Below are 144,179 nucleotides of genomic sequence, written 5' to 3'. Positions count from 1 at the left end.
TGTCAGTCTTACTGTAATTAAGAGTTGTAATTAACCGACTTGCAAATAACGTTCATTTTGGGGCGTCCCGACGGCCGAGTGGTCAGGGCGTGTACCATATGGGCATAATGAGCCCTGAGCAGCAGGTCCCTGGTTCGACCCCCGCCCCGCTCGACACTTTACTGCATGTCTCCCTCCCGTATTTCCTGTCTCTCTCCACTCTCCCTTTCAAATAAAAGGCATAAAAACATACAAAAAATAAATGATTAAAATAACATCCATGTTGACATTGTTGGTCTCCAAAGTTTTCCACATCATCACATCCCTTTACAGTGATTAGTTTCTCTCCTTAAGTAATAGGGTTTGTAATATGCTGATTTAGATATTTCCTTTTTATATGTATTAAAAAGTAATATTAAAATCTTCTCAATGTAAATATTGCCTTGTTTTTAAAAATTGAAAACATTAAAAAACGTATAGTAAAAAGAAAGTAGGTGATATAACTCTTGTGGCACCCTTGGCCCTCCAGGGTTTTGCTACATCCTCTTTAGTAACTGCTGGGATAAAGTTTGCTAAAGTCTAGTCTGAAGACAATAAAAACTCTCTCTGGAGCTGGAGAAGACACCGTTTTTTCTACATTCTGGGTTGTACTACTTCTGACAAATAAATCTGTCTAAAATAAATGTCTTAGCCAATTAAAATTAAACCTTTTATTCAATTCTAGGCATGTAAATGTAATGCTTACTAGGAAATAAATAAACATGAATGCAGTAATCTGCAGTGGCTTGGGGAAGACTATGCTCACATGCCTCTTATTGGTTTTGCTCAGTTGATGGTTTAATATTTTAATTTACAGTAGGTTGCAAGGCACCTTTTGTTTCATCTGATTCATCTTTTCTCCTGCGTACAGACTTATTCACGTATGTTTTCCTCACCCATTGTGGGTCCTAACACCTGTCTCTGCTCAGGCTTTTAATCTGACAGTTATACCTACTTCATCCATCGACATTGTCAGACAAAGTAAAGCCTGACAGTCATTCAGGCACATATTACTCCCTAATCTTAATTACCCACTGTGTACAGCCTGAGGCAGCTCGGGCCGATCCAGCTCAGGTTCAAGTGCGTCCTTATATTGGGACACGGCGACTGTTGTCTCCGAGCTGAGCTGTCAGGGTGGGACAAGGAGTCGGTGATTGATGCATTTCGCAGAGTGGCGGATTGTTCCGCTGAGTTGCCTCACGCACCAATAATGACACATGATGGAAACCCCTGTCAGTGAGCCATGATAGGAAATGAAGATGGATAGTGTCTTGGATAGGAAGTGATTTTGTCGAGCAGGAAGTTAAGAACGTTTTTGTAGTGATAATAATCTTGCACAATAACCGCCCGCAGTGCAGCACTTTGAGGTACTGAGGCCATAAACTGTAGATAACATTTTTAAAGTAAATATGCTTTTATCTGGACTTCTGAAAAATTGTTAATGTTTTCAGCAGCTTTAAACTTTTGTGACTTATTCTATTTATTTTTTTATTTTTTTTACATTGATATGCTTGCATATCAAAAGCTTGCTTTTATGTTTAGATTGCAGTTCCCTGTTTTAGAGATATACTGGAAATAGAGCAGAAATGAGGAGAATAGATAGTCGGAGGATTAATGAGCCTGCTTTAGATTTAAAACGGCAGTCACAAATATGTTTTTATATTCACAGGATTAATAATGTTTTTCATCCTTAATGGATTACTCTTCAATCTGTGTTACATGCCTGTCACTGTCACACACATTTCTTCCCATTATGAAATCCCAGGAGCCTAAGGTGCTAATCATCATAGGGGGAACTCCTGCACAAAACAGCAGCATGCAGCAGGAAAGGGTGAAATTCATTCAAAATATTCAATATTTTTAATGCCACTCTGTTATCTTAGCATCCTCACAGATGACACATTTGAGTGGGCAATTGTCTTATAGGCTTAGGCTGTAGATTTCAGCAAAATGAATCATTGTGTGGCCACAGCTCACGGAGTCAAAGCTGCAACACAGGAGGTAACTGCACAACGTGTACTCGATCTGGCCCTGTCGTTAGAAACCAGAGCTTGTGCCCTCCTCCTTCCCTTGGTTTACAGCTTTAGTCTCTTCACTTGAGCTGGGTGATTTTAATTTGTCAAAACTGTTTACCAGCATGCCTCCAAGGCTATTACTGGTGTGTCATGAGGGAGCAGATAGGTAATGAAAAGCATACAAATGGCAAATGAAAAAAGCAATGCTGAGAAGGAGAGAGCGGATGGGTGGATAATGTAGGTGGATCATTCATGTAAAAGGGGGCCGGCAGTGATTTATTATTCCATCTTTTCTTGAGAATCAATTATGCTAAAATGCTAATCAGGAACATTATGAATTTCTGCATTTGTTATGAATAATTCAAATATTTATTGGTATGGGTAGACATCTCAAACAAGTTTGTCCTTAGTACAATGCATAACCTATGCAACCTAATGAGGTGATGTCTGATTGTCCTCTTTTCACACACAGACAATGATTCACCTTTACCGAGTTCAATACTAATAAAAGGGATGAAACGTCTGTCCTCAGATGCTTCAAACTAAATCCACCTCCACAAATACCCCCCCCCCCCGGCCGCCACCCGTCCTCCCTCCCTCCAGTGGCACAGAGCGATGCAACCATGAGAGGGGTACAATATGCCAGGGAAGAGGAAGAGGAGTGCAGCAGCGGAGGAGGAGGAGGAGGAGGAGAAGTGTGACTGGCCGGAGAAGTAATGAGGCCACACAGACACAAGGATGACAAGGACACGTCTGGCTGGCTGTCGTCATTTAAGTCCCACAGAGCGGACCACCACACAGTCAACCCGCATTAATGTCACACTGGCCCATCATGGGGAATTAATTACACACCTGTTAATGACAGGCCACTGGAACAGTTCCCTCTAATATCCATCTGGGTGTGATACCTGATCACATGGTGTTATGGCAGTTGTTACTTCTCATAATCAAAATACACCAATGTGCCTGTGATCACGCTAACTACTGCAACATATGTCGTTTCTGCAGATGCTTTTATCTGAAACGCCACAGTAGCACGACTGCATTCATTTTCAGCATGGATGCTCCAGCAGGGAATCAAACCCCTCATATGAACAGCTAAAGGACGACCATCTATCCACTGAGCTACAGAGCACGGATGTGACTAATGCTCATTTACACCGTCAGTTCATCTGTTTATTATTTTACCTATTCACTGATTAACTGGTTAGTCTTTAAAATTTAACTTAGAAAATTTTGCAAAAATGTCGATCACAATGTTCCAGAGCCTGAGCTGGAACATTGACTTTGCTTGGTACAATTAGTCAAACAGAAAATTATATCCTTTTTAAAAGCAAAAATTTCACTGGTTCCAACTTTTGTTTTGTTTTTTTCTTTAGTCTTCTACGAGAGTAGTCCATTAAAAAAAGACCAAAATAGACCAAACACATTAAAAGAGCTATTTGTAAGTTTTGCTATTGCTACATAGCCAACATTAGCATTTACAGCTGTTTAGCTACCAGTCTTGCCAAGAGCTTCAGCCATCATTGTTTTTGCAAGACAAGAGGTTATAACACACCCTCCTAGTAGCACTTCCTCTTCAGGGCAGCCTGGACAGTACAGTTACTCAGTGTCAGACAGTAATGAGACAGTCCAACCAGGTCGGGGCTAGCTGGTTAGCATGCTACATACATGCACAGACTCACTCACTCACTCACTCACTCACTCACTCACTCATAGAACGTCAATGAAACGTCAGAAAAACAACAAATGCCTGTCACAGTTTTCCAGAGGCAAGACATATTTAGTTTACAGTGATAAACAATCCAGACAATCAACAAATCCCCATACTGAAGAAGCTAAGTTGACGTTTTTGCTTATTAAATGACTTAAACAATCAATCAATTATCAAAATGTTGATTATCTTTCTGTCATTCTACTAATTGAGTAATAGAGTCATTGTTTCAGTTTTACAATTAGGCGATGATCAACATTTTTGGTTATTTAGTGTATGTTGATTGACATACAGAATAATCCGACAGCATAGTTCAAATCCACAGGAAAAAGTCATCTGCTCTATTGTATACAGCATATTCTGCATCAACCCTGTGAGCACTGACCTATCAGAGCCCTCCGGATGAGGCGAGAATAGCTGCCAAACTACGTTTTGAGGGGGATTCAGTGAGGGAGTGCAGCGATGACATGCTAGTGTTAATTAGACGGCAGCAATCGAAGGATCGCTTGATCCAGTGCTCTGGCAGCCAACCGCAGCCTGGTAATCAGGTCACGCAGATTGATATGATAATCCCAGGGGCACAGCATGAAAGGAAAGGCTAACTCTGCATTGGCAGGGTGCGAGCCACGGATGTGAGGGGGAGATATCCCTCTGAAGTCAGACTCATTCTCAGGCCTTGGAAGGCAAGTCGAGCACCGAGGAGAGAAAGAGAGAGAGAGAGAGAGAGAGAGAAATAAGTCGAGGGAGAATAAGAGAGAAAAATCATTCCTGCTATATAGATAATAATCTTGGCTAGTATGGAATTTCATTCAGTGGTACGAAAAAAAAGCTGAGGCTTGAGGTGTATGAAAAAGGAGGTTCGATGGGACCCAATACATGTGACAGCGGATTGGGCAGCATTACAGCATCCTATCTTGTTCAGTGTCAAGCTGGTAGGGCTTAGGAACCAACTGTAAAAATAAGATGGTTCAGAAATCTTCATAGAAGTTTCTACAGAATAAGTCGCACTAAAGAGACTTTTTTTCTTTTTTCCAGAGTTCAGCTGAAGAAATGGCTTTGGCTATAACTGATGAGCACTGTCACGGCTGGCTAGCGGGTTAGCAATTAGCTCATCAGCTACAGGCATTCACAAACTACCCCTGCATGTACAATCACTACTTTCTTTAGGCCTTTAACCTCTTAATAAATAATATAGATATGAATATTAAGGATGTTTTTTTTCCCCAAACTATAACTGTGATTGTTGCTCATTCAGACATGAACCAAGTTTTCAGAGGCTAAATAAATAATGCTGAAGCTATATCACCGTGAACTCATTTGGCTGGTACGCTATTTTACAGAAACATACGAGATCATGAAATGTTGTACAGACATGGCGTGAGAACGACACAGTCTGCAGCAACCTGATAAATGCAGGGGATAAGCACTGTTCATTTCATCTCATGTCAGGATTTTTCTGAAAGTGCAATATCTAACCTTCAATCTATCCTATTTTTAGTGAGACGAACGGAAGCAGCGCACATATGGAACACCTGCCTATGTATATGATGAAGAGCACATATCAGAGACATCCTGTCCAACTTTGATCTTGATGTGCATCCAGTTCACATGAAGGAACCAGTATGTTTCCCATATCAAAGACATTCTGTGTGGCTGCATCAGAGCCACGTTGTTTGCCAGACAACAGTCACTCATCAGCGGTGCACTTTTCCTGACATTTGCAACCATATGCCATTACCAAAAATGCCTTGACTTTCCTGGAGTGACATTTAGGCCCTGAGTGAGATATACCACATCAACATTACACGCTGCAAATGGGTCCCAGTGTCTACTCTGCCTTTATGGAAATGCTAAGAAAACACACAGTGGGTGTCAGGTGGGTAGAAAAGAAAAACAAAGAACACCAGCAAAAATTTTTATCCTATATATATATATAAATAAATATAAATATATTTTATTCTACAGATACATAAAAAATCGTTGGCATTTTGGACTAGCACAAATTGGGGAAACAAATTTAAGTGGGGGATAATTAAGTAATTTTTTCAAAACAAGCTGACAGACACCCAGCCCTGACACCTTATCACCTTGTAATTATAATTACCCAATTGTTTTGGGTAGCGACACAACTAGCAGACACACAGCAACATTTGAAGTTGTGTTTTGCTCACCTGGTGAAGGTAAAGTCCAACATTCATTCTAGTTTTTGCTCCGTTTTGGTCTTTAGCTTGCAACAGTTTTAACAAACAACGCCGAACCATCAAAAGTTTAAGAACACCTACATTTTTCTGGTTGCTACTGAAATTTACAGTGTAGTGTCACAGTTTTTAATTACAAAATTAAAGCAAAGAACATATTAATGACATTTTTTTTAAAAATAAAAAGGAATCATGGAATAATAAATTGTAAATTTCATCTACAGTTTTGACTCATTCAGCAGCCGAACACTGTTAAAGTCAGTGTTTGCGTTGCTTTTACCTTAACCCCCAGCCCCATGGGGATTAGGTCTGGAGACTGTGCTGCTCTTCCATCATGTGAAGCCACTGTCTGGTTCTTTTCTTCTAATGTTTTGGCTCATTATCTGGCTGTAGGACCCTGACCCAACAGACTGTCTTCCTTTGTCTCTTTTTCCCACCATTTTGTTGGCAATATACCAAAGGCCTACCACTTCAGTACTGTCATAATAATGCATCAGAGGGTGCAGTGGCACAGTTTGTGTCAACACTGCCTTTGCACAGACAGAAACTTTGTGAGTCATCAACAAACGTTGGGGCACCTGGAGGAATTGTCTGCATTAACTTTTGAGGCTTAGTTTACATCCACTGCTGCAGGAAAGATGTAATTTAACGAATATCTTAATGCCTGAAAAAGTTTTATATAAAATTTACATGATTTATCAGATTTTGGTGACTTAATCTTTTTCTTACCTTAAGCAGGTTACCACTTACCTTTGTAACCTTTAAGGTTATTCACTGGACTTGAACTGCTTCAATTTCAATAAAAAGTGTGTTGTAAAACCTCTGACTGGGAGTGCAGCTGCCTGCTGCTGCTGTTGTAGATCAGAAGCTAAAAATCTATTTTAGAGCTGCAGAGTTTGTTGACAATTCTCTGTGTTCATCATACGAGCAACCACTTCACACATAGTCATTTGAGACCTTGTAACTAAAAAGCATGCAATTACGTGAGGGTTAAATGTACTTTTCAGTAAATGTTCTGCCTGATCCTTTAGCAAATACGGAGACTGGAACTATATAAATATATATTCAAGCACATTTAAGATCCTAATTACAGTAGGAGTTATCTTTGTGTATGAGGATAAAAACATTACGTATCTATAAGATAAGGAGTCTATTCTCTGTCTCCTGAATATCATTTCAGAGGTTAATGAGTCGTCACCAGAACAACAAGCTGTACCTACAACACAATGTTCAACAAACGGACAGAAAGGAAAGGAATGAGAGAGAAAGACACAGACAGACAGAGAAAGAGCCGTTATCAGATGCATTCTAGACAGCATGTAACCCAACGGCACGGCTTTGCTTCAGAGAGGCTGCTTTGACCTTTTCAGTATTCATCACCAGATTGCATCTCCAGCCTCTAAACCAATCAGCACTGTGGAATTTCCGGGTCAGCGAAACAACCTCAAAGTAAAGGTCAGTATGGAGCATCAAGGGTCCGCGATAACTTGGAGACGGTGCATGGCGAAGAGGTTTATCTACCTGGCAAATGACATATTACTTCACTGTGGTTTAAGTCCACTTTAGTCAGCTGCAGGTCTACTGCTAGCTGCAGAAAAAAGGCTTTTCATCCCAAAAACTGCTGGTTCAGAAGATGTCAGATCGAACTGATACACATTGTGCAGGCTACAGAAAAAAGCACCTTGTTTTTTTGTGACGGGTGGATTGATACCAAAAGTACTGAAAAAAAGAGTTGAAAAATACTGACTTTAGGACTACAACCAATAGTACCTAGATATAACCAAAATGGTCTTCATCCTCTGCTTTTTCAGCAAACAGAGAAACGGAAGCTGTGCAGTGTGGAAAACAAAGCAAAACAAAAAAATGGGGATGGAAAATCTTTTACATTTATAAGGGGCTTTTTTGTAAGTTTTCTCTGCTGCTGAATGTGGTTTCTTGGGAGCAGGTGGTGATGACTGTCGCACGACAAGAGCTTCAGCCATCATTGCGTTTACAAGACAAGAGGTTATAATATGCTCTCTGAGAGCGGCACGTCTTCAGGGCAGATTGGAGGCTGCAGTGAGTCGATATCAGAAAGTAAAGAGATGGCCTGGGGCTAGCTGGTTAGCATGCTAACTTCAGTAGAATGTCTTTTCAGACAAAAAAGACGTGATGGAGACATTGGTGTTGCTTTCTACTTCTGCAGACGGCTCTTAAAAGAATGAAGTTTGATAGAGAACTCAAAACGTTTCCTCTAGGCTGGTAAGTAAACAGCTGTTAATGCTAACGCTGTCTATGTAGCAATAACAAAACTTACAAATATCTCTTTTCAGGACCTGTTTCAGAAACCGTTTTTTGTACCAGACTATAAACTTGATTATTTCTGCTGTAAAGTTGGGCATTTTAACATGGGAGTCTGGGGATTGATCTGCTGATTGGAGCCAGCATCAAGTGGCCAATCAAGGAAGTGCAGTTTTTTGGCACTTTGGTGCTGGCTTCATTTTTCACCCCCAGAGGCTGCTGTATGACCTAGGTGTCAATATCATTTTATCTACTCAGTTACATAAGCATGTTAACTGGGAACATGTGGCCCATTCAAGCCAAGAACCAAAATGCAAACTAAGTTTTTATCCATTTGCAGGTGACGGTTAACAAGTTAAAAAATTCTGCCAGATGCCTGTGTTAGGTCAAAGAAGAAGAAGAAGAAAAATAAAAAACTTCCATATCAAAACACCAATTTCAAATTCAGTTGAAGTGTGCAGCTGGCTTAAATAATGTCCCCTGTGTCTATGTGAAATAAGGCCACAGCTACAAATGTGATTGTTGCTGAAGTAAGAGTTGTGAAATAAGGGCTTAAAAACTGGAGGCGGCGACCCTTTGGCTCAACCCCTCCAGCATGGCTCCATCGATTTCCAACAATAGTTGTCTATCTGGAGTCTCCAACTCGACCTCACAGATATAGAGATCAAAGAACTGATATCAGAGGGCAGATGGGAGAAAACACAGGCCAGTGAGTGTTGTTGAAATTTATTCACCACCGCTTCAGCTTCATCTACATTTAGAAGAAAGCTGTGCAGACATACGCAGTGACAAATAAATGCAAATATGCTAAATCCATCCATCCATCAGCTCTACCTGCTAAATGGAACGTTTTTGTTTTCTTATTCTTTCATGAAAAAAAAAGGTATTTAATGCAAGATTAAGGTTTGTAATATTTTTACGGCAGAGAAGGGTAATTTTAATCATTCTGTCAGATTGCACTAAGATTGACAGTAAGTACAACTATGTTAAAAAAAATAGAAAAAAAAAAGAAACTGCAATCAGCAGAGAAGAAAAAAGACACAAAAGCTCGACTGCACAGTGCTCACTGTCCTCTTTACTATAAACACATTACTTATCACACATTTGTACCTTGACAGCCATTATTTCAAACTACTTTCCAGGTTATTAAGAGTGGATTTTGACATTTAATCATGGTCGTTATGCAAAAGCAATTCAAATCAAAATTAAATGTTGTAGCTATTTACAGCATATGCTTGCCATTTGTGAGCGTAATCTGTAAACATCTTTCTGTGACAGCAAAGCAGGCTGATAATAAAAAATTTTTTTTAAAAGCTCTGGAAAAAAAAATCATTAGTCATCTCTTTTACATTGTTTAATCACAGCATGAGAGATGAAATAAATGGGCTAGTATGCAGAACAGCAAGACGTTATGGCAATGTCAGTTCAATTAGTGTGTGTATGGTAATAAGCTGTGCTTTAGAAGTTGTGTGGGTTGTCTACATTATAAATAAGTCAAAACAAATGATTAAGAATATGAGGAAAAAGAATTTGAACAACTTTTTACAGTTGATATGTTATGACGTCTGATGCCCCACCTGTCAAAAGGTCTCACTGCTTCCCGCTAAATGCATGCTGGGACGCACTGCAGGCTAGGGAGACCACAAACAATTGGGAGAATAGATAAATTAATGTATTGTAATTATCACTATAATAACTGTTCAGCTCCATTAAACTTATGTAGAATGATAATCATTTAATTTCAAAATGTTTTGTGACAACAAGTTTATGTAGAATATGTTTCTAAAGTTAATCAGACAGTTACTCATTTTAGTCACTTGTTTAAGCAGAAGTGTCAAAATTTCAAAGATTTGATGTTTTTCTTGGTCATAGACTCTGTGCTAGTAGATATAATGTTTGGGGGGGTGGACACTATTATTCAGAGAAACCAAGCATTTTGAGGATGTCACCTTAGGTTCTGCCAGATTGCAACAGGCATTTCTAACAAATTTCCAACATTTCATAGACAAAACAATCAATGAGTTAAGAATCAATTAAATGACAAAAAAAGATTGCCAGGTTTTGCATATGCAACAAATACAGGGTATTTTAGTTCATGAAATTAAAGTAACAGTGCATTATCATTTTACTGTCTGCTGCAGAGGCTTCAAAATTCAAGAAAATATGTTATTTGCCCAAAACTTCTGTGTACAACTGTCGGTACATAATAAATACAGAATAGTAGATAATGTTGCTGCTGTTTAGTAATGGTAGCTCATATTCAGCAGAATTTGTAACACAGTTTTGTAGTGTAGGACTGGTCCAGCAAGCAGCGGGCCTATAAGTTTCAACCACAAGCATCTGAACCGACAAGTTGAGACATGCTGCCCGACTGTCAGCGGCACATCTGAATCAAGTCACCACACAGACAGAGCTCTTCTCGTGACGTATGGGAAAAGAAAACCAGCCCAGCTGCACATGTTGTTGGCTATACATCAATATGTACGTTTGTTGTATGTGCTGAGGGTTATCAGTTTCTTACACAGACGGCCTGGATGTAAAGACTATGCTTTTATTATCTTGGCTCTTTGATTTTGCTGCTACAGAGCCGGAGTGAATCACGATAGCGCGGAGTATTTGATAACTTGGAGAAGAGGTTCTGCCTTTTCCACAGACACTTTCTTAATGCATCTCCGCTGCCGCCTGGCACTAATGGTCAAGACTGGCTACTAATACTCTACTGCTGGATATTTAATCACCTAATCAATCTTACCTGTGACAAAGGCTCCTTAGCCACTCTTGGCAAGAACATCTCTGCCTGAAATCTCCACCACATTTCCCACATCAATGGAACAGGAGAATGGGTGGAGAGGAGAAAAGACAGGAGGTGAGGGGGGGAAGAGGGAGGGTGGGGGAGATGTGAAGAGAGGGGGAGGAGGAGGTGGGGGTGTTTAATCTACTGATTCAATTCCTGCCAATGCCCGTCACTCTCCTTCTCTGTCAGGGAGGGCAAATGGAGCATGCAGCCCAAAACACCCAGACCAAATCACATTTCTCTCAACTTCTCAGCCTCTCTCTCACCATCTCTCTTGCATCTCTATGTCTATCTCTCACTCCATCTCTCACTCTCTGTCTTTCTGCCTCTCTACCGCATTTTCCCCCCTTTTCGTCAGCCTCTCACTGACTGACTCCTTCTCCCTACATCCTTTAGCCCTGTGAAAACAAAGTCTTTCAATCCAGCATTTATCTGAAAGAATTTGTAACTCGCAGACTTTGTGTTTGCTGGCCTAGATCACCGTTTTGACACCCAGACCCCTAAAACACACATGAAAAATTAAACACCCAGACCCCCGAAGTTAACCTGCAAAAATTATCACCCTCTCAATCCATTTATTAAATTAATAATACATCTAAGAGGTGATGGAGTCCACCCAGTCAGACACATTTGTCTCACAAAAGTCAAGTGGGGAAATTTATTCTTAACCATCACCTGCACATAATTGCACCGTGAACTAGAGGCACAATTTAGAGGGAAGAGAACTGCTGATTTCCAAAGTTTTTTGTCAGACAGAAATTGGATGTCACTTAAAAACAAATCACAGCTGCAGTATCTTATAAAAAGGCCTCCACATCCCATGTGCTTGTACAAAAAAAACCTGATATTGGTTTCATTATTATGTCACCTTTTTTTCTGTAAGTTGTGTGTAGTTGGTGAATGGTGTTGCTTTTCTAGTCATCGGCGTAATATCGGCCAGGATGTCCTTTACAGGTGGCCTTTTTGACTTTACTGGAGAGGTCGTAGTGAAGAGGCAGAGAGGAAACAACCGGAGAGAGAGGGGAGTATGACATGCAACAGCAGTTTATGAAGCATGCGCTATAACAATTTTGCAACCAAGGCGCTTTGTGCATCATTCTTTTAAAAGGAACAGTTTGACATTGATGCCACTCTCGTTTGTCACTGCTCCTGGGCAACATGTAGTTAAGCACAGAACCACCATTAGACCACATCTTGTAATTTTTACAATCTCTTTTTTTCTCTTTTTGTGTAAATTTGTGAGCTTTAGGAGGCACTGTTGGTCAGAGTTTGCTATCCTGGGACAGAAACCAGGCTTCCTGTTTCCAGTCTTTATGCTAAGCAAAGCTAAGCTAACCAGCTGCTAGCTGTAGCTTTACATTTATGGATCAAATATAAGATTGGTATCAATCTTCTTATTTTAATTCCCAAAAAGTCAAAATATTCCTTTAACATGTGAAATGGACGTCTGTATGAACGCTGCATCACATTCTGTGTGTCTGAGAAAAAGCTCGAAGTAATAATAATAATAATATGAGCAAACGTAACAGCACTGATCTTATTCAATACGAATGTTAAGCACTGCTCATTCTCCTCACTCCCTAATTATGTTACAATTCAACTCATTAAATACTGATTAAAAAAACACCCCTCCATGAGTGTTTGTGATGATGGGATGTGATGGGACTTTTATGATATACTGCCACTGATGTGATGTATAAATACGCCTGCAAGGTTAAATATATTTTGTGAAATGATACCCTCTTATTATGCATCCGTATAATTTTCCTCTGGCTTTACTATGTCTAATTGTTCACTGAAGCCACGGTGCTTTTCCGTGGTTCTGCACCTTGCACAGTGAGAAAGGTAGATACGCTATACGGCTGCATCGCTCCCAAAAGACACATGCTGCAGGATGAATTATAGTGTAATATTTTTCTCAGTTCTTCTGTTTAATTGTATTATTCATAAAACTGCAAATTCCCCTGCTGCTGGAACAACTTTGAGCTGAATGTTTGGCTTTGTTTATACCCGGTATTCGTCGTAATAGGTTGCTGATAGGTCGACATAAAATGAAAATGTCAAAATCAGAGACAACATATGAATCTAAAAGTATACATATAGTATGTAATTAGTAAAATGTGTGTCTTCTCTGCTTTGCGTTGCCGTGCTCGAAATGAAGCAGCTTTATTCATCCTCTTGCCAGCTTACCGAGTTGACACAGTAGCATACATGCCTTATGTCCCGTCTCTTTTTCTGTCCCCTTTTCATCTGTGCAGAGCCTAAGGCTGAGAGTGCCACTGTGCCGCTATAAGCTTTGTCAGCCTCACATGGGGCCTCTGGCTAGCCACGCCAGCTCTCTCTTCAGTTCTCTCATTTACACCCGGCATAATTAAGAGCTTCGACCCTAAAAAGCTGGTGACTCTTGTAAAAACAAATCCCAGAGGATTTTACAGTGAAGCTGCCAAAGCAGCTGAGGGAGTGAAGTCAGAAATAACGGTGCAAACTTTCAGTGAGTGAGACTTCCTGCTCAGTGGAATTACAGTTACACAAATCCAGCGAACATGAAAAGTCAGCCAAAGACAGTCCAATATGAGACATACTATTCCTGTTACAGCTGCTTGTTAACATATAGCCATACAGCATTAGTGGAAGTGCCATCAATATTATTGAAGGAGAAATACCTGTGCTTTGATCATCTCTGTAGTTTCTCTTCCACTTCCACTGACACATCACTAGATGTCAATGTATAATGGAATGCACTTATGTTTTCCTCTTCTGCCATTTGAACCTATCACCAACAAGTACTCTAAAAATATTATAATATGTACCTTCCTTTTCTCTTCAGGGATGGTTTTTGCCTGTCAGTTGGTAGGTGAGCAGCAGTTGAGGTTATCAACTCAACAGGAGCAGTACAACATTATAAATCCATTATAAATACATGCTGCAAACCAAATGCACTCTGCATTAAATTAAAACAGACCTTGTCTTAAATTATAGAGATCAATAAGCCAAACTGGTGATGGGATTTAGATAATATACACACACATGCATTTGCTGATCTGGTACCTAAATCACCATGGCAATGACAAATCAGCAGTGCTTTTCTTTCATATTTAGGTAATCAAATCAAATCGGCCATGGCTGTGAAAGGATTGTAATTTATGGACACGGCGTGGTCAGTTAGACAACAACAAGTACTTGCTTAAAAGAAAAGTTCTTATTTTTGAATCTTAATACAACAACACGTGCAGATGGACAAATTGTTCAGTCCCAGTGCTCTTGCTTTTCACCAAATCTGGACATGACAACTACAGCATGGTTAAACCTGCAGTAACAGATATTTTTAGCCACTTAAGAGTAGCGGGAACATGTAATCAGCACTACATGGACATCACCTATTGTCACTCTGTTGATATGGAAATCTTGTAAACACGCTTATTTACGGATCCAGCAGTTGCAGAGAAACATTATAAGTCATTTGGAGTCCTGTTTCTGTCCACTTCGTCAATTCACACCAATGAGCCAAAAACATTATTAAATTATTATGACCACTCAGAGATGAAGCAAATAACGTTAATAATCTCATACATTTGGGACATTTCGAAGTCAGAGACATTGTATATAGATGGTAGGTAAACAGTTGTCATAGTCATAGACATGTTGGATGCAGGAGAAATGTGCAGGTGCAAAAAGTGACTTTGACGAGGGCCAAAACATTATGGCCAGACAACTGGGTCGTAGCATCGTTAGGTGGTATTTACCGCTGCCAGATACCACGGAGCACCTTCAGAGGTCTCGTAGAGCTGCGGGTCAGAGCTGTTTTGGGGGCACACAGGGGACCAACAGTATATTAAGTGGGGTGGTCATAATTTCGTAGCTCCTCAAAGTATCATCACCTTGTTGCTATGGAGATCTTATAAACAGTTGCTTATTTACACATTAAAAAAGTCACGGAGAAACATTTTAATCTGAAGTCCTGTTTCTGTCCACTTGGCAAATATGAGTCTAAAACTCACTTTCTTTCAGCTCTGATTTTTGTCTCTACCTGCTCCTGAGGGAAATATCCGTCTCTTTAGCTGCTAAATGCTCCACTGTGTTCACCAGCTAGTCATTAAATATGTCCGTTTGTTATTTCAACCAGGTAAAGTGGGTTTTTAGAGCTTTTGAGCTGCCGTGAGAGCAGTGAAAAGTTAACCAAAACTGTGACGTTTTGGACCAGACAGCTAAACGATGAGCATTTGATATGATAAACATGTCAATTATAGCCACTTTTCATTTAACACTGGTGAAGATATAGTACCTACAAAACACCAGGTGGAATAAAAGAAATGAGCCAAAACTGGCAAAAAAAAGAGATCATTTTCCTTTAAGTGCCCATTTCCTGGGTGTTAGTCATTAGTTAGCTCTTTTATTGAGTCTGTTACTGCTTTGATCCCATCCAAGCAAATGTCTCAGTCACTTGGACAAATAAATTCAGGACAATTAGATGTCGGCAGCAAGTTTCCTTATTTAAGACTGGAGTGAACCTCACATTATGCATCCAATAATCCACAGGGTAATCAACAAGGCCTGTATTACGCACCAACAGCCTGTGACCTACCTTATTATTCCATCAACAAGAGAACCAATACTAACAGTAAGATTACAGACAACACATGTGTAATGTATACACAGAACGGCTGGCAGGCGGGCTATACAATGTGCCGAATAACAACACACTCACATTCCGTACACAGGCTGGAGAGATCCCCCGCGTCGGAGATTAAAGAGGTGACCCTTATTTCCCGTAGGAGCACTTACATCCCGTCTCCCTCCACCCCCCAAAATCCCCACTGAATACATGATCATTGTTGAGACAGCGACCTGGAGCATTGGATGTAAACATCCCAGAGAGAGAGAGAGAGGAAGAGAAGCTGGCTCCTCACAGCTCCTTTATCAACTTGATGGGAGGTGTTATTTCTTAAGCAGGCAGCCAATATCCGTGAGATCTGTCAAGGACGGGCACAGGACGGCGGTGGTAAGGCAGGAGACAACCGTAGACAGCATAATGTCCTTTGTGGGCACATATGTGCATAAATACACACACACATAGACACACACACACACACAGACATACACGCAGACATACACACACACACACCAATCCTGAAGTTTTTGCACAATTCAACAAAAAGAAGGATTAAATACCTCCATCCCACAAACCCCATGTCATTACATGAGTGGGATTTCATTCTGGATTGTGAATGGATGATCATATTCAAATCACAGCAATGGAACGACTGAAAGGCAACCAATTACTGACACTGTCGACATTGCACTCCACCTTAGTCTGTGCAGGTATCTCTGGGAGCAGAAATAAGAAACATGAGTCATTGCACTCCCCCACAAAGCTGTCTGCTGGGTTTGTCTTTTACCACGGACACATCTGCTTGTCACATTTCATTTATGTCACTTTGCATCAGTGTCATCATCACAAGGACGGCCAACTGTAAACATATAATACCCAGGACAAATGAAAACATCAGAATGCATGCAAGTTGAATTTATTTGTTTGATGACACAGGTATTGAGATCCAACTAAATCACATTCAGTCATTCGTTTCTGAAGCCTAAAATAATATCAACATGTTTTTTAAATGTATTGTTCATAGTTTCATAATATAAAAATGGAAGAAAATGGGTCTTTGCCAAAATATCAGTAATATTCCTTTTTGTCTCAGGCTATACACCTAAACTGCAACCCGTGTTCGCATCGAGTCCCATTTGTGGTTATGTTTAGGCAATGAAAACACTTTGGTTATGGTTCATAGGCAAGTACATATTAACAACATATCGTTTTATTAATAGAAAATGCCATCAGATTTAGGTTTTGTAAAAAAAGGTATTTGCTGTTTAGTCATATAGAGACACAGTTTCTAGGAGACGGGGTTGCATGGGCAGACAGTGTGTTGTTACTGGCATTTCAGAGGGAGGGCAACAGTGACATCAAACTGGAATGAAGTGATACTTGCATCTTAAGTTTAACGTGCTGCAGCTGAGCAGAATTAGCACACGGATGTTAGCATTGCACTTTTCCCTGGTGAACGTTTGTTTGGTTGTCCGTTCAACAAGCGAAGCTGCTCAACAAGACACGCCTTCATGTTTGCAAGTCAGATAAGAAGGAGACTTTTGCAGGAAAGTTAATGTGAGTTGTTGAAATCATCATGAAACCAAAAAATATGAAATAAAAATGTATTATATGTACACACACACACACACACACATTTTGTAAGATAATACCTGTTCCCAATATGGTGGCCTGATACATGAAACCAATGCTCTAGTGGATCGAAGTCCTTCTTTTTTTTTTTTTTGCATTGTAAAAACCTTCTGCTCTGCTTCATTAATTATTTCCCGATATTAGAACATTTATGTTACTGATTATTCATTCAGCAAATTTTGAACTTGAACTTTTTTTTCCCCACAGTAACAATTGTATTTACAAAATGTTCACAATAATGCCAGGAAAGCCGTTTAAATGTATCGGTCTTTAGGGTAAAATATACCCATGTGGGGGGAAATTAAGAAGATTACCTTTTCTCAAATATGCACCTTTATTCACCCAAGTGTTCCAAAGCTGTACCAGGGAGGGGAGCTGTGTTGTAACTCTAATGTTGATATCAACTTGTTCTTGATTATTGTTTTCATGATAATGTGTCTGATGTCCCTGCAGAGTATCTCCCTGTGCCACAGTGGACATTGAAAAAGGTAGGTCCAATTGAAAGTGACAAGTGATTTCATGTTGCCAGAGGGCTCACTCGGCATCATTTGGCCCAATTCAGTCATTTCAGGAATTTAATCTGGCTGCTTTTTGTAGCCGGACTTGTAAGGCAGAAAGCATTGTAGGGTCATCATTCTTTATAAGTTGGCCCAGGTGCCCCTTGGTTTATTGTCCGGGCCAGAGGGAGATGTCAGGGGCCAGTGGAACTGTTGAGCTGGAAGTCCCAGCTTCACGGCTTGTTGCTCCCACCTCTGCGACCCACAGCACAGGGAGCATGGCTTCGAGCAAGGATACCAGAGAGATCCTATGTGTGTGTGTGTGTGTGTGTGTGTGTGTGTGTGTGTGTGTGTGTAGGTGTGCTCCTGGTTTCTGTTCGTGTATAGTTAACAGAGTGCCATTGCACAGGCAAGGCAGCATGAGCATGCAGTGCATGTGTCCTCTCTAATTAATCTCCATGTAGCATAATTAACAAAATATCCCAAAGGCAGATTGCATCACTAACTTGAATCTGAAAATTTGCCATGTTCCTCGAAAACGACCAGTACATTATATCTCTTTGCATCATTTACCTTCTTACGTGTCTTGGATACATCTTCCTAACAAGAGGCAGTTTGGGACTGCAAACACAAGACAATCTGAAATGCATTCATTTGAAGTATGGTGGCATTTCTCCAGATGTATAATTCATGGCACACACCTGTTTTCTCGACAGTTGCCACCCCGCTCCCCACACTCCCCCCTTTGTTTTGTATTCCGCCATGTTCTTTCCCCATGCTATAATTATTCATTACAAGGGCCTTCAATCCACAGTGACAGAGTGCCATTATGATGAAGTGGGCTTTGTTTGAACTTGCACAGCTGGACAATCTGAATGCGGAGTAAATCCACCTCTGCAGGTGTAACAGCGCTGCACTTCTGCACCTTTCCTTGTTATCGTGGAATGCCCTGTCATTTTTCAGCCTGATGCATTCATGATAATGTCCGCATCAACAGTAGATCTCCACTTCACTCATGTCATTTCTAATGAAACAATAACGGAAGCTACGTTAGAACATGTGCAATGGTACTGTTACTGAATGGATGGACACTATTCAAAACAGAATGTCTTTGATTGTCAGTCTGTTCTGTATTTTTCATGCCTTGAAATCAAGCGATAGTCAACCAAATCCAAAAAGACAAGACACGAGTGACCTCAACGCCAATGACTCATGACACTTGTTACTGAGCTACAAACACAATCAGTGTCGGTAACGACAGTTTGGCAAAACCACAACCGTGTGTAACATACCGGGCATGATGCTGAACAGCAAAGTAAGTGTTTATCCTGCAGGAGCGGTTTGATTTTTTTTTTCCGGCAGTGACTACTTGTTACCTTTGGAGTAAATTCAAAGTGACATGAATTCAAACTGACCACAGCTGCTGTTCTTTAAAAAGGAAACAACTGCCAACTTTGAAATGCCACCTTTCAAGTCTACAAAACAAAGTCTTTGATAATGAAAGAAAAAAAGAGGACGAAACAAAAATGCAAAATGTTATGTAATTTCAGTGAATATTATTCAGTCTGCTCTGAAATAACAACATTGTTAAACCGGGTCTCATATCACAGGCACTGCAGGGCTGGCAGAGGGTGTTAATATGCTATTACTTTAATCATTGCCATTATTAATACTCCACTGCAGTAATGACTTGTTTGGGACTTGTAAACCAAAGTTTAGGACTTCAGTGCAAAGACTTGAGACTTCACTTGTAACTCCCAAAGCGATGGTTTTATTCCACCTGGTTTTATGGTGTAACTTATTACTACGTATCTGTAAAAAACATTTCACAGCCCCAAGACAAAGCCAGACTACTAAAGCACTGAACACTGGTCCTAAGAGCAAATAAACTGCTTCCATTGTTATTTATTGGTCTTCATTAATAGTTAACTTTGTGGAGATATTGGATTTCAGCAGGGTGCTGCGAGACATTTCTTATCAAGTTGATGCACCGTATCTCCTAAATGATGAAAATAAAACATCAATTTGATTGACTATGGAATTAGTCATCCTGTGGGCAATTAGAGGAACCGACATGCTGGAGAGCTGTTTATTAACTCTTACATTAAAAGGCTACAACAGAGAAATCCTCCAGCCGCAACAGCTGAATGAACTGATTACAACCAAATAACACAAAACCACGCTGTGGCAAAATGACATGCCATAAAGTGCTTTAGTTTCTTCGCTGCGCACCAGCAACATTCCACATTCTCCTTAAGAGTCACCAAATGTGTCAAACGGGAGGTGTATTCGACATCACCACCACCCCCTGGTAAGTGAATGTGAGAGGTAATGAGTGGAGGGGGCAGGGTTCAGGACATGTAGGAGGCTGATCTGTATTCTCCACAGGCAGCCAGGCCCCTGGACCCCTCTCTGGAGGTCACACAGATCAGAGGCAGCCTGCTGCTGCAGCTGCTGCATTGCAAACCAAGGCTGTGGCACCTCCATTAAGAAATAGCAGCAAGGTAGAGGAGGGCTAATGTTGCGAAGGCTTCATAGAGAGGTTTATTAACAGCCTGTCTGTTCATCAGTACCTTGAATTTCTCATCTGGGTAGTTTGCTTGGGAGGAAATAGCAGGGGAGGGCAAGGGGAGCTGAAATCATACCAGCTGGGTAAGCATAATGTTACACTAAATGGGTCAAACGAGACAGCACTGATTACTGGAAGGAACCGAACCGAGTGTGGGTGGTTTGCCCCTAAACCCACTGTGGGGCAACCTGAGAGTGTATTTATGAAAGCCACTGCCTACATCCCAGCCTGAGAAGTCTAAATACTTTACTTAAAAGGGCCATGGGGGATTTCTCTTGGCACTGCATTGTACACGAGATACTTAGGCAGGTACATTAGATACTTCAGATTTGCTTCACATACAGCACAGTGCATTCTCTCTCCAGCTGTGATATGCCACTCTACGTACACCTTCATGGATTTTTTTAAGCTTTTCTCATAGTGTCATTTACAGTGAATCAATTTACAGAGGTGCTCTCAGTGCTCCATCCTCACAGTAACCTGTCATCAAAACAGCAAGGTTAGATGTTGTTCCGTTATGCCCTGTGACTATCGACTGGCTGATTTTATCCCTATAAGCTATTCCTCTCAGTCTGCTTTCTTGCTGTTTATATTTTCATTTTCCTTCCCCTGCACTGTGCCCAGCCCTGTCCCCCTCTCTTTGTCTGTATCTCTCTTTCACCGTCAGGGAAGACTGTGTCTTTTGACTTTGACCTCATGAGCCAATGAACCGCACCAAGCATCACATTCAGTTACATTAAGAAAACATCATCTTCTCAGGGTGAGAGACTATTTAATCAATGCGAGTGTCTTCTGTAGGTCCTTTTTCATCAAATAATTGATGCTTCACACACACACACACACACACACACACATGTACCCTTGACTAAAAAAAAAAAAAAAAGAAGAATGTATCTGCATTCAAACTGCTGTGAGATAAAAGAAAATTGATTAAAAAGGGATAGCTGAAATTAAACTGAAAGGGAGGGACCCTCGGGGACATGGTTAGCATATAAATGGTATAGGGAGAGAGAGGAAACTTCAGCAAAAGTTATTAGTGCAATTATTTAACTTCGTTCCTTGGGGTTTAGTGGTCTATTTATTGAAGCAATCGCACCTTTTATCACTGACACCAACAGGTCTGTCACGTCTTAAAGATGACTGCTCCAGTCATTAGACGCTTGGTAACATATTCCTTTTATGTTCTTCAATGAAATAATGATCTTCCTGCTAGAGGACAGGGAAAAACACTGTGGGGTTACTGAAGAGCTGAATCAGACCCCACGGCGCAGCCTGCTCAAATCCCCACAGCTAATACTGGGCATTACGACACTCTTAAAAGGTCCACTGCCAACTTATGTTAACTATGACCTAACCTCCAGTGCACGATGTACTACCGGATTTATGCCACTTTGGTTCTTTATTTCTTCATATTCACTGGTCCTCAAATAAACAGGTTGAAACACTGTGTTCAAACCACCCACAATTCCTATTTTAAAATTTGAAACTCTTTCACCATCTGTTTTATTCAGAACTTTTATTTTAATACAGTGAAACACTTTCATCTGTACTGTCATCTTTCTCATCTCATGGCTCAAAGCACCCTCTGCTCGGCTCACTCTTGATATAGTGCATCATAGCGCTTCCCTGTTTTCTCACCTTACCCAGAGCACACTGTGAAAGCCTGCACATCACATCGGGGTGTGATGATGGCCCACTCAGTCACACAAGGGCATCTCAGACACCAGCGGTTTTGCATACATAAAGTAGATACACTCTACATCACTGCACAACCATCAGTGTTCTCAGTCTTAGAGGCAACATGGTGCTTAGAAAATACCAGCAACACCCTCCAAAAATAGGTAAAACAACCTTCATCTTTGTGTACTATTATATAGTGAGCAAGAATTCATTGGTTTTGGTGTGCACAACGTAAGATGCTCATGTGACCTGACCAAGCTGTGTGCGATAATCCCAGCTATGCAGGTGAGATGTTTATTTGTTATGGCACAGTTCAGGAAAACACAATCAGTCTGTCAGTGTCAGCTCAGAGACTGAAAAGATCAATGTACCAAAGTAAATTCTCTAAAATAAGTTGAAGAATCTTTTTCGATTTGTCCAGCTCAACCAGCGCCCACCACGAACACTTGTCCATCATCTGAGGCTTGTGTCCAAAGCATTTAACTTTTTTTTTTTTTTTAAACCAACATTGGAAGCATTTTCGAGTTGGACTTGGAAATGCAGACAGGGACAACTAACCCTACAATTAAAGCGTGACCAACTCTACTACTTCAGCTACAACCATCACTTATCCAGATGGCAAATCAGGCCATGTAGTTTATTCAAACGCAGCATGTGACTTCTCAGGGAACACAGTATACGCTTTTCACAGTGGACATCACAAACAATTAGCAACAAAGGCAGGAAACAATAAGAAACAGAAGCTCAACAACAAGCAGACAATTTATTTGAAAATAACAGTGAATACTTTTTGTATTTGCAGACTGACTAAACGTGACATGTTTTGGGACAGGAAGTTGTCCAATTAACGGGGAGAAAGATGCAACTAATGTGTTTAAATATCTTTGTAAAAGTGGATAACAGTAACGAAGCACTTGCATCAGTGAAAGAATCTTCTACCACTCCCACCACCACAATTACCATTCCTACTGCTTAGATCTACAGTTAAACCTGGCCACCTTCCAGGTTTGATTACACCCACAACTCGGATATTTTCTCCTCCAAGCAGCTTCGGTGATTGAGGCACTCAATGCAGAGCACAAACAACTCATGCAGTATATTTTCCAACATGCTGGAACAGTGTAACACTTGTTTACCACCGTACCCACAGACAGAACAAAAGATCAATATCAACATCATCCATGTTTAGCCTAGCTTAGCACAAAGACGCAGGGGAAAACTGCTAGCCCTCCCAGTCAAAAGTGAAAAATAGTCTTTTTTTATTTATTTTTTTAAACAGTAACCTACTTATTGTTTTTAAGAAACCAGCGTGTAAGACAGTAGGGTAGAATACTAGTGTTGTCTCTTCCCACACCAAGAACTTAATGACCTAAAACCTCCACAATACAACAGGAAACATCTCCATCAGCAAAACCATGGAGCAACAACTTAAAATTGCATAGCTGTCACGACTCACTTAGAAAAAACTAATATTAAACCGTGACAAAAAAGCAAATAATAAAAGTCATCAGAACTATCCAGGTCTCTCTCTCAGATAAATGAACCACATTCAAACAAATAGCAACAAACCAAAGAGGTGTACAAACCATTACCATAACAATGAGCAAGGTAAAATCTGAGTAAAGCTGCAGTGATTCTCAGTGGGTTCAGCACTGTGACATTCACATGGTACGAATGTTAATATCAAAACTATTACACTTTTAAATGGCTGCAAAAGTAAATCTCCAACATAAGACAACCTGTGAGATTTTAATGTTGGAGACAAGCTTGATATACTGACCAATGTGCATTTCTATACAAATGGAGAGACAATTCTTCACCAAGTTTCATCAGGGCGGAGAATAAAGGGCAAACTGATGTCTTTCATTAACTCGTCTCTAAAGTAAAGTGCCAGAACTCACTTGTGGACTGCTGGTTTTGTGCATTTCGAATGCTCTCCCTTTCATCCCTGCAAAAAAAAGAAAAAAAAGAGGCAGCTATCTTGAGTTCACAGCCTTTTTAGTCATCCAGGATTGTGCGTGGTCCGGCCCTGGCTGCAGCTGTTTCTTCTTGCTTTTTGATGATGTGTAGCAGGACTGATGTTTTTCAGTGGCCGAATGGTCCGTGGGATCATTAAGATGTTGCAGCCTCTTTGTGCAGCAATGTGCACAACAGGCGGTGGAATCAAGCGTGCAACACGAGCCTTTTAATCGGACTTGATCTCCCATTCTTTTTCTGCTTTTCTCTTTTGTTTGACTTGCATGTCTGTTTGTTTGATCCAGGTTTCGTGAGATGTGAGAAGCATGTCCCTGCAAGTGACAAGGGAGCACTGAAACATCTTGCTTATTATTCTGAGTAATCCCAAACATTAATTGCAAACCACAAAGGATCAATTATTCCATTGAACTTTGTAAGTCGTTATGTTTATGAAATAATTTTTGATCTCAGTTCATCTTTCCCAAAACCCTGCTATTTGATGACCAATTTGTAAGACTAAACTCAAGGATATTTTGTGCTTCCAAAAAAGAATAAAATCCAATTTACATGCTAATCCTACTTAACTGTCATCCACATGTCCAAAAATAAAAAGTCTCTCTTTTTTCATAATCTATTTATTTAAAGAGTCATGTGAATATTTTTCTGTTTAATCTACATTTATATTTACATTACATGGAGTCCCAGTTACATCTGAATGCTTTTCACTGATATTATTTCTTCTCACCTTAAAGTCAGTTTAGAGGAGACTCGCTGCCCCACCCACCGTTCACCAATCACTTTAACGCTGCAATGTGTTATTGGGGACACTCAAAGGACAAGCATCAAAGCTGCCGTCACAACTTGTCAGCAGTGGCTGCAGTGCACTGGGTACTGTATCATTAAAAGCAAGGGGCACAGCGGCAGGGACAGGAACATTAGGGCATACAGGTTACTGCAAACACATATACAGGAAAACTCACCTCACCTCCGACTGAAGGCCAGTGTTTGTCCTGTCCGTGTCAAGCTAAATGGAAATACAGTGCAGAGGATAGTGTGAAATCTAAATATCGAAGTATTTGCTCCAAATTAAAAGACAAAACAGGTTGTTTGTCAGTGCCCTCGAGAATGACACACAGCTTTGTAGCATTACATGGTTTTTCTGTGCCACTGTTGAAAGATAAATCAGTTGTATGATGTAGCAACACATCGTGGTTAAGATTTGGTTTGGCACAAAAAAAAAAAAAAAAAAAGGGGAAGTTTAGGGAAAAATCATGATTTGGGTTAAAAAAAAAAAAAAAAAAAAAGACAACACTGACTTGCGGTTGGAAATGGGAAACGACCAGCCGTCTTCAGAGCACTTCATTGATGTATCATTTTAATTAGTTAAGACGTCCATTATAATTTCCCAGAGTCAAAGGTGATGTTTACAAATTGCGTCTTTTGTTGCAGCCGACAGCTGAAAACTAAAAGATATTCAGTTTACTACTATATATGATAACAACAAATAGATGAAGAGATTAGCCAACTAATCTTATCAGCTTTCGATGCCAGAGCAAGGAAAGGTTGTAAATACCACCTGATTTCTTTACAGACCTATGCTAAATATGCCCCAAATAATTCCACAGTTTGATATGTCTCTTCTGCTCAACTATAATTCAGATGCCCTATTTTCACTGACTGGGTATGGGGCAGTGTCAAGCCAAACAACAACACCAACATCAACAACAACAACCACTGGCTGATGAACGACTGCTGAGATGGGGAAGGGGATCGAAGGGATTGATCCGCGCCCTGCTATCTCATCCCTGTTTTTACCCTCTGTCAAACAGGTGCCGAGGGGAGATGGATTCTGTCTGCCAAAGGAGTGGATTAATGGCAGTAGGAGAGGGGGGTCTGGCTGCGCCCTGGACCCAGCTGAGTGGTGCTCTCCTCTGGGCAGAATGGAGGTGGTAGAGGTGTTATTGACAAGGCTCCAGGAGGAGAGGAGGTGCCAATGCCTCAGGTAGAGTGGAGAGAGGATTGAGAAAGGAGAAACTCTCTTCACCCGCACTCACATGGCAACGAATGCACGCGCACACACACTCTGAAGCATGTGTACGCGCACACATAAACACACCACTGCAACCACCAGCAAGCAAGGCATAATGATGGATGGTTAGAGGGTTCAGCCTCTCACTCACCTTTGTTCAGACTTCTTGCTCTGTGAATTGAGTGGCCATGGTAATGAATATGCATGCATGCGTAGATGATGTTCACAAGCTCAACACAGAGCATATAAATTGCCAATTGCACTGAGTTAATGACACAAACATAACCCTTTGTTCAATTTCCATTCACTTATTGTGTGCTAAATTAATTGTCTGGCTTCCAATTACAATGGATATTTTTAGTGCATGGAGATGTATTCTGTAAACATAGATTACATTACTCTAATTGAGGGAAAACAAAATATGTCTAAATCGTTCTTGATATCACATCAGTGCTAATGGCAAAACAAATGGAGCAAGCTCGTTCATCTTTGCCAACAATAACTCAATTAACTGTAATACGATACATTTAACGTTGAAGTGGTCACACTTGATTGCCGTTTGTAGTAAACTTTGAAGGTCACAGTCCGCGAGCTCTACTTGTGTGGAAAACTGTTATGGATTCACTTGCTGGCTAGGAGGCCCCGAGTGTTGTGAAGAGGGAGAGCAGAGAAGCTCAGTATGCCACAGGCATCCGTCTCTCCCTCTCTCGCTCTCGGCACATCTCTCCCGTGAAACATCACTGACAATTTCTCAATGCTGCAGAAGTGCTAATGCTGGTTTTTATAAAAGATGCTCAGCAAGACAACAGGGTGTGCCCTGTCTCAGATTAATGAGCACTCAAATGCAAGCAGACAGCAGTGGAATTAACAACCTCATCTACTTCCATTTCTTCCTCCTTTCCTCTCCCTGCCTTTTTGTTTTCTCAAGACTCTGGCGACTAATTAAAGATACTGCTTCATGAAATGTGTGCTTCCTTCTCATCACTGCTTAGTCCTTCATCACTAAGAAAATGGAGGAGTGATTGTCAATCTCCCTCTCACATGTATTGCTTATGACAAGACATACTTGCTGGTGTTTGGTGCATTACGACTTTTGCAAGGCCTGACACACACGTGTGAAAAAACTATGATTATCCACTTTATGGGTGAAAATGATGTGAAATCACAGGCAATAGAAGCCAGCATCACAGTCAAATCTCATTAGATTTAATGTAAATGGTGAGACATCACTTCTGCTTTGGCTTTAAGCTGTAATCCACCAAACCAAATGAAGCCAGAAGCAGAGACCTCACAAGTGCACAGGAAGGTCTCTGCTTCTGGCTTCATTTGGTTTGGTGGATTACAGCTTAAAAAAGGTGCAGGGAGCACAGTTTCATTCACTTTAACCACGGGTTATTGCAGCTGTGAGGTCTATAGTATGTTAATACAAAATATACAATTGTAGACAAAAAACCTATGGCATTATTCTTTATTTGTATTATTGTCAACAAATCGGATAAAACACAAAAGGGTAGAGAGGGCAGGTAAAATTCTTAAGATGAGCTATATACCTATAGGGATAGATAATAAAACCAATGCATTTGTTGTTTACTATTTTCAGCTATAAAATATTACATTATTTTGTGCATCAGTGAGTATTTATGGCACCAGGATGCTGTTGGTGGAATGTACGTGTAGTTGTTGTATGTGACTCAAAACAATAATCAATAATCTACACTGATGTGTTTATAGTAGTCTTTGGACAACAATGGCAGACCGACGCAGTTAGGACACAGGAATAATAAATATCGAGCTTTTGTTTCTCAAGAAATACTGCTTCTCTCATTATTTTTGTTGACTGATACGACAGTTTAGAGGACACAAACACTGATAAATAGCACACAACCTAATATTACCCCTTTATGTAGCGCTGCTTGTAATGGGGATTTAGTCGTCTGGCAGGTGTGGTGTATTATGTGTTTTTAAAAAAATGAAAAATAAGAGAAACAGCTCTTCTAAAAAGGACTCTAACTTTAAAGTAACTGAATCATCTGACAGGGTGTAAATCATAGGTGTAGATTGACCTTTCGCCAATCTACTGGTACCAGTTAGCCTCAGCTTATCTTCCAGCTCCTCCTGCAGAAGGATTACAGGGTTGTGTGCCCAAGATGTGCCATTCAGTCATGAGAGAAAGCAGCAATAAAGTCAGGATGGATGTGTGGGTGGAATTGGGATTGGGATTTAAGCGATTTGCAGACAAGGCAGAGGCACAGGCAGCGGGGTCGGCGGGTGCCTGATGGATCGTTTTCTGTGAACAGGCGAGAGGACTTGGAGTACTTTTTCTACTGTCCCCAATTGTCCCATTTGTCTGTGTCATGGCAAAATACAGATGTGCGAGTGTAAGAGAGGAGTTCATTTTGAAGAGCATTTTGGAGGAAAGCAAAACCAAGTGATGATCACTTCGATCTGTCACTCCATCTTAACCAGATATTCACTTACAGGTCCATGAGGAAAGCTCTATTTATATGCTAAACATTTTACCTTCGATTAAAGTGCTGCATGTAGCATTTCACTATCAATAAATCTTTACTACATTAATTTTGTGACACCCGTATAATGATTGGTGAAAGCCCTATGGAAATATTTCTAACATGTTACTCTCTCTAGTGAAGAAAAAGAACAGAAGCACATGCAGCGATTCCAGGAAGACAGATGGACGACTGAAACTTTTACTGCATGACGCTGGTTTTAAATTTGGAAGCTTACTAAAAACTATGTGTGACAGACCACTTACATATACGCTCTATTTTATTGTAAAGCATACAGTACACAAAAGACTATCCGATTTTATACACTTTTCAGTCAGCCAAAGTAAGTGAAACAGACTGATCATGTGAGGAAAGAGTATCTATTTGTTGATATTTGTTAACATCCTCACTTGCTATAACATAGAGCTCATCACAACAGAGACTGGTGAGTCACAATAATAAATGAGAGGCCTGTACTACGAAGCACGTTCAACATACCCACGGTATCTTTTCGTTATCTGGCTTAACTGAGCCTAACATTGACCGTCCTGGATAAACTGTACTACGAACCTGGCTGTCAACTGGCTCAGTTAAATCTGGGTTTTCCTATCTGGCTACAGGTGCAAGTAACATCGTCAGAACAATGAATAAAGTACTATAAGTAATATTTAACAAGGTGGAATGTAAACAATACAATCACATAGTAACTAAAATAGAAAAGAAACACTGGAAATAATTTCCATTTAATAAAGTCGGGCTCAGGATATTCTGTAAATAAGTACAGGAATTAATATTAAGTTCCTTATGATGTCTGATGATGAAGAAACTATTACAAATTATGAATATGTGATGCAGATAAGTAATTTCAGTTTCTGCTGCCAAAGCAGAGAGAAGAGAAGTAGTTCATGTCTGATGAGATCAATCTGCCTGAAATGTTCATTTATAATCATGGGAAATATTTAACAGCGTGTGGATATTTTTTTCTAATAAAAGACATCAGAGGGTTTACTTTTTATTTCCAATTATCATCACAAAGTCTCCTCATGTTATTCTGAGCTGCAGTGATAGAAGAAGAGTGTAAAAGCATCGTCATCCTGTCAGGATAAAATAATCTTGTCTCAGTTAAAATGAAGCAATAATAGTTATTATGTAGTTATTTAATGTGATAAACTCTCTGTTTATTCAAACCTCTTTTTTAAAACCAGAGTGAACATGTGGGAAACGATTTGACTGATGTACAACAAAAAGCTATTGCTCGTTATTATTTGCCACTTAATTGTAAACTCTTTTGTCCCTGTCAGGATCCTGTGGGAAGGATGACTCCATTTTTCCAGCAACCTCATTGGCCAGCAGTTGGCCTATTGACAGGTTTTGATCTGATCCTCTGATGTTAACCTGCTCCCGAGCAGGTTAGAAAGTTCAGCTTAAGTTACCATGGTGATACGTGAACCACTGTCATAACCCTGAAAACCCAGGGCTATACCTTAAGTTACCCCACTAATCTCAAATCCTGCTTTGTAGCTCACGCCTTAGAGGTGCACCATGAAGGTACTACAACCAGGTACTACAACAAAACCTCAGCACACCTGACTAAACACCACGTCCCTCATTTCCTGATCAATCAAATCCCTATCACCAATGAACCAACTGTAAAATAGACAGATCCAAGACAAATCTAAACCATGCAATCTGCTTTCAGCAGGAGCAGGCTAAGACACATCAGCAATGCAGCAAATACCGTCAGCATATGAATTCATGGCTTGAAGCAGACCATCTTTACTTATGAAATGTTAAGTAGTGTTGATCGCATGAGATAACCATCAGTCAGTGTAAATCTCTAAAAGAAACATTGAGTGTAGATCAGGAGCTCAGCACTTTAAATGTAGAGCAAGCTGTTACATACAGTACATCCATTGTTTTGAGAAAAAATATTTCTCTAATGTTAAGCTGAGTGTGAAGTGTGTGGAGAAAATGTGAATGTGACTACCCCTCATATATATGGCAATTGTGAAATGGGGAGGAAATTTGTGTGAATTAGCTGTGAGCAAGACAACACACACACAGCTTAAATCCCCAGTATCAATTACACACAGTTACCTTCCACCAAGTTTTTAGTAAACCAGCATGTCTGCAAAAGGGAACAACAGTAGGAACTATGTCCAAAATTAATCCATCACAAAACGGTAATGTGCGCATACAGAGCCATATTATTCCAAAACAAGTATTCTGATATGTTTCTATTAACTTTTTCACATCTGCAGTATCTCATCACAATGCAAATCATCAGCAAAAAAATATCACACTGCATTCGGCAAAAAACAATCAAAAAGGTGAAACACTTAAGCAACAGGAAATTAATTCACAATTCATTCCACTTGAAATACAAATGAAACACACAGGAAGATGGACATGAGCATCAGAGCAGAAAGAAAGAGCCAGCAGATACTAAGACATTAACCACAAACAGATCTGAGAGGCAGGAAGGAGCAATATGATCTGCACACAAGCACATAGACCCAGGGTATAAGAAGCACCTACTGCATAGAAATGTGCTGCCTCCCAAATCCACACTAAATACTAAGAGTATACAGCACATACTACTTTTGATATTACAGTACTGGTATACTGGCTTTGCAGTTACTATGCAAGAAATAAACTTTGCTTTGCTCCACAAGCTTTAACTTTAGAATGACACAAAGCAAAGCAATTAACAAAGATATTCCAGCTACTGATTTATTTATTCATCATTTTTTGTTTTGTATGATCTTCCTGGAGCTGTAACACTCACACACTTGATTTTTTTTTTTCTTTCATTAAATACCACACCCATTTCCTTTGAGCATTTGCGTTTTTCACGGAAACCATTTTGACATGTCACAGCAGGAAAAGCACACAGCTGTGATTAATGAAATTAATAATGGCTGGATTCTATTTAGAAGCTTCACTGTTATTGTTCACGCTGGTTCACTGTCACGGCTTAACTGGGACACTTGACCATAACAGAGATATCCTTATTGTCAGTATTAGTAACACCTGCGCGTTTCCTACTTCGGCAAGTCAAAATGTCTCATGTGAAAAAGGCCTATTGGATAGTAGCGCACTCAAAATCCAGCTCTGCTTAACGTTGCTATGGACAACAATTCAGGAAACGCATAATTGCATAAGTAGCAAACACTTAGCTTGATGAAGATCTTCAGCCGTGGCGAAAAGATCCATAGGTACAACCCGCAGCGCAGCAATCCTGAAGAGTTAACAAGTGGGCATAGTTTAGTTGGCAACTTCAATTAGACCGCCATTTTGAATGGTGCGTGTTTTTCCCAACTTTATTTAAAAAAAAGGCAGTTTACATAACACGTTACGCTGAGTGCTGATAGCATATTCAATATTATAATATATTTATCATATACAATTGCCTATAATAATACATCAGTTTTGTGAAATACATATCAAATTATTTGCAAAAGTAAACATATTAAACTTTTTATTTTTAAAACTGCAGATAATAAAAATAGACACTGGAGGAAGGAAATTTATTGTCAAGGGTTAATTTAAATATCTGCCTACAGTATTTTTATAGTTCCTCAGAGCCTTTATAGCATTTTTACTTTTTGTAACAGCAAGTGAATAAAGAAGGGAGTTCAGTTCAATCAAAAACAAAAGAGAAAAAAAGTTGGGAATTAACAAAACAATATGTTTCATCTGCAATTCCACAACAAAATGAGGGTTATTTGCATTTTTATACCTTAGGATATAGATTTATAGATCACGTGACCTGCTCCTCCTCCCCACTCACTGGCTAACCTGTTCCCAAATCCTTCATTAGCTCCCCATTGTATATATGTCAGTCCTTTCCACTTTCTCTCTGCCAGATTGTGTTTGTGCCATATGCCTTAGCTTTCCAGCACTCTGTTCTTTGCTTCCTGTTTTGAGCCTGATTGTGTTTCAGACCTTGCCTGTTTTTGTTTGTTTTGTTTTGTTTTTTTGGATTATGCCTCAGCCCGACCCTTTGTACTTTGTTTGCCTGCTTGGATTTTTGTATCCTGTATCCTCTTTACTTTTTGCATCTGCCTCCTGAGTTGTGCTCTTGGGTCCCTTTTCTGAGAACTGCGACAAAGAGATCACCTATGTTATTAACTCTGTAGAAGATCATGCAAGTGGAAGACTACTAAAAAAAAAATAAAAAGTATTTGTAAGAAAAACATTTTGGGGTCACATCCTAAAAGAGGCCAATGTACAAAGCAACGACCTTCCTCTGCTTCTCCCCTCTTGTTTTTCCAGCTGAGAACTCTCCTCTCCCTGATCTTTGGCACACATCAGCTGAGTTGTCCCTTGCAAGCCTCCTGTCACACAAAATAAATTGCCTTTACTGTGAATGGGTCAAAACAACACAGAGATGTCATTATTTCATAGCAATTGATCATACCTTGGGAAACACAAGTCAATAGTTTCTATAATTGCAGTGTCTCCAGCCCCCCAGAGGTTCTTCCGCAAGGGCTCCTTTGCTGCTTTTCATCTTCCCACTGATTACTATTTTCATGTCTCATATTTTTGCCATCCTTGAGAAGGCTGCACATAGAAAATATGTATTTTAATGCTTTTGTAGAGGGTGTTTGTATGATGGCTTTAAACCAAATTCCTCCTTTTAGTTCAGCATTTCCATTTTCCACCACAACTTGCCAAACAATCAACCACTGAAATGTGGAATAGCTATACGTTCACCACCAACACCCAAACTTTTATTCCTGACCTCTTTTCTGTCAGGCACTCAATAAAGTTATCCTGCCTTGGATGGCTGTCAACGTTTTTTTAGACGAAGGCTATAATTTTCAGATTGCCAAAAGCAAAAAGAAGTTCAGTCTACAGAACAGCCAATGAATGTCAACTATAGAGTTGTAGTTTGCACATATTGACCTTTAATCAAAAATCAGCCACTTCCAATTTGATGAGTATCCTTTTCATTTTTTACAAGCATGTGTATTCATTTTACAATTGACATAGTGATTTTATTGGGAAGCCCTTGACCCAAAATGATTCTAATCTGACAATGTTATCAGATATTTTTTTCTTTATTCCTTTGTCAAAATACAAAGACTTTTCTACACTGCTGAAGATAAATTACACTGAAAAAATGAACAAGTAAAACAGAATCATCAATCTTTTGGTCTGTTGATCTATCCAGCTATATATTCATTTGATTTAATAAAATCCTTATTCAAAGACTTAAATATCAGCCAACATGTCGTGCCAGTACTTTGTTGTCGATGGCAGGTTGTTTAAAAAAATATTGATATCTGCCCTGACACCTTCAGACTCAGATCACAAACCTCCATGAATATATATAACTCCATGTGGTGCTGAAACAACAACTCAATTAATCGATTAATAAATTCACAGAAAATGCCAACACTTTTTTATTAGCAATTAATAGTTTTCATTCATTTTTGAATAAAAACGCTGAACATTTAATGACTCCAGTTTCTAAAATATGAAGAACTGATGGGTTGTTTTGCAGTATATTTAGGTTTAGTAGACTGTTGGTTGGAAACCACAAGTAATTTGAGGAAATGACCCACAGCTATGGGGAATTTTCATACATTTCATAGGCTAAGCGATTAATTGATATTAATCAATAACAAAAACTATCATTACATGCAGCCCTAAATCCTTGTGACAAAGAGTCTAGTTTAGATTTTTATAGGTCACGTTAAAGTTATGAGGTTTGTTTCATTGTTTCATTCCAATACTGTGATACTACATCACATAATTAAATCCAATAAAACCCAACTTACCTTATAGTGCTCTCATAAAACAGAGTCATGCGGTGGGACTTCAATTGTATAAAACGAAGTGAAAAATGGTGACACTGTGCAGAGAACAGGATGAACAAAGGTTAGTGCTCTAAGACTCACATGGAGTTTAATGAAAGTGAAGTCCTGCAGTGTGGTGCCAGCCAAGCCTTCTGTTAGGCCTCACATGTTCTCACACTTGAAGGCGAAAGTGTGTCATCTACATGAGCAAGTATTCCCCCTCGTTGTGGTCCGAACACAGTTTGAGTTTCACTTTCATTCTCTACAGCTGTAAAAAGTCACTCTTAACCTGAAGAGTCGTCAATTGCTGAAAGCAAATGTTCACAAACTTCTGTGTAACTGTGAATATGCAGGACTATACTACACACACACACACACACACACACACACACACACATACACATACAGTAAAGGTATGAAATATGGGATCACACATCGTGACTCCCTAATATCCTAATGTAACACACAGACATAGAGAACATGTAATTTATTCATACCCACACACAAACACACAGACATATTCACACACTGTATTGTGTCAGTATCATCCGTCCCTAATGTAACCATCTGCTCCACTCTGTATTTCTTTTATGCATAAAACGCTAACCAACTCTTGGCAAGAAGCCCTCACTCACCATCTCATATGCATCACAGCAAATTAATGAGTTACCTGAGAGAGAACATGAATAGAGCTTTTGTGGGTCTAATGGGAAATTAAAAATGGCTAACAACCCTGAATCAGCCAAACTAATGGAGAGTGCTGCTGAGGCCTTTCTGGACCATGCCAAAAACTGCACCTAAACTGCCAATGTGCTGAGAAATAAACAGGAAGACCTGCATGATGGTTCATAACTGGCAGGCCTAATGAGCGATAAAGAGAGAAAATAAATAAATAAAAAAACAAGCGGGGGTGAAGCGGCGAGGAGCACGAAACATTACTTGGTTAGAAATTATTCCCTGAAGCAGCAAACCATTGGTCTATTATCGGATACAGTCTATCTATAATGAATCTGCATGCTTTAAATTTATCATTTAAGATGTGAAGATTTATGCTGAGCTGTTCCAAAATCTGATTCACAAGTCTGTTTGTTCTACATAGTTACTTTAGTGCTGCATTTACAGAGATCTTACAGCTGAATATTTTCTAATAACAATGTCAGTATCAAATCAGTATTTTCTTTAACATATATTTATCCATCCCCGTAGACAGCAATGCTTTCCACAGGAGAGAAATTCATCAGAGGATAGAATACTAAAGCACAAAGCTGGCAATATTCTTTTCTTATTATTTCTTACATTTTCTTATTTGACGTTTAAAAAAAACAAAAAACATCAGTACTGAGTGTTCTTTCATTACCACAAACATGGGCATTGCATGTGGTTTATTAAAAAATATATATTAATGTAAATCTGTAGCTGAAAACAGTCCCCAACAAAAACTGTATTTACTCCTTAAATAACATTTGGTAAAAACTACTGTGCACAGCTGTTTCAGGAAATTACTTTGAATTTTCAAAAAATTACCCCTTTTTAAAGATTAAAAAGATTTTGAAAAATACATTGTGGTTAAGAACAAAATAGGCCTGGGAGTGAGTACCAGAGATGGGCTAATATTGAGATACAGACTTAAACCATAACACCAATTAAGGGCCACAGCGATGATAGAATGACAAAAGTGATATGAGATTTAGAAACACCAGCTGAAGAAACATATGTTATGGTCTAGTATATTGCATGGGAATTTGTGATTTTATGTCAATTGTGTTATTAAAACACCCCAAAAACACACACACACACACACACACACACACACACACACACACACACACACAATACAAATTACAATTATGTTGTTAAATCATTACAAAGTTATGAATAGAATAACATGTCCCATAACGTTTCACACCATGGGTCCAGAGGTGTAAGTCTGGCAGGAAATTTAACACTCTCTCATCAGGCATCCTCCGAAATCCTTAATGGTCAAACTCGTTTAGAGGAGGACACTGCAAATTTAAAGGTGGTGGCATCAACACCCTTCAAGTCCCCCTTTTACACCTCCTTTGACTTCACCTCTTCTATCAGCCAACATGGTTTAATCTGAAACACAAGCCTCGGGTTGCAAAAGTCACTCTACATCTTGTCAGAACAATATTTTCACTGCCTCCTTTTCCCAGCGGCGATGACCTTCCTGCGTCTCTCTGATCTGTGCGGCACAGACACCCAGCCCACATTGACAGGACTGCGAAAGGCAGCCAAGCATATCTTAATCCATTCTAGCTCTGCTTTGCTCCGGCCAGGGTTGTCTAAGGTGCTGCTGGAGTTCTCTCTGTGTACAAAAAGGGTTTTCTCAACCCAGCTAGTCCATTAGTCCGAATGGAAGATGCCAGTAAAGGCTGGGGAGTTTTAGACAGCTGACGGGAGCAGAGGTATTCCGTCGTTTCATGTTACGTCGCTAAAGCCGCCATTTTTCTCTGACCTTCCCTCCTGAAATATTCAGGCTGTGTTTGTGAAAGTGTGTTTCAATTTGCTCTCCGTGTAAACGCTCTGTTGTTAAATTATTCATGTGGAATAAATGTGCCAACGTGCTCATCGTGAAGAACGGTGTTAAGAGCAGGAAACTCATTTTCATCTCAGACACTAAACTCTTCTGAAAAGGGATTCACAAAGCATTAACTCTGCACGCTACTTTTGGATCAAGTCACATTACTCACATGATTTATAAATGATAGCCTTCTTCACATTTGATAAAAATTAATTCTACTTGTTGAATTAGGAGCATGAAATTAATCTGAATGAGTAGCTGGTCAGAAATTGCTTTAAAATGCTAAGTAGAAAATATGTTTCCATCAAAGACCAGTAGCTACACCATGCTACAGCTGTTTTTTCTTTCTTTTGGCTGTTTTTTTTTGCAATGCACACTTAAACTTAACGGCTGTAGACTGTTGCACTTTACATAACTCCTCACCCGTTGAGTTTAAACAACAGGATAGAAGGGTGTTTGCACTTGAAAATGACAGCTAAAGGTGTGTGTACGGCGCCGTGTGTTGCTGGTCGGCTAGTCTGTGTGTCTCTCCAGTTCCCTTCACAGATGGAGAGGAGCGCCCCAGGTAAGTGGAGACCAAGCCAAGGATATGAAACAGGGATGACCAGGCTCCCAGCGGAAGACAACAGAGGAACTGAGGGATTGTGGGATCTGTGCTACAATAGATAATTAGTCAGGAACATCTGTTGGAGGAAGTTCCCCTGTACCTCATGGGCCATAGATCTTAAATCACTCTTTGGCTCAGAACGGAGAGTGAGCAGCTCAAGCTATTTACTTTGATAAACCATTTGTATTAATCACCAAGGTCCACCTGTACTCTTCCATATGGCTGTGATGAGATGTTGTGTGAACTTCAGTCAGTTGCGGTGAAAAACTAACCTAAATATCAAAAAGGATGGAAATGAATTAAACATTTTAAACAACTTTGAACACTCTCGGCCCTCATCCTTTTCACTTTAAAGTTTAATCCCTCATCTCAGCCTTAAAAAAACAGGCTAATGTGTGTGCAGGTAATTTGATTTTCTGTGTGCCTTATTTGAAATGCAGACATGTGCTATCTATGAATGGAATCAAATGCAAGGGAGGGTGGATTCCTACTCTGTTATATCTTAGACTATAATAAAGGCATGTGTGCATGATTTCTACCTGAGAAGATGTTGTGACTGGAAGCTGGAAGTGACATGGGTTCTTTGATATTCCCCTGTCATCATATCAGTGCAGGAGAGCAAGTCAGTAATGATAAGAAGGAGGAGTTTGCTCCATGAGGCTGTACTTAGGCGCGGTGGTGCTTTTTAACTAAAAGCTATCAGCATGCTAACATGCTCACAATGACAAAGTTAGTATACTGACATTCAGCAGGTATAATTTTTGCAATATCCTCCATCTTATAGTGTAAGGAAAAGTCAGGGGGGTCACCAAAGTCAGTAGACTTCATCCTCTGGGGACAATGATTGTCCGGCAATACTTTCAATAGCTGTCAGGATATTTCACTCTGGACCATAGTGCTGGACTGACCATGTAGCTAAAAACACAAGCAGTCCAGCTGCATTCAAAGCAGTGAGTGACATTTGCACACCACAAACATAATGGAGACGACAGTCCATTGACCCCACCTACCTCCAAAAGAAAATATAAAGATACTTTAATTTCACTAACATCATCTTTAAGTCGCTTCAATCATCAAATGTCGCTCTGGGACTGGCCCTGCTCCCGGTGTAGTGTAACCTGACCATTAGCAAAGAAATGGATGCTATTTACGGCATCAAGATCTGAGGTAAATAAATAAATAAATGCACAGTTACGCGCCACAAAATGGGGCCAAGGAGAAAAAAGGCCGTTAGAAATCCATCAGAATGTCATTTTGTGCGACTCTGCCTCCCCCTCTCTGCCCATCCAGATGGGTATCAGCTCATTGCAAAACCTCACTCTCATTAACCTGTTCGTAGGTTGCAAAGAGAGAAAGTTGTATTTTTCACCTTCTATATCAACTCCCCCTGCCTATAGACACCCACTCACCCCCGCCTCCCCCTCCGTCTTCTTCCCCTACTTTTGGTCTGAGTAAGTTCCACAAAAGATAATTTTCCTTTTCAAATTACAGCAGGCCTTTTCACTGACCCGAGGGCATTGTGATAATGCAGTGTGGGAGCAGAGAGTGTCTCTGATGAGGGGTGATAGCAAATGCACTGGCCAGCACTAATGTCTTGTCAACGCTGAACTTGGACATGAGCACCTGCACTGCCTCAGATTTGCTGAGCATGGCAGCTCAGTCATTTTTCTCCACAGCATTTCTGGCCACAGAAATACTCAGTATGATTAGCTGACACTTCATCACACACAGAACTTGTTGGTGCATGTGAAGGTACAGTATGTGTTGTTGTAAATAAGCAGAAAAAAAAAACAACTTTGGATAGGAAGCCACAACAGGATGTGTGAATGACTTGCCGAAGCAGCTTGCGGGCTGTCGTGATTCATGCGCTAATCTCCTCACAGTCCAGTCAGGCATGAGAAACACAGAGAGGAGAAGGTGTCAGGTACAGCGAGGAATACTTTGATATTAGAATTCAAGGCATCTACGTCTTGCCTTGAGCAGGATAATCCCATTATGCCTCAGGTCACAGCAGTGCACATAGAGAGAGAGGCACAACTCACTTCAAAATAAACTGCTTATGGTTGACGAGAATAACACAAACAGCCGTCAGAAATAACATCAAACTCCGACCCAAACTGAATTAGAACATCCAATTTAGGGACGAAAAATACCCCAGATATTGAGAAGACAGAATAACACAATTAGATTATACAAAAGCGGGAAAGTTTTTTCCAGCCAGACTTTTACAGTTCATCCTGGGTGTTTTCAAGATTGAGCAGTTTTTCATTACAGTCTGTCAGCTTTCGTTATGAAATGAGAAAATCTAATTTTGCGTGGTGTAACTGACAGTTTTTCAGACTAATTCATCCTGTCAAGATAAAGCCCTGGCAAACCCGCCAGATGGTGTTTGTGTAACTGAGAGCTTTGTTTTCGGTGCGCACATTTCGTAAAGAGCAAGACCCTTCTTGATTTAGATCTAAGTATGTGTTGTGTTCTGTTTCCGTTTTTCTTCCGTAGCAGGAAAATTGTCTCTACCAATCTCTGATTAATATCTTGTTGCACTTAAATGAACCTAAAAAATAAATGTTTGTTATTGCTCTTCAATGTATATTCCCTTAATTTGAGATATTCTTCAACAAATAAAAAAAGAGAAATACTAGAAATAGAAAGCTGAAACTGAGATATGGCCCAACTGTAATTTTAGTATAATAATAACCCTCCATTAAAAAAATAGGACTGGTGAGTCATTGTCATCCTCTTCCAATAAGATGTGTGCACTTCCCTGACTACAGCTAGAAAATTCCATTTCCCTAATATTATTTTCTATTTCAGATGGCTGACCAGGAAATTTATTCCGGTGGGGGGGGGGGTTAGGGGCGGTGGGAGGATTTCAATCAACAGTTTCAGAAGCATCAGTCTGTAAAACCTGCAATGAAACCAGCTATATATAAGCTAATAACCTACACATTATCACCCACCTCAAAGAATTTCATTAGTAGAAGTTACACGAGAGAAGTTTAATGTGCAGGATGATTTAAATGCAGTCAGAGTTTTTTTTTTCCTTCCTGATAGGAACAAAATTGAGGGTAAATTCTGAATAATCTGACTGGTAACATTTAAAGTACATTTGGCACTTGTTGTTACTGGTTTTAAAGGAATCGTTCGATTTTTTTAGGAATACATTTATTACATTCCTTGCAGAGAGTTAGATGAGAAGATTGATACCAGTCACATGTCAGCACAGTTAATATGAAGCTACCTCTAGCATTCGGTTAGCTTAGCAGAGCTAATATACTAGACTACTTCTTGGCTGGGAGCAGTCACTTCCCAGAGTCTTTCTGCTCTGGGTTTAGTTCATACTAAACAAACAAGATATAATGTGCTAATTACTGAGCTTTAGAGGTGCTAGTAGGCAGATTTTGTTTCAGATAGAGAGAACTGTGCTAGCTGTTTTCTCCTTTTTTTTTACTTTTTGTGCTAAGCTAAGCTAATAGTTGCTGGCTTCAGGGTCATGGAACTACTTACCTTATAAAAAAAGTAAATAAACTACATAGTCAGTGATCATAAATCTTTAAACTGAACTGAACAAAATGATTCAAATCAACAAAATTATTTGTATTTTCCACCATTAAGTGATTTTCTTATCTAACTCAACAAGACACCAAATAAATATATTTCCCAAAATGTTCAACCACCACGTTAAACATCATTATCAGTCAAACCTGAGCTTACAGTGACAGAGGACATGGCTGGAGTGAGGATCTCAGTGGTTATGGGTGACTTATCTACAGTAGCTATGTGATCCGTGACCACTGTCGAACTCATCCCATGTGCATCCTGCTCGACTCACTTTACTGCAGATAATGAAACACCAAAGTCAATGCCAGTACACAGAACAGTCAAACAGCCAGCCCTCAGATCCTCAATGCGGTTTTCCAAACACACAGAATACATTTCCATTCAACTTTTGTGAAGGTCTTTTATGGCAGAGCAACAAAACCCAGAGGAGCTATGGTATGAAAAGATCTTTCATTATTAATAGAATATTAGCCCACATAAAGGTGAATGACTGAGGGATTGTGTTTCAACACTGCAGGGGCTGTAAAGTGCACAGAGGTTAATTCTCTGATCCAAGGGTAGATTTGTATCATTGTTTGTAGATAGAAAGGGCTTTTCCAGGGGATTGGATTCATGTCTACTCTCTCTGTTCCTCGGAGCACTGTGGTGGATTGCCTGGTCTGATTAATCTTAATGAATTATGCAAATAGCCTTTATCTCAAATGATTTAGCAATGTTTCTGTATTGTTTTATTAATGCACTTTTGAATTACTCTGTATAATCACGTAGCCTTTCCTCAGCCGTTCCCTGTTTGTAATTCATCCCCAGCTCTTTATTAAATCCATGGTGGTCTCCGGCGAATTGCATGCAGGAATGAGAAATTAGTCATTACTGTAATTTAATGATTTCTAACCAAACAAGAGGCAACCTGGATCGCTAACCATCGCAGCCCTCCTCACTCCTCCCCTTCAGCGCCGGTCCCTCGGGTCTGATCTTCGGGAGCAAGCCTTCTACATTTTTGCTTAATTAATTATGTTTAGTATAAGGAGCATTCTGCGGTGAATGCACTGTTTCAATTACAGACAGAAATTGACTTACAAAATATGAAATTCCCCATAAAGTGGTGGCTTGTTTGGAGTCTAGACACCCTTACAATTGACTAAAGCTTTCTCTGCCTCAGTGTTTGGATTAATGCAAGTTTAGTTTCACTTCCTATTTGTCAAAACCACATTGAACACGGTTACTGGAATTTCTTTAAGCTGTTGTTCTTGCACAGATGGTCTGCTCATGTTTGTCTTAAGAGTCATAAACATGATACCTATAGTGAAAAGTTACATTTCAGAAATGTGACTTATTACCACATCAGAGGAGGGACCTCCATAGTATGTACTGTGTGTCCTGTCCCCAAAGTGTAAATGTCACGTGCCGGTGAAATATAAATACATCTCCCACAGTTCTCAGCCTCCTCACAAACGCCTGCCTCTAACCTGCTTGGTTTCCACAGAGAGGGGGGATGTAGCTGCATGATATCAGTAATAATAGTAACCACAGAATATATGTGTCAAAAATAGATGGATGTTTTATTTGCCCTTGGACCCTTCAGACTGAGAAGGCTGGCATGGTCACTGGGGCTAAATAATCCTTCTCTGTTATGCTTTGGTTTTCTGTCGTTGTCCATTTTCTCCTACTTCCCTACTCAACGCCACCAAGCCTGAATCCCTCAGGTTTATTTTCTTTAAGCTTTCGGTGACATGCACTCCCAGTGCTTCTGGGATTTTTATCTGGTTGAAGCTTATAGGAAATTATTTTGAAAAACAAAAAACAAACAAACAACAACAACAAAAAAATAAATAAAAACAGTATTATTTTGTTGGTGATGGGTAATATAAATCTAATCTACCACAATAACCGGAGGCTTGGATAACAACATCTAGGTTTGGACATGAATCAAACAGGATTAGGGTTGTTTTAGAGTCAGAGCTAATTATCAGTCTCTCCCTGGACCAGATTTCAGATGGCTTTTTGTGAAGTGTGTTCATTTTAAGAAACAGTGCAATGAGATTTTCCTTTTTGTATTTTTGAACATGGCCTATTTTTGCATTTGCTGATTTTTGCATTTCACTTCCATCATGAATACAACCTTAATTAGTTGTCTGCTTCTCTCCTCCTGCTTCTTCTTGAGTTTGACCTGCTAATTTGCAAAGTCCCAACATCTCCTGCCTTAACAGCTTTGTGGCATGATATACAAAGAGCATTAACACTGATTGTAAAAAACCCAATGTTTTCCATATAGTGATATCCATTGAGTTAGATTTATTGAGATAATACTGACATTTGTAATCAGTTGTTGTCACCAGGCTTTGAAAACGACAGATATCATTAAAACATTTTGGCAGAACTCAGCTGTGTTGACCCTTGGTGACTTGTAGTCAAACATCATTACATTTTTTTCTGGGTTTTATTGTTGTGGTATCGTCTTTTGTCTTTGAAAAGAAGACTTGACGTCCTAACAAACTTAAGAAAGCCAAACACTTGATAGTTTCAAATCAACAAAAATGAAACAGAAGAGATATCTGCTCCATAAGGCTAAAAGGAATGAAAATGATCTCACTAGATCTTCAACACAGATATGCATCAAGAGTCCTGGGGTTCTCTGTGGCAAGAAAATAACACAAAAGTTTCACATCACATGGTTTTGTTTTAAGGGTGATTTTTTTTTTTTTTCTTGTGTAACCCGCAGTCTTGAAGTCAATAATTACTTTCATGGTAGAGTCTTCTAGTCCATGGGAATAAAACTATAATACAAAGAGAGATTTGGTGAGCAGTAGAGTTCAGAGACAGCTACTGTTGATGCTGGATCTAAAGTCAGGAATCTTTTTGGATATGTAGTCTTATATGACGCTCCCTGGTCCTTTTCCTTCATTCGTTCAGTGGAATGTCCGTGATTATTGTCCTTGTTGGTCCCTGGTTTCCACCAATCCACAAAACACACGATATCCAAATGTCCTATGGTGTTGGTCAAAGAAATAACGTCTGGTTCCAAACAAGGTTATCCTGGACAACAGACGACTATCGTGTGACCTAGAAAGACAGGGAAAGAAAAAATTAGGTTTAGGAAAAAAAATCATGAATTTGGGTTAAAATAAAGCAGTGGTTCTCATACTTCTTCAGATCAAAGAGTCCTAAACCTGCACAAATTAGACCACGGACTCCCATCTGATAATTATTAGTGTGTGAAAAGTGTTTGAAAAACCAAAATAGTCATACATTCTGTCATTGCGTTACTTTTGGATGGAATTGTAGTGAAAATAATTTATTCCCCTTTTTGCTGAACCAGGGGTCCTTAGGCGGGTTCCTGGGGGTAGCCCAGTACCCCACTTTGAGAGCCCCTGTCTTAAAGTACCTTAATGTCAGAGGACCTTTGTCATGATGGTTACAATAATAAACACATGGTTAAGGTTGTAGAGCGAACACGGTCAAAAGAAACAACGCTGACGATCTGTTTCACACAGGAAACAAACAGTCTCTTGTGTGAAAGTCCCGTGTTTTGTCATGGGCTTTGTGTTATACTATGTCACCTGAACACCTCATAATCGCTATGACCAACAAAGTCGTCTAACAATAAAAAGTAACTGTGGGTCATAATGAGCTGATTGCCCAGATGTACTGCATGCGCTTGTTTTTCACAGGAGGGCATTCTTGTTAAGTACTAATTCTTGAATTAGCTAAATTAAGATGATGAACATTGCAAACAGCATTGGCTAAATCAGCAAGTTAGCATTGTCCTAATGCATATGATAGCATGCTGATGTTAGCAGTCAGCTCAAATCACTGTTGTGCATGGCCACAGACTCTTATTCTTGTTTTCGTCTACGACTGATTGATTAATTGACTATTTCAGCTCTACCTCAATTTGTGGCTTTTTCATTAATTGTTTTGGAGCTGCACATCTAATGGCCCATCTGTCAAAAGTGTGACAAGTTCAATGTGTATATTTCCATCTGGCATGTTTATAATTCAAACATCTGTTGTGTTCTACAGCAGAAGTGGAAAGACAGTGAGCAGCTTGAAGTCAGACATAAAGCAATGTATATCATGCTCAGTGATTTCCATGCAAACAGTGGGAATATTATTATTCATGATGGCATACTGCTGGCATAAGTATTCTCAGACATTTTCATGAATATTAATCTGAGGGATTGAAAAATGCAGTTTGTACAGCTCTCACTTTAAGCATAACTCTAAAAATACTCAGCCAGGTGAATGTTGTTCCTTGTTGGTTTGCCCTTTAAAAGTAGAACACAAGTAACTTTTTGGCTTTCCCTCTTATGTTGAAGAACTACAAAACCAACACACACAGAAACAGACTGTTTGCACATTACTGTCATTCAGTTAGCAGTTGTCGTGGTCTCACCAGTCGAGCCAACAAGGGGTTTACTGCGCACAACCAGTCGACCAAGCAATACAATTCTAATATCTTGTGGAAGTGTGATTTTTGTGCTGCTTGGAGCAGCAGCTGAAGACACTTGACGCTGTTTGGGGAGCCACAATTTAATTTACACTTCTATGTGACAATCCTCAGTAATCATGGGTGTGAGAAAGCATAAAAAAATGATTTGGTCTTGCTACTGTTGCAGCAGCAGGCTGTGGACATACATTCGTGAATTAATTTAAGCCACGTTGTTTGGTCACAACATCATCAGAGGAAAATGGTTTTCATGATGGCCTCCAGCATATTTCTAGTGACAGCAACATTTCAGATCTACTGCTGTGGCACAATATTCAACCCATGAATGCAGTTACAAGCATAGTCATGCTGATTATTGTTATAATGATAATTATGTAATAAGAACAGAAAGTAGGGAACACAATTGCAGGAGCAGCTTTGCAAAGGAATTTCCCCTCATGAGAGACATACGGAAGGGATGAAAGAGTTTAGACACAAATGACAGAATAAAAAATAGGAATAGTACGACCGTTAAACTGTATCATAATTAGTGTATGAATTCTTGAGATACAGCCAACAATGCGTTTTGTAAGGTCGCGGTGACCTTTGACCTCTAACTGCCCAATTCCACTCAGTTCACCCTTAAGTCCAAATGAACATGTGTGCTAGATGTAATGAAAATCCCTCTAGGCATTATATTGTATTCACAAGAACATGAAGTCACAGTGACCTTGAACTTTGACCTTTGCCCGACAAATTCTAACCAGTTCATCTTTGAGTCCAAGTGAATGTTTGCACCAAATCTGAAGAAATAACATCGAAGCGGTCTTGAGGTATCAGATTTAAGATTTAACACCAAAATAGTGTTTTGTGAGGTCACAGTGACCTTGACCTTTGACCTTTGACCACCAAAATCTAATCAGTTCCACCTTGAGTGCAAGTGGGCATTCTTGCCAAATTTACAGAGATTCCCATCAAGAGCTCCCGAGACATTATGGTCAGAAATTCCATCAGATACATGAGAATGGGACAGGCGGTCGTACGTACATTCGGAGGCACGGACCGGACAACTCCAAAAATTAAACTTCATCAAAGCAGTTAGTATACCGCGGTGTTGTGGGTGTCCCTGTGAGGGTAGTCAGAAGGGAAAACACACAAAGGGGAATAAGGAGAACAGGAAGCAGCTCCTGGAGGTTTGATGCGGGATGAAAGACCACACTTGACTGGTCAGCTGAAGGTTCAAAGCCCCATCGACAAACACACTAAGAGCCTACCTTTGATGGAGAGCTACTGAAGCGTATGTGTGAGCACATGGTCATATATGTGTGTATTGCCTACTCATTATTATAAAGCAGTAAAAAAAAAAAAAAACACCTCTGAATCCTGATTGTTTTAGACATTCATTGAAGTATGGTAGGTACTACTCCACTAATGTCTTAATGGGCTATTAAAAAAAAAAAGTCATGAACAGAATAATTTAGCTCCTCTTTCCAGGCTAACCATTGACTTAATGTCTCATTTCCTATTTTTCTGTTTTCTTCAATATAGGGCATAGAAAATTAAACTGACACGACAGCTTGGTTCAATTTCCCTTTGTTTTTACACCATTCTTGATATGTGATTTTATCCAACTTGAAGTATTAATTATTTTTACCTTCTTATCCTGTACATGGCAATCTTGCTAACTTCTTATAGCAACTTAAAACAACAGGGAAGTCAGTTTTCACAAATACCTGTAAGTGAATGTGCTCTTACCTGGTTCCTTTAAATGTAATCAGTTACTTTATATCTACTATTTTATTATTTACCTCAGTATTGTGCTTAGGGTTGGGGTTAGGCATGTGTAAATATGTATGACCTTGCTGCACCTTCTAATTTAGTATATGACAGTAATTCAGTGACAGTTGTTTATCTACTAACTGGAGGTGAGACTGTTTCGTCAAAAGCTGTTTCCAAGGTCAGGAATGTGCTTCAGATTTTAAGTCAACATGGAAGAAAAGTCTTAAGAGTTGTTTTGAACTGTTACACGGTAATTGAGCAAAATCAATCTACTGGTGGAAACCTCCAAATCAGCTACTTAATGGACCATGAGGTGAGATTGAGATTGTTTCGTCAACAGCTGTTTCCAAGGTCGAAAATAAACGTTGAACCTCAACATTTGGCAGCGTCTGTGGGTGGGAAGCCGGTGAAGGATCACTGCATTAGCGATTCTTACTGATTGGCTGGGTCATTATTGCCACTATTCAACCCTGTCTTGTAGAATCAGAATCAGCTTTATTGGCCTAGTATGTGTTCACATATAAGGAATGACTTTGTTCTTTTTACTGCTTGTCATGGTATTTACACACAGAATAAGATAGAAAGTCATACTGCAAGATATTCAAACATAAACACTGAACTACTGTATTATGTACATATGAGTCGCTGAAAAAAATAGATTCCTATATAAATACTGTATACAACAGGCAGCAGTGAACAACAACATACATCCCGTCTATGGACAGGGTTAGGCAACAAAAGCCAAGTCAAGTCACCTTTTCTCTATTAAAGCAGATCATGATCTTTCCCTAACCTTAACCAAGTTCTGTGAGTGTCCAAACATAACATAACATGGACATAATGACAAGTTTAGTAATGCTATAGTCACTGCAAGTGTATACTGCAGGATTGGATATTTTGGCAGAAAACCAAAACGAAAAATTAACAGCGTCAGGTCATAATCTTAATAGTACATATAATTCAGTCACAATTATGTTACCTTGACAACATATTTACTGTTGCAAACTGTATAAAAACAGAATTTATAGGAGACAGGCTTGGTCTGTTGCGTTTGGTAATAACCACACCAAATTGGGAGAATAGTGCAGTCCAATAACTAAATCTCAAGCAGCTCATGAGCATAAAGTATTTTATGGCTAGACTACCATCCTTCATACATATGTTGTGGAGGACATTTTCATTTTCATTATGTCTTAAAAACAAATCTAACTCAGACAGCTATCCATTACCAACCTTCAACACATTCTCTACAAACGTCATAGCACCTGTCAAGCAGAAAGGCTCTGTGGTTCTTTTGCCTTCTGCCTTCTGATTGATAGGAAGTGAAAAGCAGGAGCTGCTGCTGGGGTTATAATTCCTGACATTACCAGCAGGACTATAAAACTAGCTGCTCCCGGACATGCAGAGAAAGAGGGAACAACTGGAGTTGTCCAAGAAGGGGCCTGCAGGGTGTTAAGACGTCTGATTTATTGATGTGACTTCATCATGAGGTGAAACGACACCATCATTTTTTATCAACAACGCCACCGCTGGACATCAAAGAAGAAAGGATTTATAGTACTGTGTGAGGCGTGTGCTGCAGCTGAGGACTTTGTTTACACCTATATTAAGTATCCATTTTTGCCAGGCCATGTTTTGCCATGTCTTACCTGGTAAAATAAAGGTTAAGCAAAATAAAGAAAAAGAGAAATAACATTAAAGTGGTAGTTCAGATTATTTGATGTGGCGTTGTGTGAGGTAGTTATACATAGTAGTAGTGTATTAGTTGTAGTAGATTCAGATCGGCTTGCTCCCAGTTTAGAGAAGCAGACCGGCACAGAAGCTGAGCGATGTGCTGCTGTGGACGGGGTCATACACAACAATGTGGTTTAGCCACTTTTTGTAAAAATGCTCACCGAAATAAGCCAATATCAGTCTTAAGTGTACGCTTCATTTTGAATTTTTTCACCCCTTCAGCCCACTGTCAAACAGCCCTCATGGAACTACATTTTCTCAACTCACTGACCAACGTTATCACAACGCACAAGCGGCGCACACTGTATTACGCTGCAGATCAGCTGTTCAAGTCAGACAGAGCTAAGCGTGAGTGCGCTTGTGCGCATGAATACGGGAGTTCAACGGTCACATGCCTTGAATATTAGTTGTCAGCCGTTTGCATAGAAAGGACTTGGTCTTTGTTATTTATCGGAATGTCCAGATTACTGTCATTTCACTAGTCAGCATTCACAGACTTAACTAACTTGAAATTTGCAAGTTAAGACGTGTGACTTAAAATTGGAATTCACCTAAAGACACTTAACGTAGCTCTGGTAGGCGATATTATATCTAAAAGGAATAAAAAATATATCTCAAATCGACGAAAATCTCTCCATATTTATTATCCTGATTTGGAAACAATGCAGGATGGGTTAGATTTTTTTGACTTCATTTTTCAAGTTATTAAAAAGACGTGTGTCACTTTTCTCAGAAATTTACCTCATTACGCCGACACCACACTTGTGACGCTGAGCTCGATCCTCAGCAGAGCCCTGTCGTTCATTCCCCGGAATGATGTTAACTGTCCAGGAAGCTTGGGTACTAGCATGCACAGGTCCATCCCTTGCTGGCTCTCTGTGGGAGGCAGCGAGGCCACGAGCATGGAGCGACCCCCGCTGACTCCCAAATCAAAAAAAGAGTCGAGGTTCTGACGGGTCCTACTAACCACCTGGACCCCTGCTTGTCTCTGGCTCTGTTTCTGCTTTCCCGTGGCTGTGTGAGAGGGCATGAATTATTAACCCGGCTAAAATAAAAAGCTCTGCTTTGTCCAGGCCTCCTATAGCCATGAATAATGGAAGAGGCAGCTCAACTACAGGCGTTTGGTGAGTCAAATACCAGGCCGTGATGGATGGCTAAGGGCCCACTGTGTCCCCCCCCCCCCCCCCCCCCTCACCTAACATCCAATTCAGGTCTACCACACCCTGAAACCTAAAACACACGTCCAGATAACCTCTATTAATCTCTGGGAGTGCTACAGCTTGAGCCCTCCTGCCCTGTATTGGCACATCCCACTTGACGATTTGGCTTCCTGGAGGGATTTTCGTTTGCTTTTTATTTGTCTGTCCCTTGTCTTTGTTTGCCTTTCTTTTGTTTCTCGCTGGCACTTTTGAAAACATAAGCAAGACCACACTAACTTTTCAAAGGCACGACCCGACTCAAGCGTACTCCCTCTTACCAAGAGGATGAGATGGACACACGTGAGCTGGAGTTTTCCACTTTGAACCGGCAAAGTCACTGGTGCACAGTCATACTGTTTATTACAGATGTGATAATTGATTTTCCATTTGCAAATTTGTCATGTGCTATGTGCATCCCCTATTTCATTTCTCACCTTAACCACCAAGTGAGAAGGGCAAGTCTTATGATGATAATCTTGTTTCTATATTTATGTCATCCATTTACATCTGTTTTTTTTTTTTTTCTGTTCTCAACACAAAGTTTACTTCTGATCTTATTATCGCCAAGAGAATAACTGACATGTTCTTCCAACCCTGTGAAACAGATTTTTGTGAAATTATACAGTAGGTCTATGAAGAAACAAGAGAAAGGTCTTGTTGCATATGTTAATGTGACACATCGTGTATATTCATGATTAATGTTGACACTAAATAAGTTTTCAGTTTTGTAGTTTTAAAACACACATACTTATCTCAGCGTGTCTGTAAGCAATTAATGATTATTGATGAGAGCACTGGCATCATAGAATACATATCAATCTACAGTATATTTTGAAGTGCCCATTAATTGTCAGTTAAATACATGAAATTGCCTGAAAATGACATGGTTTGTCAGTCTACAAATACAAGTTTGACAAAATAATCTTCATGTCATAACAGAACACTGACAAGTGTCGTCAAATGCACAATAAACTGACACTACATTGAGACATGAATATATTCATCTCAGGTCATCCACAAAAGCAAATTAAGTCTTGTACACACTCAACCTCTATATTGTTTTTTTATTAGTTTTGTATTCTTGTGGGAAATGTTTTGACTTACAGGTCATTGAATGTAAAATCTCTATTAACACACCACTTGGAAAAGGACAGAGACCTTCCTTTTCAGACGACCTTGGTCCAGTCGCTTAATCCACACCAGAGTTCGATTCATAGCATTCATATACACCAGATTTTTTGTGCGTTTTTTGTGAGAAAGCTCCCTAAAGGCGTCTTAAAACGTATAGTTTGTTAACTCAGTGGAAGAGTTGGTAAACTGCTGATCTCGTTCATCTGCACTCTAGTATGTAAAGGGAACCTGGCTACGGGAGCCATTTAGCTCAAACTTGTAGAGTAGGCTCTGTAGTCGTGTCAGATTGTTGACAGAACGAATTAACTACTCCAGGTCTGCACGCAAGTATGATCTGCCTAAAACAAATTGTACAAATGGGGGAAACAAACTATGGTCTGATTCAATCAAACTAAACAACGCAGGTTTGAAAACAGAACATCTTGTTTTTATCCTGTTGGCTGCTCCCTCCAAAACTGGACCCAATCATCTGATGGGTTGGTAGATTGCTGAATACCTGCTCTACTTGGCTCAACCAAATTAGCAGCTTAAGTGAAATACAATAAATCGCCTGTAGTAACACTTTCACAACAAAATGCGAGATGTAACTAAATAGATAGTTGAACCCGACTCACCTCCTTCTACTGTTCTAAGCCGATTGCCTCAAGAAACACTTCACTGGCTCTCCCCTGTGAGTCACATTTTCCTCTCCTGCTGCCTCCTACTCTGCTCTCATCTGAAGCCGATAAAGAAAGAAATCTTCTCCAGTGCTCTCCATGGCTCCGATTTCTTTATTTGTTCAAACACCTATCTAGCCCTCCTCCATTATTCTAGGGTCTTTTTTTGTTCCAACTAATAGCTGTGAATTTTGCAGGGTTTTGTTTTGTTTTTGTTTTTTACTCTTAAAAATCTTGGAAATGTGAGTGAATCTGATGAAGTATGATCATTTAAAAATACCTACTGTGTGCCCACAAATATTTTGTCAGTTAAACCCACCTTAGTTGTCTTAACTTTGTTTCCTGTACTGCAGCTCCATCCTTTGAGATCCGGCAGCACTTTACACTCTTCGCCGTCCATGCAGGGATGCATCTGGCACCACCACTTCTGTGCAACTATGGATGCTTTGTGGGGAGAAAAAAATAAGGAAAACAGTATAAGAAAGAAAGAAAGAAAGAAAGAAAAAAGTTACAGGAGGCAATTAACATCATGCTGTTGGAAAGTGTAGCCTGGTTCTGCCCTGGCCGAAGCAACAACAAGTGCCTTCAGTTTCTGTACACTTGATTGAGGAGAGTGCCTTTTGAGCACTGGCGGACAGCAGAGACCCGTCAGGCCTGCCCCGGTGTGTTTTCAGGTCTGAATTACAGGGCGTGGGTCAATGTCAAGCTGGTGAGTGTTGTGAGCAGGCGCATTCAGTGTAAGGAGGGTGGATGTTTGTATGTAGGAGGGGTAATACAGCATGCAGCAGAGGTTGGCGCATCAAGGTCTTAAGTTGCTCCGAGGAGGCCTACAGGGGAGAAACAGCTTCATGAAGTGAAAAGGGAACTGTCAAAATGGAGGAAGCCCCTGTCAGAGTCATTAGAGTGAAAGGAGGAGATAGGGATCGATTCACCTGCAACCGAGGCCACTTTTGACATGATATTAAATGACCTGGCCTTCAGTCTACTCTGCTGAACACAAGGTCTGATACAGTCTCAAAAACAAACAAAGAATGAATGAACTGGTGGGCAGTTTGATTTTTGAAGATTATAAAACCTTTGAGAAACACAGAACAGCAGCTTCATGAAAATCCCAACAGTGTCTTTTTTTTTTCTTCTTTCATACAATAACCCTCTCATACTCAAATAATCACTGAAATAAGCACCAGACACAGTGACAGGTGTGACAGTTTTGAGGCGCGCCGCATTTCTACCCTAATCACAAGTCGGTCTCAAATCATTACCAAAACTGTAATGAGATGCCTGGCGTACCGTCTACACAAGATGGAGCTGCTCTTGTTGTTCCCGCCACCTGTCCAGGAAAGCAGGAGCATTTGACAGTCTGGGATCTCTCTTCGATCTTGTTCTTGTTGCAGCATCGGTGCGCAGCAATTACCTCACAGGTTCCCGCTTTCACATGAACTGGAAGCACAAACATACACAATGGTTAGGGAGCATGTGACGCCTCTCTCCTCAACAGTCATTCCACTTTTCATTCATTTTTTTTTTTTTTTAACAAAACATTATAGCAACAAATAACAGAACAGTTTGTTAAGGCATTAAGTCTCAAACCCATTCCTTCCAAAAAAAAAGATGTAAATATTTTAAAAAACTGGTCACAAACATGTCGTTTCATTTTGAAAAAGGATGAGTGCTGTCTTAAAAAAAAAAAGCAGGGATTGATGCAAAATAAACTATGCTGCCCATTTTAATGGAAATAAAAAAAAAAAACATCCCATGTGGCTCATTGATGCGTTTTTAATTTTTGGTCGACAGTGAAGGTGTATGGTACAGAGGAGTACGTTAAATCAGGCTTTGACAACAGACAATACTTGTTAGTTGGATCAGTTCATTGTTGGTTTTGGTCTTTTCATGGGATTTATTTAAATTCCACTTAAGTACTTGATACACATTTCATACACAATCCTTGAGCAAATATTTTGTATAAAATCGTGACCTTAAAGGAATCGTCAAACATTTTGGGAAACACTCTTATTTGCTTTTCATTGATCGAGTGACACTGTATCTGTGTTAGCCACCACCAGCTGCCTGTTAGCTTAGCTCAGCCCTAAGACTGGAAACAGGGAAACAGCGTTCTGGTCCTGTAAATCTCTCTTATTAAAATGTTGTATCTTATTTGCTTCATCTGTGCAAAAACAGCAGTGTAAAAATAACAGCTTTAGATGTGCTGGCAGACAGATTTTGTTACGTTTGGACAAAGCCAGGCTAGCTGTTTCCCCTTGTCTCAAGCTTAGTGCTAAGCTAAGGAAAGCTAACCGGCAGCTAGCTTTAGCCTCATATTTACCATGCAGATAATAATAGTGGCATCTAACTCTTGAGTGTTATATTTATTATTAAATCTCAGAATGAAGCTGAGAAAAGCCGGGCTGATGCTGAATATATTTGCATGTCATATATATATATATATATATATACACCTTACAGTAAGCTTACTGTTGGTTTTTTTGCACTACATCAGACAAAATAGTGTTGTCATTGATGTTATTGTTGGTATTGTTGTAATCTTTATTAAAAAAAAGGTGAGGGTAATTTTTTTCTCCCCATGGTATCGAAAATGGTATCGAGTATTGAGTATTTTCCTGGGTATCGGGAAATTCTAGTATCGCGACAATGTGTATCAACCATGCAGTAAACAGATCTACTGTACCACCCATTATTAATATGAATCTCCAATGATCGTGATTACAGTTTTCATACAGAGCCTACAGAAATCTTCCTTGCCAACAATTCATGTATTATGCAGGGCTCAAGGAAGCTGTTCATAAAGTATAGAACAGACAGTGCTGAGAAAATGTTCAATACAGATGCATCACTGAGGAAGAGAGATTCTTGTTTTGTGTACTGCGATGCTCACAAAAGCAGGTGGTAAAACTTTAATCCAGTGTATAAATCTAGCGCTACAGAGGGTCGAACAAGGTTTCCTCGGCGGCGTGCCTCCACTCCTCCTTTGGTAGAAAGAAAGCGAGTCCTGTGAGGGCGTTTGAGTAATTTCTCAGCATGGTCTCGTTTCAAACATCCAAACACAATGGCTACTTGAAATCCAGGTCATCCCCCAGGTGGAGGACCTCAGCTTTGAACCCCGGCGTAGCCCCACCTGTCCATGTATCCTTGAGCAACATACTTAATCAAGTGACCCTGCACCCCCAACCTGAGGATGAACAGAGCACTTCTCTTTTGGGATACAGCTAATCAAGTTATATAACAAAAAAAAAATTCCTCTAGAAGATTACTTGATTAACATCGCTAAATTGCTTATTTATGTTAAAGAACATTACAATATCAATTACAAGGACAGTTTTCATAACCACAGTCACAGGCATTAAGCTGGATCAAACATCAATACTGCTCTCCATTTTGTATTCATTACTTTCTGCATAGACTCATCACCATTCTGAGCATGTTTGTGTATTTACACGTAACAATCAGGATTGGATGGGTGGCTGGAAAAAAAATAAAAAATTAAAAAGCAGTGAAAAAAGTTTTTGACATTCCTTTCAGATAAGCCTTAATTATGCCTGCAAAGATTTTCAATTTGGAGCTTGACTTGAAAATAGATTGCAGCGAGCTTCTATCTTCCCATTAGCCACCAATCCAGAAATCTCATCTACAACATTAAAAACATTTTGCTTCCAATCAATAAGGTGCTATTCACATTCCCACAAAAGGCAAGACAACAATTGCCGATTGAGTGCTTTTCACCGAGCAGAAACTTACTGATGCAAAAACAGGTCAGGCTCCATGCCCTTGATGTGATTATCTTTAAGCCACCAGCACGCCCCCCGGTCAAAGTTAATTTCAAAAGTTGGAATAGCTTAGATAGAATATTCAAAGTTTGTTTAAGTGATAGATATGTGTGGACAGTCAGTAATCACAAGAGGTGAGACGAGCAAAGACAATCATTGTAAATCACCTGATTATAAGGGAAAACAAATAACCTGTTTGCTGTCAGTGTCTCTAATGTGCTCACTAATTCTAAGAGGCCAGCATTGCATGTGGAGACTGCAATAAAATATTAATTTTCTATTACTCTTACAATATAATTGAATTAGCTGTAAAAGAAAAAAAAAATAAAGCATCAAGGGACCCGTGTCACACTCAAAGCCTTTAAAACCTCCTCAATCCTGTCGACTAGTCTTGCACAATGATGTGCATCGTTGGCTGTAGTTCTGCTGTATGTACGCCCTCGCTGCTGCGGTGTGAAAAGGAGGAAGGAGAGCTACAGTACAAGCTGCGGCTGAGTCTGGCCTAGGACTCTCAACTCATTAAGGTGCAGGAAGCGGCTGGTTGGAGCTGCCCGTGTGGAGAGAAGTGCTGATTAAAACTGGAGCTGCTCGCCAAGGTCGCTGACTCTGAGGCTGGACCCAGAACCACCATGCAGTGTGGACAGGATGAGAGGTCAGAGACCAGGGCGCGGTGGTCAGCATGAGCAGGTAACGATCCATATGAGAAAAAACAACCATGAACTGTCTTGACTACTGTTGTTGTTATGATGTACTGGGTATGGAAGACGATGGTGAAAAATTATAATGAAGAACATTTTAATAAAAACAAACTTTTTTTTTTTTTTTTAAAGAAAACTATTTATGGCATTTTTTCTTTGCAACAGCCATTCAGTGCATTTACATTCAGCAATTCTCTCTCTACTTAGTAGTTATATTGATAGTAACAGAGTCTGCCATTCCCGTGCTGGATTCAGATTCCCTACCTAAGGGCTTCATTGGAATAATTGGAAATCAATAACTTTTTAGCACTGTTTATATATAAAGATTAAATTCTCAATAATTTGTTATAGAGATAATTAACTGGACTTAAACACACCTACAGGCATGTATATGTGTGGGCAGGTAGGAGGTGGTTCAAGGACACTTCAACACGAACAGTGGGGATGACCAGTGAACCCCTGATTTTGTGGTTGTAAAATGGTCTATCTAACCACCAGGGTCACCCTGTCACCCTGTTCACAGGGTGCACAAACCGGCTCTTTATATAGCGTCACAGAATGTAAGGGTCGTGCAGTGTAACACACATACAGGTGAGGCACGCACGCACACACACACATGGCTGCTACATGGCTCACAACACCTGTGATCAATACATTTCTATTAAAGCACTTGGGACGCCAGGCAACCGCGCCACCAGGAGGGAGAGATGAGTGACAAAGAAAGGTGAAAGGACAGAGACCACTAATGAGAACTGGCATAAGGCCCAACCCTTCAGACAATCAATGCCACTCTGAAGCAAACCACTCCGCTCCACAATGATATTCATTGATCCCTGATTGATAAATGCCAATATGCAGCCAGAACCTGCACAGAGCGGGAGGAGGGAAGAAAAAAGAGGGAAACCATTTGGCTTTTAAGTTCGTTGCTGATCTACACATCTCAACCAAGGCCAGCAAATACTGCTTTAATACCAGCAACCGTGTTCCCTACACATAACTATACCGTAGCTGCCATGTAGGAAGAAAGAATATTTAAAAATTTGATATTGGATTTTGAATCCTGTCATTGAACACAATTCAAGGTTTTACAGTCGTCCAACACTGACGCTCTTCTCTGGGGACAGACCTGATTCATTCATATACACATATTCAGTCTTCTCTGCTCTGTGACAGGTTTGTTTGTGACAGCTGATGTTGAACATCATAAAGGAATCAAGGTGCTGTGAAAGTTGGATTAATCACAAATTTTATAACTGGCTGCTGTTTAAAAAAACAAAGAAGGAAATATGTACTGTCATGAACTGGAGCCAACAGTACAGCTCATGAAAACATAAATGTAATCCGACCAACGAAACGTAGGAGCTACGCTGACTGTGTCTAAATATAATGCTTGATCCCTGCTCCACTGTACTGTATGAATCACGTAAGAACATACACAGCTCTGGTATGTGAAGTGTAACAAGTGCATTAAAACTTAAAGATTGACAATAACTCAACCTCTTGTTGATTAAATTAAACTGGTGGAAAATGATGTTTCTGACAAGCAGTCGGTTTTCCCATTTATAAAGCAACTGTGTATCAAACAAGGCACAGCACTGGCCATTAGTTGGTGGTGAATGGTGAGGAACATCTAAAAGCAGAAAATATAAACCCGTCATTACTTTTATGAGGGTATAGGGCATTTATAAATAACTATGTGAATCCTCTAACACAAAAAAGGAAGAGCTGATGGATGCACTCTCCTTTCAATTTGCTTATTTTACCTGTCACGTCGCCCGATGCACTGTCTTTGACTTCATAACATGTTTGTCATGCTGCAGTTTGCTAATGTGATGACAAGAGGCAGGCAGGAAAAAGAGACAGCGTTTCCCTTGAGTTTATTTATAAAAATGTCTTCATTTGCATTCTTGTATTAGGTGGTCATTTTGTTTTTCACCATGTTTTTATGTTCTATAACGTTTCACAGAGACATCAGGAAAATCAAGCCATAAAATGAGAGATACAAAGAGATTTGAAAGGGTTACATTAAGAGCTGATTATACATGGATGAATTTTGTTAGAAAGTGAAATATTTGCAAGAATCCAAGGTTATAGTGTTTTGAAGCTGATCTCTGCAAAATTCACTTACATAGGCCATTTACATTAAAAGTAGGATGTAATTTGTCCTTTAACTAAAAATAAATCAGGTCCCAGCTCAAAAAGCCCTTCAGGTATTCCACTGGAGACTAAACCTTATGGGTCAACTCTGTACATTCATTTCTGTACTGAAACCTGTTGCCAGTCACCAGGCAAAGTGCTCTCCTGTTGTCCTTATCACAGAACTAATCATACGGGTTAGAGCGAAGCCACGGGTCGCTTTCAGCTTCTACAGCAATCAAACAATTGATCTAACATGCAGGTAGGGAGGCATCAAGAACAACACACTGTTCCATCTGTCAGCTGCATGACTGGCTGTATCAGCCTCACCTGGCCAGTCAAGCACGAGAATACAGTAATAGAGGCACAACAGGGGGATACATGAAAACCACAAGTGCGGCGTTCGCTCTGTGTCTGACAGGGAGACTTCACTGACTGCAACGAACCAGAATTAGAAATACTTGATGTGCCAGTTTGATGCACAGAATGTTTCAATTGTCATGGTCACAATGAAAGGCTCTTCTTTTGAAAAAGAAAAGAAAAATCCCATCTCATCCAGATGTGATAAAAAGAGTCTGTCATCGGGGTGAAGTCATGTATGAATTCCTGGAACAGTTTTCTATGTGCACCAGTTTTGGTAAGCGTCTTTCCAAAATTGCTCATTTCTCGAACATTTCTGAAACAAGGCAAAACATACCTGGAGACGCATTATCTCCCATCACTGACAGAATTCCTTCTCGTTTTAAAATAACACTAAATTCTCAGTAAGATGAATGTTTGGTGAGATGAAGACGAACTGCGAACTGCAGAACTGTATAAGCTGAATGCACAAGACAGATCTTCCTTAAAAAAGAAGTGCTTAACATCACAAAGCCCTCGTTAAATATGACATCCATAACTGCAGCTTCATAGGAACTGGCAAAGCAATTAGTGTTACATTTGCAAACCATGTTCACCTCACCGGTACAGGTGTGCAGTGGGACCTTAATGTAAATCCAAATCAGTTATTTACAGAAGTGATAAAGATGGAGTCAATCATTGTCAACTAAACAGCTACGACCTGTAAAACCCAATCAACAACTGGAGTAAATGTGACGTTTCACTAAACAGATGATATTAGAGCCGGAGTGATATTTTGGCAGGATGATATCAGCTGATCTGTCTATCAGTGTTGTGCAAAAATTTCATACACTACATACAAAAAGTTAAACGTAAAAATGAGAGGCTGTTATTTCTTGTCTGGGAGCAGTGAACTTAATGGAGTCTTATCAACACCGAGAGAGGCAACCAGCAGACACTCGAAAATGCGCCCAGCCGAGAAACGGATAAAAATCACAACCTGTCATCTTTACACTACATCATCTTTTGTGAAGATTAAACAAATGAGATAAAGCCTGTTAATTAGTGTGCTTTAAAAGGTGCTGATAGGCAGATCTTATCACATTTGGACAGAGCCAGTCGTCTCCTCGTTTCCACTCCTCATGCCAAGCTACTTCAGGTGTGTCTTGGGTCTGTACCTGACGCTGTCTTCCATCAGTCTTGACATTGTTAGACATTGTTTGAAATCTCTAAATCTCCTGATTTATTTTATGATCATCATATCACTGCAACAGCTGTTGACACAGAATTGGTTCAGACATGTGGAGCTATGGCTCCAAAGGTTTTTACACACATAAAGATGCTACTAAAGGCCATATATTCCTTTTAAATGCCAAAAAAAGGCCAGATGTAAAAAATCATAAATTTCTACCATGTTAGTTTGTGCCTCTGTAGTTCTGGTTCAGTATCTCTCATCTTCATTCTGACGTTTTGGTAAAAGTTACCAACGACGAGCAACGACTATAATCAAAAGAGTCGAAGAACAGTAACCCTTTTATTTCAGGTACATTATTTTACATTATTTTTACAGGCTTGTGCACAAAATGGCGGGTGTCTGGTAACAGGTTGATAAAGGAATAATGTGGGTTGTCTGATGGCCTAGAGGTCGAGACACATTCCTTATACTACTGTATATCCTCCGTTCAAACCTATGTGGCATTTCATACTCCTCTCTCCCGCTATCTCCCTGCTCACATTCCCTGTATGTATGTATCTCTACTGTGAATTGAAAGCTCTAATGCAAAATCAATTTTGGCCAATGTCTTTAAACAACTCTCAAATGTCGGTATCAGTGCCATTCTCAAATAGAAAGTATCATAATTTTAAAAAATGTGCCAGAGCTAAATATTCAGAATTTTTTTGTTCTCGGCATCCAGACTAACCTGAACATTACCTTCAAAAATTCCTTGTCAATCAGATTTATTAGAAGAATAGTTTTATTGCATGTCACTGGCCACTATTAATGATTTGAGCTTACCCACCTAAATATCAATACATATAATTACAGTACAATAAATAATATGGAAATGCGTAAAAATAGACAGAAAATAAATACTTCTTCAAAGCTGCAGTGCATCATTATGTAGCCAGAAGAGAGAGGTCTATAATGTGCGCTCTATAATCCCTAAGGATAGTTTTAGAGTACAATAACAGAGATAAATATAAGAGTTTCCTTCAAGGTGCTTAGTGGATAAAAAGGTTTGAATTCATTTAGGAACTGTGTACAGTTTACATGATGAATAAGAAAAGGCACTAAGGTTTGAAAGTCAATGACCTGTTACATAACCTCAAACAGGAAAATATTCAAATAGGGCTACTTCATGGTTAGCTACCCCACTTTGATGCTGATTCTCTGACACAAAAACAGCCATAAGGGCAAAATATGAAGCATAATATGGTTTCTTTATTAATGGCTGAAACATGTAGATTAATGAATACACAGCGAATCCCAGATTAATTTATACAATGATCAGCTGTGCACTCCTGCACGTCCTCGCGTCTGCTCACGGAGCTGAGATTGTATGAAAGAAAAAAACCTAATTACAGAAGAAAATTACAGCTTAAACGTTTAATTAATAAACCATTTACACAGCAGTTTACAGAAAGTCACTTCTAAAACAGAACTAATCAAGAACCTGGTCATCTGAACGCCTAGTACAGAGATCAAACAAGCACACTTGAGACACACGCCAATCACAGGTGGCCGGATCAAAGGCCTAAAAACGTTCAGTCGAATTAACATCAAATCAAATGCTATTTCCCGACCGCCTTGTTGACATGAACACACGTATCAGCCTGACAGGAAACAAACTTCCCTTATCCACTGAGGCATGAAGCAACAAGTCCAGCTTCAGTGGGCTTTCACCACAAAAGGACAGAGAGCAAAATATACCGTGTGTACTTTCTGTTTCAATCCGGCCCCATGCAGCGTGCTACCAGTCGGCCTTTTTCAGTCAGGAAATGCAGAGGCAGATCAAACCACTAAAAAAAAAAAAAAGAGTCACTTCCTGGCCACGGGCCCAGACCGCAGAAACAGCAGCATCCATAAAAACAGAGGTTTTAGGCCATTCAATAGAGACACCCTATGAATTAGTAATGATTCAAATCATACTGTTTGCTCCAGATACCGATAACCCATTTTGACGACTCAAAAGCCTCTACATGCTGAACACAACTAACTGCAGCATATTTTTCAGGTAAAACTGAAGACCACAACTGCCAACTTCACACAGCCAAAACACTCATTCAAAGGAAATGTGATTAGGTATCAAAAATAGATCCAGGTAAAGCAATTCAAATGGCCACATTTAAAAAGAAGCTTTTAATGTGGCAGCAAGCACACCAGAGACACACTGAGGTATTGGTTTATGAAACATTCATTACTTTAGCCTGGTGAGAAACACGAAGAGAACCCTCACAAGACCAGTGTTTAATTGGATTACCGTATTCAGAAAAGATTGACTCATTTCTACCCAGCTGTAAACCTGCTGAGCTGACAATCAGGCCCAGCAAGACCCAAAAATAAGTATGAGAGAGACTGAGGCAGGAGTCTGGTTTAAAGGCAAACTCTATCATTTTTGTCTTTTATGAATATCGGTCAAGATTACATGTTACTCACCTCCTCAGTTAAAGAGATAAAAAAAAAGAAAAAGACACTAATTGAGACAAGGAGATTCTGTGTTCTATGGCTCTTCTTCTCCAAAAATGAAGGCTCCGCTATGCATGTATATACAACAGCAATAAGGAAAATTACAATGTGAAACATGACAGGAGTTGCTGGTAGTGATGAGCCCACAAAGACTTTGCCGTTGCCTGCAGCTCTACAGAGCTTTCAGGTCATTGGCGTTACAGCCCACACGTTTACTGTTCTGATTCACCCTTGCAGCTATAATCAGTGTTGTTCCCAGATGCAGAAGCCAGCTGTTTTTTCAACAAGAAACACTGATAAACCAGCTGTATATGTCCAGCACAAAACAGAAGACAGACGCAGTTAGGAACTAGCTGGTAAACATACTGGAGCATTTAGCAACTAAAGAGCCAGATATTTCCCTCAGGAGCTGGTGGAGACCAAAACAGAGCTAAAAACAAAGAGTGAACATTGTCCCTAAATCTGACAAGTGGAGTCCAGATGAATGATAGTGTTGCTTCATGTCTGCCACATCAGTAAACAGGAAGACGCTGGCTAACACATATTTACAACAACTTCCAAAATGATAATGATAAAATGATAACGTGTCAGTGTTGTATTTACAGCTTGCTGCCCCCAAGTGGTGAAAAATATCAATAAATACAGTTCGAATTTTATCAGCTCAAACCGCAGAGCACAGCACATAGTGCTGACCTATCAAACTACGTGTCATAGTGGATCTGCTTCTGTATGTTACGCAGTTTGCTAAAACAGCTACGGGAATTTCTATTGCTGCTTTCAGTCACACTCAAAGACAAACGTCTTCACAAGATGGTCTTCACCTGGAAAAATTACAGCATTTGTAGTGACAATTAATCTCTTGTGGCTGTGTGACTAATGAGTGTAACCTGTCACAAGTTAAAAAGGAAGCAGCGGGAAGTTTGACACAAGAGACCACCGCTTCAAAATGTAGTGTTTTTTTGTTTTTATATAGCGTCTCAAGGGGCTTTACAATCTGTACGGCATGATGACACCAGCTGTGTTTACACAATGGAGCAACGAAGTAGATTTACAGTTTGGACAATCAGGGTGACAACATTATAGATTATAAACATTAATTAAGAATACGATCTGGGAGGATCTGAACCACATGACTTCCTCTCCACCATGAAGTAAGAAGACAGACTTCACAAACATACAAGAAGCAAAAACCAAGCACATCATTCACACGTCCAGGAGAAGGAAAACAACACACAGAAGGAAAGAGAGACGAGACGAGGTTGCTGGGACTCCTGGAGGACGAAAGTCCACAACCAAAACATCTGAAATGAGGCACCAACAGCCAGGAGAAGGAGAGAGAACCCGGGATGGCTGATGGTCAAGAACAGACGCAGAGACAGCCTGACTGAAAAAAGATGAGATGAGAGAGAGAGAAGCACACAGCCTCGATGCTCATGTGCTTGAGGGAATAAACAAACAGATGGTTAGAGAGATGCAGTGTCAGAAAGTTTACAGTAATCTCATCGGCAGGACCACATGGACTGTACTGTACGTACTAGGTTTAATGGATTCATTGAGACTGAGACCGACGGGAGAATGGTAACAGGTACAAGGTCTGAAATAATGAAACTGAAAGTTCAGGCGAGTTCTGAGTTTTGAGTTTTGCTGCAGTTTAAGAAGCCAGGGTCGACGGTAATCACTCGCCAAGAGCAGTTAAAGTGGATGGACTGATCTGTCGATTGGTAAATACATCAGCACCAAATTTGAGAAGGTAGTAAACATAATGCAGGTGATAGGAGGAGACACTCAGATCAGAAAACACTATCCCATGTGATACAATTAGGTCAAGCTGTCACCACTGCAGTGAGCAGGTTCACGCACAAACTGGGTGAAACCAACAGTATCAATAAGTGCCTGAAAGGCTTTACTGCGAAGATCCGAGGCCTTATTCAGGTGAATATTCAAGTCGTCTATAATTATAAGCCCATCAGAATGAAGGACAAGGTCTCAGATAAATTCTCGTAAGGGTCAGGTGGTCCGTAGAGTACCACAAGGTCAAAGTCTGTTGCCCTGGATAAAGCAATGCTCAGCTGATGCAGATGGTTTTAATAGATGAGCCTTAACAGAGGTAAAAAGTAAGATCCAGTTGCGTTACATGGAAAAAAGACTTGTAAATGCAACATCTCTACCTTGTTTATTTGTATCCTCAGGTGAGGAAGCTACAATTAACGGTGAGTAAAAGTCATATTGGACAAATATATGAAATTTACGCTTTGGTTAAAAAAATATTGGGATTTCCTGTTAAAGGAATACTAATGGTATTATATCCAGGGGTTCAGGACTCCTGTGAAAATTACTAAACCAAGAATCAAGCCAACCACAAACTGCAACATGAAGCTTTTGACAATATACGATATGAGTGTAGCATGGAGACTTTCAAGTACAAAAATAAAGTGCAGGCATTGCTCACTCATCTGTCTTTATTCTCATAGGCCAGCTTCCTAGAAGAAAGAGCAAATTTTCTTTTATTTTCTAATCTTTTACTCAGTGAGTACAATCTTTAGAGAGACAGAATATAGAAACAGATGAGCACGCTCTCACATTCCCCGAGTGTATGCTTTAGTGGTTTAGATGAAGTCCATGTCAGTACCATTCATCTGGCTGCCACAATGTTAGAGCCCACCACTGACTGATCAATTGGAGTCCCTCAAGGAATCATACAGCCTTATAAGTGAAAGGCTACTGAAGTTATTAAATCCAGGGACAGCAGCAGCTGCAGCAGAGAGGCAGAAAGACTTATACACAGACTCAAAGCCCTCTGCAAAGAAAGTGTTGTCTTGACACGGTTACTCATTCTCTAGACAGTCACTGAAAATGTAATAAGGGATCTTCAGACACATCATCAAAGGACCATTATAGTCTTTTTTCCATTTCATCACACATGTTTTTCTGTCACTTTTAGTGTAGGAGAATGTATGCATTTTTTATCATCTCATCTTCACACTGCAGGTCAAACATTTTTCATTTTTCTGCATTCTTTTTCTCATGACCTTCATGATGATAACCCATTATTATCTATCACTACACATATTTTGATCTGTGCATTCAGATCTGCAAACATCCTGTATTTGAAGGCACATTGTTTAAATAAAAGAATTTACCACACATGAAGAAGACTCCTGCCAATTAAAGCTGCAATTAACATTGGATTTTATGAACAACCACTTGGAGAACTTTGATTTGTCAATTATTGGTTAAAAGTTTTATTTTGGAAAGGAATTAAAAATCACATCTTTCTTATTTGTCTTTATCAAAAGAAATAGTAAAACACCTCTGGTTTGACTCTTGCATTTCTCCAATTTGTGAAATAATATGAAAAGGTAAAAAAAAAAGAAAAAAAAAGAAAAGAAATTATTTCAAAACAACCTGGCATCAGTATTCTGACCTTAAGTCCCAAAAATGATTTCTGTTTTCTCATTCAAGTCAGAGTGCATTTATTGAGTTGTTTTCTGTGGTTGTGTGAATTTAATTGATCCCAACATGGTCTGAAGGTATGGACAAAATGAATTACAACTCAGAATCTTGTCAGTGTTTTTATTACCAGTCCCATTTTGTCTATATAATCATCATTGGCAAATGAGACACTCTGCATGAAGACCGACTCAAATGGCAATATTAAACTGACATGGCCGCAGCTAATGATATAGGGCAATAGCCTGTGTCATTAGCACTTATCACGCAGACAAGTATTTTTCCAAACATCTCTTTTCGGAACAAACACCTGGGTCAAGCTCATCAATGGCTGAGGGGAAATCTTTGTGTCTGAAAGCACAAAGGCGCTCATGCTCAACTCTTTCTTCTTCAAATTTTTTTAACAGAATAGTTTTTTGGTTTTGGTGATATAATTAGGTTTACTGGCAATGTTGTTCTGACCCTTGACGTTTGAAAAACCTTAAAGGGAGGACGTCAGGTTGGAAGACTGGACATATAAAACATGGGACACTGACCCAGGATGCCAATATGTCCTGCATCCTGTTATATAGTGGCTAAAACAAGTCGCACTATGGAGAAATGTCCTGATGGGCAGGTCCCTGTTTTATTTCTACCTTGCTCATATTTCTGGTCATGCTCACAAGGACATACACAAGCACATGGGCAGAGCACAACACATTCCTGACAACGGCTTGTTATACACCTCAAGGATATACAAAGAAACATTTTGGCAAGAAAAAAACTGAATCAAAGCATGACCTGAAAAAAAAACTCTACAAAATATCTGTAATATTAGGGAAAGGTCATAGTTTTAAGTAAATATTGAATATTTAACCCTTGTCAAAATCTTTCCCTTAATTGAATGCTTTGAGTTGCCAAAACTGTACATAACTGTAAAAATGTTTTGGTTGCCATGAACACATACCGTAGGGAACAAAATCAAGATGGCTCTGGGAGTGAAGGTTTGGGTTCGGTAAAGCTTTTCCTTGTTAAACATAATCTGTGTCATTGTTAGCATTATATTTTTTCCCACAAAACATATTTCCTAATGCAAAGTAGCTGTGTATGAACTTATGACAAGGTTGTCATAGCGAATGTTTAACTGTATGATCACGGGGGCAGCAAACTCAACAAGAGCCCAAAACTTCCTGCCGTGGCTTTAAACGGATGGAGAATCCAGAGGTTCTGATATAGATTTAATTTAGTTTTCATTTCATTCATTTAGGGTGAATTGTATTCAACTTTGCTTTGTTATATAATTAAGATCAGTGGTTTACAATAACCTACATAATGTTATAGCATGCCTGAAACTGGATTTTCTGAGGGCTTCATCAATATGTCTCCGTGCCCAGATTCACCATGTCTGTGTCGGGCTCCACAGAGGCAGACAAAAGAGAAGCTGGAGATCCTCTACTCCTGTCTCTGGTCTCTCATCTGACACGCACACATGCTGGTTATCTGTCAAGCAGATGTCATATCTGCTCTAAACGGCTGACATCTCTGCTCTCCAACTGGATTCCCATGTTTTTCATCTTGAGCAGATTCCACTGATGCCTTTCAGGGCTGACTGACAGGCATGGTGTCATGAAACAGAGGATTGGTTCAACTAAAAGGGGATGAGGGTCCCCAGTTAAACTGTACATTTCTGTAACAATGACAGAACCACAATGATCTGAACGGCAGACAGATCCGTCTTCATTAGATGGAGGAGACGACAGACTGTGTTAAAAGTAGAGCAAGAAGCGGAGTCTGAAAATAAGAAGAATGGTTTTGCTTAAAATTGCTCGTAGCTGAGGATCAGAGATCGTTCTCCTCTAAATCAAACTGTCATGTAATTACATTAGCAATGCTGCTAACTGAGAGGTATATTTAAGCAGTTGCTCTAAATCAAACCTCGCCCTGGAAAACAATATTATCTCGTTAGTGGTGAGGCAGCCACCGGCACTGATCCCCTGTTGAATTGCGGGACGCCTGAGGACACTATTAAAGGAGCATCTGACCTGTCCACCCACTGACAGCTCAATATAAATGTTCCTCTTTTTAATAGACCATCTTGCTGAAAAATATGTCGACAAACCTTTTAAAAAAGCCATTTCAGGAGAACTCCAATGGTTCCACCCATTACATTTTATGCTCCAGTCCATTCACATAAACTTGATGCTCAGCCTCGGTTGCTGTTTTTATGGTCCGATGTGGACACTCGGCGCTGCACTTCATTCCTGGGGAGATGTGAGCCAGAAGGCGGAAAGTCATGGAGCGCAGCCGGAAGACGGAGGCAAGCAATTGATAGACTGCATTTTAGAAGCTTATATTTCACTTTATTCAGTCAGGATCCAGCCTCTAGTGAATAACTACCAGGCCATAGCGTAGCATAACTTTAAAAGAAAAGAGGAAACTACCCAAGGCTGAATGGCTGACGAGTTTCCCTCCTACATCCTTCCCAACATTGCCTGAATACAGATGAACACTCATAAATGTCTGTTAGGATTTAAATTATCAAACTGCATGGAAAAGAGGTTTCAGGGGACAGTTGTTAAGGCAAATGTGTTAAATTTACGATTGGGGGGCTGCAAATCTGTAATAGTAAGTGCAGGGAATTAGCGTTTAGAGAGGACATTAAACTTTCCTGACATGTTCGCAGACATCTTGAAATAATACTATGTGCCAGTTTAGAGACAGATGTCGAGCAGTTGGAAAGCCTTCACCGCTACAACAACCATCCCCCAGAAGGAAAAAGAAAATCCCCAAGATGACTGTAAGTTGATCATGACAAACATTTTACGTGTGTCAGAGCAAGCTGTGCAATATTCTACTTTTGATTAGACTGTATATATCTAAACGATACCAAACACCAGAAATGAGAAAATGAAAATGTAATTACTTAAAGCAGCTATGCCGCATTTTAGTATCTTGTGGCTCACCGTTTCGGGTTTTGGGCCTGCACGTGACTGTTTTGGTTCACTCTGACTGCTCTTATAGTGTTTTCGGCAGCAGCAGGCAGCTGCTTCTAGTTAAAAATCTTTAAAAACCCACTTTACACTACCAGCTCAGCACCAAACAGTGGAAAGAAAAAGTTGGCAACTAGCTGTTGAACATAATGGAAGGCACAGCAGCGGATACTTCCTGAGGATCCCCCAGGAAAAACAAGCTGCAGGAGAAGCCGCTAGTGCCCTACTACCGCTGCTCCATCAACACTGTGTGACGTACTGCATCTCTGCGTGGTGCGGCAGATGCTCAGCAGCGGACTGGAGAGCCCTTCAGAGGGTCATCAATACCACCCAGAAGATCATCGACTGCTGACTGCCTTCTTTGGAGGACTTATTCAGCTCTTGCAGTCTCAGCCGAGCGGCCAACACACTGAAAGACCCATCCCGCCCTGGACAGCAACTGTTTGACCTGCCGCCCTCTTGTAGACACTTCAGGTCCATCATATTACAGACTAACAGACTTGCAGTACAGCTCCTACCCCGGAGCCACACGAGAACTGAACACTGACTGTTTGGGACCAGTGTGGCTATCTGTACTACGATACTTATAATTACATTTACAGAGCACTGCACAGAGGTCTAACTGCACTACGACCACTATACCACTATACCTGATCAGGTGCAAGATCTCTATATTATAACAATCTATAGCATTGTTTTTGTTCGACAGGTTACAGCAAATATAGACATTGTGTGTTCTATTTATAAACAGTATCTTATATACTTTAAATTAGTTTAGTTTCTATTTTTGATTGCTGCTTGTTATGAGTGAATGCACCGTCTGGAGATTGCTATTGACAATAGAGGAATCTTGAATCTTAAATACTAGTCAGGAGTTGAGACTAAAACGAGCTAAAAGTAGAGTGACTATAGAACTTGGTTATTATTATAGCTACATTGCTATCATACTACTTAGTAATTACTATTATAAAGACACTACTGCTACAACACACACACACACCCCCTAGCCACACTTAACCGACACTTAATCTAACCTATAATCTTCGCTCCCTGCCTCACCTCACTACATACATCAGTATTAGTTTCATAATACTGTCTGTACCATAATGCCCATTTACCCATTATTGACATTATATTATATTAGATTATTAGATTATATATTCATATTATACATTATTGATATTACATATATGCACTTGTCTTGTGTGTCTGTTTGTTTTTTCTATAACTTGTCATACTATTATATCAATATGCTATATGTTAGCACTTGTCTACTATGTCATTTTATATGTTTATCATTTGTTTTGTCACAATATTTAACCAATAAAAAAAAAGAAAGAAAAAAAAAATACATTCAACAGGTCACCAGAAACATGACTCCTAATTAACGCTAATGTGTGCGTTGGCTGTTCAGATAGCTAAAGTTCGACATATCAGCTTAAAAGGTGATAATAATGTGAGTGTTGTATTCACAGCTCGTTTCCACTGCTCCAAAGAAGCCAAGAAATCAATTACTGCAGTTTTAACTTAACAGTATTATGGACATTTGTAAATATTTTACATTGTTAAATATTTTTTGTGCTTTATAAATGAATTGATTTAACATAACTTGACTACAGGCACTCTGAGGGTTTATTCACACTTTTCATGTTCAGGACTGATTCATCGTTGATCAACCACCATTTCAGTTTTTGAAACAAGGAGCATGTAGAGAAATGTACATCTTTTTGTGTCTTTCAAACTTTTATATGTGATTTTTTTTCGCTTGAACTCACTATAAACTCAGCAGGTGGATGTTGGTCTTTGAAGTCTGTAATCCCCACGCACAACAGGAATCGTCCAGACATCAGGTTGTAAATATCAAATAGGTTTGATAAGACAGGGGCAGTTCAGTTCAGTCTGTGGTTAAGACTGAACTCGTAAACCCATCAAACTACCAGAGTATCTGCTCAGACCATCGGTTTAGACCCATTTCCTCTTGGTCACCTGCCTTATATGAAAATGTTATATGTTGGACTTTGACACGCTTGCTTACAATTAGAGTTAAAGCAAGTAACACTTCTATATGTGAGTATGTCCTTTGAATTGAAAGACCTTTCTTCCAGATTTCAATGCATGGAAATCCTTTACTGTGTTCTTTGGTTGCCTTTCTTTCTGTCGTCCATGCGATTGGCTCTAACGCTAACACGTCTCAGGCTTCTCCAGGTACGGCTGCACCTGTCTGCCTCTGTGTCTTTCATGACTCAGACGTCCCTGCCAACTGTGGATCCACTCCATAGACATACACTGTGTACGTGCCACTCGAGAAAACACCACTCCAACCATTTGTAGAGCGTTTAGTGTAACACAACTCGACTTAAGCATAAACATGCACTATTTTTATAGCCTACAGTGGCTCATTCAATATGAACAGAACAGAATTTTGCAACAGCAACACTTTCTTTTATTTTAGTGGGGTATTTAGTAAGACTCCAGATGTAAATGAGCCCAGCCACACTTCATCTGAAGTCCCACTGAATCTGATCTGAAACCGAACTGTTGACACGTGTCGTCCGTTTAGACTCTTATACGACTCTTAAATTACTCATATGAGAATATGGGAAGGGGTTAGACATCTTAAAATTCCTGGATCAGGTCTTTGATAATTTATGGTTTGTGAAGAAGGATGCAAACTACAAATTGTCTGAGTGACATAGGGGAAGTGATTTGTATTAATAAGCTCAAGGGCATCAACATGAACATGGATATAGAGTCTGTAGATATGTCAGTGATAGTCAACATGTCCACATTATAGGACCAGCAAAGACAAACTAGAAAAACACATATATATATTGAATGTTTGCATCCAAATCAAGCACTTGGTCTACAAAAGAAGGTGCATTTGTGCTACACAATAGTCATGGTCAAATAAACAAAGAGTGAAAAAATATTGCAAATATTAATGAAGTAAATGTGCAAAAAGTAAATGTTCAATATAAAGGATTAGAGATTAAAGAGCTGTGAGCTCATTCATTTGATTCAGCTGTCTCACACATGTCCTATACTCTACTACTACTAATTCTACTTGTGTCAGTTGTTTCAGTGGCTTTTTATCCTGAAGAAGGCAATATGTGTCAAAACATTAATTAATGTGACTGAAAATTAAAGAAGTGTGTCAGAGTTATGAGTGTGCAGCTTCCCACTCCCACCTTTAATATTAGCAACAATACCAGTGTCTGGCAACAATATGTTTGAAAGCTGAACCATGGCACTATTCCTCTTTATGATACATAAACTGTAATAAGTTACTAATTTAAAAGTTAATGTTACATAGCAGCATGAATCAAACAGCCTCTCATATAACACAGTCTGTGGAGCAGTGAATCACCACCACTAACAAATTAATCACCTCAAAAATTCTTCTGCACATTAAAATTTCAACAGAGCTCAGAAACCCTGTGATAAAAAATGGAGCCGTGGCCCATTTGAAAGGGGACTGTACCTCCTCGCGCTAAGCTTCAACCAAGCATAGACCATTAACAGCAATACAATTGACTAACTTTAAAGGAGGTTGCTCTAATTGCTGGGTACGGGCAGGCTTTTAGTTCGTAAGACCCAATTACCACCATGCTGTTAGCACTTCTCCACTAATTGCATTCATCAGCTCAAATCGTTATCACCGGGCTCTCCTTCGATTTCTATCAAAATGCAAAAATTTTCTTTTGAGTTTCAAAATAGCTAGAGGTAAATCATAATGTGGCGAGGGAAAATGGGTTTACATTTGAGCTGTAATTAAAGAGGGAATGGAGATGGAAGTATGCTGGCGTATCTGATTCTGACAAAGTACAAACACACAGGCAGATTTAACTCTAAATTATTGTTCCAGACAGTGTTTGCTTGAAAACACTGATCAGATGTGAAATGAGCATTATGTAGGCAGAGTACAGACACAGAGATTAAGTAAAATTTTTGCTAATGTAGTGATTGACAGTTGATGAAAACAAAGAGGTGTCAAAATACACAGCTAGAAATAAAGCATCAGTTTTTTTATATGCCTGCTTTCTACCCCTCCATGTGATGAGAGAATGAATGGAAACAGACCAAACCTACTGAGGTAAAGTGACCATAAAGACATAAACACACTGTAGACACTTCCAGGATTGCTACAGAGCGACACTCTTGGACTTAGTGTGTCTTTTGTGGATCCACAGCACCAGCACAGCCATTACTGCATTGTAATACTCCATGGTAGCATGCCACGATGAAGGGGGACTTGATAGTGTCAAATCAAGTCAAGTCAAATTTTATAAATGTATGTATAACCCAATATCACGAATCACAAGTAGCTTAACGATTTGTACAGCATATGACATCCTCTGTCCTTAGACAGTCAAATCAAAGAGGAAAAACTGCCCCCCTAAAAAAACCAACAGTAGTGTTTGGGATCCCCTGATCTAAATCACCTTATTTGGAGGTAAAACTGAAAGCGAGTGCATCAAAATTTTTGTGAAAATACCTCATTAAACAGGAAAGCTTTAGCACAACTTCAATAAGGGCCCTGATACAGCAACACTGGACATCCGCAGACCTGTTTTCACATGTGCAGTCAGCCGGTATGGTTCACACAAACAATCCACATGGTCATAAAGTCTGAGCTGCACACTTGCAGACAAGGGCAGATCATGAAATTTACTGTATGTCACTTGGACCCTTATTACTAGGTGGACACGGAAGGTATAATTTGAGCCTCTGTACGTTAGGTCAAAGATAAACAATGAAGTTTGTTCCTTCATTTTTTTTCCCAAATAACATCGGCTGAAATGAGGGTTTGTTAAACGTCTTTTGTCGACACATTCCTGTAGATCTTGGAAAATTACTTGATGTTGCAATGTTATCATTACAGATAAGAATGACAGCCAAAATTTAAAAAATAAGTTGTGGTCGTCGAGTAGCTCAGTTGGTTGAGCATCTGCCCCATATGCAGAGGCTAAGGTCCTCGCTGCAGTTGGCCCCGGTTTGAGTCCCGCATCCGACGGCCCTTTGCTGCATGTCGTTCCCCCTCTCTCTGCCTCCTCATTTCCTGTCTCTCTACTGTACTGACAATAAAGGCATAAAAGGCCCAAAAAAAAAATAATTTAAAAGATAAGTTGTACACAACTTAAGGCAGAAAATGAAAAGAGTGTTTTTATCACCGTGACAATAGACATGATAAAATGAACAAGCCTAGGAATGAGCTTTAATTTCCTCCGAGCATGTGAATAAAACTATTGATATTCTCTCAACACATACACAATCCCCTTGCTCCTCTCTGTTGGCAACATAACCGCACACACAAAGGATACAACCAAGGCCACACGTAGCCACTCATGGCTCATCTATACAGCTGCCATTCAGGTGCGTATAGCAGAAGACGTTTGATGGTTTTCTAATCTCAGTAGCTGCCACTGGGAGATGGGGCGGACTGACCCCTGTCATCCCCACAGTGCATCTCAAACAGCCCCGCATCTCCATCTCAATCTCCCTCTAGTCGCTATCTCCGTCCACCATTGTGTTGTCCACCTGCTCTCCAAATGTCAGGACGAACACTCCGCAGCAGCATCCCCCACACATCCCCGGGGTGGGGGTGACCTGCTCTGCCGCTGTTTGGTATAATGTCATGCTATCCCTGGGCAAGGGTTCCACGCTGACCTGCTGTGTGTGGAGTGTGCAGGCAGATGTATGTTATCACACAACAACAGAGCTCCAGATATAGTATGTACTGCACCACAGGCCTCCTTATGGGCCACTGAACTAGAGGAACCCAAGCTCCTGATGAGAAATGATGAGGTAGAAAATGTGGGTGCTGTTGGTTCAGATCGAAACCCCCAAAATGTTTATTCATTTGGATTCTTCTGCCTTAATTTATGTAGATCGTTTAAAAAAACGAGGCACTAACTGACCTGTGAAACAGAGGCAGTAAAACCAATGGCTTGTTTTGTAGTCAGGAACAATTTGTCCTCGCTCCTCTCCTTCCACTTTTGGTCCCTTTCTTTATCTCGCTGTGACTATGTTTCCTGATTGATACTAGTTAAAGTCCAAAAACAATTATTTTACAAAGTAGAAAAAAAGGGAGGCCCAAAACTGACCAAATATACTGAAAATACGTCAATAAATAATATAATTAGTTATATAATTAAAATATAAAGTATAAAGGGAAATATGAAGCTTTATAAAATATATTTTTCATTTTACCACCTATGATTGAATAAATGAAAAGTTAATCTGTTTTTTTTTTTTTTTTACTAACAAATTATTTTTTAACTCTGTGGGTTTTCTTTTCTTTCTCTTTTTTTTTTGGTATTAGCACACAATTCACACCCAGTATTTTCTATTTTTGTCCCCACATTTCCAGTTTTTCTCATGCTGATATGATAATGAGATGGCTGTGCCCATGCACGCCCAGAGTACTGATGTCTTAAGAGAACCGGCTATGGTACTGACACTCAATCTGCAGTGGCCACTCGTGCTGGAGCGAAAAGCATTTTCCACATAGAGCACCATTATAAAAGAGACATTTGTAAAACCATTTCTTAAACTTATCACTCTTTAATAAATGTTTAATCGGTGAATGTTTTATGTTTATTATGTCACTCCCAGTGCCTTGAAAAGTGAGTTTTATTTGCATTATTTCGTCACAATGTAAAGTTTAGTGGGAACATGTGCGGGGTTAAGCCTGCAGGGGGAAACACTGTAGACGTGTGCAGAAGTGGGTCACGCAACATTGTAAACAAACCACAAATGGGAGCCAGAAAACTTTTTGACTCATGCGCTCGGTGAGCAATTTTCATTCAAGTGAGTGGGTGCCATCTTTGAGCCTGGTATGTTTTCATTTATTTATTGAAGGGGACTGTGCACAATGTTACACAGACATATTACACCTTTGATGTATTCTACCAGAGTTAGCTTAAGGCTAATTCTCATCTGCAGCCTTGCCGGGTCACAATTAAACAAACACGTACAGTGACACACTAAACAAACAAGATAATGCAAAGTTACACACAGTGTCGCACTCACCATGTTGGCAGCAGGTGTATGATGGACAAATTAAAAGCAGGGATATTTCAATACTACCTTCATAAGATTATCTTCATCTTCAAGTGCTATTCATCTTCATCAAGTACCACAATGGAAGAGAGATTTATATTCTTTTTGCACTCCATTTCAATTATTCAACGAGCAATATTATTTATTGATGTCTTCAGTTATATTTTTGACTTGTCTGGGATTCTTCTCCTACATTGTGTCAGCTTTGGGGCGATATAGTTGAATACAGACGGAAGCAGAAATCGGTTAAGTATAAAGAGACAACAATGCAGTATAAAAATAACTTCTTTTATTTATTAATCTAGCAATTTCCTTTTAATATTTATTTACTGGTACGGTGAAAAACAAAAGTTCCCATTGTTCAGGACACAATGACTTAATCTACTCCAGAGCTATTCGAAGTTGGACTATAACAAATTATGTTATTTTGAATTCCAAAGGTAATTGAATCCCTTAAACACTAAAAAAAAAAAAAAAAAAGCATGAAAAGCTCGCCCTGCATTCTCACAGCTCTTTATCCCTCCAGGCTGGCACAGGGAAACAACTCTAATGTATCTAGTAAGCATATTTTACTTCACAATTCTTATTAATATGACACATCTTAATATATCTTTTCTAAAAAATAATCAGACTGGGACAGTAGGGAGGAAAAAAAAAAAACCTTTCTTTTGGATTCTGCCATTAATTTGGGCTCCGGAGAATCAGTTTGTTCCTAATATGAAACATTGGAAATGAAGAGGGGAAAAAAGTTAAAGCCAATTTACATAGAATACAAAAAAATCCCCTAAAGCATTAAAATCAGCCTGAGAATGAGCCATTAGAGTGCATCACACAGTTTTTTAGAAAGTCTCTACCATAAGCAAATATGGAAATATTCAACTGAATTCAAATGAGAGCAAGTGCACTGTTTCATCTTATTAATAAGGCAGCATTGCCCCTTGTGTGCATGTGAATATAGAACAGGACCTTGATTTAAACCCAGCGTAAACCTGAGCTCCAAAGTCATTTTGATTCCAATTTGTGGAGCTATTCATGAGCCATGTGGCTTAATTCCTTATATTTAAAAATGTAAGAGAGTTTACGACCTGTAAACGGCACTGCTTACAGCGTTTTTATCTCAAGAAGAGGGAGCTGCTGCCACGTTGCATCACACAGCCTCAGTGGGAAATGTGTTTTTCACGCCTGTTTTCCTCTCTACCACATTTCAGCATTTGCCCTCGCAGACACTGACCAACAAACCACAGAGAGCTTGATTACTGTTTTTTAAATGAGACAGAGTGAGTTACTAAGAAGAGAAAAAAAAAGGACACAAGTATCTAAATAGCTGAGCAATGAGGCTCCCATTTGACCTGGTCACATCATCAGTCTAAATCCTATCGACGGGACCAAAACAAATTGTAGGGCCGAAAGGTACTTGTAATCGCACTCAGTCTCTCCGGACCGCTCCCCTCTCCCACCCTCTCTCTCTCCCACTCTCCACTCTTTCATGACTAGCTAATGAATGTAGATGGTGCTCTGGGGGATGCAGTGGTCTTATTACAGGGGTTATGTGTGCAGGCTGTAAGCTCAGCGTGCTCCAGTCAGGCTATGGTGAAAGGTTCAATTGCTTCAGTGAAGCCCCCACCTCAATAAACAGAAGGGCTAAGGAGGTTTGTTTATTGGGCCCACCTTGACGTGACCTCCGTAGCTCAGGGACAGGCAGCGTGATTACCTTAGTGTCAGTGCCGCCCGGGGAGAATGGGGCCAGGGTGCTTTTGTTGGCCCGCTCTCTCTCTCTCTCTCTCTCTCTCTCTCTCTCTCTCTCCCTCCCTCTCTCTCTCTCTCTCTCTCTCTCCCTAATAAATCACAGGAATAAGCGCACAAACCACAAGAGTGGGACAAATGCAAAACCAAAGAGAGAGTGATGTAAGCCTGAAGATTAAATGGTTTATCCAGCATATTTTCAGTCAAACATTTGGGATTTGCTTCTGTACTGTCAGTCCACAGCTTACTCATCAAATACATTCAGTAAATAGCTATTAAATACATTGATTAGATGATCACATGAGGAGGTGAAAAGTAAATATGAGATTCTCCTTGAATGATGCTACATGGTCAAAAGTATGTGGACGTCCGAACATCATACTCATGTTACACGTGACTTGCTGGACACCTCATCCCAAAAATCAGTTCATACACTGCAACAAGAGTCTCCACTCTTCTGGGGAAGGTTTGGAACCTGACTGGATGGATTTTCTCCCATTCACCCAGAGGAGCGTTAGTGAGGTCGTACACTGATGCTAAGCGAAAAGGCCTTGGCTTGCAGTCAGGGGTTGCAGTTCATCTCCAAGGTGTTGGATAAGTCTGAGGTCAGAGCTCTGCGCAGGCAAGTCAGGTTCTTCTACACTTAACATTTATTTATTGACCTGCCAGAGTCACGTTGGAAAGGAACAAGAAAGGAACTTTCATAAACTGTTCTTTGTACACTGTATCGTGGAACAACAATGTTCGACAACAGAAAAATACCAAGCATACCATGTTTTGAGTATAATTCATGTGGATTTTGGACATAACAAAAGAAAATTAAATGGAGTGGAGCCCCCTGGCTAATGAATTAAAAGAAATAATGTAACAATAATGCAATACTTACACATACAACATAATTCTTTGCTGGTAAAGTAAAAACTCGAAATAGAGTTAACTGCTGTCACAGCTTTGTCTTCTTCTGTCCTAAATTGAAACACACCTCAACAAGGCACATGCAATAATCCATTTTGTTTCATCTAATGTGTATCCTCTCCCCATGTAGTCTATCCTGTCATGGCCCTGGATTTTGATGCCCCTATCTAAGTCTCTTGCTGGTCATGTTTTTTTTTTTTTTTGTTTTCAGCTAACATGGAGATGTTTCCCTCCAGACATTGTGTGCTGTTTGTCCTCCAGTGGAATAAGACTCATTATTTCAATGTGTAGTCACAGTTTCTACCGTTACGCCCAGGGATCAGGCCATCTCTCCATTAAGGGAAATAGCTTCTGAAAGGTCTTGTCCCCTGCCACAAACTCACAAACACACACACACACACACACACACACACACACACACACACACACACACACAGCGATGCATGCACACACCTACTGTACTGCAGTGGTGTAGCGTCAGGACAAGGAAGGCAAACAGTGCTTGACCAGTTAAAGCTAAAAACAGACATCGATCTGAACAATACTGAGGTGGAACGATATCTCCCTTTACATCTCACAACAGCGTTTTGTCCTCTAATGGATCTGTTATTACCTGTTTGCATTCATCTTGTAATTTACTGCTCTCTTGTGGCCACAGGAAGGTATTGTCTCTGAATGCTAGCTTGACTACCAGCCGTTGGATCTACCTTTTCTTGCGGATAATACTAGGATGTTTTCGTTTATGTTGTCTTATTAATCACCTTGGTCAACATGTGACGATGGGGAGTTTATGTGTATTGTGGAGAAGCTTTTAACAACTGCTTTTGCAAGGAAAGCTTTCATAGACATTTTAATTCTGTACTTCTTTTTAGTTATCATAATAATATCTTTTCCTTTCTATTAATCAAGTTGTAGGGTTCTCTGTGTGTGAGTTCGAGACAGCATATTGAGGAAGGAAAATAAAGGACTGTGCTTTGTCACTGGAGTGTGTCATTGGAAGTAAATGGTAAACATTTTGAAGATTATCATAAAAGTGATGTTAAGATATTTTTTTCCTCTATAGGCTACTGCAGATTTGATGTTTCGTGTCAGTTCAAAAGGAATAATCTTGATACTTCTTCAGCCAGGAAGGAGAGCAGAAAGGTGAAGATGATGTCCAGGCAGGGTGCAGCAAGATGCAGGAGAGAGACTGTCAGCCCAGTAAAGACAAGCACCACAAAATCATTAGACAGGACAGGCCCTCGATTTAAGAAAAATCTGCTACTACTTGGTTCACGAAAAGGTGTGTCTGGTCCGTGGGGGTGGGGGGTATTTAGTTCTTCAGCTCTGCGTGGTTCTTTATCTTGTGCTTGCCTATCTGTAAGAGTCTCCGCTGTACTGGTATCACTTTTTTCCCTGTGATGCTTGACTTGTGTTACTGCTACATCGTTGAATTCCCTTGTGCAAAAAAAACAAAAAACAAAGCCTTACAGCACATCTTTACCTTGCTGGTGAGCAGAGAGAGCAAGAAAGCTCAGCCAATTATAACAGTTTCTTTTTGCAAAGCAAGTGAGGTGAACTGTGGCCAGCACATGAGACTGACCTGCACCGTGAAGAGTCAGTTGTGATGTACTGTACATGCTGTACTAGTTAATAATAACGTGATGTTATAATTTACTCATACAGTACAAGTTATTATATGATATTTGTTATGATGCATTTTGATGCTTAATCTAGATTTTTTTTTTTTTTTATTGTTGAAGGCTCTAAAAACGCTTTCAGGCTGCATCTTCCTTCTCTAAAAGCAGTTAACAGGAGATAGTGTGTTTGACTCCACATACAATCATGACTAAGAGGTTGTTGGTTTAAATCTCTGGGAAATCCACAAACAGTGTGCAGAGAAAGTCAATGAGCAATGCACTGTCTTCATCAACAAAGTCTATTATTCAGCAAGACACAGAGTAAAGATAATTTCCAAATATGTGAGAAAGTGTATTTGTTTGCTTTTCTTCTGAATGCCATTAATGCCCATGAAATTTCTATCCTGCTGGTGTATTTGCCACAGTCTGATGCAACTGCTGTCTGTTCTCCTGTTTCTCAAAAGCTCCCATTAAAAAAAAGAAGAAAAAAAAAACATTAAAAACTGTTTTCTGGATCAACCTTTTTTTTTTTAGTTTTCATGAGCAATGGCCACAATAGAGAAAACATAAATCAATAAAATTATACCAGCACTTTTCTTTATTCCGCAGTTTCCACAGTAGAAACTGTTGATCAGCCAATAGCACACTTTGGTATGTATGTGTGTATATTATGTATATTATGAATGAAAAATCCTTTATGAATGAAAGTACCATGCTCAACCACTAATCCCTGAAAAAATAACAATGAGTAACATGTGCAGTGTTGTACCTATGTGGCTTCTGTGTGACGATGCACTGGTCAGTTGTCCCCAGAGAGACACCATACAGATGGTCAGCAGCAGCGCCCTTCTGCACATGCTCTGTAGGTCCCTCTTCCGCATTCTGGAAAAAGGGCAAAGACAAAAATCATTAGCCATTTTTGCATCACATGAACACTAAGATGTGCAGGATGGCTCACTTGGGCCACTGCCAACGAGCTCCCAAAGCTTTGCCTTGGCAGTCAGAGGTGGTCAATTAGAGTAACTGCTGGAATCGAAAAGCTTGGATCTACAGTGCTTTAACTGGACGCCTTGGCCGTGTTAAGGATTAGCTTGCCGAGGGCCACGCACAACAGGGTTCCCCATGATGCACAAAATGCAGCTGCATACTGCCGGGAAATTTCAAATAACACATACCGACGAATGCTTTCCATCAGACGGAATTTAAAACACAGAAGTTTAGTAGCAAAATTGGTTCTTTCAGTGCAAATGCAGGAGTCAGTGGGTTTGCCTATAGGGTAAAGTAAATCTGTGCTAATTCTTTTATTAAACTTTGCTGAACTCTGACATGCAAACTCACGCTGTGGACCAATGGCAAGCCATCCTGACAGTGCTGACCTTTGAGGAAACAGAGGTAGCGGCAGAGAAAGCTATCATAACTCATTAGATTTGTCACACAGTCCAGCTTTATTTAACCTCCTCTGTCAGAGTTGAACTACTCCACAAAAGAGGAATGGTTTACAGACAGTGAGACAGGACTCAATGCTACCAACATGGCTACCACTTTTTGTCAAACTCTGTGAACTTACTGTCCTTTTAGAACCAAACTAACAAGCTGACTAGCGGTCAGTTTACAAGCTAGTTAGCTTAGAGAGCTTTTTTCCCTTGTACTATGACTTTTTATTGAACGAAATGATGTAAAATCCCAAGAACAAAATGCCAGAAGTAAACAGTAGGCTACAGAGTAGATAGAAAGAAGGTCAGGGAGCTAATTTACATTATAATTAGCGAACATATTCCTGACTGGCTGGTGTGTTAGCCAATAGTTTGCCAGCTACAACAGTTCACCCACTAGCCATGCAAGTTATTCGCTACGTTTCCAAAATATTTGGCCAATTTCGCTGCACCATACAGCCCTCTTTCCCCTTTAATATCATGCAGGGATTCACACCGCGTAAGCTTTCTTTACCAAAATAAATCAAACAAGTTACATATTGGATGCTGATTCAACAAAATTTTGGGTTGCATTCGTGTGTAATTATAATAGCATGCACTATATGTGTTGTCTGGCTACATTCTTGCAGACACATTCAATGATAATTTTAGAAACTATAAACACACTGCAATTTATAATACCAATTTGGATCTGGAGACAGAGAGCAAATGAAGTCTCTTTACGCTCTCTGTCTCGTCTCGCCCACTTGCTGTCATCCTGCTACCTGGGAGGTGAGTAATGCTGTTTGTGTGGTCTGTCTTAATGTGCTCTGCTCAGTAATCTTCTTGTACTTTCGGCGGGCTGTTGTTCAGTAATTCTCTCCATCTCCATCTGAGAGGCCCGTGGAGAGCGGAACAAGCAATGCAATCAGTAGCTCATCTTACTGCCAACAGAACTGGCCTCCTCTCTCTCGTGAGGAAGCAGTCGCAAATCACAGCTCTGCTTTGAACTCTGTTCCAGTGCAGTCAGTCAAATTAGTAAAATGCTTGGTTTCATGCAAAGAGATCAATTCTTGCTTATCTGGCAGAGACTTGCATGTGAGGGAAATGTTTTGCTGTGACTGCCTTTGTACTGACAGCCAGAGCTGGGTGAGATCTTAACGGGAGGCTCTAATTCTGTACAGTCTCAGACAGCTGACGCAACTGGGATGTTATGAGCACAGGCACAGTGTCTGTAACATCACACACAGATTTATGAAGGGACCAGTTGAAGCCTGGGGTTTACATTTACACTCATTGCCATCTGGACAGGTGCTGGAGCCAAATAAACCAGCTTTGGGCGAAAGGGTTAGATTCTGGATGGACCTGGGGTGAGGTGAGGTGAAAAAGCAGCAACCATGAAAGTTGACTGTGATAGGCTTAGACACCTGTCAATCAAGACAAACTTTGGCTACAATATGCATCTATCTGATCCTCAATATTCAGCGGAAGAAAATCAAGTTTCAAGACAATCGCCCAGCAACATTTTGATACGTACAACATGACTCAAATGAATTGAGTTTCTGTTTCTTGAGAGAGGTTGGGACTTTCCACACATGCTTGGACGCAAGACTGCCAGCTAAAAAACATGGATGCAAACAGTGCAGGTTTTTGGATTAGTCTTAAAATCTGCTTCTATGTGTTTTATGAAGGAGAAAGTAAACTCAGCAAATTTATTAAGCTTCAAGGACAAGCAATGCATTTTGGTAAGAAACGGTGACACACACCACGAGGTACCTTTACCGACTAGAGACCCATTAATGGACTACACTGTGGTTACCCACAGACATTGTCTGAATTTGTCTGGCTTCTGCAGATTGTAACGTTACAGAGGAGACACACACCTCAGCATCCTCAGATCTTTTAGTTCGTTCATCAGGGTCTGACCAGTTAAATTAACTCACACTGAGTTAGAGAACTAATTTTCACCTGCAGCTCCTGTAGTTTGGTCCCGTACCAACACACTGCAGCTCCAACACCAAATCAGATGAACTGGTAACATGATTAAAAATAGATTTTTTCTTTCTTTTTTTTTTACTTTGGCAGAGTGAAGTTGGAGCACTGCTGCAAATACAGCACTTATAATGTGAGTCCTGCTTTAGAGACCAGCTCAGCAGTTCCACTTCACTTTCAGTTTATTACCTTTAATTTCTTCCACTTCTGTTTATCTTATAAAAGACATATTAAACCCACATTAAATATTTTAGCCCGTCCACAATCTTACTTTTACTTATTTGCAGTTAGCTTACTGATAATAAGACGAGAGAAAACTAATAAATCTTTCTGACAGCTGAACTCCAGAAATAATTGGAATTTGAGAGCATGCTGCCCTGCTTGTTGAAAATGAAATGTCAAGCAGTTAGTCTGTGAGTGTTTATAGATTTTTGGGTATGGACAGTAGCACGCCTGGTTTTATTCCAAACTAGATTCAAATGCACTCTAGCATCTAATCCTACAATTTGCATCTTGTGTCTGGTAGTGTTCAGGTGGCTTGTTGGAGCAGGTTAACAGGAAATTATTCCACCTGATGGACGCGACACTGAGACCAGGTGGCTCATCACAAAATGGCCTGATCAGGGTAAACCTATTTAGGCACAGGTTAGGTCTGATTTTAACATGCAGGAGGCACACATACACATGTATAAGACAGAAAACATTCACATTTCATTTGTTTTCACCAAAAACATGCTCTTGTGCCAATTTAGGTATGACTCATTTGTTTATAGACAACTCAAAGCACTAGGATAAGATAAGGAACAGATCGACAGGTCAAGAATGACAAGACAGGACATTTTCACTTTTTCTATATTCAACCAAAATCGCAATCTCAGTATTTTGAGAACCAACACTTAACCATAACACCCTGATCCATGCCGACCACCTCCTTCCGGCTTTTGCGCAGTACAAGTGTGAAAACCAAACTTTGCCTGTGAACATTATCCACACATCAGTGATGTTTCCTCCCAACATGCAAAAGACAGCTTTGGCTGACTGCACCATGACCACCAGAAGAGCTAAATTAAGTATGAACACCACACATTACCTCACTGAGCAGCTCCTCACGGAACAGGTGCTGGTTAGATCTGGCTTCTCCACAAGAAAGTGTACGGGAGCCCTGAGAGGCAAGAGAAAAAAATCTTCTCTTTTTGTCAGGATTTGTTATAGTATGTAAATATTGTTTGCTAAGGAAGTGTTTTTTTTTTGTAATATTTATTTCAGCCACAAAAGTTGTGACAAAATGAAAATAAAAAGTTAAATAAGTTAATAAATATATCCAGATTTGATCCCCAGTCTCCTAGGTGAAAGTCCTGTGTTTAACTCATTCATCCACTGTGACCTGCTCAGTATGTGGGTTTGTAGCGCTTTATCCTATCGCATGAATACATTTAGTCCTATTTAAAATGCACTTCAGTCTCTTGTGGCTGAAATGAATATTACAAAAACAAACACAAAAAAAAGATCCTGACAAATTCTTTTTCCCACTTGCCTTGAGGGCTTCCATAAACGTGTCATTGAACAACCGCATTAGCGACTCGTCTTCTAAGTTTTTCTTTTCCATTTTTAAGGCAATCCACTTTGTAATTTCAGGATAACCAGCTGACACTGGTTATGTATGCTGCATGCTGTTAGCAACTTTTGTATTACATAGCAAACTCAGTAAAATAATAGTCTTTCCACCCTTCAATCCTCTTCTACCTTTGTTATTATCACAGCTGCTAATTGCGAAGGAATCCTCTCTGATTACAGACTAATGGAAAGACATACTCAACACACAAATGTCCGCACACACACACACACACACACACTTTCACACAAGCTTTCACACAACAAACACCCCCCAGAGCACCTATTGCCTCGTAGCGGCAGTGAGTCAATGGGACCGATACGACAGAGGAGTGTGTTTACAGCTGATACATGACACAGAGTGGACGAGCTTGAGGTGGCTGCTGTGGTTGGAGGGCGAAACAAAACCGGTGTTGTGTTTTATGTTAGGCGTTTTTGTTTACCTCTTATCTAAATGTGACACACTGCCGGCTGTGTAGGCCTACCAGCAGTCATGCCCCAGGCCAAGCCTTCCCCCAGTTGCATAAACAGCTATTATAGAAAACATCGAGTGTGCTGGGACTCACTACGTCAGTCCAGCTGAATTAAACCTTCAGTTCAGTTGCTGTTGTAACACTGTTTTTTTTTTCTTTAGGTGACAGTTTAGAGAGAAAAAGAGATAGGAAGCAAGGGGGATATGTCATGCAACAAAGGTCCCCTGCCTGGAATACAATAGCGGATGTTGTGGTTATGTGGTAGGTACCTCAATTGTCATGGCACCCGACGCCCTGTTACACTTAGACTTCATATACTAAATCTATGTTCTTGCAGAAACTGGTATGAACTCCTTAGCACACTGTTCATCGTTTGCTTACACATAATTAGCTTTATAGTTGTTAAAATCATCTAGTTTTGCATTATCTAACAGTATCATATACTGTGCATCCTGTATCAGCTTGTTCTAGCTCTGTTCATGTTGCACTGAGTGAAATATTTATACCCAACACTCCATGTTATGGCTGCATCATTCCGTCAAGTGGAAATATTTCAAAAGTCTTATGCATCACTTTTCTCCAAAAGTCAGCAAAAGGCGTCTTTGGTATCACTAGAAACCTTCGGATCTCCACAACAATATGAACTAAAGTTCTGCAGATCTGAATAATGCTTGGCAGCATTGAGTTTATTAGGACTGACATGCAAGCCTGGTCAGCACTTGTAAAGGCGTCAATGAAACAGAGGCTCGAGATGTAAAACTGTATTATTTCTCTGATGATTTACAGCAAACTTCCTTCACTGAGAAATAATAGCATACATGAGGTTATAGGTAGAGCTGCAATAAATGATTTATTGTCATTATCAATGAATCTGCCCGTTATTCTCTCAACTTATCAATTAATCATTTCGTCGTTAAAACGCAGGCAATAGTGAACAATGTCTACCCCAGTTTCCCAGAGTCCAAGTGATGTTTTAAAATATTCAGTGAGAGGCTATAAGTTTTTTTTTTTTCTTGAATAAACAATTAATCAGCTAGTTATAGGTATGGATAAAAGTAAGTCTGAGACCAAAATGAAATGTGTCTGAATCATTTATAATAAAAATAATATTTTGGTGAAGGACGCTGATCAAAGTTTATTAGTTTTCCAGTGAAATCAAACCAAATAAAATACTGAAGCAACTACACTGTACTGGGGGAAAATAAGTATTACTTTCCAGCTGGCACTTCTATTTCTTTGCACCTTCACCCGATGCAGACATGTAAGTAATACTGAAAACGTCAAGTATTAAACCGGTTCATTGACCTTCTGCTTAACTCATGATGCTTTATAAAAATTAATTCCCTGTCAGAGTCAGAGAAATGCACTTACCATCAGGAAAAGTGCCAACTACAAGAGCAGCTATGCTGGGGGATGTACCACAGTATATACACTGTGTATACTGCAGTTAGAGCATATGTTCCATTTTATATTGAGTGGTTCAGTGCACTAATTTGTCAAAACAAACTATGTGTTCTTTCCTTCCAGTGCATGACAGCTAAATTTAATCTAACAATTGGGTCTCAGAACTGTATTTTATACATCATAGATCTCCTCCAGTCATTTCATATGCATAAAACCAGAAGTATGCTGACATAAAAGACACTGTGTTAGGATAATTAAGGGAAACTACAGTCATTTTCTTGACTGAATTACAGGAGAAATCACAGGTGTTAAAGACAAAATGACAATGTCAACGTAATGTTATGCTGATCAGAGAGAGTCAGCGATGACCTGCTGTTCGCTGGCTACTGGATCTCTTATTTAATGGAGGTGTGGAATGAACGCTTGCAGCAGTCTTTGTGGTGATAATAATTAGTTCTTCTGCCCTCCTCTCCCACACATGGGAAGATGTCAGACAATGGATTTCTGTTCTTTGTTTTAAAATATATCTCCTGATAGTAGCGATGAGGTGAATTACAGAAGTGTCTCGGAAGGAGAGGCAGGCACTGCCAATCCTAAGTGCTCCTGGAACAACTGTTTCACAAAAGGATTGTAATGACAGGATGAGCGGGAATGCTTGCAACTTAAATCCCTAGATGAATGGATTGACAGAATGGCCATTATCATAAAGTGATGGAATTTGCCCCAAGTGTGTTTTTCTACTCACAAATCCTGAGCAATCCTACAGATAACTGGAAACAAGAAAAAGATTTTCACATTCCACAACTGCCATGGGAAAGAAATCGCACAAGTGATGGATGAGCATCAGGCAGCCTGTCAGTGACAGCCTTAACTCAGCAGGACTGATTACCTTACAAAATTAAAACTTCTTAGGGAATAATGCATGGCATGTAATCAAATGCACAATTAACAATGCAGCATATGGCTCAGTTGGCACTCAAGTGGATAGATGATGTTGTAAGGATGTAGATATGACAGCATCATGCGTGGAGGGCAAAAAATACAAGCAAATTGAAAACCAAGGCATAACAAGGCTCACTTATGTTTTTTTTTGCTACAAAATCTAAAATAAATGTCATTCAAATGTGTTCAGGCAGGTTCAGACTTGTTATCATTGGTTCATTCTTTTCCTGCTAATCTGATTATTTACTGAACGTCTCATCAGCAGCAACATCTCAAAGAACCATACAGTGTTTTATACTCTAGCCTATAAAGTACAAGTGGAATTTGATTCATTTTACTTCAAACCATTTCTACAAATCATATCATATATTTTTAGACCATTGTTTTCCTTACAGTTCTTTATATTGCACAAGGGCATCATTTCCCCTGGAATCATATCGTTTTGACATTTGATTTACCGACTAAAATCTTTCTACTATTCAGCTACAATAATCCAGATAGAAGAACTGAGTTCATCAAAATCTTAATATACGCTCATCTGAGTTACCTTAAATTATTATAGTTCGCTCACAGCAAGCTTTACAAGCAGCTGCAAGTGCTTGGCTGACTTTATTTGCCCTGGATTTTTTTCTCTCTCTAGATGCTGTTGGGCCTGAAAAAAAGACTGTAGGCTGAGAAAAGTATTGTATGTTTTGAGATTGAAATATTAACTACTGTAAATACAAATATAATTACATTTTTATCTATGTATTTACAATCAACAGGTCCTCCAATTTTAACCAACTTATTGGTCACTTGTTTGTACCCTTGGATACGACCCATAGGACTGTACCAGTGGCAGGTGTACCAAACCTAGTGACAATAATAAACGTGTGGTTGTGGAACAGTCACTGTTTGTTCAGGTATAGACACAAAAACTAGTTGCTTAGGTTTCAGGAAAGATAATGGTTTGGGTTAACATAAGTACTTCCTTAGGTTAGAGGACATTCATTGCCATGGTTACAATATAGAACACGTTGCCTGACAATAAGAGGTAATTTTGGGTTGTAATAAGCTGCTTGCATAGACAACATATGGGGTCTCTACACAGTAGCTATAGATAGCTAATGTTCTCATAAAGACATTATAATAGAGGACACAACAGAGCTTTAATAATTTAATTCGTCTTTACTGAGGAAACTAAGCATTATGAAAAGCACAATGTTGTTGATATACATGTTTATCATTGGTGGAAATTGTATTATTTCGTTTTTTTTACGTTGAAGAACCTCTGACTTTATTGTGTCCCCCCTACATATACTTATACACACACGCATATATATACATATATATATATATACACTGTATATATATATTTATATATATGTTAAAGAAGGAGAAAAAATTCAATTCATTCAGTCAATATTATGCGGCAAAAACCGTGTGTGGCATGCTCCCTGACTTGTGCTTTTCAACCAATCAATTATAGCTCACCCCGCTGTGCTCCCAGCAACAGTGTTCGAAGACCTATTAGTCCGCACTATTTAACAATGGCTCCTAGCAGTGGCATGCGGAGACTTTTACAGATAGGCGAGAACCAATGCCGAAGAACCAACCGTCAACGACACACTCCAGTGACAATGCAGAATCCTGTATTTTCCTGCCTCAATATGCTGTGTCAAACTTCTCGAACATGACACAGAACTGTACACATTTTTTCACAGACAGAAAAAGGTATTATCATGGTAAATAAAAGCAGACCAGAATTAAAAGGCTTGGGTATTACTGTATGTTACATGGTTAACTGTCAATATGTAAATTAAATAAATATGTCTGTGGAAGCTTTCTAGCAGCTGACACCAACTTGTGATGTAAAATCAGTGTAATTTTCCTGTTTTGCAACTGCTGCCTCTTAACACTTGGGAAGAAAAGACTGTTGTTCTAATGTACAAGGTTAATTTCCACATGTAATATCATTCCTCATCTCAGATCAGTGGAAGCTCGGACAAGAATAGCACAACAAGAAACTTGTCTATAGCTAGTCCCCTGTCAAACATCCCAGGATTACCCACAATGTCCATGTGCGAATGTCCAAAAAATGGTTGGTTGGTAGTCAAGCTAGCTTCCAGACACAATACCCTACTGTGGCCACAAGAGGGCAGTAAATTACATGATGAATTCAAACAGGAAATATCAGATCCTTTATAGGACAGAACGCTGTTGTGAGATGTAAAGAGAGATCACTTCCACTTCGGTATTGCTCTAATTGACGTCTATTTTCAGCTTTAACTGGTCCAGCTCTGCTTGCCTTGCTTGTCCTGACAGCACACTACTGGCTCCTAGATATCTGGTGAACAAACTGCCTCCCTTTCAGACTAAGATTGTGTGCTATAAAGAGAGTAAGACACGCAGACACAACAAGAGTGCACAACCTTGATTTTCTTAGTTATTTCTGGTTCAGTAACTCGCTACAATCAAACTGTATGTGAGTCGCAGACTCCCATCATGCCTAATACTGACAGAGAAAACTGGAGTTATGAAATAAGCAGTAAATGTAGTGGGTAGGGATGGAGAATTGCGACTATGTTCCAGCGCTTACTCCCCGCCGGGCTTGGTGTGCTGTTATTTTGGAAGCGGCTGACCGGTGGAGGCCGAGTACTTAGTTCCAGAAGCCAACATTAGGCTCAGACCTGTTGGAAAACATCCCCTCGGGTGCAGAAGCAGAGGTCATCTCGGTGTAGCTGGAGTCACACTTGGCTAGTCCCTCTATCTTGTTCTGTCCTTCTCTATCTCTCTATCTCCCCCGCTTTTGTGGTTCAGTGAGGTCTACTTGCTTCTGACTCATCCTGTGTCCTCACAGCATGTTCTGTGCCACCGGACACACGGTACAACACAGCAGGGATCAGATAGCTGTCCTACTGCATCATCACACTGCACAGGCACAGGCACAGAGAACAGAGGAACAGTCGGCCACTGTAGGTTTAAAAGAGCGTTGATAGCACAAGAGCACGATTTTGTTTTTCCATTCAGTCACTTTTTATGCAAATAACACACCAAGCAGTATTTTTGCACACTGTACATCTCCATCCAAGCATCACAATGAGGGCTGGATGAAGATTCAAAAGGGAAAATTTAATTCTTGTCTTATTGTACAGTTCCATTCATATTTATAAGTCACTGTTCAGCACTTTTTAATATGCTACGGACAGATGAATGTGTCGTCCTTAAACTCCTTAAAGAATAAAGGCAAAGGTTTTCACGTTTTTCATAAGCCCCCCCGGCTTTCCAAGCCAGTTAGAATTTGAACCAGTTTTTACATTAAAAAAATAACAAAGTTTTGTATAGATACATTCTGCAGGTCAGGTCTTACCGATCCTGCAGCCATGTTTACTGTAGCCTTCTGACAAAATCTGATCCCACCCAGCAGCAAACCCTGGCTGTGTGTGGCCAGGGCAAAAAGAGGCACTCAACAAAGTGGGAAAAATCTAATCAATACAATTTCTGTTAAATTGTTAAATAGACGCATATAAACAGTACAGATATAACTATAAGTGTTCAAATATGGGACCTTTAACACATAGGATTGCAGTTATGCTCTACTGTTTTATCATGCAATAAGTTACAGATGCTTTATAGGAAAAGCTTTAATTTTGGACATAATAATATATATCAAGAAAAACAATTCCTAATCTCTTTAAAGTTGCTAAAAACTACATAAATGTGTGCTGAATTATATAATGTCCATACTGCTTATAAATGCTGAACAGGTACAATATATTTTCTGGTTGCAAACAAATTGTCAATAATAAAATCTGTTAAAAGCTTGTTGTGTTGTTGACATTCAGTCTGCTGTCAATTGTCAACTAAACAGCTCCAGATTATCAACTGGTTTACTAATACACTGGGATACAGTTTGGACTTTTGAAGGTTTGAATCTCTAATTTGAAGCTTGAGTGAAGATCTCTTTCACAAATACTGGCAGAGCTGCCAAAGAACAACAACATGCAAAACCCAGTCCGAATTCAGAAACCAAATTATGGTCATAAATGTTGTCTTGGCTGCATTAACATTTCACTCACTTTGTGATCTTGTGAATACTTTTGACTAATTTGCATTTCTAAGACCATTACAGGTTTGTAGATTTTTCTGTTTTATTTTTTTCTAGATTATTTTTTTCTGCTATTCACTGAGTCTGGTCCATTTTCTACAGCACAAGTTTCTTGTGTTTACCTTAAATAAATTCTGATATTAAGTCAGTCACAAAATGCTGTTTTGGACCGTGTGTGCTGCGTGTACCTCTGACTTAAATGAATATTCAAAAACCATGTGAAGTATTTTGACATAAACTGAATGCGTGAGCCAGGCATAAGCTGTAATAAGATCAAAGTAATGCTAAGTGGATCTTCAAGCTTTATTTCCACATTTCATCCAACAATGTGTCTGCTGAAGCAGAAAATTATTCTGCTGCTTTAAAGCAATATAAGTCACTCCAGAATAAACAGTGTTCACTCGGGTTCTCATACAATTAAGCTCCAATGACTGACTGAGCAGATAAGAACTATCAAGAAATGAAGCCTACGTAAAATGAGTAACGGCAGCATTAAACCGGCAGACCAGCAATCTGTATGTGGGGTTTACATTTCTCCACAGAAGCAACTGAAGTGGGAGACATTTCTAACACTCAATCATTTCCTGCTTCCACATAAAACTGAATTTCACTGCCACAAACAGCACAATGCAGTCCTGATTGCTCCCTGTGGTTCTTCTTAACCTCTCTGTCAAGATTTGCTACAGCTGCACTTTTGAAAATGCAATATATACTGTACACATATACAGTTTATTTAGTGTAGTGTGTATATAATGTGTAGTGCAAAACTCAATTTCAGTAATGATCTCATGATTTCAGGGACTGTCTGCTGTGGGGACCAGTTTTATTTAAAATGACTCCCTCCAAACATGTAGGTGTAGATTGATGCATGGGTTACATGGATTTATCCCCTAACAACTTTGAGCAAAACTATGATATGTAAGAATCGTCAACAAGCACAAAGTCAGTGCACTCACACTGTGTCAGTCTACGCTGACTGACATGTCTTTATGCAAATAGGTCTCACTTGTTTTATCCTGAGCAGTGCGTAAGGCCAGGAACTCACTGGATGTGTAGCATGTACGTGGCGGCTGCAGAATGTCTTGGATTTCATTTTTGGTGCACATGTTAACGAGTGAAAGCGGACACACTGCCGGTGTGAGATGCACACACACTTCGCAACTGCGTCACGTGATCTAGCGATTTGGCGTATCACCAATTTTTCACCCTTGACATGCCAGACCTGTTTATGTCATATTCACATGTTACCAGCAACATTACATAAAACTGACACCTTCCACTATGGTTTTCTATTTCTAGGCTGAACTGAATATATCACAGACATGAAAAAATACAAATATATTTTAATTTCCGCAGCTGCATGCGGAGACAATAGCACTTTACTGATGTTTTCTGTTAAAAATATTAAAGAAATTCATTTATAATGAAACAAATCAAACATTGCAATAACTTTATGTAAAAGGAAAGGGCTGGCAGTAGCAGCAACGCAGCAGAAACGCAGCAGAGACGCAGCCGCCACGAACACAAAACGTAGCCTGTGCGTTCCCGGCGTAATAGAGGAAGGCATCTGAAGCCTAACAACATGGTGACAAAAACACTTTCATGTCAGATTTTTTTTTTCCTTCCCTCAACTAGTTTGACAACCTCTACCACATCTCCCATGATGCTGACCCACAGGAGTACTGAGTGCCCTAATGTGCACAACTGTAAACATGGAGAAGCGAAAGAGGGATGATGTTTTATTTCCCCCTGGTGAACCTGTAACATTTGACTCAGTTTAAGAGCATGATACCAAATCAATCACACCTGTGAGTGTGACATCACCTCCTGTGTGGCCTGTTTGTTCCAGCTGTGGATGAAAAAGACAGCGCACCTTCACTGTGAGTGGTTCACTTTCTGTCACCGTCCCATAGCTAATTTATGTTTTTAGGTGACCTTTAGCAGCTGTAGTTTTTATGACATAAGCAAAGGAAGGAGTACAGTGAGAGACGACATCGATAACGTCTACGTTAGGAGGTTAGGGTGGAGGGACAAAACACAGGAGTGCCACTGTTTGTTTCATGTGAGACCAATTGTTACGTCCCTTAGTATATATATTCTAGTCAGCATTTGTTAGTGCAACCATGGCGACGGAGGTCCTCTAACCTTAAGGAAGTACTTATTTTTACTTGGACCATGATCATACCAAACCGTGACCATTCCACAACCTTAACCAGGTATTTACTGTAGTTACCATGGTGACAAAGGTGTAGTTCGCTGGTCTGGTCCTAGGGGGCGTATCTGGGGGTAGGGACACACCTATATAGTCGTTTAGGTTGAAGGACTTCAACTGTCTGGTTGAGCAGTGTAGTTGTCCCTAGTGTCTTACATCAGTCGTCTGCCATGTTTGTTGGCCAAGTAAATTAATTTCTGATGCATCGATGTATAATCACTTAATTTGACACAGAGATCAAATCAAAACATCCTCAGATTTCACAGTCTTATTTCTGCATTGTGTATTTTTTATCCAATAAGAAATCATAGAATCCTATTCATTTCCATTGTCTTAATTAACTGTCAAAAGTTCAAGTCATGGGAGGGGGAAGCTCATTGTAAGAAGCCTTCTGACACAGTGTCTCTTTATTTTGAAGTTAGAATAAACAAACTAAAACTTCTCTGCATATTTTGGTGCACATATTGTTCAATATTCCCTTCATTTCAAATGCTTCGAATCACAGCGTACAGAAAGTAAATGTTTCAAGAATTAGCCATTCAATTGTCTGTTATTTACCTGCTTCTCTGACAAATCAAACCAGTCTCTGTGTGTGGCTCTGGTGGTTCCACACTTTTCCTGACCTACATTCTGCACCAACATTAAAGTGACTTGTGTGTCTCAGACTCTCTCAAAATGACAGCATCGTGATGTCACCCTTTTATTCAATGAGCTGTACACTGCTGTTACTGTACCGAGTCTTAAATAGGTCACTTTCAACTCTGAGCTGTAAAAAGAAAAATAAATTGTCAAAGAAGTGCGATACCGGCAGAGTATCTGGTGTGCTGACCAGAGGCTCCTGAATCTGTCACAACTGAATCAGTTATGGGTCATTGATATGTGTCTTCATTCTTTCTTTCTTTTTGTGGAGCAGAAAGTTTGTTTCATTGATGCAGTGGCAAGATTCAGCCATGTTGTCATGTTCATGGACAGATTGTGGCACAGCAGAGCTTTCTTGGAAAACAAGCCACTCTTACCAGTTGTGGTAGCACTTAAATAATGAGTCCCCTCACTGCTGCTGCTGTTGGACTCTGTTCTGCATCATAATAAGTGTAGGGCCAAAAAAATAACTTGGAACTATTGTATTGCACCTCATTAGCCCCCCTTTAGGACAGCAGAGTAGGTGCCAGAGGCTCTGAAGGGCAATACTTTGGGACACAGGCCAGTATTCACAGGGCTCCAAGACAACAGAGCTCCACCATCCAAAAGTCCACCAATATCTTTGAAAAACTGTAAGTTCTTGCCAAATGCATTATTTACACTGGAGCAAGGAGGGGCTCCCATTCCATTTGCTTCAGCAGAAGTAGCTTTGCATGCATTCATAAATAATAAACGTGCAGCACAACGCGTGGGAACGGGGAAGAGCAAGCGTGAAGAGGAGCCCAGTCGCACAGCATGAAAGAGAACAAGCCAGCTTAATCTGGGCATGGTAAAACACTGTCCATGCAAGTGAGTCACCCATGAAGAACTAAACACCAGATGACAAACTGCAGACAGAGACAACAACAAGGGTGAGCAGGCCACAAAAGAAAAACAAAATTTGCATCTCTGGCAGCGTTTGGGCACAACGCCACCATGCTAAACTGATCTAATCACCGTCTGGCAGGAGGAAGAAAGCTGAGATGGATGTTTCATGTACTATAACGCACAATGATAGGCTTTCCACTGGCATGTATGACAACTGAGATGAAATACACTGAGACATGCTCTACTGCATGTTTTAATGCAACTGCCACTTATCTAATTCTGCTTCTAAGCTGCTGGTGGACTGTTATGACTGGTGCCATAAGAGCAAACCTTTTGAATGTGGGATTAGACATCAACCCCCGACCTCTCACCAATCTAGCCGGGAGAATTTTCAGAATGTTTGAATCCATTTTTCATAAGAGAGTAGTTAATAAAAGTTGTTACAGCCGCCAGTCCTGGGAGAGCAGCAGCCGTAATTGAGTAACCGAGTCCTCTGACATGTTTGGACAAGCTAATTCTCAGAGCTATTTAGAAATGTAGTTTTACTCCATACAAAGCTCCAACACTGTTTCCTCTCGACACAGTCACACACAAACATTAGTTATGCGCTGCTTTGCATGTTTCTGCTTTTTGGGTGTGGTGGACGACACATGGCACCAAGAAACAATCAATGCCAGTATTGATTAGGATTATAAGAAAAAATACAAGAGATAAATCATCACAAAACAGGAGAAATGCTTGATTCTTTTTGATATCCGGTTCTCTTACAGTATATTTGAATATTATCTGCGACAAATACGCAAGGTACAATTTTCCAAATTCCTTATTGGTTTGGAGAATACTGAAATATAGGCTGTCAAGTCTGGCTTTCACCAATAAGGGGTGTGAACTTTTTTTCGGTGATACTGTTTATAAAGGTAAGCTGAAACTCTTCTACAGTCTTTACAACTATTTATGCATGTCCCTTTTTCACAGCAGTTATGTTTCCAGTTCCCTTTTTGAAGCGTTTCTATCCTTTCCAGTGCAGTGGTGCAACACAAAACTTAACTTCTGTTGTGTTGGAATAAATTCTCTTGTTGGCTGAACATCTCTGCTTGTTTACCTTACCATTTGTTACTTCAAGTAAAAGCCATCTGCGTGAAAGACAGAATAAAGAGGAGCACAGCAGTGATACTGATCATAACTGCCCCAATTAGATTTAGATAGATAGTCGGCTTGTTTTTCCTTTTACATATATAAAGGCCTTTTACTGTCCTCTTACATCTAAAGTTAACAGACACGACTCTTCCCCATTCACAGATTGACAGAGAGGTCATCCTGATATTGGAAGATGCTCAAATTATCTTCCATCAAATGGGGACAGAACGGCTCTGTGTAGTTTTTGCAAGCGTTTAACACACTCCGAAGTGAAAACAGGGTCTTTTTGAGAAACTACGGGAGAAGTTCAAACTTGGAAAGGAAAATCACAGCTGGGAGGAGGCGCCAGAGACATCTAACAAAACAAGAAGTAGAGCAAAACAGTCCACAAGATATACTGAAACAGGATGATTCACACTGGCAATGAAGTAACAAAAGAAGGTGGAGGGAAGGACAAGGAAGCTCACAGTTGACATTCAGGTAGGATGATGAGATACTAAAACAAGGAAAGGTCCTGTTCTGAAGGAGAATACAGCAAAGGTCACGACTGAGTTTGAATTTGATGTTTGGGTCTTCAAGCTAAATCCTCTTCCCAAAGATGTTTCCATCGAAAAGATGTGCAACACTGTCAAACTCCCAATTGCTTGAGTTGCTACCTAGCAACTCAACCAAAATCTCTGAGTCTGATGAGGATCCTGGCTGTGACGATCATGTCTCTGAGCCTGATTTAGTGCCAGCTGTTAAAAGGTCAAAAACGGGTAGAGATTATCAGTTAAGACTTTTACAGATGAACCTCATGACTCTCTTCAACAATTGTTCATTATTCCTGGAGAAAGCATCACAGAGTCCTCAGTAACCAGAGACACCCTGCAAGCATATAAAGCACATATGTCAACGTAATCACTGTTCGTCTGCGGATACCAACTATGCTGTGATAAAAGCAGACACCTCTGACCCACAGATCATTTTAGTTACAGTAGATGATGACTGTCTTTGTGACACACTGATCTATCAATCTGATGAGCTCCCTCAAAGCCCTATTTATATTTTGTCTGAAATAGAGATGTCTACAGTTTTGTGAACGTTGCACCCTTGGAATAACTTTGAAACTGCCTTTCCCATTGATGCTACATGGAAAACAACTGAATGAATTTCAAGACTGCTAGTACTTGTCAGTCAAGTTAGCCCCGCCTTGTCATCAAGAATAAGCACAGAAACCTGGAGTCAAGCTTTCTTCAGTTTGCCAAGAGCAGGATGTCATCAGGAATGCTTTGGACGATTTTTCTTCTGTTGATATTGATGACTCTCTAGAAATTTTAACAGCTATGAGTGTAGGACGAGGGTCACTGCTGCACTGCTCACAAGGTTTGTCTCTGACTGCTGGAGGGAGATCACACAGCCACAGATGAGGCTTAACTCTGGGGAACTGACCAAAATGTGTAGTGACCTCAAAGCAATGCCAAAGAAAGTGTCAGGGGTATCAGATGACATCGAAGGATGCAGAGGTGGTCCGGCACTTGAGAAGATACGTCGGGGAACTTAACGAGGAAAAGCTTGGAGGGTTTTTCAGGTTCTGCACTGGCTCTGGTTTGTTGGTGTCTGGTCTTATCAAGGTGGAGTTTATAGTTCAAACCAATTTCACAAAAAGGCCAATTGGACGTACATGTGAGATGCTCTTGCGACTGTCTGACAGCTGTGATCATTTTCCTGACTTCTGCAGTGAGTCCAGTTCCATTCTGCGGGGCAACATCTGGATAATGGACATAATTTGGGCAGGAATTGTGATGTCAAATGTTGTTGCTGGATGTTTGCACTTTAAACTATAATGACACAAATTCACACACCAATACACACTGTGCAAACAAACACATGCATTCATTAAAACACAGATGCTGAATACAAACACATTCAAACACACACACACACACACACATTCTCGTCTAACAGAAAAATTAATTTTTGGGTCTTTGCAAATTCCTTTCTCACAGAGGTTTTATTCTGAATGGCCATTGTTCACAAACTTAACACGTCAGTAAAAATGTTTTGATTCTGCAGGGATGGAATGTAACTACATACATTTACTCATGCACTGTACTTAAGTTGAGGTACTTGTACTTTTCATGCTACTTCTTATTATACTCCTCCACAATTCACAGGAAAATATTGTATAAAACTCACTGAGGCCATTTTTCAGCATTATAATAACTTTTGCTATTGATACTTCAAGGACATTTTGCTGATAATACATATTCTTAGCTACCACTTTACAGTAAGATTACCCTTACAAAGGATTTATAAATGATTTATGATTAGGTTATTAATTCGGTTGTTAACACTTTATACAGTAACTCATAAATAAACAATTATAAACAAGTTATAACACAGTTTTCATACATTGATGCATACTCACTATTTGGCAAGATCAAGTTAATGCTTTATACTAATTAATCTTACTAATGAGTTACTACCATTTATAGATGGTAAAAGGAGACTTACAGTAACTCATTAATAGATGGTGATATGTTTTACACTTTACAATAAGGCTCCTTTCTGCCAGCTACAATTGTTTGTAACTGATAAACAAATGGTTGTAAAATGAGAAGAAGAAACATCAGACATGATGTAGTATGATGAAGCAGCAGGTACAAACGCTGGAGGATGGACAAAACAAAGAAAGCTCAGCAACTAATGAGATATGACGCTTAACAGTACAGATACATGTGGGCTCACTAATTGGCAAGCAACAGGTCACTGTTGCCCTTTTTATTTAATGTGTTATAACAGCTTATAAATGATTTATAAAGTTTTGACGAGCTAATTAATAAACCATTAATATAAAATATATAAACCATTCATAAATCCTTTACAAGGGTAAACTTATTGTTAAGTGGTACCTATTCTTACTTAACATTTTTAATGCAGAGCTTTTACTTGTCATCAGTGATTTTCAGTATTTTCACATATCATGTTATTTTTAGTCAGAACAATACACCCCTATAATTCTGATTGACTGACATCGGAGACGCCATGCTCGTCAAAGTTCCCCTCCTCGTGGATCTAAAATCTTGATTATCAATCTCATCCTTTCTTGAGAAACTACAAAACCAGTGCTAACTTTTCAGAGGACAACTACCAACCATCTCTTCCTCCACACAAGAGGTAACATCCTCTGTTCGTGTGGTTCGTTCTTTGCAATAGACAGTTTCTTGGACAATCTGTTCAAAGTCTTGACACTCATGATAATGTGGTGCTGATGATCCAAAAGATTAAGTATTTCATTATTTGTGAAACCAACAGTAAAGTATAACTTCACAAGGTGTTCTATGGCTGCTCTTCCCCTAGGAGCCTAAAATTACGACCTTATTCTATATTCACGATATTATGACCTCTTTCTCAAAAAAAAATGTTTCCCTCAATGTGGCCCTAATACTCCATCATATAAAACAGTGAACAGAAGGGCCAGAAATCCTCAGAACTGTTTGCTGTTGGTGAATCTAAGTCTATAGTGAGATCCTTCAGGTTTATTTTTACTTTATTTTTAACAGTTTGGGGAAATCATACCTGTTTATGCAGCTGGATACCATCTATACACTTTAGTACCATCTGGCAGTGGTCTTAGCCTGTTTATGTCGTTTGTATTTATTGTTGTAACAATGCTTAATGCTGCCCTCTTGGCCAGGTCTTTTAAATCACAAGACTTTTACCTCCTTAAAAGTGCAATGGAAAGTGGTAAATACTAACAAAGTGTGGTAAAGTAGCTACTGCTGAAACATCAGAAACAACCTAACAAATGGATGCTTCCTTTACCCTTCTATTTTCTATCATGTAGGTCTGATGATACGTTTTAGCAGACTACTAAAAATGCAGACCTACTTTACGGTGTATGGGATGAAAAGGCCACCTGCTTTAATGAAGAGCATTAAAATGTTTTACCTAGTGAGAGCCACGGAGAGCTGGGATATAGAACATTATTTACAGAATCATTTCGGGCAGACATTCAAACATTGTTCCAGTTCAAATCAGAAATCTGGTGATCTTAAGTCTGGATAAACTGGAGCATCCTTAAATGACCTACTGCAGACTACCAAATAAAAAAAGATTCATATGAACAAGACATGAACTGCTTCACCACAAACTCAAGTCCCTAAATATTGGATTTAAAAAGAAAAATGACTCGAGTGTTTTCTTTGTAAGACAATAAGCAGTATTAACAGACTCTGTGTGAGGTTTTCCTCCATGGCAGAAAGATCTGCAGTGTGGACTGCAGTGTCTTGGCAGGGCCCCATGTATTCTGGGAGAAGGAATGGCGAGGCAGAAGAGAGGAGCTAAAAGAATCCCTTTTCAAACCAGAGCCAGTTTAATTTTTTGACAGGCCTGCTTAATTCCCTTTTAGAGTCCCTTCAAAAGATTTTGTTCTGTGCTGCTCCTTTGTGCCTTTCCAGCAGGGAGTCTTGTGTTTGTGTTTTCCGGGCACACTCCAGCTTATTTATGCAAGCTAATTTAAAGTATAAATGAGGCTGCATTTTTGGTGAGTGCACAGACAACTCCAAGAGGGAACAGAGTTTACTGTTTATTTGTTTCACCTATAGTCAGTTGAGCGAGGATGCCGCGTCTCCTGTGACTTCCTGAGTGTGCGGCTGCATATAATTACAGAATTCAATGAAATCCATAAGTTGCACTGTATTAAACAGGTTTTGCAGTTACTGTATTATAGTTAACAATCATTTGATTTTTACTTTTCTGAAATGCTCAGTATTTTAGTCTCTTTTCACGTCACAGGAAGCAAACCAATTCCAGCAATAAGCCGCTAAAAAAGACGCATCATTTATCAAACAAAACCTGTGACATGTAAAGATGTACAGCACAATAAGATAGACTGCTGAATACACCGCATGTAGACAAGTCAGTCAGTCAAATTATATTCACTCATTTACTTTGTCAAATACATTTTGAAGAAAATTTAATTGCTGCCTGGATTAGATTCACTGGCAAGGTTTTTTTTTTTCCCAATCCAGGAAGTGCGAAGTTCTACTACTGCACAGAGGTCAGAGAGTTGGAGGATGGTTAGGTGTAACCATAGAGACCGAGGTTTGCATCCTACTTTCCCACGTTTTAGTTAAGTTTGAAAAAAAAAATGTCCATTCATCAATATCAGTTCAGCCTCCCTCATGCTTCAAGTCACCTGCAACCTTTTTAATGTTTAACCAAGGCACCGCCATCTTTCCTTACACATGACCAGGTGTTTTAAGTTGCCTTAACATAACCAGAAAAACAATTATTCATGCTTTAGCTGCCAGAAGCAAATAAACACACTTAAACACAATGAAATACACGTAAACATTCAGCATAAAGGTTCCAGGTTCATAAAAAATGTTACGTAAAATTCTGCAAGTTAGTTAAATGTGAATTTTTAGCAAATTTTCCTGAGACTGGGATATCACAAATTAAAACTGCAGTGTTAACTTTAATATTTTTTAGTTGAAATATGCTCCAAAACTAGAGAGGTGCTGTCAAAGACCTCTGTGACTAATTGACCATTGAACAGGCTGGCAGCAGTGCAGAGATATTCCCCTCTAAAGTTTCTGAGCGAGCCGTGCCCTTCTGACCAATCAGAGAAGGCAGGAGAAGGAGCTAATGGCTGTCAATCAATGTGTAATCGTGCTTTTGGTATACTACTCCTCTTGCAATGAGCTTCAGGCTAGCATTAATTGCAGGACAATGTCGCTATCGGTGACGATGGATTCCTGCATTAGCTGAGATGGAATACGTGACAAGGATGCCGGTAGCCAGGGAGGAAGAGAGGGAGGGGTGGTGTGGTTTGCTTTTGTGTCTCATGCTAGCACTAGGCTCATTTCCATAACTGATATTTTAGCTGTAAAAAAGTGTCGAGCTGTATGTGCTACAAGTAGTTTAAATGAAAATATCAATTAGGTTTATTCTATGATTTAAATGTTATATAAATGCTATACACACCTGATAATACCCATTTGTCAAAGCATCACAACAGTGGTGATTTTCTGCCTTAAAACAACACCTATTAAAGTATCATCACGTTTCAGAGAAACAGCAGAATCTCCACAGATAGATGGGCGTTTGTGTCTCAGCAGACCTCCCTTAGATAACCGGAGGCTCATATGCCACCCTTTAATGACAGCTCCTCATTGAGCGTGTCAATGTGCTGTCACGCCAACGGTGCAGGCGAGCAGGAAGAGCCCAGGGGTTGTCCATATGTCGCAGAATTTACAGTGTGAGGTATACGTTTATGTTGGTGGCAGTGGGAGGTAGAGGGATGCAGTATTTTCTTAAATGTCTCTCTTGTTTTGTCTTTTATTTTATTGATTCTATTTATTTTTTTATTTTTACCTGTGAATTCTATTTCGACATTTTGCAGCTGTCATCTAGTTTCTTTAATTAACCAACTGCTTGATGTGCCACTTAAACCTCTTAATAAATAGCAATAATAATGTACAGCTACTCCCATGAAAGATACATTTTAAACAAAACACAAGCAAAAAAACCAATGATCGTAACATTACGACCTGCTGTTTATAAGTGTACGCATACGACTTACGACATGAAGTGTCTGAAGTATGTTGCTGTGTTTCCTGCTTTCTTTCTCCCCTCCGCACTCTCCTCTTATTTATTTATTTTTTCTTATTTTGCCTCGCCCTTTTCATTCAGCTGCAGAACCACTGGAATCACAGTCCCTGTCAATTTCCCCTCCAAAGTATCTAAATACTGCACGTACCGTCTGCTCTCCGGTGTGAGCGAAAATGCTCTCAGCTTATCTTACACACCCACTCTCGGGAATTGATTAATTCATCACTGCGAGCTGTTTTTAATTACAGTGTCAAATGATCTGTTAATGGACAAAGTGAAATCTATTATATCATTCTATATATAAGTGAGCTTTCTGTGTCTAAGCCAACAATCTCTGGTCTCCAGTGGCCGAGGTCATACAGGATTACTGATATATGACACTGTATTCGGAGGCTTAAGCAACACTTAATTAGCTCCTGCCTGCTCACTTATCACCGTCCCAGTCTAATCCTGCAGCTCGGACACCGTTTGACACCACTTTACAAAGGACATTTACTTAAATGCCTCAAGTGCCAATCAAACAGAGACATAAAGCGTCATAAAATTATAATATCATCATCAGAGTAATGAAATAAAGTAATGAAAATGTCTGACATTAAATATAGTGTTGCTCAATTCTATTAGCTTCATAAGCAGACATCAGCGTGGCAAGGTGCTCAAAATTTGAAAAGCATGCAACCTTGACATTGTGGTGAAATAATTGGTGGTGCAGTTGCCAGCCTGCAAGGCGAGCTCAAGGCCCCAAGGTTGAAAACTGCTTTCATTGCGTTTGGCCCGAAACGATAGCACAGCACATATTATAATGGCATTCTACCTAACGTCAGGTGAATGTTGATATGTGCTGTGTTATCAGTTTCACTGAGACTCTTTGAAGGCTTTTTCTCTGCTTTGTACTTTATTCCGTAAATGAAAATTTAATCTCCAGATCAAGGACAGTGCGCCTCAATTATCTGTCTCTCCACAACATATGTCTAGACAATCTTTTTCTTTTTTCTTTTTTTTTCCTCCATTGGTTTTTGTTTATTTCTTACCTTTTTCTTTTTGAAATGGGAGGCAGGCAGGGTGGGGCAGAAATGACATTTTCCATAAAAAAGATTTATGGACGCTATCTGACCCAGAAATGTGAAGAATCCTAACTTTGCTTTGAATAATCCTCTCACAGGACTGAGAAGTTCTGTTTCATAAAATATGTCTTTGTGATCACCAGTTTGTCAAGCAGCCTTATTAAATATATATACATATTCTGGAAACCTGCCTGAGTTGTTGACGCAAATTAATGCTCTTTAGCTATCACAGGCACATACATAGGTAATGCCGACATGGTTTGTGGTCCCCAAACACCTCTAAAATATTGTTTTATCACAGTGTTGAGTCTCGCAGGTTCCATTAGCACTGAGGATCAGCTCAGAAAATGCTTCTTCTAAACAATATGAGACACTAACTTCAACTGTAAACACTTATGCTGCATTGTGATGTAATTTCTGCACCAAACCCCAAGCCTGAGGCTGCACCATTTATGATAGTCAACACACGAATGGAAATACAGTATGTGGTATAAGGACCAGCGAGTGTTTTTGTCAAACAACATGCTCTTTGACCATTAAAAGCCTCTCTGAGTGACAGCACAGCAGTTGCATCTCTCTCCAACACCCCTCCTTTGACCTGAGAGCTGAACTGGCTCAGTGGGGGCTTCGTCGATGATCTACTAACCATCACTCATTAAAATATTACCTTACACCACACCACCAATGTTAACAACACTGTCCGTCCTGCTGAAGCCGATTTCCACTTTATTCCTGTTTCCTATCCCTTCTATCCCTTTTAACCACACTTAACACTCTTTTCCACTTAGTGTTGCCCATATTCAGCAGGCCCCCAGGGACAAGCCACGCACATATGGGGGAAGAGGGGAGGGAAGGGGGTAGGATGGAGAGCGAAGGCTATTAAATACAAAATCAGGAGTCCACTCTGCCTTAGATCTGTTCCCAACTCTCGCTAATTCCACTAACCACCTCTCTTGAAACGCTTTTGGTATTAGCGCCTGTCCAACCAGTGGTGGCGACTGCAGAGAAGCTCCACTCTACGTGTGCTCTTTCAATGTAAGCTGCCGGATTAAACACAGCCCTGGGACACAGATTGGGTCATGCATTAGGAAAGGCCTGATTGGCCCAACAGATGGGTTTTAGTGAAGAAGGAAGTTTTAATCAATCCGGTTTGCACAAGGTTTTATAGCTGAGAGAAGGAAAAGTAGAGTAGAAGGGAAGGTTTGGTGATATTAAATACATTTTCACACCCTCTAATTGATTTATTAGTTGTTGTGTCTGGCTTTTTATTGACCAGTCCAGGACAAACACAATTAGCCTTGTTTGAATTCATTCTGCAGTGAAAAACAACAGCTACTATGAACTTACTTTAAATACATATATACACACACACGCACACACATACACACACATGATGATCACACAGCTGTTACATGTGCATTGCATGCTACTGGCTTCAGGCCACCATGCTGGCCCGGGTGCTATTTTGAACTCACACAGGATATATATATATATTTTTTTTTTAAGAGTGCTTGGAAAATATGACAAATTGACCAATGACCAAATCCTTCCTCTGAAAGCTGTTGTGCAGCATCTCAGTCTTTAGATTTCTCCAAACATTGAAGCACTACATGTCCAACAGTAAGAGCGATACTTGGTGTATTTTTGACTACTCTTCCAAAACAAAAAGCACAAACGTAAATTTGAAGGAATGGATTAAACAGGTGTGATTATGGTTTGGTATAATTTAGCAATTGTTTTATGTTAGCATGTCAAGCTAACAAGCTTATTAAGTCATTAACTTAAACTAGTGTTACTTCCAAAGTCAAGGAGCACATCTTTGTGGGTTTTACAGGTTCTGTTCAAAAAGCTCCATTCACAACATGAAGATCCACTGTGTAGTATTTCTCAACTGTGTGAAAGCCTTGGTGCTTTGCGCTTGATGCCATCAGTGTTTAGGCTAAGTTCACACTCCAGCAACCACAGCCCACTGTTCGCCCTCCTCCTAAAAGCTTTTCTCCTCCAAAAAAAAACATATTGTTGAAGTAGGCTACATAAGCTAACCAGCCGAATGGGGTTATGAATGAATGATGCTCCTTTTTTTCTTACTTATGATAGCAAAGACTACACTGCAATACAAGTGTAGGCTTTGTCTTTATTTTCCTATCTTCTGAACATGCTAACTTTTTGCATGCATCTTTAGCCTAAATAAGCTAGCTAGAAGCATTAAAAAGCCCACCAGAGATAGCATTTTCTACCAACTCATTGAGCTAGTGTTACAGCTGATAAAACATGCTAATGACAGCTGACATTTCAGCAGCAACATCAGACGTTGTTGACTAAAAATCAGAAGACTGCTTTTGTCTAACTCTGTCTGAAATCAAGGACCCATTGTTTAAAAAATTACAAAGAATTTCAAGTGGTATATCTGCCTCCATTATCATTGTGAATTGAATGCTCTTTGATAACAGGAAGCTTGGCAGGTGAAACAACAGTAACTAAGTGGAGCAAGGCACAGCAAACAGTCAATTTGGGCTTTAATTCTGAGTTACTGATGCACACAACACATCTTATCATCTATTAGCTTTTCGTACAGTGATACTGTAAACACGCTGATACCACATTAGATATAATGTTATTGAACTGTCACCAGTTAACATGATCAATAATGTGATAAATGACACTTCATGATTCACAAATGAGTTACTCTGGGAAGCTCTGAGAAAAGAAAATCATGCAGCGAGCGGGAACAACAGAAGTTGTGTGTTAAGTCGTGTAAAATGACAGAACATACTGTCAGTTTCACAGCAGAGCGATGACAGCTGATCTGAGCTGATGGGAAGTCAACGGAGGCTTATTTCTACATGTGTTTTTTTTTAATTGCCTTAATGATTGACATTTTTCTGAGAGTGTGATTTGAGGTGGAAATGTAGATGACAAACACCCCAGTCTTTGTCTATGTCTTTTAATGAGATGTTTTAAGGAATGAAAATAGATCTGTCTATTTATACTGACAGACACGTTGTTTTGACAATTCTCAGATTTCTCAATTTTTCTGTGACACACAGCATCTCAGATCAACACTGAGTGAAGCCATGCTAGGCAAACTGGTTACCTCACTCACAAAATTATAAACCAGTTGATGTTTGTACTGTCATTAATGAAAGAAAACCCGAAGCCCTGGCTTTGTTTTTGGTTCCTCTTTGATCAGCGTTCCATTGTGTGACTAAAATAGTCGTCGCAGTTTCACCACTTTTTTTTTTTTTTTTTCTTACCCAGGATTTATTTGGCCTGTGACTGTGCATGTTAATACTTTATTACAGCCTGTATGCTAAGTGGATTGTATAAGCTTGCTTAGCATAATCTCAGAGGTGTAAGCATATGCACCACAGCACACTAAAAACCGCACGCACGCACACACACGCACACACACGCACACACACAGTGCTAACAAATGGTAAACCTTCACTTGATCCAGGAGCTTACTTACCAATTAGTTGGTGTATTTTAATTTTTTTTCAAAATTTTAAAAATCTGTCTTTTCAGAGGAGTGGGCATTACCTTGCATTGTGTCGATAGAAATAACACACAGAAGGTGCGTTATTGTCACTCACTACTCCCTTGTCTTCTTGTGGGTGCAGAGTAATCTGGAGAGCAGTTTGACATGTTGCTGACTGCAGACTCCAAGCATTTTTTTTTCTCCTCTCCTCATTTCATCGCATTTCCTTTCTTCCCCTGTTGTATCCTCTACTCCCCCACCCCCTCACCCTCTCCCTCTCTCTGTCCTTTCCTTCTCCTTCTCTTCTCCTTCTCTGCCTCCTTCCTCTCTGGCAGCTGTCTGTTCAAGCTACCTGCGAGTACAGTATCACCTTCCAGACAGCGACGTGTACCGTACAGCTCACAAAAATAAGCCTCTTTTCTGCACTACTGTTTTGCAGTGGAGGTGCAGATAAAAAAAGAGAGGTCTGCGGTGAGTATGACCTTTTTTTTTCCATTTCGAGAAAAGCAAGAGCACGCCAAAGCATTAGCATGGATCAAGTGAATAATCTGCCAGCATGAATGTAAAATATGCACACAAGATTTCTTCCTTTTTCTCTAATGTAAAAACAAAAACTACAGTGTGTGCAAATGTGCTCTCTGTGAAGAACAAAATATTCCAGGAATACCTGAAAATCACAGCTTATCCTAAATGTGCATGTTTTTGTTTGTGTTTTTTTTTTCCAATCTTGTGTTCTTTCATCAGATTTCACATTCAGTTCCTCTTGAATCTGATCAAAGCGTCCGCACCTCCAATATTTCTCCCTTGCTCTTGGTGGACAGATAAACAATATGCACTTCTGCTAGAATACAATCTGAATAATAAAAGGGTACACTTCACATGACCCACAACACATTTGTATGTATAAGAAAACTGGCAATTGAGGCACAAAAAAAGGACAGTAATTTAAAATAAGAGGGGAATCAATCTAGAGAGAACTAACAAAATCTGTTCTTCTAAGACACTCAGCCTCAAATTTAGTCACACTTTCTAAATAAAGTTTGCACTTTGCACTTTAAGTGTGATAGTTTCACTCAACTCAACTCTTAGTCTTTTTGACTGGACCGCAACCAGGTTTATAATCTGGAATGTCCCTGACTGACTGTTTCTGGTGCAAACATGTTCTGTTAGCACACTGTCTGCAGATTTAGAGACATTCTTTCAAACAAGACTGGGTATAGCTGGACATGTATGGATGCCGACCCGGAGCTTAGGGCTACACCTCTTGTTATGGGCAGTCTACCGAGCTGCTGTGGTTTCCCGGCTGCTCAGGAACTGCAGGGAAGCGGAGGAGTGCTTCCAATACACTGAGCCTCACCTCCACTACAGCAAATACACTACTTTCATTACTTGTATCATTATCAATAAAAGTGGCAGAGAAAGAACTAAACATAAGACACACCGAACAGAGAGAGCATGAGAGTGGGATGGAGAGAGAGAAGCTATTGGTAACTGCTAAAGAAACTAGCAGATCTGATTAGCAAGATATGCTTCTAACCTTCTCACAGCACAGTCTTTGTCTTTACTTTGTCTGACAACATTGCGGTTATAAAATCAGGATTTGACCAGAGGCTCTCCAGACATATGTATTGGTTTGACTAACTTGGTGGTTTGTTTTAAAACATAAAAATATGAAAGACTGACTGCTCATGTTTTCTTTCCCTCCGCACCCCTTTTTAGCCATGTGGTCAATCTGAACAATTAACTTAAAATCATGACCAAAACAATAATAATCTTAAAAAAAAAAAAAAAAAGCCCAGGTTTTAATAAACTGGAACAATCCAGTTTTTCCTGACAGAGCACTCGCTCACTGCCGGTTTAAGACTTCACTTATGTGATGCTCTTTTGGCAGCTAAGTAACATTTCAATGAAAATATGAAAAAGAGATGAGCCTATGCGTGTAATAGCATCAAAGATACATACTTCTGCCAAGGCCGCCTCGTACAACCAGAGTCAGTCATTCCTGGCATGTTTACTGGTCATCTCTCAGAAGTGGAGCTGAGTAGCGATCTGCTATTGGAATCATCCTGCAGCCTGAGAGGCTGGTCATGTTTAGTCATGCTCAGCTCTGTTATGCTGCATTACAAAGGACAACTTAAATGTGTCACCTAACAGACAAGCACAACACAATCCAAACAGGACAGCAACTCTGACTGTGCTGAGACTCAGACCCAGGAGGCGAAACCGAGATTACAGGAACTAAAATAGTCTGCATGCTTCATTTGGTAGCGTTGCTATTTTTTTACATGAGAGATATATTCAATTAAATCCTCATGTGAACATATTTTTTTCGGTTAGGTTGTTTTGTAATTTTCTGTTTGAACAGCTGTCTTAACCAGAGTAGAAAAGGTTTCAAGTGTGTGTATTTATTTTTATCTGACAGATACTTTTTTTTGAGATATAAATGTCGGCACATCCACATCTTCAAGAGATTAATTCATAAAACCTATTTCCAGGTAAGATACGTTTTATAGCACATCATATTCTATGAAAGAACACAGCAGAGAATCAGTGGCTGTGATGGTGACATTTCACAATTACACACTTTTTTAAGACTAATTGTGGTATTTTTTTAGATTCAGTTATCTTAATTTTTTGATTTTAAATTTGTATTTAGGCCCAAAAAAAAAAAGAACCAAAATGAAGGGATTTCATATTTTTCTACCCGAGTTATATTCCTGCTGTCATGCAGGATTTAGACCATCATGTAGGGAGATAAAGTTACAGAAAATATTCCAACACTAAAAAGATTGTATCGAATGTGAAAACCATTTTGTTGGTCAGTGGCAGGGGTGGCACTGCATTGGAGAATTTGAAATTGTTGACACAAGCCTGCATCCAAACTAAAAGGAGCATAGAGCATTTACTACAAATCACATGTACTCTACATGTTTGCAAGCCAGACTGTTTCCATTCATTTCTGTATATTTCCATCACAGTGAACATCAGGAAACTGCTTATTGATTGTCGTACCAACAAAGAAGAACTGAAGCCATAGATGGTTGGAATGGTGAAAAAACACATCCAAACATCTTAAATTCACCTGATAATGCTCAGAAAAAAGGCAAAGTATAAATGATACACATGATGATACATAATATTTCTAAGAAGAAAAAGGGTACAGTGTCCCTTAAAGACTACAGTTGTGTGCAATCATCACCTGCAAACACACATACACAAACAAGCCCATGACTCAGACATGCAGCATGGAAATTTACAGCGACTAACACACAGGAATCTGGTGTGTGCGGATGACATCTTTCTAACACATCTACATCTGCTTCCTTCACTCTTACCACACAAACAAACTCAAACAAAAAAATAAACAGGAGAAACACACAGTTAACCAACATGCAAACTACACACACCAGGGCTGCAAGGATTATCAGACACAGCGGCACAGACTCAAACATCTGTACAGTACCACTGAGATTGTTATCAGATCAAGTTGGCCATCTTTTGGCCAGGCAATCTGTTTCGACATTCAAAATGGTGAGTATTGATTACTCTATTAGTGTCTCCATCGTTCTTTTTCCATCCATGTCAAAGTCAGCAATGACTAACCCTCCTCACCTTGTCAAAGTGACTGTAGCTTATGGTGCATTTAAGTGAGGTGGGATCAATCTGTCTGACAGTGTGACAGCTCAAAGCAGAGGGTTGGAAGTGGTGATGGATTCAAACCTGTTTCTGTAGACCGCATACTTGTACCTTGCCATTGCATTTCAATTCAGATTTGGGGTTTGATACATTTTAGAAATTAATGAGCAGAAAGAAACTTTTTTCCAATTTCTTCACATAAATAACAAACAAAAGCACCTTATAGGGTAGACCCCAGCATTAAATTTAAAAATTCATAGCACAGCTACATTGATTTGAGATCCAACACCTGTGCACGCCATGATAATAAAAATCATTGTCTTCTATTTTTAAAAGAGGTAATATTTTAGTATTTAGTTGAAAACATTCACAAAGTAATTAAGATTATCAACAGTGTGAAGAAATAACATTATGACATTATGTCAAAAACGTCTATGTATTGTGTTGCAGAGATAGCTACCAACATTAGCATGCTAACTAACTAGCCACAACTGGTCCCATCTCGTAACACCACTTCGTATTTGTTCCTTGAGAGGCGATAGTGAGTCACTGCTGCAGCCAGTCGTCCCTCGGTCTAACATGAGAGGATGAAGAAGTAGTAACTGAGAGGCAGCTATAAACCAGTGCTGCAGCAACATTCCTCCACTCTTTCTTCAAGCTCAGCTGTTGATGTTGCTGCTCTAGCTGCTCTACCTCGTGGTCCTGGACCTCGTCACCCTACTCCTGCTGTCCAGTCCCAGACCGCGCACACAGCACGCTCTCATGCGCACCCCAAAAGACAGGTACATAAAGAGAGCCTATAAAAACTTCCACTTGACCACTGACTTGACGGCAGATCAGGATTTGTCCCAGTATGCCCAATGACCAGTCTGACTATGGCACTGGAGAAGGTAAGAGGGAGGAGGCACCAAAGGGTGCCTCTCTTGTTTCTTATGATAGGGGTGGACAGCCCAACTTTTTGTTGATATGCTGCCCCCTATTTCTTTGGAGAATGAATTTGACAGCAATTCATAGGGAGCAACTGAAATGCCTCTAGAACATGCTGACCAGCTAATCAGTAGAATCTAAATGTATTTTGTGTGAGACGGGGTTAATAAACAGCATTGCTCTTCATAGTTCTCAATTACACTGAATCATTTCCTATCTAATGTCCCATTCAGTCTCTGAGATTCAAACACAGATGTTTGTGCAAACACCGACAGAATACACACAAACATGCAGAAACACACCAACACCCTGTCATCGCCCAAACAAGCTCATGAGTGACAAGACAAGTAGGCGGTGTTTTGAGTGCTGCTGGAGACAGTGTGAAGCCTCCTTACCAGACTGGTTAATGAATTGGCAAAAGCCCGCTGCGTCCTCTGCCAAACAGCAGAGAGTATCAACAATACAGCTCCGGCATCTGTTTCTCAGCCAGGAGGGCCCATCCCTCCTTCATCTTTTTCTGTTTTTTTTTTTCATCTTTTCTATTTATTCATCATCACTTTTTCAAGATCTTGTTTTTCTCCTGGAAGAGCAGCGTGTTTCTAATTACCTCAGGGCTATTCATTACAAATGACACTCTCCACATTGCACTGCAGAGATATTCAGAGTGCAGAAGAAAATGGGGTTTGCCTTCACATTGTGTTCTTCTGTACTGATGAAAAGGGAGATAGAAGGGAGGAAGGCTTTTATCTTTTGACAAAATGCTACGCCGGGGCAAGAATATCTGCTTTTATTGTCAGACTATCTGCTGTGTGAAGAATCTGTTAAAGGGAGTTGGTCTTGCTTGAGAAAGCACAGAGAGAAAGTTTGATTTGCGGCGGTGAATCACCTGGAGGAGGCATTCACGAAGCAAGTGACGTGAGAAAGATTCATTACGCCGCAAAAAAGGATCAAACCCATAGGGCACATTACATCTATACCGCCACGGTGCAACTGCTCTGCATTTCTATTTCTGCCCTGTGTTTCAGAGGACACATCATTCTGCACACCTCTCAACATGAGAGTAATACTTTGGTGGTAATAGTTGAGGTAATCAGACATCCAACTGCCTGCCTCGTTTTTGGACAGAAATTAAATAAACATATTCAATCAGCCCCCAGTGGTGTGCAGTATTTACCTCCTGCTTGTTAAGGCACAGCGAGTACAGCTGCCGACAAGGCTAATATTGCAATCACACAATCAATGGTGTGACATGATTGCTTTGTCCTATAGCTGTTCTGTTGAAAGCAAGAGTGTAAAAACTCACACAGACAGAGGTGTTTTATTATTGGAAAAACTGCTACAAAAAAAAGGTAAGTGAATGCATCTCCCTACAAAGAAAGACATTCAGCAGTGACCACTGTTGTTTTAAAAGACACAAAAGGTGCCTGCAGGAAATTGCCTTGAGCATGACTAAAAACTGCTATTGACTTCAGTACCAACAGAAATGCAGTTTCAGTTTCACTTCTAATGGAATTAATGAAAAATCTCAAACATCTGGTACTCACAGCAGGTTAAGAATTATAATGGTTAATCTATTTTCCCAGATGTGGCATAAGCCAATCCAGCTTGGGCTCAACAACTGTCCCCGGCTGATAATTATGTTTTTTAATATGTTGTTTTCTCTAGCATTCATTTTAAAGTTATTTCTAACAGTGCATTCCTAAAGCAAGTGTGGAGTATTTTTTGTATTGGTATTCATTAATTATTTGTACACTGGGGATGCACCAGATGGTGACTGGGTGATGAGAATGAATGGGACACCTCAGAAAGATCTCACATAAAAGTGTTATTTCCCCCCTTTTCCTGTTTCTCTTATCTTCTCCACCTTTCAACACCTAGCAGTGGCTCCAAAAATTTCCACTAATAATACACCATTTATGCATCATTGTTTGGTGGTTTATTTTACTGGTTTTCTGCCAAAATGTAAGTGACCTAACATTTTGATATTTGTAGCTACAAACAGATTGGATGCAGGAAAATTTAAATTATGTAACAATAACAGTAAAATTCAAACTTACTGTAGGTGTTAGTCACTCACAATCACAGAGCAAACGCTTCTGTTTACATTCACCAACACTTAACACTCAAAGCTACAACAGAAGAGGCAGAGTTGTTTCCCTGCCAACAGTGCCCACCGGACTATTAGGCCATAATGCAGTGGTATGATGGCTTTTTCTAGAATAGATATACACTTACTCCCTTACTCTTACTATGTGATCAGCAGTAAAGGTGTGATCTCTGTGCTCTTTTCTCTGTTCTCCCCATGTTGAGGAAAATGCTCTGCTCAGCCACAAATGTCACCACTTGACTCTTGAATATGCAAATGCAGCCTAAAGTTCAGAGCGTGGATAAGAAAATGGAAAAATAGTGGACTTCCTGCATTTTATTCCATTAATAACCAGAATGAGAACTCAATCACAATGAAAATGCTTCATGTACACAATAGGATCAGAATATATGGTTAATTCTTAGAAAGAAATGTAATTCTGTCTGTTTCACTTTGAGTTAAAATGAATTCAGGATGAAGGGCGTTCTTTGTAAAACCTGAAGCTGGAACAACGAGTCAATTCATTGATTGAGAGAAAAATATTCATATTTTATAGACAGACATCTTGAGAAAATAATTGGCAGATTAATCAATAATGGAAACAGTCATTAGTTGCAGCCCAGTAAAGACTAGAATATCTATTTGTTTTCATACTAGTCCATTACAGTTACCTTCAAAACACGCCACTCTCTTCCTTTGACTGTAATATACAAGCAGTCTGTACAGCTGGAACCAAGAGCTCCATGTAGGTGCATCTCTTTCACAACATTATTTGTGATGGAGAGTTGGCTGTTGTGCCCGTGAACGCTGAGCCATGTAAACAGGACACCTTAAAAAAATAATGAGAGGCTTTGGGTGATGAATAATTAGATGAGAGGACAGACACCACACTCATGTCTCTACACTAAATATGAAGGTACAGCCAAGAGATGGTTGTCTTAGCTTAGTATAAACGCTGGAAACTGGTGGCCTATACTGGGAGTGAAGTGTTTGAAGAGCTTTGGGCAGAGCCAGGTTAGCTGTTTACCCCTGATTACAGTCCTTTAGCTAAGCTAAGCTAATCACCTCCTGGCCCTAGATCCACAGTTTAGGTAATTGCTCATTTACAGATAAAAAAAAAAATCTTTACAGAGAAATCAGCTGAGGCCACTAGATCCCTGGTCGAAGAGTATCAGCCTCCTCTCAGACGAGCACCAGTGAACAGTAAACACACTCAAGCAGCGACCGGAGGGCCACGTGTGGTGCCTCTCAGTGAAGACAGGTGGGAGAAGCTGGAGGAGTGATACTCAAGAGGGCGCAAAGGAAGATAGGGAGGCTGACAGAGCAAAGTGGGAGTGAAGAATCATGGGAGGTGAGGCAGAAAATGAAGAATTAAACAGAGGCAGGATAGAGCCGGGAAAGTGGGCAGAAAATTTGTAAGGGATGTAAGAGATGAAAGGCTGTAGGGACCAGGAGAGACGGAGAAAGTCTGGGTGAAAACTGTGGCTTGATGTATTTTAGATACAACAGAAGAGACAAGAAGAGGGAAAGAGATATAGATAGGGGAAAGGAAGGAGAGAGAGAGAGAGAGAGAGAGAGAGAGGGGGTAGGAGAGGTAAAAGTTGCAGTGAAAGGAATGTTAAGAGAAAAAGAGAAACGGGTGTATGACACAAAGATATATAGCGCCAGACAGAACAAACAGTAGGGGCTCAATTATCCACATTTCCCGCTGCTTCTCTCTCCGCCTGTGATTGGACAGCGTGAATATATCACCTCTCACAGCAAACTAATTAGTGTTTGTTTGGGGCGATCATTTCAAACAAAGTTAAATTTTTGCATCTTTATTACACACAAAATTCCAAGCTGTTAGTGCATTGTAAACATTTGATTAAAATTAATTGAGCAGTGGGGAGTGCTGTCAGAACATGCGGCAGTACAACAAATCAGATGTTTTGGAAAGACTGTTCACAAACTCTGTTCACGATTCCTTGGAGAGATGATGTCATTACAGGCTAATAATAACAATAATTTAGCACACTTTCTCAGCTGCTTGCACTCAGCTCTCAGCTTGATTTTTTTTTTCCAGTCTTCTCAAAGCCGGAACAAACAAGACACTCGCACATACACAAAAACACACAAGTTATATTGAAAATGGCAGAGGAGAGATCTCATGCATCTAAGGCTGACGGGGGCCAGATCAATAAAGCTTTTGGATATTTTAAGAAAATGACTGAGGAGGCACGCAGACAGCCCAGGGCTGCGCCGCGGCTTCAGCGCTGTGTGTATTTAGAGAGCTATTCCTGAGGGGAAGGCAAAGAGCAGCAAAGCTCAAACAGAGCCACAGAGTCATTATTTTTAGTCCTGTTTGCTATGGGCTCGTTCGAAACGCCCTCTCTCCTCCCCGGGAATAAAGAGCAGCAGCGTGAGAAGAGAAATGGAACAGGCCCCGAGGAGAGCGCACACAGGCTTATAAAATCAGATACAACCATAATTATAATCACTCAGTTCCATTTTTACAGTTGGGCCAAGTCATTATGGCGCTAGGTGCTTGCTGGAAGAAACTACATCAAGCTAAGAGCTGGAAATCATGTGTCTCAGCACAACTATTAGCATGGTGTACATCTGACTAAAACATTTTCCACATCAAACTGCATTATACTTTGGCTCTTGGTGGTGGTGGACTTTTACAGGTCATTAGACAGGAGGAAAGGTCTGACACTGTGGCACTGTGGGATTTCAGCGCTGAAAACGCTCCTTTATCATAGCTGGTCTGCTCTTCCCTGCGGGTGTGCGTGCGTGTTTGAAAATGTGCGTGTCCGTATTGTACACACAAGTGGATCTGAACGTTTGTGCGGGGATGCTGTGTGTGTGTGTGTGTGTGTGTGTGTGTGAGCACCTGCATATGTCAGTGTGTGTGTGCGTGCATGTCTCAGTGTCCTTGTACATGCATGCGTGCACCACTGAAGCACCAAAGACAGGAACTCATTCTGGTAGTACTAATACAGAACAAAGCAGAGCCAGAGATGACATCTATGATCTATCACACTGCTATCACACTGCCACCTGCTTCCCAAAAAGAAGGCCATTTAAATGCCACATCTGCTCCAGTGCACCACCAGCCACCAACCGTAAAACACAAAAGAACACCATAATACAGGGCTTGCAGAAAGCGGATATTTTTGATATATAAATGCGTGTACAGCAAGCACGCACGACAGGCAAGAGGTCACACTAAACCTTGACAACCATTCAAAAAAGAAAAGAATAACCAAATTTTTGATTCACAGTAACCCACATGGGGCCAAGGGATGCATGCGCAGCTGTCTTGTGTTTTAGAAATGGCCGAGGATAACTTCAGAGGTCACCCCGGCTGCATACGCTAAGAACCAAAAGCCCATTGGTCACGGACCAAATGAAGTCCAACAAAATCTGACCGACTGTCTGTGTTTGGTTGGCTCACTGTGCCAACTGAACTGCACTGGTGTGTGCAGGAAGTGAATGTGTTGTGCTGCTGTGCACCACCAGGAAATGATGCGAGGAGCAGCGAGTAATAACCACCAGTTTCCAATTTTTGGGCCAATCTTCCCACTGCCAAGAAGTTGTGTTAGTGAAGTGTTTACCTCTGTATGTTTTACTTACGCGGACATCTAAAAAAAAAAATCCTCTAACAGATTTCAATGAAATTTGATGGAAATGTGATAAATATGGATTTAGATACAGATTGAGGAGAATTTTAAATAATAATTTTGTATGTAAGTTGGATAATTTTTTACATGTTCAACCATTTTCTCATGAACTAGTGCTACTTGCTCATATAAAAACTAAATCTGGCAAATATCCATGATTGTTTATGATAATGAACCTGGATCAGGATGCAGATCACCACTTTCTATTGTTAAAGGAGAATAAGTTTCCTTTCATTTTTGCAGAGAGTTAGATGAGAAGATCAATAGCACTCTCATATATGTCTGTTAAATATGCAGCTGGAGCCAGTTAGCTTAGCATAGCATAGCATAAAGACTGGAAACAGGGTCTGCTGGGTCTGGATCTGTCCAAACTTGACAAAATTAACCTCTCAGCACATGTAAAGCTCGCTGATGAATGTGTTACACTGTATCTTTTTTTGTTTGTTTTAGGACAGAGCCAGCCTAGCTGAGCTAAGCTAACCAGCTGTAGGCTCCAGTTTTATATTCACCATACACATACAAGAGTGGTGTCAATCTTCTCATATGATACTAGGTCCATGGTCGAAAAGAGTATTTCCAAAAAGACTACTGCTTTAAAAGTACATTTAGAGGACTGTGCAGCCTTGGCGATGATCTTCACTCTGTGGGTGCTGTCAAATAAGTCGATTTTTAGTTTTCTTTGATGCTTCTTGGATGTTTCATCATCATCAAACTTAAAAAATTGATAAATTTTAGCAGGAACGTTGGAATTTTTGATGTGCCTAATTCTGTCTTCAGAAAGACACCCAAAGCAAAGTCACTGTTATATACATCACATTATAGCATAATCTGAGTATATTTGTATTATACATGAGTGAACAGGTTTCTTGTATCCTTAACTTCATGTAGGGTGTAAGCACTGTACTGTATGTCCATGTATATAGACACTGCTCAGACATTAACAATATTCAATGTGATGTATCCCAGAAGTTGTTTTGTTCCAAACTGTATTTCAATTTTTGCTGTGCACCCACTCTCTGTCACTCTGCCTCGCCTATTTGTCCTCAGTGTGATTTCCATTTCCCAGCACAACAACCATGACGGGGGTTCCCTGTGCTATGTATGTGTGTAAGAGGACAGTGAGAGTGATAGTTAGACATAAGTAATGTTTCCAGGCAACAAAAGGAGACATTGTAGAGAGAACAATGCCATGCTGTGCCACACTGAAAAGTTCAAGTTATAAAAGAAAAAAACAACAACAGTGCACTATATATTACACCCACAACAAATCTACAAAGGCTACGCTGGATTATGAAACTTGAGTAGCACTCAATGAAAAAAAAAAAGAAAAGATCCATCTCTGTGCCTTTACAGCAAGTCTATTGCGTCTTTGTCAGTGTCATATTGAAAGATTCAAAGAGGGATATTTCCTCAAGTTCTCATTCAGATTTGCAATAAAACAAAGTCAGATCAAATACACACAGCTATTATATACAAGGCACAGGGGTATAGAAAAGACAAGCAGCCAAACATAGAGACATAGGGTTTCCGCTCGGAGAACACCTCCTGTGGCAAATACTGCATCAGTGATGTCCTCCATATGTTGAATTTCAATGGTGAGGAAGTGTATGGCAGAGAATGAGATATGATATACCAGTTCTCCTGCCAGGTTGCCAGGTCTTAACCAATACAAAACTACAGAGGAACGGAAAAATAATCAGTACAAGTTAAAATGTTAAATAAAAAAAAACAATCAGCCTTCAGAAGGTTACATTGGAGAGGTGGTTTATTTAGCAGTATATAAAAAAATGTAATATATTGATCATATTACTGGATACTTCAAGGTCTGAATATGCTGCATATTGTCGGCTGAGAAACCTTTAAAGAGTTATTATGGACTTTTTGTCTTTCAACAACGTCACTAATGGCTACAACTTTTGCTCTGCTCTGTTATATTTGTCTTTTTTATTTTTTAACATTCTTTTTATTAATTCGAGGCTAAATGGACTGAGTATCTGATGCAGATTTAGCTTCTTTTTTTTTCTTGTTAAGTATTATTAAAAAGGTCTCTACCACCGAGTGTTACGTTTTCCTTCCCTCTGGTTTTGATCTTTGTTAATTAAACACCGCTGGGGAGAAAAGTCAGAACAGGACGGTTTCTCTCTGTCTGCTGGTCTTTTTTGTTTTTTTTTATCTCTGCATTGTTGAAAAATGGTGTAAAGTAAAGACTGTAGGAGGAAGCCCAAGGTCCTTAATTGTGAAAGTCTGATACCAAAACTTTGGAAGTTGAAAAGTCCGCCTAAGTGCTACAATTAATCGCAGAAATATACTTTTCTCAAAGCTCTAATATCTCATTTGAACTATGATTCTGAAAATCAACACCTAGACACAGATAGAAGAAAAGGAGTTCACTACTAAAAAAAACTAAAAATATATTCTTAACATAAAGAGAATCAGCATGAAATGAAGACAATTACTATTATAATCAGGAAGTGTACGTGACATAGACTATATTTGGCCAATTATCTCTGTAAACAAACAGCAACCAACAGCTTTTCTATTTTGAGGATTGTTCATTATTGTTTTTTTTTTTAGCATTTGTTCCTGCTGATCTGTACCAGCGTGTGGTGAGATCACTTTCTGACCCTGTTTGTTTAGCAAGGAAGACTGGCTGTGGTTCAGGAGCCACGGAGGGAGGCTGTGTGGGCTATTTTAATGAACTCCCTGCTTCAGAGTGATGAATAGGTGTGTCTGAGCTCAGTGTCTGCTCCACCCCTTCAGAGGGCTCAACTACCAGGGCGCTCATAAGAGGCTTGTGCTTCCCACACACATATGCAGACACAAATATTCATGTATACTGATAATGAACACACAGAAGCGCAACACATAAAAAGACACACACAACCCATGCAGCGGTGCAAAAGAAAAAGAAAAAAAAAAAAAAAAAAATCAAAAACTGAGATTCTTGGTAAGAGCTGCAAGATGAAAGGGCGTATGAACATCACCCCGAACCACACACGGCTTCAGAAGATGATTACTGAAGAGAAGCAAACAACTAATGTTACTGTTGCTTGGAAAAAAGACAAATACAGGGTGTGAAAGGGTCATGCTACGAGTGATGGGGTCCAACATGAATACGCTCTCTCTCTGCCGAAGTTTGAGCAGTTTCGATTATTTCACATCAAAGGTTTATGTTGGCTGTTAAAAATAGATCATATCAAACATTTCCATGCACCAATCAGACTGAAACTGAAAATTATTATTATCATTATGAGGTGGTTTGTCTATGTTGCCATGGCGATGCCAATTTAAATGACATCAAATCTAACCAAACCACACCCACACAATCTTAATGAAATAGATTGGCTAAGCTTATACTTAATTATAATTTCATAATTCCCTTTTAAAGAACTACAACTACAACCTGGGTTAATATCGTGGCTCTGGTAAAGTAACATGGGCTCACAATTAAAAAAATACAGGCTGTAAAGAGTGGACCAGTGGACCTTCAGTATGTAAAACCGAAAAGAGCACACTCGTAACGGCGCAGGAAAACTGTGCACGACCATGTTAAGTAACAGTAGAGCTGAACTATTCTAAATTGCAGAAGCTGCAGTTTTTTTGATAAAGGTTAAATGTGTCACAACACACTATAAATGAAGCATCGTGGTGCTACAGAGACGCCCCCCCCCCAGCCTATAAATCATATCTTCCAAATGTAAAGGAACATGCTTGTTTGGTAAAAGCCCCAACAAATCACATCGTCATGTTCTTACATTTTTTTCATTGAAAATGAAATGCGAAAATGAAAAATGACCATTGCAACTCAGCAATCGGCATCTGCCAAAATAATCGCAACATGCTTTTTTTGCATATCGTTAGCCCTAAATAACAGTATTATAGCTTGGATAATAATTTTACCATTACCATGCTTTCATCAAATAAGTTTGACTAACATGGGAGTTCTTTAAACAGTCTGTCTGATCATCTGACGGCTCATGTTTCTTGCCCAGCTACATCTATATTCAGCGATGCTGCTGCTTCTTCCCAGATCTCAATACGATGTTATCATAACTGAGAGAAACAACGGGCAGAGCTACAGAAACTAAATTCATGTTGTAACAAACCATCGTTTTCCTAGTTGGTTCTGAAATAGAAAATTATTTTAAAAACAGACCACCGGACCTTCAGTATGTGATGTAAGTGCTGCGTAGTGATACAGAGGCATCCTGACAGGAAAAAGCTGAATGTATTAACCTTTATTTGTCCATGGTGGACTTGACGAGCAGAGATGCTGCGATGCCCATACACCAACATGCCTGGAGGAGAAAGATGAGCAAGACTCATATAGACTACCATGACTGCAGTCTTATAGCTCTCCCCTCTCTTTTTCTCTTAACAGATGAAAGAGACAGCTTCTGTAACATATCACAGTTCATTAGCAGCGAGCCAGAACCGTTTCATTTTCTTCCCTTTTAAGGGGAAGATTTATTCTTCTCCTCACAGCGGTCAGGATGATGTTCTGTCAGATTCTTGCGGATGTGTCATAGAACGTGCTCTTTGGAAAGGACGTGTTCTGTGTGTAGCGCGGTCGACTCCGCCTTCACTCCAGCACTATGAGGTGGAGATGCTTTCACAGCCCTCGATTTAATGCAAAAGTCCAAGTCCATGTCCAAGTCTGTAGTCCCAGTGGTGCCCAAGGGGCCTTCGGGGCAAGATATGCCATATCTTAATACGGAAACACTGTCCATCAGGTCTCACACCATTAATTGCATGGAGGCTCCACAAACTGTCAAGCTACCATCTCCGTCTCCTCTCCCCTCTGTCTCCGTCTCTCTCTGACTTCTTATAGACCTCATTTGCAGATAATAGGCCATACAAGGGGAATTTTAATTATCCCAAGGATTACGAGGTTTGAGTTGTTCCCAAATGCTAATACATAGATCGCAGCTGTGCATCTTTGCATAAGGAGGAGTATATTACCCTTCCATTTGGCCTCTGTTGCTGATGGCTTACAGCTGATCTTTGCACACCTCATTTGACAGGAAAATAAGAGGCTGAAAAGCTCTGCATGGGAGACCTGTGAGCGTAATGAAGTTCTGAGATCCGATTAGGGAGTAAATGCCAGAACTCACACAGTTAACAGAAATGAGAGATGGGATCAATCAAGGATTCATCCTGAATAACAAAGGGTACTGATGAGGATCATTTCATGGTGTTGAGTCGAACTCATAAATCAGAAACTATAGAGCTGAGCAGACGATTCTTAGAGATTGATCGAATTCACAGTAGTTTTGTAGCAGATGGGTGAAGTTAACACCAGGACAATTTAGCAATCATCATCAAGAGTTTCAAACATATGCTACAAAAATTTTGGCTTTTACAAAAAGAGGATAAAAAAAGAGAGAGAACTGGATCTATTTTCTACAATGTGGCCTTGTCTGACACTGGATGAACTTGATGGGCACGAATACAGATATACTGTGTCTGATTCATGCACCCAAAAGACCCATTACAGAGCACTGACTCCACAGGCAATACACAGTGAGTGGCTCAAAACTCCAGTTGATGCCAAACACCGACTTCAAAACTGTTGCCTGACCATAAAATTGATGCTTTTCTGAGTCTATGTTTGTACTATGTGCACGCTACAATATCAGTGCAGGGCTCAGCAAATCAATAACATTCACAGTTTTTATTAATTACAGCTGCTGTGCAGAGGTATACAGGATTTCAAATCACCCACATGTTCTGTATATAGTCCCCGAAACCCACAGTAGCGACTTATTTGTTTTCTTCTCTTTAATTCTGTATTTTCTTCTTGGCTCGGTTAGCTGCTACTTTGTCAGCGAATGTGGGAGACAAAATAATTGCCTCTATATTTCCTGAATTGATTTCTTGCACGGTTCTAATACAGTGGTCAGGCTGGCATTCAGGCATCCATGACAGGCCCCTGTACTGCAGGCTTTGTATTTCAGGGAAAAATAAACACTTAACAGTCAAGACTCTTTTTTTTTTTTTTTCTACAGCTTGTTATCAAGGTCAAGCATTAGAAATAAAAACAAAAAATAGAAACCAATTGAAATCTTAAGCTGCAGTTGAAGCACATACTGCAGGTGACAGTTAAGTGGACAGTAGATTGGCCTTATAATTACACAAAAACGTACATCTGAATATACCTGTGATTTTCCGACTTCGGTGTCAGCCTCAAAGAGTCGCAAGATGACTGACAAGAAAAGAAGACTTATTTTGGGTTACTTTAGACCGCTAACTATTCAAATATAACTGTATGTAACATTCAGTGAGTCAGTCGCCACCCGCACTGGCTAAAGCAAGCTGAACATTTTCATCAAACAGAACCTGCTGTGGCTATTACCTGAAAAGCAGAGCTGGCACTAATCACAAGGCAACATTTGCTTTGCTTTACGGGGTCACAAGCCAAAACGTCAAAACCAACAAGTCCTCCGACCTGAATAAGCCCACAGGTCGTTTCTTTTCAACCTTCTGATACGATCCATAGGAGTGTCTCCTGAAATAGCGGTGGCAAGTGGCGTATCGGGCCTCAGTTGTCATGGTTACAATACTAAACACGTGGACCGTACCGACAGCGGCGTACCTACTTCCGCTGCCATGGTTACTATAATAATGGTCATGGCTTGGTTAGGTTCAGGAAAAGATTGTGATTTGGGGTTTAAATAAGTACTTCCTCAATATTACACGGCCTTTGTTGTCATGGTTACAATATAAACTGCTGGTTTCACATGGGAATCGAACACCGCTCTCCCGTCCCATCCATCCACCCCAACCTCATTCTGATGCTGACTTTGTCAGCATAAAATACTTCATCACCACACTTTTCCCTTCGCTCCTGTCATAACTACCACGACCACTAGATGTCGCCCAACAACAAAACGTAATTATGGGTCATGATAACCCGCTGTACAAACGACCTATGGGCTTGTTTTTTTTTTTGTTTTTTTTTTACAGGAGGACAGTTTCGTAATATGAAATAGAAAATTAATGGCTTACCAAAAATAGAATAAGAAATGCAGTAATATGCATTCTCTGCAACTAAGACTGATGAGGATGAGATGATGTATAAGATCAGAAGCTCCTGTTCTGGCCAAACCTAATTCCTCCTGCTGTCTCCTCTATGGGCCGAAACAACAGAAAGTTTTTTTTATGATTTTGCAGCTCTTAATTACTTAACTTTCGTCTTGTTCCATGTGGTGAATGTTCAGTATAATGACCCCCTTGAACCTCCCCTTCTGGTGCAGACTGCTCTTTAAATTAGACAACAGCAGAGGAGGTAACCACCGCCCACATACTGAGCAGAAATGATGGAGAATACGGGGCCCGGCTCCAGAGAAACGAAAATGAGGACAGAACTTAAAAGACAGAAACAGACAGACAGGCCAGAAAAAAAAGAGAAATGCTGTCCACTTACACCAGTCTTGACTCCCGCGGTCTGGCCATGAACTGAGTTTTCCTTCAGATCTAACCCCTTGTCTAACATAGTTTTTCCTCTTAGCGGGCCAGTGGGGTGAAGACACCCTTTGAACCTTTTTAGCACAAATTCATGACATCAAGCTTTCTGTGAAAACTCCCTCACGCCTTCCGTGTGAGAGAAGGAAGAGACGACATGCTGGATAGGCAGGGAAAGCCAACGGAGAGTGAGAGTGCATTAGACCTCTGGCGTCAACTGAGGCATCAATTAATGAGCAGCCTGGGAATGTGTCCATCCAGACACACTCTGCACCGGGGTGCTGCAGGAGGCCAGGCCAGGGCCACAGACAGCTAGGGGACATGAATAATGGAGGTCCCGGTTTTAAATGTTTAAATGAATTAGGGCTGAGGGAAGAGGTGTTAAGAGATGTGCAAGAGGGAGAAAGGGAAGGCAGCAAAAATATCTCCATTATGTCTCCAATCATGAAGCAGAGAGGCGTGCTCTGTCAGTGGTAAAACTTGCTAAGTCATGTCATTAATAGGGTAAAATAAGTGCATGCTAAGCCTAACATACATACATAATAATAGCTTTGACAAGTCTATCGAGAGCATTGGTTTATTTCTACAGGCTTTATTTTGACAAAACCCAATACAGACAGGTGTACTGAGCAGACTTAGCAGCAAACTTCAACCTAGTTTCATGAGCACTGAACAGCGGTGAGGCGGCGATATTCCACTCATAGTCAGTGGAGAGTTTTGTGAAGACACAGACGGAGGCCACAGAGTATTAAAGCCACATAATGGCATCCTATCACAATAAGACCAACTTCAATACATGAGCAGCGCAGCGGATAAAGTCCAAACAAATAAGAGGATGGCCATCCTTTCTTTCTTTCTCTCTTTCTTCCAGCTGTGAACCATCACACCTTTCAGTTCCATCAAACCAAAGCTAAATGGGTGTGTACCTCTTTCATCCTTTTTGTGTCTAACGTGTTATCGGTTGTTAATAAATCATTTACTAATGCTTTGCAGATCCGTTATAAGTTGTTACTGAGAGCAAATCTGGAGTTGCCATGTTGTGAAAAATCTTTCTGGCTGGTATTGATCCTGCTCCAGCGTGACACTTGTTTTGTCTCTTTAGCTGGATCTTTAGTGATCAGAAAAACTTGCACGTGTTTGTAACTGCAGACTCGATGCAAATGAGAAACCCCTGAGCAAATCTCCACTTACTAACTTTGTGCAGACTGGGTGGCTTATAGGGAAGTGATAAAGTCATGACTCTTTATTAATGACTTACTAACATTAGTGACAGCTGACTTGAGTGTCACGAGGGTAATGGGTTTCACACATCAAATCCACAGTTTGAAATATTTGTTGTTAATAGAGGGATTTTAGTTCTGATGCTCTTCGGCCCTTTTCCAGAAGGTAAGTGGTCAAACGGTGCACTGGGGGCACCTCTGTGACAAACTGAACAGCAGCTTAAAAGAAAAAGCAAACGTCATTTTGGAGGAGGATAAATACAAGGCAAAGAGATTTTTCACAACCTTCAAACCTTTTCTTCATGTTATTTTTGGAGGCTTTAAAAATTTACTGGTACAGGGTTAGACAGAAAAAGTCCAGGAAGAGAGGGTCTGACATACAGTAAAGGTATGTGGTGTGCACTAAGCATTATGCTACTAGGGGTTCCCTAATAAGTTGGTTTCGATAAGGGCTTATAATGATAAGGCCACAAGCTACGCCACAATAACTCCTAATAAAGGGCGCCTGTATTAACTAACACCCCTACAACACAGCCTGTGGTATGTTAATGAAAGTACATAAATCTCTATATTTAATAATACTTAATTTATTACTCACTTTTCTTTACAGACATATAGTCTGTCACCTTTGTTTCTTGATAATCAGGTCACTTCTCATGGTAAGTCTGGGAAGGAAGAGGAGGGATGCTACGTTTTACAGTACAGCTGCATACAGTAATTAAAACGACTTAAGTACAGCCACGAAGTATCTGTTAAAACATCAATCATCAACGAACAGCCAAAATCTTTTCGATAAAAGGGAAATGTGGCTTCTGGATTCAGCTTGGATCCCTTTTTTGCTTCTGAAACGCTTCTAGTGGACATAAACACTGCGGTGGAGACATGACGGAGACACGGCACAACCTGAACGCAACTTGAAGTGGACGTCCGGGGTTTGAAAGTGGCACCAGACTTGCTCTTGACTAATATTTGAGGAAAGTCTTTCTGTGGGGCATGTTTACCTGCACTCAGCTCATAAATGTTTCTGCTGAATTGCTGCCAAGATTTTCAACAGTCTCAGTCACTCAATCAAGGTCTGGAAAAGTAGCCTACACTCTGGCTTTTGAAATTGTAGCTGTGGCTGCTTTTCTTTTCGGCTCCTTTCCTTTGTGTGAACAGATTTAAGGTACAGAGGTTGAAAAAGTTGATTATATTATCTGATGATGAAATCAATGTTGTAAATGTTCGGTCTAAAACCCTGTTTACCTCCGATAACTGATGTATTGGAGTTGTATAACTTAATATAGCACAAGTGCCACATAACCTCAGCTCAATGGTTACTGTTAATTGTACAAAGGCGCAGCGTGTCACACTACAGCAGCTGATATTTGTACCAGCCAGTTGTCAGCAGGACACACAAAGTAAACAAAGCCCTACTGATTGGCAGTCGTTCCACTCTACAGAATCCAGCGTCGACGGCCCAAATTGGATGCAAAAACAACACACTTAGATTTCAATTTCTCCTCACAGATGAGAGCACCGTGCACAATACTTGTGATTTGTCTCCAGTACCTGAAACTGGGGAGTAAACAATGATCAAATTGACACAATCCCAAAGAGGCTACACGCATGCTGGGTGCTCTGGGCTCGGAGACAGAACAGATAGACGAGCAGCCAAAGAGATGAGATGAGAGGTGGTATCAGGCTCCTTCAGTGTGGGCAGCTTCCTCTGAGCTGCCAGCGCACCACTGCTTCTCCTCTCTCTTTCATTTTCTCCATCTCACCCTCTCTCACGCCGAAGTCCAAACCCCCAGAGAAATTAGTCACCCTGCACGCTGTGGTTTGTGTGTGTGTATGTGTGTGTTTGAAGGAAAGAGAGACTGCAATGAAGACAAAAGAGAACACAGAGAGGGAGAGGGAACAAAATTGTTTTCCATCACAAGGCTTATAATTCTGCTTTATATCTGAAAATTGATGCTGGTCTAAAAAAAAAAAAAAAAGCCTCAATCAAAGCATCAAATCTGAGCATCAGATTTGTGCTGCAGCAACAAGAAAAGCCTCACCGTGCTGTGCGGATGCAGTAGTGGCCACACAGACTCATAAAGGGTTTAAACCAGAGCACACCATTGTGAAAATGACCTCTTTAAAACATAAAATGTCCCTGTCACTACAACCTCCTGTCCTAACGCCTAATTGTCCTCCATAAAAATCAAGGGCAGCATCTTTTTTTAGATTAAGCTGGATCAACAGTATTTTGTGGGTTTAAACTGGAATTATGGACCTGCGCGTCAAGCCAACTGATTGGTTGATCCAACATCCTGTCGGGAAGTTTTCTCTATTTTTTTTTCTTTGAGAGTTTGGTCGTACATTTCAGGGCAGTACCGCCCCAAGTGATCCTTCTAGCAGAGCGTAGGAAAATGAGCCAGGACATCCACTAATATTCAGCACATAACATTGTTCCAAAAAAAAAAAAAAAAAAAGGCACTTTGGCAGTTTTCTCAAGACTTTGCTTTGGCCTTTTGCCTGCTCCTGATGACGGTTTTGAAGTAAAAGCAAAAGCTTAAGATAATTGGCCTTTCTTAGAGTAACTTTACTCTCAAATAGGAAAATACATTCTTTTTCAAGGCTTCAGTGAGGTTAAAGTTAGTGAGTTTTTCCTGATTTCTTCCTGTCATCTCTGCACCATGATTTCTTAAACATATTTCCTCCTACGAGACGCTTACATTATAGCCCCAAACTATGCAAGTATAAAACAAACACATGCAAATATGCAACTTATAATTTCTCTCAAAAACTGAAATTTCTTCAAAATCATCAAAAATAAAATGTGTTATGTGTCAGCATAATATGTCTCATATCAATTCTTGTATTATTCTAATATTATTTTGTATCACTGGGTGCACACTTTCCACAGTGTTTCCTCTTGGTTGGAGTAGTAGCCCCCCCCCGCCCCCCCAAGACAATCCTGGCTCAAACATGCATCAGGGTAAAACTACATGTACATCAATTACAAGAGCAAAGACAAAGATTGTGCATCCCTCACAAGACTGCGTTTCAAACACAAAAAGAAATCAAACTGCATTAGAATAATTAAAAGGGCATGTATTTATAGTGCAAGTACATTGTGCACATAGCTGACTGACAGAGGAGGCGTATTTGAATGGATGAAAGAGGAACGTGCCGTGAACTGCAGCTACCCCTTGAGCTCATTCCATCACGGTGGAGAGATAACACAAGTACCCAGATTTCAGATTTCTGTTTCTCGTTCTCATCTCGCACATTAGATCACGGCTCAGACGCTGGTTTCTGCACATTACATTTAATGGCATGGGCACATTTCTTTTGAAGATACGAGGCTGCTTTGAAGAGTCTTCGGCTCTGCTCTTTCATTGTTGAGATCTCATGATGAAGAAACCTGACCGGTCACAAAATCCAACTGCCACCCCATTGTTTGCATGATGCATGATGAGGGACCGTCAAAATCATGTTGATATTGTGCAAATTTTAATAAAAAAAAAAAGAAAAGCCTGAACATCACTCCTCCTCTATGAAGCAAATTGAGAGACCTTTGACAGTAATTGCCAATATTATTTTGTCCGATTCATTTAAATATAATCACAATAGGAATGCTGTTCTCCTGCATCCTCAACAAAGGAATAACAAGCGTGGAAAATAACAGGCTCATTTTTTGAACCCTGTAATTGCAATTTTCTACTCAAATTGCAGTCTAATGATTACAGGGATGAGGTGGAGCTTGACAACAACACCAGAAAAGAGCAGCAGAAAAAAACATATTGCTAAGGACCCTTAGGCACCGCAAGAGAGAGAGAGAGAGAGAGAGAGACAGAGAGAGAGCTAAAGAGAAAAAAAAAATCTGCCAAGAAAAATTGAGAGGTTCTTTACTCCCATAGGAACCAGGGTTTAGAAGTGGGGCTTCTCAAAATCTGCAATTCCCCAACCTTTTCAATGGGCCAATGGTTAAGAGCTCGGAGAATTTAGTTCCTCGCTGCTGTGCTGGAGAAGGAGATGATGGGAATTCAGCACAATGCCAGAACACTGAGAGTGAAAGCTGCCAAACACTGACTACCTCAAGGAAAGGGAACATATAGAGGGAAATTGAAGGAGGAGAGAGTGAAAGAGATGGGAAGAGAGAGAAAGGGGGTTTGGTTGAGAAAAAGCCTGATGCCCGACAAAGCTGGAAACCACCTCCATGGAAGACTGGATTCCTAAGCTCTGCTGAGGCTCTTTTCCACTCAAACCTTATTGTCCTCAGCACTCGTAAATTCCCAGATGGAGTCACATGACACTGTACACAGAGTACAGGAGGGGCAAGACTATTTGGCCTTAGAAAAAGTGACTTTGCTTGCATACATCACCCCAGCACAGGAAGTAATCTGGGAATCCACCCACCACCTATATCTGCATATCCTTGAGGGTCACGGGGCGCTGACGCTGATCCCAGATGAAACTGCGCAAGAGGCGGTGTCTACCCTGGACACCAGTCAATCACAGGGCTGACACATACAGACAGACAAGCACTCACACTCACATGTAGACCTGCATTATCCAGTTGGATACATTTAAAATGATTTTTCAAAATCCTTTTCAAGCCATGATATTGTGAATTTGAACCTGAATTCCCTTCCAAAGATTGTATATGTCAATGGTTCCCAACCTGGGGGTCAGGACTCTCTCAAGGGATCAGAAGATACATCTGAAGGGTCTAAACATTGTCAAAATTTACCAATTTAAAGAGAAATATTGATGACCCACAAACTGTCTATTTTCTATGACTTTTCACTAATCTTTTTCATCTTTTTTTAATACAGAAACACTGGAAAAGTGCAGATTGTACTGTTAGTTTTCTCAACAGCATAATCTTGAGCTTCTGTCCACACATTACAACATTTTAAAGAGTCACTTAATATCCCTTGATAATCTTGTTTTTGCTGACTAACCAGTGGTTTAACTCCTCACCTAGTTGCAGTGATATACAGGTGTACTGCAGGACCCGGTGACATCACTGTTGGGCGGAGTTACAGGTGCAACAGAGCACTTTTCTGACCACACCAGGCTTTAAACTTTCAACCAGAGAGGGCATCACAACCTTGCTTTTCAACTTGGTGCTAAGTTACTCTTTAAGCTACATGATTTTTAACAAAAAAGCATCTTGGGAGTTGTAGTTGTAGTTTTCATGTACACAAGCTTGTACCTTTAACGTTTTCTCAAAGAACCAAAAGCAGTTTAGTACTGATGATTCAGCCGACTTTCATGACCATACAAGACGTGGAAGTAGCTGCAACTGTCAGTCACCTCACATTGTCTGAATGGGACTTCTAACTCCAGAGCCACGGGGGCCTGAAACACCTCTTGCCACTTTAAACTCTATAGAATATGATTTAGCAAAGAAATCTTTCAAACTAATATCCACCAAAAAAGGCAGGAATTGAAGCAACCCCTCCCCCCCACACACCCACACCCCCTTATTCCTCTATTGGTACAATGCTTCTAAATGCATGACATGAACAGAGTCATATGAGCGAGTCATGAGCGAGCCCAACAGGATCACAGTCTGTACTCCAGTCATGTACACTGAGTGGACAACAACCGATATAATACAATGACATCACAATACACACACACACACAGTATTAACAGAGTAGTACGAGATACGGACGCCTGTTCACACATGCATGAAGTGCCCACATGCATCATTCACACAAACACTCAGGAAAACACCCACTTTCACAAACACTTCAGCTGTACACACGCATACACTCACTCCTCTTTCTATCACGCACACACAAACTTATACACACCCACAACCAAACATGCACACAGCAAATAAGCATGAATAAATAAGAGATGGAGTTGTGCTTCACAGCCTAATCTCTGAGGAAAAAACAGCTTGCCGCATCGGCAAGGATCAGCCTGGGCGAGTGAGTGGGACACTGCTGGCTTCCAGGAAACCAATTTGTTTGTTTATTGTCTTGGTGTTTTGTCAGTGGTTACAGTTCATTGCAGCCAGCCCATCTTGGGCATGCTCCTTTAAATGGCATCTATAAAACATGGGATGTGCTCTCCCCCATATCCTCCTCCTCCTCCCACTCCCACTCCTCCGTACATGACGGAGCTGCACGAGTGTCACAGTGCTGCATCTCGTTCACTACGGTGGGGCTTTCAATTCCCCTTTAAACACCCAATGGATTCACCCAAGCCGCTCGAGTTGGCGCTTTGAGAGGTGGAACAAACTGTGCTTTCTAAACACATTAGCCTATGAACGCCGCTGAGCAGCAAATCTTGGGGTGCTGAAATCGGGTGTAATCATGTAGATAGATGGATGACTTTTTATTGTTCCGCTAAGCCAAATCTGCAGGGCTGGTGGTGAATACAGAGTTTCTGAAATGATGCAATACCCAGGATTTTATAGTTAACTCATGGTGCTGCAGTGCTGCGTTCTCTGTGACAAGACACTGGGCTATCACATGTATATGTATCCTGCATAAACTGGCATGCCCACACTACAGGAAATGCAAAAATGTCAGTGTTAGATGGAGACATTTGGAGGGACTGCAGTCTCAACAGGCGATCCCAACAGAGCAACTACCACAGCCCCATGCATGCATATACAGAATGTAAAAACTAAAGTGCATGTATTGTTTCCGATCGTGCCTGCAAAGACTCTCATATTATGCCCTATTGATCTGACAGAGTGAGCAGGAAGCTGGCGGAGAACACAAATACTGCCTGGGGTGGCTCCTTAAAACTAGAGACAAGCCTCTTATCCATGGTGTTCTCTTCCTCTGGAATCACCTGGTGGTTCATGCATATCAAGTACTCTCTCCAAGCCTCAGTCTGCGATCTGCCTTCTCCAGGCTCTGCTGTTTTTTTGGGTTTTTTTGCAATGTCTGTGAGATTTTGGTTTTGGAAAAAAAAAAAAAAAAAAAAAAAAGCACACACAGAAAACTGAAATTGCAAGCTAATCTGTCTAAACTCTGCGTTCTGGTTATTTTTGCAGAGACGCATTGCGTTCGTTGCCACCAAAAAGAGCAGAAGCAACCATTTTTGGTTCCCCAACATTTGTTTAGGGACACGCTTGCCACGGCGCAGTATGGGGAGGTTATGGTGGCAGGTTGTTTTACAGGTACAGACACAACTTTATTCTGAGCCTTTAGCTCCATAACAAATTCACACTTCAAGAGGGCAAAAATCTTTTCCAAGTTTGCAGTGTTACTGTCAAATACAGTGGAACTGTCACAGGAATCCCGTCCCCAGTAATCCCAGGGTGGCCTTTGCTCTGCCTGTCAGCAATACCAACCAATAACACTGCACAATAAAACCCTCCAGAACAACAGTGGGCTGCAGGCAGCTTCAAGGGCTACTGACGGCGATCTATAAAACAATATAATGGCTTGCCTGTCAGTGAGTGTGAAACAGAAGATCTACGCCTCCTCTGACTCTCTGAGGGGACTTCAATTAATCACAGCAGAATTGTATCACCCCGCAATAGGAGTGTAAGGTTATTACCATCCCTGTATTCCACAGGATGAAATGCGATGATAGCACTAATTGAGGGGAAGTGAAAAAAAAAACAGCTGACCGCACAGCGCTTGTCAAGAGGATGAAGGGCAGATAAAAGAACAAGGAGATAGACTGAGATAGGAAAAAAAAAAGAAGAGAGGAAGTGGGAGGGGGAGAGCAAAGAGGGGAGGGGTTGGAGAAAGAGAAATATTCACAGTGGTGTGTAAGCATAATCATAAATATCTAATGTGTGTGTATGTGTGTGTGTATATGTGTACATGTGTGTGTGCAGAGCAGCTGACAGCAAATACAAGAGCCTGTTTTCATTAGGGACTCCATCCATGTCCTCTCAACATAATCCAACAAGATAACAGCATTGTACTTTTCTTAAGTCACAAACAAGCCGCTTAGAGCTGGAGCTGCTTTCTTCTTAATTTGGAGTTGAGGGAAATCACTCTGATGGAGGACACGGCCCACGCTGTCAATTCAGCTCCAGGTCCCATTTCAGGCTGTATAGAGCTTTACTGTGGGGAGCCATGTTTATGTTTGGGGGGTTGCCTTTGCCAAGATACAGGCTTTTGATGAGCTTGAGCTTAGAAAATATTGTGCACTATTTTTTGGGAATAGATAGATAGATAGATAGATAGATAGATAGATAGATAGATAGATAGATAGATAGATAGATAGATCACAATAACTTCTCTGGATGCAGATGAGACCACACACATCACCCATCTGACTTATACATACATACACACACACATAAAGAAGACTATAAGAAAATCAAGTTTCTTCCTGCATTTAAACACAGACGGGAGTCTCTTCAATGCCTTTGTGCACCCAAAATGAGTAGGCAGATCTCTCTGGAGGGGAAACTTGATTTGTGCCTAATTAAAACTGTCAATGCTGATTGCATGTTGCTGCATAGATCTGATGCTCTCTGAATCTAGGCAATATGAAGCCCTACAGCTGCACCTGTACGCCACCTCAAAGCCACTGCCTACTGGAGTCTCATAAGTTAATAACTATTTATCATGGTGGAAACAATCAATAGTCTGAATCGATAAGCTTGGTTTACTCATAGGTTTGGCTGCTTGGCTGCTTCCCAGTCACACGTAAGCTGTTAGGTTTTGGAAATTCACAGAATGAATTGCTTGCATTCTATAATTTCTACTCAATTTAAGGTTGTGAAAAACATACATTTTATAGTTTAATGCACAAAATATGAGACAATTAAATTTCCCAGGCATGTAAACCTACCTGTCGTTGTGCAGTCAATTAATCCCGGGAAACGTCCCTTTCATTTATTCTCCATTGTCGACCACAAAAACCAGAGAGCTCTTCTTTAGACAAATGCCATTTCCTTGTCGCTTCAAGACGCCTCCGACAACACATAACCTAAAAACACTGGTCTAATGTCAAAGCTCTCCAGACGCACAATCCCTGAGTCAAAGAAGTCTAAACTGGGGCTGCTGGCTACTTGCAGGCGGTGGACTTAAAAGTCTATAAAAGTTGCTGGTCCTCCGACTCTGACTCACAACTTGCCATCCGCCAGAGCGACACAGCAGCTGGACAAAACGCCGGGCCGTCACTCATAGTTTCTGGATTGAAGCATGGTGTGATGTTTGGTTTTTGGTTTTTTTTACAATCCTCTCTTCCACATACTGGTTGCAGTTGGGTTTTGGCAACGTCTTCGCGCAGTTAGAGATATGGATTTGAGGTGTCCAAGGGATGTGAGAGCAGCCGGATTCATCACAGTGTGTGTGTATGTATGTGTGTATGTGTGTGTGGAGCCAGGTGGTGGTGCTGCTGCTGCTGCTGCGCCGGTATTATAGCGCCATCCAGTGGAGGGCGGTGATCCTGGACTGTGGACTGTGGTGCTGACAGGAAAGAGGGCAGACATTTATCTCAGCCAGCTTCATGATGATGATGAGTGGACGATGGTGCCCTCTCAAAGACAGCAAGACACCAACTATGGCAGCAAAATAACAACTGATTGAATGGTAGATTTCTTATGTTTCTTATCAATTTTCACCCCATATATTCAGGAAAGATATTACAAACAAAAAAGCCAGTTTATGATGTGGTGTGGTTTTATAGAAAGTTCTTTTGAGGGTTAGCAGGTATGAAAAAGAAAACTTTAGGGACTGTATGAAAATTATTTGGGTGTGGAGGGTGCTATCTATCTATCTATCTATCTATCTATCTATTCCACAACTCAATAAGATAGAAAAATTGATAGAGCAAAAAATAAATAAATAAAAATAAAAGATCCTCCCTTGCTCTCCAAAAAAATATGAGACTACCCTCCCATCAGTAAAAATAAAAATGACAACCATGTATAATAACTTGTCTACAGTTCCTTACTTAGAAAAACTTGTGTTATGACATGTATTAGACTCCTGACTACGCACCAAGGTTATGATAATACATCTGTTTGTCTCTGACACTCAACTTCCTCTCTCCTCAAGCCTTGCTGCCCCGTCTACAAAGGCTTCCCCCCAGTAATTGCATTATCATCTCTCCATTTCTCAAGCAGACTCTTTCGTCTGTCCCCCCACAAGGCAGGAATGGGTGGAATAATCAATACCAACCTTTGAAATAGCCTGTGGAGATCGGAGGCAAGCATTTGGATTTGGATTTGATTGATTTTGGACACCCTCAGAGAGTGTTATCATCATAAAGCCAAAGCCATCTACTACCTCACAGACAGCTCTGTAAGCACACACACGCACGCACAAAACACACACATGCAAGAAGAATCAAAGGGCAGAATACACAAATCCCAGGGGACTCAATATAAAAAATGTCAGCCCATTATCACTGACCGGGCTGAGCTATAACTTTCAAAGCAGATTTGCAGACCAGAGCCAGGCCTCACATCACTTCATAATTGCCTATGAATAGAAAAGCTGTTATTTTGATTCTATTTACATCATTTATTATATGACTCCCAAAGTCATCAAGTTTCTTTCTTCTTCCCTCTCACACACACACACACTGAGAGAGGAGATGACCTCATTAATCTTTAGTGCATTGTATAGACCTATCCTGTCATAGCCCTGACACTGTGGTTTGTGACACAGCTCTGCTCATTAAATCATATGACAGGATGAGGTCAGCCGTGAGGTAAGGTTTCTCAAGCTGTGCGAGAGCAGATAAAGCCAGCAGTGTGTGCCTCTGTTCGAGAGCTCAACAACAAATGTACTGTAGGTGGCAGCTGAGGTGAGTCATGTGGTAATCCCGGTTACTGAGCATTCAGAGTCAAAATCGAATAAGAGTCTCTGGTTTGTGTCTCTTTGAGGGACAAGCACACATCGGCTGTTGTTTGAGGTGTCATGTGATTTGGCACCTCACAGAGGAAACCTCACGGCCATTTTAGGTCTTGTTACTGTAGGTGGCACCTTGCATAACAGTCATCATCCCATGCTTGTCATCCTGTGATTACTTTCACTTCACACGGAGAACAAGAGTTGTGGGTGCTCAGTCGCCCGACATTGATTGCAGTGGTTCGGCTTAAAATAACAGCACCCTGCAGGGAGCAGTGTGAGCCCTCTGCCTGAACCCTCACTCGCCTTCATCGTTGAAGTGTGTTTGAAGACAGTGGGACGTCTACCAGAAAATTGCAAGAGGAAAAATCTGAGGCATAATGGCCTCAGGAATGGAGCCAGCCATCAATAATGCAGAGGAAGCTGCAGTTAATGCCCCCTTTAATTCAACAGGTCTGCAGACCCCGGGACAGTTTTTCTTCCACAGCCGCAGATGCTCAATGAGAGGCAACTACATCAGGCTTTATGGCTTTGTTTGCGGTTGCACTGCCAGGTCTTTCCCCCCAACCTCAATCCCAATTGCAGAGCCATTAATGGGTTTTCATCAGGGGCCCGCCCTAATGGAGTTTCCAACTTTCAGATATCAGTGGGGAGCTGTACCACAGAAAGAAATAATGTCCACTCAAAATCAGTGTACAGGCTCAGATTAGTCTGAACGGTGAGAGTACTGATGGGTTTGATAAACAAAAACAGGCCATAAGAGTCAATGTTAGACTGCAAAACTAATCATATAGAACTTATATTGTCTTACAAGTGTTATCAAGTTTAACACAAGTGAATACATCTTCCATCAAGGTGAGAAATTTTAATTTATATCAATAACTAGAAAATTCCTGAAAAAATGTTGAATGTGCCTGCTGCTTGGTGTGTATCCATCAAACACATTTCAATCTCTACAGAGGACGGTACTTTGAGTTTCATTCATGTTGTAGAGAATTATCCTAACCTATCCTGACCTCAGTCACTGCAGGTATCCCTCAAAAAGCTCTTTAAAACTTTGAGGACAGGCCAACGTGACCTCACAATGTTGGTTTGGAACCTAAATTTGTCCCAGCAACCATAGCAAGACTTGTATACACACATGTACATGCCCTAACAGAAGCTGATCTGCAATAAAGCTACCGTGATTTCTCCTGCTAGAAGAGAACATGGACAACAGTATAAAAAGCCCTGACTTAATCAGTCTAATTAGCCAATCAGAATCAGTTGTGTGAAAGTTTGGACAGCAACTGCACTTGTGTGTGTCTGTCAATGTGCCTACGTGTGAATTGTTGTGTGTGGCAGAAGAGCAGTCTACCATAGAGCCTTCAAAAAGCTTGTGTTACAAGATCGAGACACTTATACAGTTAATATCCATAAGGTGGTGATGTTGTTTGTGTGTCTGTCAATGTATATGTGTGCATGGTGATAGGAACTGCCAAAGCTTAACATTCAAAAACCGCTATGAAGTTGTCAGGACCGGCCCAAAATGACCTCATAATAACGTTTTTTTACCAAAATTGTCCTCACAATCCTGGAAAGACATGTACACACATGCAAAGAACCACACAACAACACGTAAATACACCGTGTTGATTTACCTTGGAGTTGCTCTCATACCTGAGTTAAAAGGCTAAGAGTTAATGAGTCTAATTAGCCCATCGGAATCAGCTGTCCATTTACGCCCAGTAACTGTCAGTAGCACCTACTGAGGCACTGGTTGCTATGGCAACTGTGGCCACCAGGGGGAGGGGGGTAACAGGCACACACAATTTCCTCTGTCTCCCTAGGCAGGCAACAGCTTTTAAGATGAAACTTGTGTTCGAAAATGGGATCACAGAGGAAAAACTACAGTCTTATTGAAAAGATCACCTCACCATTGCCGTCCCAAGGCTTCAATAAAGAGATTGATATCTTTTATGTGTACCTACAGTTTTCGGTTGAGGTTTTATTGCAGTTTAGAAACTCCCCTCAACTCTGTTTTTGGCAAGAGCTTCAGAGCTCAGTTTAACATGGGCGTCTATGGGAGCTTTGGACAGCCCTCTCTGCACTTAGGGGGGATTTCCTCAAAAACTATAAAAATATCAGAATGAGACCAAAACTGGGTGATACAGGACAAAAATCTCTACATTTTTCATATAGAAATTGACAATGAAGGTTGGAAATTGTGGGATTTAAAAGAGTTTGTCTGATATATTTTTAGGAAAATTTTCAGGGATTGCAGTTAGGGTGTGCATGATGTCATCCACTCTAGCTCTGAACATTCACCAATTGCAACACACACCAATTATAAAATCTGAAACTGTCTAAAAATTACACAAAACGTAAACTGTGATTTTATTAAAACCGTAATAGTTGTCAAAATACTGATTTAACCCAAAAGAGTCTCAAGTCTTGTGACTCGTTTAACATATCAACCACTTTTCTACATTTAAGTATGACACAGCAGTAGAGCTCCAAAGAGGGTTGGGTTTGGTCCTTTTCAGGACGTCTCCCCATTCAATCTCTATGGGAATCGGATTTTTTTTTGCTTTTATCACCATTTACGTCACCATGGTTACTCAAATTGCTAAGAAAAGTCATAGCACACCATTCCCGAGCAAAGCCACAGGTATTGATATGTATATTGTCTGGGTTTTCTCAAAGCTGTGAGAAATTTCGACACAGGATAGTGATATATGCCTTCAATGCTACTGCATTGCAGGCACATAATAATAGATAGATAGAATATTCAAAACATGTGAAAACAGATCAAATTTATGGCATACTATAGAAAAGGAAGGGAAGATAAAGCCACACGCTCATATGGTAGCTCTGATGCAAACTGTTCCTTTTTAACAGTGGTAAATACGTATTCAAAAGCAAAACAACCAAAACAACAATTTAAAAATACTCTATTAGAAGTAAAAGTTGCAGATTGCAAAAATGTAAAACCAAACGGTGTTTAAATTATCAACTTGCTCTGCAGTAAAATGTCTCCTGCGACTGTTATATTATTATATTTGACATTTTTACATTATTAACACTAATGCATCAGTGCATAAGCAGCATTTTACTTTGTAGTTTGAGGTGGAGTTGTTTGACAGTGATGGATAGACAAGAAAACTGTTTCACAAATTAGTCTCAATTTTTATAGTTTCTCTAAATCTTCTCCTTTTTTCTAAAAAATATTGGTTCACAGTTCTTTATGTAAAATCTTATAGATTACCTCACTGCTTCACAGCAGTAAGAACTACAATACCTCTGAAATGTAGTTAAGTAGGGGTCTAATGCAGCATAGAATGGAAATACTCACGTAAGTTACAGGTACACCACAAATTAATTTTGTCTTCTTTAAAATTGAGTTTATATATATAAAACATCAAACTCATAACTGCTATCTATTTATTTCATATATATATATATATATATACATACATATCTATTTATAATAGATAGCGGTTAAGATTTTGATGTTTTCTCCTCTTTTCTTTGATGTGTGAGCCAGCACATCACTACAGCACAATAGATGTGAGTTTTCCTTCAGTTTGGATTCAAAACAAAATGAGATAAGAGGAAAACCTGTACATTTTTTCAGCGCACATCTGACTGCAACACATTAATTTTGCTCTGAATGAAATACAAACTCCAAAAATTATTTTTCTTTTCTCTTGTTTTCTCTCCTGATGATCTAAATATCAGATGAACACACACACACACAAAGAGAAGTCATAGAAACAAATTCTCCTGTCATTTCTCTGCTTCTCTTGGATTCAGAGCAGTCTGCCTCAGCGGCCTCTGACAGAGAAGTAGTGGGTCATTCATCAGGAGAGAGATTAAATCTTCATCCACTGCGAGTGGATGCTGAGAGTACTTCATCTTTGGGAGAGGAAATAAAAGTTTAAAAAAAAAAAATCCATCCTTTGAGGCAAAGGAAATCATTTCATTTCCTTTTATCACTTCCCAGCATGTGATGTTGAGATGGTTAGCAATAAAACAGCTGTTATTACAAAAATAGAAAAAATGGTCACAAATAGGGGACAAACAAAAAATGTTTTAGCACAGATATATATGTGCCTCCAGCTGAGCTGTACAATGACGTGAGTCAGTTATAACATGGAAGACACACACACCTCCATCTTTTTCTGATATCAACAAACACCGTTGTTTATACCTCCTCAAGTCCTAGCTCCATTGTTTTCTAGTAGCATCTGATAGAACTTTGGCTCCACCTACTGGAGAATATACACAGGTACAACCATTTCTCTGATATCAAAACACAGTTCATACAACCTCCTCACTGCATCACACACCATCTGAGGTCTGTGAGATGTTTCATGGTGATAAAGTGATAATAAAAGGGATCTAGAGGGGATGTTAACTACAAAATAGTGCTAAAAAAGCAAAGGTGGAAAATGTAATATGAGGAGTTTTTCAAATAATTGTTACTAAAGTTTGTCAGCTGGATAATTTAATCCATTACAATGCATCATATTTTATATATTTTGTATGTAAAAAAAGTGGAGTAAAGTAGAAGTAGCAATGCCTCACAGTGAAAATACTCACACCCCTGAATTCAAAAGTGAAAGTGTGTAAGTATTACAAGGTAAATGTTCTGAAAGTAAAAGTACTTATAATGCAGGAAAATTGCCACTAAGATTGTTATGCTATTTGATATTATATGTCTGTATCATTATTACCAATGCATTAATGTATAAGCAGCATTTTACTGGGTAGTTTCATCTATGCCAGTACTAACTATGCATATAATGTTTTAATCTGGAACGTAATAAGTAATTGCTGCTGTCAAAAGAAGGTACAATCTTTCACTGTGAAATGTATTGGAGCAGAATTATAAGCATCTCTTATTTGCACTTAAGTACAGTATTTGTGTGATTGTTCTTAGTTACTTTCTAGAACAGATGTGTTGTTGAGTAAAAAGTACAATATTTACCTCTGAATGTAGTAATAGTATAGCAGAATAAAATGGAAACAGACCGCCTTCTCGAGCAAACATACTCAGTTATGTTGCACCACTGAATAAGATCAATAAATAAATACACAGCAAGCAACCATACAACTACTCTGGTCTATAATGAGATCCGGCTCTGCTTTCACTTTCTCTTCTTCCAAAAATGCAGCTAAATAAATGAACAAATACATTAAATAAAACTGAGTATTAAGTTTTGAAAAAGAAGTGAAGAAGAATAAACTTCGCATACTGCCTCTTTCAAATGGGTCAGTAAAAAAAACAGTAACAAAGATAACAGTACCACAAACAAATGCATAGGCTAGTTGATATCTTCAGTTGTGAAATAAGCAGGAGCTGAGAATGGATCAATGGATTTTTTTTTTGTTTACCTGGTGACAGTGATTTGTAAGAGCAAAAACAATCATTTGAATTACATGTCAGCCTCAAATCTTGAGCAGCTGAGAGCTTATCAGCTGAAAGATGGACTTTGACCTCAGATAAAAATGATTATGTAACACAGGCTGCTCTTCATGTGCCGTTACTGCTGCTATTCTTTGAAAAATGGACCAAAACAAGGATTCTTGACTACATGTCAAACTCCAGCTCTTTTGTTTCTTGATTAACTACAGTCTCACAGTGGTTTGGTGATGAGTATACAGTGAAATATTTTTCACTTTAAAACAAAGCCCTGTGGCAGGATGAGACGCTCACACAACTGCAGAACAAGTAGTTAGTCAGTGTATTGCTCAAACTCTGTCAAAGTTGTATAGCAAATGTGTAAATAAGATAAAATATTGTTAAATCATGTGTCAGTTCCTAATGTCATACAAAAATCTGATATGACATTATTGTTTGTTAGGTGTTCAGGAGATCTTTACCCTTTTAAAAAGGTTTATAATAAGAGTCTTATTAATAGTTCATGAATAATTTACTAATGCCTCACAGATCAGCTGTAACATGAACTCTGTGAAAAATCTATTGAACAAGTGCTTTCTCAGCTCCAGAATCCAGTGGGCCTTTTGACCTTTGACCTCATAGAAAAAATGCTCCAGAGCATCTGTCTTGTTAAGATTTGCAATTAAAGACCTGATGGATTATTGTTTGTAATTAACTCAACTTAATTTACCATTTAATTACAAATGACTGACTAACTTTTGCTTTCA

General features: G+C 40.0%; 1 protein-coding gene across 2 annotated transcripts; it reads right to left on the bottom strand.

Annotated features, from left to right (window-relative positions):
* Window positions 1-43,349: 43,349 nt before the first annotated feature.
* On the bottom strand, window positions 43,350-136,342 carry LOC111219468 (protein FAM19A2-like). 2 transcript variants are annotated; one of them, XM_022742154.1, is made up of 5 exons: window positions 136,018-136,342; window positions 81,111-81,223; window positions 53,231-53,380; window positions 52,260-52,384; window positions 43,350-44,075 (listed from the first exon to the last, which is right to left on the bottom strand). In XM_022742154.1, the coding sequence occupies exons 2-5, from the start codon at window positions 81,220-81,222 to the stop codon at window positions 44,064-44,066; spliced, it is 399 nt and encodes a 132-aa protein (XP_022597875.1). In that variant the 5' UTR covers window position 81,223; window positions 136,018-136,342; the 3' UTR covers window positions 43,350-44,063. The 2 variants fall into 2 exon arrangements, with proteins under 2 accessions (XP_022597875.1, XP_022597876.1); XM_022742155.1 differs by lacking the exon at window positions 136,018-136,342 and adding an exon at window positions 110,222-110,250.
* Window positions 136,343-144,179: the final 7,837 nt, after the last annotated feature.

The sequence above is a fragment of the Seriola dumerili genome, unplaced genomic scaffold (assembly GCF_002260705.1).
Source record: "Seriola dumerili isolate Sdu_G_001 unplaced genomic scaffold, Sdu_1.0 BDQW01000066.1, whole genome shotgun sequence".
NCBI lineage: Eukaryota > Metazoa > Chordata > Actinopteri > Carangiformes > Carangidae > Seriola > Seriola dumerili.
This window is presented reverse-complemented; position numbering and strand designations above follow the sequence as displayed.

Excerpts from the sequence above, each read along its gene's own strand:
- LOC111219468 (XM_022742154.1), bottom strand. The coding sequence starts at position 81,222 with ATGCGGAAGAGGGACCTACAGAGCATGTGCAGAAGGGCGCTGCTGCTG. Across the intron at positions 53,381-81,110 it reads GTCACACAGAAGCCACATAG|TTCATGTGAAAGCGGGAACC; the intron begins GTACAACACTGC and ends TTGTGCTTCCAG. Across the intron at positions 52,385-53,230 it reads AGCTCCATCTTGTGTAGACG|CATCCATAGTTGCACAGAAG; the intron begins GTACGCCAGGCA and ends CTCCCCACAAAG.